This window comes from Bos indicus, chromosome 5 (genome assembly GCF_029378745.1).
Source record: "Bos indicus isolate NIAB-ARS_2022 breed Sahiwal x Tharparkar chromosome 5, NIAB-ARS_B.indTharparkar_mat_pri_1.0, whole genome shotgun sequence".
Classification (NCBI taxonomy): Eukaryota; Metazoa; Chordata; class Mammalia; order Artiodactyla; family Bovidae; genus Bos; species Bos indicus.
In genome coordinates, this window is record NC_091764.1 from 55,717,361 (window position 1) to 55,838,553 (window position 121,193).

General features: G+C 51.2%; 10 protein-coding genes across 20 annotated transcripts; 6 read left to right on the top strand and 4 right to left on the bottom strand.

Annotated features, from left to right (window-relative positions):
• Positions 1–14,021: 14,021 nt before the first annotated feature.
• CTDSP2 (CTD small phosphatase 2) lies at positions 14,022–34,191 on the top strand. Of its 2 annotated transcripts, XM_019960922.2 has the most exons (8): positions 14,026–14,611; positions 27,577–27,725; positions 29,300–29,338; positions 29,779–29,880; positions 30,451–30,507; positions 32,636–32,728; positions 32,851–33,036; positions 33,225–34,191. In XM_019960922.2, the coding sequence occupies exons 1-8, from the start codon at positions 14,548–14,550 to the stop codon at positions 33,348–33,350; spliced, it is 816 nt and encodes a 271-aa protein (XP_019816481.1). In that variant the 5' UTR covers positions 14,026–14,547; the 3' UTR covers positions 33,351–34,191. The 2 variants fall into 2 exon arrangements, with proteins under 2 accessions (XP_019816482.1, XP_019816481.1); XM_019960923.2 differs by lacking the exon at positions 29,779–29,880 and having other exon boundaries at positions 14,022–14,611.
• A 2,913-nt stretch (positions 34,192–37,104) lies between these two features.
• On the top strand, positions 37,105–56,385 carry AVIL (advillin). 4 transcript variants are annotated; one of them, XM_070789377.1, is made up of 19 exons: positions 37,105–40,470; positions 41,767–41,841; positions 42,583–42,779; positions 44,140–44,248; positions 44,341–44,451; positions 44,689–44,891; positions 45,374–45,452; positions 45,581–45,679; positions 46,353–46,506; positions 46,609–46,709; positions 47,196–47,333; positions 47,439–47,597; positions 48,547–48,726; positions 50,332–50,477; positions 50,585–50,729; positions 52,171–52,359; positions 52,963–53,031; positions 53,923–54,039; positions 55,798–56,385. In XM_070789377.1, the coding sequence occupies exons 1-19, from the start codon at positions 40,405–40,407 to the stop codon at positions 55,909–55,911; spliced, it is 2,451 nt and encodes an 816-aa protein (XP_070645478.1). In that variant the 5' UTR covers positions 37,105–40,404; the 3' UTR covers positions 55,912–56,385. The 4 variants fall into 4 exon arrangements, with proteins under 4 accessions (XP_070645478.1, XP_070645477.1, XP_019816483.2 ...); XM_070789376.1 differs by having other exon boundaries at positions 46,353–46,709; XM_019960924.2 differs by having other exon boundaries at positions 47,196–47,597.
• Positions 56,386–57,379: 994 nt separating this feature from the next.
• TSFM (Ts translation elongation factor, mitochondrial) lies at positions 57,380–65,451 on the bottom strand. Its single transcript, XM_019960926.2, has 6 exons — positions 65,307–65,451; positions 64,912–65,082; positions 63,985–64,113; positions 63,064–63,186; positions 59,825–59,912; positions 57,380–57,976 (listed from the first exon to the last, which is right to left on the bottom strand). Exons 1-6 carry the CDS (start codon positions 65,403–65,405, stop codon positions 57,570–57,572), a joined length of 1,017 nt encoding a protein of 338 aa, XP_019816485.2. The 5' UTR covers positions 65,406–65,451; the 3' UTR covers positions 57,380–57,569.
• A 206-nt stretch (positions 65,452–65,657) lies between these two features.
• On the bottom strand, positions 65,658–73,268 carry EEF1AKMT3 (EEF1A lysine methyltransferase 3). The gene is made up of 3 exons (XM_019960929.2): positions 72,957–73,268; positions 72,727–72,838; positions 65,658–67,516 (listed from the first exon to the last, which is right to left on the bottom strand). Exons 1-3 carry the CDS (start codon positions 73,131–73,133, stop codon positions 67,125–67,127), a joined length of 681 nt encoding a protein of 226 aa, XP_019816488.1. The 5' UTR covers positions 73,134–73,268; the 3' UTR covers positions 65,658–67,124.
• A 176-nt stretch (positions 73,269–73,444) lies between these two features.
• Positions 73,445–77,948, top strand: METTL1 (methyltransferase 1, tRNA methylguanosine). Its single transcript, XM_019960928.2, has 6 exons — positions 73,445–73,857; positions 74,832–74,995; positions 75,917–76,101; positions 76,194–76,307; positions 76,466–76,567; positions 76,736–77,948. Exons 1-6 carry the CDS (start codon positions 73,745–73,747, stop codon positions 76,889–76,891), a joined length of 834 nt encoding a protein of 277 aa, XP_019816487.2. The 5' UTR covers positions 73,445–73,744; the 3' UTR covers positions 76,892–77,948.
• A 51-nt stretch (positions 77,949–77,999) lies between these two features.
• Positions 78,000–83,693, top strand: CYP27B1 (cytochrome P450 family 27 subfamily B member 1). The gene is made up of 9 exons (XM_019960930.2): positions 78,000–78,780; positions 79,378–79,568; positions 80,066–80,268; positions 80,350–80,550; positions 80,900–81,075; positions 81,282–81,454; positions 81,654–81,732; positions 82,005–82,202; positions 82,753–83,693. The coding sequence occupies exons 1-9, from the start codon at positions 78,589–78,591 to the stop codon at positions 82,864–82,866; spliced, it is 1,527 nt and encodes a 508-aa protein (XP_019816489.2). The 5' UTR covers positions 78,000–78,588; the 3' UTR covers positions 82,867–83,693.
• Positions 83,694–85,586: 1,893 nt separating this feature from the next.
• On the bottom strand, positions 85,587–90,639 carry MARCHF9 (membrane associated ring-CH-type finger 9). Its single transcript, XM_019960931.2, has 4 exons — positions 89,722–90,639; positions 88,535–88,690; positions 87,664–87,856; positions 85,587–87,381 (listed from the first exon to the last, which is right to left on the bottom strand). The coding sequence occupies exons 1-4, from the start codon at positions 90,076–90,078 to the stop codon at positions 87,047–87,049; spliced, it is 1,041 nt and encodes a 346-aa protein (XP_019816490.2). The 5' UTR covers positions 90,079–90,639; the 3' UTR covers positions 85,587–87,046.
• A 2,873-nt stretch (positions 90,640–93,512) lies between these two features.
• On the top strand, positions 93,513–98,340 carry CDK4 (cyclin dependent kinase 4). 2 transcript variants are annotated; one of them, XM_019960935.2, is made up of 8 exons: positions 93,513–93,711; positions 94,092–94,353; positions 94,517–94,652; positions 94,770–94,937; positions 95,079–95,188; positions 95,440–95,490; positions 95,630–95,765; positions 96,174–98,340. In XM_019960935.2, the coding sequence occupies exons 2-8, from the start codon at positions 94,136–94,138 to the stop codon at positions 96,264–96,266; spliced, it is 912 nt and encodes a 303-aa protein (XP_019816494.2). In that variant the 5' UTR covers positions 93,513–93,711; positions 94,092–94,135; the 3' UTR covers positions 96,267–98,340. The 2 variants fall into 2 exon arrangements, with proteins under 2 accessions (XP_019816494.2, XP_019816493.2); XM_019960934.2 differs by having other exon boundaries at positions 93,514–93,711; positions 94,117–94,353.
• Positions 96,744–99,526, bottom strand: TSPAN31 (tetraspanin 31). Of its 3 annotated transcripts, none has more exons than XM_070789381.1 (6): positions 99,313–99,526; positions 98,606–98,773; positions 98,260–98,340; positions 97,807–97,946; positions 97,383–97,496; positions 96,744–97,281 (listed from the first exon to the last, which is right to left on the bottom strand). In XM_070789381.1, exons 1-5 carry the CDS (start codon positions 99,373–99,375, stop codon positions 97,424–97,426), a joined length of 525 nt encoding a protein of 174 aa, XP_070645482.1. In that variant the 5' UTR covers positions 99,376–99,526; the 3' UTR covers positions 96,744–97,281; positions 97,383–97,423. The 3 variants fall into 3 exon arrangements, with proteins under 3 accessions (XP_070645482.1, XP_019816496.1, XP_019816495.1); XM_019960937.2 differs by having other exon boundaries at positions 97,815–97,946; positions 98,645–98,773; positions 99,313–99,522; XM_019960936.2 differs by having other exon boundaries at positions 97,815–97,946; positions 99,313–99,522.
• A 2,336-nt stretch (positions 99,527–101,862) lies between these two features.
• Positions 101,863–118,424, top strand: AGAP2 (ArfGAP with GTPase domain, ankyrin repeat and PH domain 2). 4 transcript variants are annotated; one of them, XM_070789380.1, is made up of 19 exons: positions 101,863–102,101; positions 108,614–108,672; positions 109,316–109,403; positions 109,590–109,675; positions 109,823–109,970; positions 111,047–111,181; positions 111,506–111,615; positions 112,045–112,203; positions 112,353–112,439; positions 112,524–112,628; positions 113,052–113,214; positions 113,396–113,515; positions 114,234–114,362; positions 115,276–115,335; positions 115,567–115,715; positions 115,815–115,905; positions 116,028–116,250; positions 116,380–116,635; positions 116,824–118,424. In XM_070789380.1, the coding sequence occupies exons 1-19, from the start codon at positions 101,942–101,944 to the stop codon at positions 117,064–117,066; spliced, it is 2,571 nt and encodes an 856-aa protein (XP_070645481.1). In that variant the 5' UTR covers positions 101,863–101,941; the 3' UTR covers positions 117,067–118,424. The 4 variants fall into 4 exon arrangements, with proteins under 4 accessions (XP_070645481.1, XP_019816492.1, XP_070645480.1 ...); XM_070789379.1 differs by lacking the exon at positions 101,863–102,101 and adding an exon at positions 105,628–106,894; XM_019960933.2 differs by lacking the exon at positions 115,276–115,335 and having other exon boundaries at positions 101,864–102,101.
• The last annotated feature ends 2,769 nt before the right edge of the window (positions 118,425–121,193 follow it).

Below are 121,193 nucleotides of genomic sequence, written 5' to 3' on the forward strand. Positions count from 1 at the left end.
AAAACTAGAGGATCATTCCTCTTTGATCATAGCCTCTTGCCGAGTAACCAAATAATAAGAATTTTAAAAATCTGAAGCAAATAAAAAAGAAATTCCAAGATCCAAAGGACATAAATTGTTAGAACAGAGATTCTTCATCATTAGTTTGCATCAGAATACATGGAGAGACTGTCAAAACACAAATTGTTAAAACACACACACACAAGGAATATTATTCAGCCTTAAGAAAAGAAGGATCTTGGGACTTCCTTGGTGGTTCAGTGGTTAAGATGTCACCTTTTAATGCAGGGGGTCACAGGTTCGATCCCTGGTTGGGGAGCCAAGATCCTACATCCCTCGCAGCCAAAAAAAACAAAACATGGAATAAAAGCAAGATTGTAATAAATTCAATAGACGTTAAAAGTGGTCCACATCAGGGACTTCCCTGGTGGTACAGTGGATAAGAATCCACCTGCCAGTGCAAGGGGTATGGGTTCCATCCCTGGATCGGGAATATCCCACGTGCCACAGAGCAATTAAGCATGAGTGCCACAGCTACTGAGCCTGAGCTCTAAAGCCTGTGAGTCACAACTACTGAGTGTTTATGCTGCACCTACTGAAGCCCATGAGCCTAGATGCTCCATAGCACGGGAAGCCACCTCAGTGAGAAGCCCACGCACCACAACGAACAGTAGCCCCCCTGCTTGTTGCAACTAGAGAAAGCCTGCACACACAAAGACCCAGTGTGCTGCTGCTGCTAAGTCGCTTCAGTCGTGTCCGACTCTGTGTGACCCCATAGACGGCAGCCCACCAGGCTCCCTGTCCCTGGGATTCTCCAGGCAAGAACACTGGAGTGGGTTGCCATTTCCTTCTCTAATGCAGGAAAGTGAAAAGTGAAAGTGAAGTCACTCAGTCGTGTCCGACTCTAGCGACCCCATGGACTGCAGCCTACCAGGCTCCTCCGTCCATGGGATTTTCCAGGCAAGAGTACTGGAGTGGGGTGCCATCGCCTTCTAAGACCCAGTGTAACTAGAAGTAAATGAATAATTTTTAACGGCCCACCTTAAATAAATAAATAAATAAATAAATAAATAAAGGATTTTGCCACTCACTACAACATAAATAGATCTCATAGGCATTATGTTAAATGAAATAAGGCAGACAGGGAAAGACAAATACTGTATGGTCACATTTATATGTGTATCTAAAAAAAAAAAAAAAAACCAAGAATTTCATACAGAGAATCCATTGGTGGTTGCCAGAAGCTAGCGGGGTAGGATGAGGGGTCGGGGGGGGAGGGTAGGAGAAATGGGTGAATGGGTTCAAAAGGTGCAAACTTCCAGTTATAAAATAGTGATGGGGATGTAACATACACCATGGTGACTAGAGTTAATAATACTACTGTATATTTGAAAGTTGCTTGCAGTTCTCATCACAATAAACCATAATGGAAAAGTATTAAATATATATATATGTGTGTGTGTATAAAACTGAGTCACTTTGCTGTGCAGCAGAGATTGACAAACATTGTAAATCAACTGTACTTCTACAAATAAACAGAAAAAAAGTTATCTTAACAAGAAAAATAATTTTGTAACCATGTATGGTAACTGACTCCTTCATGGATCACATGCCTGTCATGGCATAGGGGCTTGCAGAACTGGATGAAGCTATGAGCCATGCTGTGCAGGACCACCCAACAGATGGGTCATAGTGAGGAGTTCTGACAAAACATGGTCCACTGGAGGAGGGAATGGCAAACCACTCCAGTGTTCTGGCCTGCAGAATCCCATGGACAGTTAGAAAAGGCAAAAAGATACGACACCAGAAGATGAGCCTCCCAGGTCTGAAGGTGTCCAGTATGCTACTGGGGAAGAGCAGAGGGCAATTACCAATAGTTGCAGAAAGAAGGAAGCAACTGGGACAAAGTGAAAACGATGCTCAGTTGTGTATGTGTCTGGTAGTGAAAGTCTGACACTTTAAAGAACCATATCGTGTAGGAACCTGGAATGTCAGGTCCATGAATAAAGGTAAATTGGATGTGGTCAAGCAGGAGATGACAAGAGTGAACATCTACTACTGTGAGCAAGAATCCCTTAGAAGAAATGGAGTAGCCCTCATAGTCAACAAAAGAGTCCGAAATACAGTACTTGGGTGCAATCTCAAAAAAGACAGAATGATCTCAGTTCATTTCCAGGGCAAGCCATTAAACATCACAGTAATCCAAGTCTATGCCCCAACCACTGATATCGAATAAGCTGGTGGATTGATTCTGTGAAGACCTATAACACCTTCTAGAACTATCATTTAAAAAAAAGACGATGTCCTTTTCATCATAGGGTATTGGAATGCAAAAGTAGGAAGTCAAGAGACATCCAGAGTAACAGGAAAGTTTGGCCTTGAAGTACAAAATGAAGCAGAGCAAATGCTAATAGTTTTGCCAAGAGAATGCACTGGTCGTAACAAACACACTTTTCCAACAACACAAAAGACATCTTTACACATGGACATCCCTAAACAGTCAATACCAAAATCCGATTGATTATATTATTTGCAGCCAAAGATGGAGAAGTTCTATACAGTCAGCAAAAACAAGACCTGGAACTGACTGGCTCAGATCATGAACTCCTTATTGCAAAATTCAGGTTTAAATTGAAGAAAGTAGGGAAAACCACTAGGCCATTCAGGTATGACATAAATCAAACCCCTTATGATTATACAGTGGAGGTAATGAATAGATTCAAGGGATTAGATCTGGTAGACAGAATGCCTGAAGAACTATGGATGGAGGTTTGTAACACTGTACAGGAGGCAGTGACCAAAACCATCCCTAAGAAAAAGAAATGCAAGAAAGCATAGTGGTTATCTGAGGAGGGTTTACAAATTAGCTAAGTAAAGAAGAGAAGTGAAAGGCAAAGGAGAAAAAGAAAGATATACCCAACTGAATGCAGTTTCAGAGAATAGCAAGGAGAGCTAAGAAGGCCTTCTATAATGAACAATGTAAAGAAGCAGAGAAAAACAATAGAATGGGAAATACTAGAAATCTCTTCAAGAAAATTGGAGAGATCAAGGGAATATTCCATGCAAGGATGGGCACTATAAAAGACAGAAAAGGTAAGGACCTAACAGAAGTAGAAGAGATTAAGAAGAGATGGCAAGAATACACAGAAGAACTATATAAAAAAACATCTTAATGACCAGGATAACCATGATGGTGTGGTCACTCACCTAGAGCCAGACATCCCGGAGTGTGAAGTCAAGTGGGCCTTAGGAAACATTACTACAAAAAATGGTAGTGGAGGTGATGGAATTTCAGCTGAGCTATTTAAAATTCTAAAAGATGATGCTGTGAAAGTGCTGCACTCAATATGCTGGCAAATTTGTAAAACTCAGCAGTGGCCACAGGACTGGAAAAGGTCAGTTTTTATTTCAATCCCAAAGAAAGGCAATTCCAAAGAATGTTCAAACTACTGAACAATTGTGTTCATTTTACATGCTAGTAAGGTAATGCTCAAAATCCTTCAAGCTAGGTCTCAGCAGTACATGAACTGAGAACTTTCAGATGTACAACCTGGGTTTAGAAAAGGCAGAGGAATCAGAGATCAAATTGCCAACATCCATCAGATCAAAGAGAAACCAAGGGAATTCCAGAAAAACATCTACTTCTGCTTTATTGACTATACTAAAGCCTTTGACTGTGTGGATCACAATAAACTGTGGAAAATTCTTAAAGAGATGGGAATACCAGAGCACCTTACCTGTCTCCTGAGAATCCCATATGCGGGTCAAGAAGCAACAGTTGGAACTGGACATGGAACAACTGACTGCTTCAAAATTGAGGATGGAGTACAACAAGACTGTATATTGTCACCCTGCTTATTTAACTTATATTCAGAGTACATCATAGGAAATGCCAGGTTGGATGAACCACAAGCTGGAATCAAGACTGCAGGAGAAATATTAACATACTTGGATATACAGATGATACCACTCTAATGGCAGAAAGTGAAGAGGAACTAAAAAACCTCTTGATGAAAGTGAAAGAGGAGAGTGAAAAAGTTGGCTTAAAACTCAACATTCAAAAAACTAAGATCATGTCAACTGGTCCCATGACTTCATGGCAAACAGAAGGGAGGAAAGTGGAAGCAGTGACAGATTTTATATTATTGGGCTCCAAAATCACTGCGGACGGTGACTGCAGCTTGTTCCTTGGAAGGAAACCTATGACAGACTTAAATAGTGTGTTAAAGAGCAGAGACATCACTTTGCAGACAAACGTCCATATAGTCAAAGCTATGGTCTTTTCAGTAGTCATGTATGGATGTGAGAGTTGGACCATAAAGAAGACTGAGCACCAAAGAATTGATGCTTTTGAATTGTGGTGCTGGAGATTATTGAGAGTCCCTTGGACAGCAAGGAGATCAAACTAGTCAATCCTAAAGAAAATCAACCCTGAATATTCATTGGAAGGACTAATGCTGAAGCTGAAGCTCCAATATTTTGGCCACCTGATGCAAAGAGCCAACTCATTCGAAAAGACCCTGATGCTGGGAGAATTAAAGGCAAAAGGAGAAAAGGGTGGCAGAGAATGAGATGGTTAAATAGCATCACCAACTCAACGGACATGAATTTGAGCAAACTCCAGGAGATAGTGAAGGACAGGGAAGCCTGGCATGCTGCAGTCCACGGGGTCTCAGAGTTGGACACGACTTAGCAACTGAAAACAACAACAGTGGTCACTGATGTTAACCAGACTTACTGTGGTGATCCTTTCATAATGTATAGAAATATAAAATCATTATGTCATATACCTGGAACTAATATGACATCATATGTCAATTATTCCTAAACAACAACAAAGGGCAGTTTGCTGGGACCTATCACCAGAGTTTCTGACTCAGTAGATGTGAGGTGGGGCTCAGAATTTGCCTTTCTAACATATCTAATATTTCTCACAGGTGATGCTAGTAGTGCTGGTCTGGGGCCCACATTTTGAAAGCCACTTTTAGGTTAAAAAGGCCTGTCAAGTGCCATGAAAAATGAGCCATGCTGATAAACTGTAATCTTTTACTATATCAGGAATAACAGAGAAAGTCCTAAAAGTAGGCATGGGGGAGGTGAATTGAAAGACCTGAGAATCAAAATAGGGTGAGATTTCTCAGCTCTAAAATCAAAGTCTGCAAGATAAGGAAGGAGCATTTTCAAAATTCTGAAGGAAAATGATTTTCAACCTAAAATTCTATACCCAGCGAAAAGTAGTCATCAGGAGTAAAGGTGGGAGACTTCCCTGGTGGTTCAGTGGTGAAGACTCTGTGCTCCTAATACAGGGGGTCCAGGTTCCATCCCTGGATGGAGAACTAGATCCCAAAATGAAGATCGAAGATCCTAAGATCCTATGTGTCACAACTAAGACCCAGCATAGCCAAATAAATATAAATAAATAAATATTAAAAAAAAAAAAGCTCAGGCAGCACAGATGCACTAAAAAGAAGAAGAAGAAGAAGAATGAGGGTGGGATAAAGCCATTTTAGGTAAGCATTAAATCTCTAAAATATTACTTCCCAGGCATTCTTTCTCAGGAAGCTACTGGAGGATGTGCTTCATTCAAAAGGAAATAAATTGAGGAAGAGGAAGACACTGAGTCCCTGAAAGAGGAAAAGGGCAAAGTGAATTCTTAAGTACCAGTCCTGAGCAGTCCCAGGGTGACAGGTGTGCTGCAAGACTTAAGAGCAAAGCATCCATAGAAAAGCAGAAGGATGGGGTGCCACAGGACAAATGTCTCCAAGGAGAAACAAAACAGAACCAATAAGATTATATGACAGGTTTGGCCATATGCAAAATTGTACCGAGAAGGCGTTTTACAGAACCATTGAAGGGAGTGGGAAGACAGAGCCAGAGATTCAAAGAAAACGAAGCAAACAAAAAAAAATGAGGCAATTAACTCCAGGAAAAACAAGAAAGTTGTATAAGAAAGGAAATGTAAACAGAGCACACAACAAAAAGTTATATTAGAAAAGGAAATGAAACCAGCATATTTGCCTCAAAAGTAAACAACATTTTCAAAGTCAATAATGAGATCACTGAACACGGATTTAACCATAAATTGTGATATAAACATAATGGGGGTGGGTAGAGAGGAAGAGAATCAGAGCTCTCATCTACCAAGACAAGGAGTGAACAAATTAGATAAATGAACCCAGAACGGCAGTGCACATGTTATTTAGAAATAAGGAAGGAAATTCCAGAAGAAACGGCCAAACCGAGTTGAAAGTGGTTGCCCCTGGGGAGTAGGATAAAGCTTGGGAGAAAGGCCAGTAGGACTTCTGTTTTTATTACAAGCCCTTTAGAAGGATTTGGTTTGTAAGCAATGTGTATGTATTAGCTCGATAAAAATAAATATTACTTTTATAAAGCAACTGTAAAAGGAAGTGTCACATCCTCCAAGACAGAGTGCCTGAGGGACCCTGCTGTAGCCTCAGAGGACCAGGGGTCTCCTGTCCTCATCCCCCCTCCCCCACCCCGCAATGGGCATTACTCATCAGCTCAGCCCTCTTCTCCCAGAAGCGCTCCCTCCATCTCTTCCTGCTCTGCGCACCATCCACAGGGTGGCTATACTCCAGCCCTACTGAGCCTGCTTCTGGGCCTTTGTGTGCACTGTGTCCTCGATCTGGAAGGCTATTCTTTCCTATTCCACTCTCACCCACTCTCACTGCAATAGATAAAAGGTTTTTTTTGATAGTTATTATTTGGCTGTGCCAGCTCTTGGTTGTGGCACGTGGCATCTTTTTTTTTAATTGTGACTTATGAGATCTTTAGTTGTAGCATGTGGGATCCAGCTCCCTGACCAGGATCCAGCTCCCTGACCAGGAATCAAACTCCACCCCCTGCACTGGGAGTATGGAGTCTTAGCCACTGGACCACCAGGGAAGTCCCAGATTAAGGACAGTTTAAATTTCAAGTGTCAGTTGAGGTAACACTTATTCCATAGCCATCCTCCTTTCCAACCTAGTCTGGGGTTAAATGCTCCCCCTCTGTGTTATCCTGCAGCTGTGTATCTGGTCCTCACTGTCACTCTTTAGTTCCCTGCACTGCAAATGCCCCCTCACTTGTTTAGCTCTCCCACTAGACTGTAAGCTCAAAGAAGACAGGAACTCAGTGTTAATCCCTCCAGTTTCAGGTCAGGGCCTGTTCCTGGTAAAATAGTGAATGATCATGCAAATAGCTAAATATTAATATACATGACACATTTAGTAAGGGTTCAGATCTGAGTTATAAATATTCAAATCCAGACCTCCTGCCCCCATCCAAAACATGCCACCCTTTGGTCATATCCATTCTATCCTCTGTACTCTCCCTGTCCTATAAGATCAAACTTCCCAGGCAAGCTGGCTGTGGCCAGTGCCTCAACCTCACTCCTGCCTTGATCCCATAAAGCAATCAAGGCCCCTTCACGATGACCAGGTTCAGCTCCAGTAAAGGCAATTTCTAACCCAGTTCATACTAAAATAGAGGGAGCAGCTTAGAGACCGTCTGCCCAACCCGGGAGGAAATCAACTCCCTCTTAGTTTTCTTGTCGCAGAGCCTAAAACACAGGTCTCAGAGGTCGGCCTGCCGTGGTAAGTAGCTTCAGTCGTGTCTGACTCTGTGACTGTAGCCTGCCGGGCTCCTCTGTCTATGGGATTCTCCAGGCAAGAATTCTGGAGTGGGTTGCCATTCCTTCCTCCAGGGGATCTTCCCCACGGAGAGAGACGTCTGGGTCCCCGGTTAAACAGAGGGGACACGGTCTTCTCTTAACTTCGGCCTGACAAAGGTCTGTCTTTGCATAAACTAAGCGATTGGCTCTACCCAGTCTCTCACCCCCCCCAACCCCCCACCCCCGTTCCATTCTGTCTTGTTGACTCCCAGCCAGTATTGTTCAGCCTCTCAGTCGTGTCTGACTCTCTACGACCCCATGAACTGCAGCACACCAGGCTTCCCTGTCCTTCACCATCTCCCGGTGTTAGACAAACTCCTGTCCCTCGAGTCGGTAATGCCATCCAACCATTTCATCCTCTGTCGTCCCCTTCTCCTCTTGCTCTCAATCCTTCCCGGCATCAGGGTCAGTATATCCACTGGGAAAGATGTGAGCCCCCAGCCCGGGTTCAGGAAGGCCTGGAGGTAAGAAGCGTGAGTGCTCAGCCTGGGCCAGGCACACAGTAGGTGCTGGGGAGTACAAATCCGCCTTGCCTCACTCCCGCGAGGTCTGGGGAGCAGGCTGGAGAATTCGCCTCTCTGGGAGGCCTGCAGGTCGCAGGCTTGGGTCAGGGGCGTCCTGCCGCCCCACCCCCATCATACCACGTGACCTCAAAGGGCCGCCCGGGGTTTGGAATGCGGCGACCTCAGCGTCGCCCCCGGAGGGGCCGGCGGAGCTGCGGCGGAGGGAGGGAGGGAGGGAAAAGGAAGGGGCCGCACCCGCGGCTGGGAGGACTGGAGGGGTGGGGGTGGGGCGCGCGCTGGGGGAGTGAGGCAAAGAGGTAGACGGTTTGGCTTCGTCCAGGAAACCTGTAAATACGGGCCGAGAAACTCGATCTGCTCCTGTCGCTTCCCTATTTAGAAGGGACGGAGACGGGCGATTAGTGGCTCCTGGGGGCGCAGGTCACGTGGCTTCCCAGGACTAGGTGGTGGGAGGGGGAGTGCTCCCTAGGAACCGGGATTCAGGGAGGCCGCCATCCCAGGCCTGGCGGCTCGAGCCCCAAATAGTTCCGTTTGTCCTCATCTTACACGCTCGCACCCTGCCAGTGGGGTGGGAAAGTCAAGGGTCCACCCTGCTGCGGGTTCCTGCACTCCACGAGCCCTTCTGAATGCCCTGGCGAAGTGTGTCTGTCAGTCCCACCAAGCCTCAATCGGCTCCGGGCCTCCTTTGCAAAGCCCGGATTAGATGTGACTAGACTCCCTGGTCCCAGACTCCTGTGCCTGTGGTGGCCGTCAGGCTCCGAAGCTCTGCTCTGGGTCTAGGACTCGCCATCTTGGGTGGCAGAGAAAGTGTCCAGGAGCCTGGTGTCCTGCCTCCTGGCTTCCCTGGCTTAGTGGCCAGGGAGACCCACAGTGCCCAGGGAGGAAAGTGCCCACCGGGAGTGGCTTCCAACAGAGTCCACTGTGAGGGCATGAGGGGTGTGGAGGAAAAAAGACAGCGTCTGCCCTCAAGGAGCTTACACTGGAGCAGGGACAACAGTCAAGTAAAGCAGAATGAAAATACTGGAGCACAGAGAAATAGGTAAAGCATATCTAAGTCCAGCTGGGACCTGGGAAGTTTTGAGGAAGAGGTGGCACTTGAATTGTATTTTAAAAGGATGAGGCGTCATTGCACCGGGGAGGGGGTAGGGCCTCCAGACAGAAAAACCCTGGGTGCAAAAGCATGGAAGCACACAGTGCCAAAGAACCACAGGTGACCCCTTCCTCGGGACAGAAGCACCAGGGAGTGTAGGAAGGTGTGTGAGAAATGGGGCGGGTAAGCCACCAGGAGCCAGAGCCAGGCATCTGAGCTTGTTCTGAAAGTCCTGGGGAACTGCTGAATCATTTCATATAGCCAGGATCAGATTTGCACCTTCCAGGAGAACTGGGGATGGATTTGGATGCGGGCCCTAGAGCAGGAGAGAGCTTGATTAGGAGCCTGTTGCCAGCCTCCTCCCAGATAGCAGCAGTGGGAACCGGAAGAATGAAAAGGCTTGACAAATACTTGTGAGGGGAACAGCCACTTGGCTTCAGGATGGATTGGGGAGTGGGGAGGAGTGGGGAGAAGGTGTCTTGGATGACCTCAGGTTCCTGGCCTGGGGAACTGGGCAGATGATGGATGCAGAGGGCAAGGTTGATGAGGAAAGTCATATTTATTGAGCACCTCCAGTGTATCAGGCATTCAGTGCTTCCCATATTATCTCATTTAATCCTCACGGTAACCTGTGAAGTAATACTATTGGTTATTCCCATTTTAAGATGAGGAAACTAAATCAAGAGTTTCAATAACGAAGTAATAGGGTTGGGATGATGAACATACCTGTACCTTGCAGAATGCATCATCCCCATCTGAAGCTCCAGTGAAGTTCCCCAGGCTCCTTTACATAGAAAGTATACCCACTACCACTGGCTCCTCCTCCCCTCCCCAGATCCTACATGTGGCATCACCCACAACTGTTCAGTCAGTGTCACCAGATCTTTAACCCACCCCACTTCACCCCCAGGACTTTGCTCGGAATAGCCAGAGCAGGGCCAAACCTTGGGTCAGAAGGCCACAGGGCTCTGCAACCCTGGTGCCAAGATCCCACCTTCTCAGTTACAGTACAAAACGGAACTGAGACACTGCAACAAATAATCAGAGAAAGTAAGAAAATGGATATGGTCCATTTGTAGTAAAAAAAAATTTTTTTTCATTTTAATGGAACATTTCAGTGACATCAGAGGGTCAAGAAAGGTCATCCTTGGCCCAACCCTGTGCTCATTTTCTGTGGGGAAAGGGGCAGAGTTCTGGAGCAAGTGTGCCCCTCCCATAGAGGAAACTTCTCCAGCTGTTTCCCTTTCCCAACCCTGGCTCAGGAACACCCAGGCCAACCCAAGAAGCCATGGGAGGCAGACAGGGGCGGCACTCCTTGGAGCCCCAGCCTCACTACCCGACTCCTTGCACTTGGGGAGTTGGGAGGGGCATTAAGATCCTGTTGCTTCCGGAATGCCTCTCCCTAGCCTTCCGGTGGAAGTAAATTGAGATAAATGGAAGAAACGGGTAGGTGACCTGAGACAGTTCGCAAGCTTTCTCTTGGGAGAATTGTTAGGCCTAGACAGCCCTGGCCTCAGCTAGCATCCTTGAGCCTAATTAAACAGGGCCCACCCAAAGTCACACAGCCAGCAACTGGCCCAAGGCCTAGAGGTAGGTTATGAGACGGTTTGAGGCAAAAGTGAGGCCTCGCACCTCCCCTACACCCTTAACTGTAGGAAAGATGCTCATCATGACCTCAGAGAGCTGTCTGGGTCAGGGAGCTGAAATCTGAGGACAGAGCAGTGAGAACCCCATGGCATCAAGAGTCCAGGCCCCTGCCTGTGTTAGGGTCCAGTAAAGCTGCCACTGCCTTTGTAGTTTCTGGAGGCACAAAGGTCCTTACCAGGCCTCTTGGGGACCTTTCCTCATCTAACCTCTCCACCCTGGGTTCTCTTTGCACCGTTGTGCCTCTGGTCTTAGGTCTGTATGTCTTCTTATAAATGAAACTATCTTTGACCTCAGAGCAAGAGGTATTTGAGGGCCATCTACTCTATATCCTTCAGGGACAGCTAGAGCCCTGCACTCAGAAGGCATCCTCAGCACACAGAGATGAAAGCAGTGTGCCTCCAACTGTTGGCCACAACCTGGTAATGGGTCATGAAACCATGACCAGCATCTTAAAAAAAAAAAAGTAGAATAAATAAAGTATCATAGTGCACATACACAGCAAGGGTAAGTATTATCCCAAGAAGCTTTTGTTTCAGTTATCTCACGGTTCAGAATATGTTTCTTGCTGTGGGTCACTGAACTCCTGGTTCAGAGCACTAGTTAAGACATAGACTCAAACAGCAAATACAGAAAGAAAGGCTGCGGGCAGCCTTTCTGTGTCGGGCACTATGCTAGATCCAAAATGAACAATACAGTTTTAATCCATCTGCTGGTGGGGAAGGCAATAAGCAAACTATCTGCAAGAAATGATGCTAAGTGCTCTGAGAGAGTAGGTAAGAGGCTATAAAGCCCTGGTGTGAAAGTGGGTATCTGGGAGGGTTTCCCAGAGGAGGTGATGCAGTCAGAGTTCTTAATAGGAAAAGACAGTGACAAGAAAAAAAAAAAGAAGGAAGAAAGAAAAAGAAGAAATGGAAAAAACGGTGACTAGATTCTGGTATCTCTTCCATCCTATTGATAGGAAAAGAACGATAAAGTGATAGGTAAAGTGTTAAGATTCAAGTCTTAAAGTCTAAAGACAACTTCTAGGGAGTCACCTGGCAGTCCAGTGGTTAGGACTTGACACTTTCACTGCTCTGGACCCAGGTTCGATCCCTGGTTGGGAAACTAGGATCCTGCAAGCAGCCTGGCCAAAAAAAAAAAAAAAGACAACTTCTAGTCCTGCCTCCCCTTCTTAACAAACTGTGAGACCTTAGGTGAGTCAGTTAATCTTTCCAGACCCTGTTTCCTTGTCTACAAAATGGGCATATCTGCTCTGTCAATCTCAAAACAGTAAGAGATCAAACATGACAAAAAATGTATGTTAAAGTACTTTGTAAACTATAAAAGGGGGAGGGATTGTCTCCACGGATGAGGAAATGACAGTGTAGAGAGGTGAAGTGTCCTAACACTAGAGAGCAGGAGGAAGGGAGTGTTGGGGGGTAAGGGTGGGCAGGGCAGGTACCCTTCAATCCTCTGTCCTCAGCTTCTGCCTGCACTCCCCCTCCCCTCACTGCAGCTGAATTCCCCACAAGAGGATGGGGGAAGGGCCCCAAAAGGCCCCCTAGCAACCTATTAAAAGATTTGCCTTAAGAATCTTTTAAGGTTTTTATGAACTTTTTCACAATGGTGGGAGGTAAATACATGAGAACTCCTCCCTTTCCCCTTCTTTTAATGAATTAGGATCTACCCAAACTCAGTGTTTAAAGTTACATAAGCATCATTCAGATCTTCTGTACCAGCTTTCACTTTGGAAAAACTGCATTTCCATTAAAAGTGTTATATAAAAACGTTTTATGTATGTATGTGTAGGAACAGAAGGAACAGGTGCACATGAGCACTGTTAAGGCACACAGGCGCTTATGCATCACAAGCTCACCTGTCCTCATGGGGAGCCAGTTTAAGATGTGACCTGCTTGGCAGGCAACCCCCAGTGAGACCTGGTGCATATTGGGCAATGGGAACTACAGCAGGAAGGCCGTCAGCTGCCCCAACCTCCCAGGGGCCAGAGAAATCTTGATCTTCCAGAGAGTTTCTTCCTTGGCAGCGTAAGTTTCATTCATCATAAACTATGGAGGTTGGAAATAGCTCAGAAGTCACTCAGTGCAATCTCACTGGACATCACTCTCCCCAGCCTTGACTTGAACAGCTCCATTCCTCCTAAGGCGCCCATGTCACCTGTGGATAGCTGTAGCTCACTGGAAGAGACATATTGAACTGAAATTTGCCTTTCTGGAGTTTCCACTTCTTGGGAACAAATGTATATCCTTCACCATCTTGAGTCCAGGAGTCACAGCCAGCAGGAAAGTGCCTGGGGCCTAAAACCACGGAGGGAGGGCAGTAAGGGTCCACAGAGCTGAAGCTTTAAGCTTAGAGACTTCTATCCATCTAAATTGAGACTGGTACTGTGGGGGAGGGGGAGGGAAGCGCCCAAGGGTGGATTGAGAGGAGGGGAAGAAGGGAAGAAGCCTTAAATGGGAGTAAGGCTTTGAGCAAAGCATGGCTCCTTAGGTCTCATTTGTAGTGTGGGAGTCAGACCATCCCGAGGTCAGTTCCAGCTCTGATATTCTTAAAGTCCTCGGCCTACTCACACACCACACACACACACACACACACACACGTATCCCTTTCTGGTTTCGGTGGTTGTACTCTTACGTGAAACGAGGGGGCCACAATTCGTGCGCCAAGCAGGAAGTAAAACAACTGCCCGAAACCTCTCTCTCATCCTGGTCCGACCTGACTTATGCTTGGAGGCTTGCTTGGCTACCCGAAGGGCGCAACCATTCCACCGTAAGCGGGTAGAGATACCCAGACAAGAACACCCCGATACAGAGCAAGGAAACGTGAGCTTTGGAGTGTCCTTTTAAGTAGTTGGGAAGGGGGGTGTGGCCGAGGAGACTGGGAGGCCGCAGCCCGACGAGGGGGGAGTGGCCCGGGGCGTGGCCTTAACGTCTGGAATGTTGTTGGGTCCTCGCACCGCATAGTAAGGAGGGGCCCCGCCCCTTTTCTCGGAGAGGGCCAATCGGAATGCCGGAGCGGTTTCAAGTCTCCCCCGCCAGCCAGCCCGCCCGCCACCCCACCCCCCTCGGGGATTCGCTTTTTCCGTAACAAAACTGCAAAGCTCCGGATGTTCCGCAGCCCCGGCGGCTCACAGGTGGAGGGGCCCGGGGCCTAGGACTGTGCTCCGAAGCGGGAAGCGCCTGCAGGCTGTAGAGAGGCCGGGTCCAGAGCCTGGAGGCGCGCGGGGGTGGGCGCTGCAGCCGCGGGTTGTTTATCTGGAGTACGGAGGGGAGGGGGGAGCCTGGAAACCGCCCCGTGTCCCATTTCCTCCTCTTGTTTTCGCTCCGGATTCTCCATGTTGGACCCAAACTGAGGAGCCCGGAGCTGCCGCCGGGGGATCGGGGCTGGGGGCACCCGGGAGAGCCGCTACCCGGGTCGCCCGCTCTCCATACAGGCCGCCTCCCTTCCCGGCTCAGGGAGGGAACAAGAGCCGGGATGTGAACAGCAGTGGGAGTCGGAGTCTCGGGAGCCGGAGCCTGAGCCGGAGCGGGCCCCCGCCCAGGCCCCCCAGCCCAGCCCAGCCCAGCCTGTGCGCCCGCGCGTCCTCCCGCCCAGCCAGCCCGGGCCCGCGGGATTGTTAGATGGAACACGGCTCCATCATCACCCAGGCGCGGAGGGAAGACGCCCTGGTGCTCACCAAGCAAGGTAGGGGCAGCAACTTCCCAAAACTTTGCGTCGCCCCCGGACGGGGAGAGGGCTAGCACAGCTCCGAACCCGAGTCTCGGCCCCTGACCTCCCAGGGCTCAGAGTGGGCGATTCCAACCGGTTCCCCTACTCCATCCGCCCCTGCGTCCTGGTGCGCACTCAGACCCGGCAGAGGGCTGCGCCGGGGCCCTGGCTCCCTGCGCCCTAGGGGGAGGGGCGTCATCCGCGCAGCTGTCACCCCTTCCTGCACCCCCTCTCCGGGCAGAGAGACTAAGGGGTGAGCTCTCGAAGCGCGAGTCTACTCGCGTCCATCCTCTCCAGAGTTAGGGGGTGGGGTCGTCACTTTTCCCGCACCGGAGCGCGCGACTGCCCCAGGACTACAAGGACTGGAGAGAGGAGGGGAAAGAGGGGGTCCCGGGCGACCTCGGGCTAGAATGGAGCCGGGACTGGAGTCCAGCACTTCCCAGCCCCACCCCCCAGCCCCTCACCCCCGCCAAAGCTCGGGGTGGCTCAGGCAGCGGGCGGTGACGGCGTCCGGCGGGACTTGGGACCAAGTTCACCGCCCGGAGGCGGGGGCGGCCGCGGTGGGGGAGGGGCTGAGCCCTGGCTGACCGGACCTGGTCCGCCCGCGGCCCTTTGCTGGGCCAGGGACCTCGGCGCGTGGGGCTCTCCCCCGGCGGCCTCCTGCCGCTTTCGCTGAGCAAACAAGCGCGACCCCAAGGCCCGACCGGAGCCCCTCCCTGCCCCGATGCGCTTCCCCCGGGCCGCAGCCACACACACAGAGCCGCGTTTGTTTAGCCCGAGAACGGTGTCCCTGGTTACATAATTCGCCGGATGGCATCAGACCCGGCGTGTATCTGAATCGCGCTGCGAAAAAGTGCGAGTTCTCGGTGGGCAACGGCTAGCGGCCCCCGCCTTCCTGCGGGTCGCGGGGAGATACGAGGTGGGAGTCTCGGGCTCTCTCTGGGTGTGGGTTTGGGGACTGGAGCTTGATTAGGCCGAGGCCCTTCCTAGGGACGGGGAAGGTGGGGGTCCGACGGTGGGATCTTTGAGTTTGGTCCTGGAGAAGGCCCCGAAACTCTTTCCCCCTCCCCCACGTTCCTCTTCGGGCCTTGAGGAATGTGTCTGGAAAGAGCGGACAGAATTTCCGCGGGGAATAAAGACTAGAGCCTTTTTTTTTTTTTTTTTCCTCTGGAGAACTTCCCAAACTGGGGCCACCTGGCCTGGGGAGGCTGGGGAGCTCACGCTCTTGCGACCAAATTCGGAGCGTCCCTGCTCATCCCTCGATCCCCCAGAACAGGGCAAAAAAGGCCCAGTGCCTTGTGAGGGGCCAGCCCTGGGGCCTCGGTGTAGCCCCACAGCTCCCTGTTAGGCAACATTAGTCAGCAGATCACTTATTTCGGGGTTCCTGGTCCCAAGGAGCACCCCCAACTTGCCTAGAGGCTAAAAAGCTGGGCTGGTGGTTTCACCATTCCCTAATTCCCTTGGTGGAATGCTTAGGGGCGGGAGGTAGTGCGTGCTTCCTGCATCTGCTGGCCTTACTTAAATAAACCTTGCCTACTCAGATCCCAAAGCCCCTGACTCCCTGCTCTCCTGGCCACATCACTAACCAGGCTGCAGCTTTACCCCTCCCCTGGCTGCTCAGCTATGCTGAGGGCTGAAGAGGGGAGGCTTTCTGTTTTTATAACTTCACTCCTGACTGTTCCCGCTCTCTTCGCAACCTCATCTGAGAAAAAGTGCTAGCCAAAAATGAAGAAACGTGTGGATGGAGGATTCCAGAGGGGGCAGTGTTGATGAGAAGGGGAAGAATTGCCCTGGACCCACTCTGGTCCTCCCCTCCTGTAGGGGCTCAGGAGGGTGCCCTCCCAGGGAGAGGACCACACCAGGAGTGGGGGAAAGCTGGACTGCTGAAGAGACAGCTTACCAATAAAAGCTGGAAGTTTCATCCACCAGGGCAAGTGGTGGGGAAGAGAATAGATAACAGCAGAAAGCAAGCAGCTGGCTTCTTGACAGTCTTTAGCTGCTGATGTTGGTTGAATTTTTAGAGTTACGATTTTCATTTTTTTGTGTGTGGTTTATCGTTCAAACTTATCCCTGGAGGAATCTGACTCCTCAAGCCGGCAGCTTGGGGGTCTCTCTCCTCCCCTGTAATTTGACTGCATTCCAGAGAAGACATGCTTTCTTCCTAAACTGCTTGGGCAAATGGCAACCAGCAAGCCAACTTTCTGATTCCTTCATCCTTTACAAACAAATCCTGCATCTTAAATTAAAAAAAAAAGTGGGGGTGGGGAGCAGATGTTTTCTCTCTCTATTAGAGTTTGGCCCTCTCTCCAGTGTTCTGTCTCTACGCTTCTGCCTCCCTTTGGAAAAAAGAGGAAGGAGTACTGAGACAATTTATTAATCAGTACATTTCTAGAAAAATACAAATGGCTCCTTGCTTGGGTGGTTTTTTAGTGAAGTTGTTTGCTGGGTGTTTTTTTCCTTCTTCTTTTTTAGCATTCTGCTCTCAGAGCTTTAAGGCTGGCTGGGTGTGTTGATGATTCAAAAGTAATTACAGTAGGGGAAGTAGAACAAAGTTGCTGAAAGCGTTGATGATGAAAGGACCCAAATTGGACCATCTCCCCAGACAGATGGGTGAAATGGCTTGCTGGTCCAGCAAGGCTAGGGCTGTGTGGAGTACCAAAGTGGAAAAGGAAAGTTAGTATCACTTTGGTTAGAAAAGCACCATTTATGGCAGCCATTGAGGATGTCTCCCCATTGCTGGGAGACTGTGCCTTGGGCTTCGAGGTTAGATGGGGAGAAGCCAAGGAAATAGGTCAGCTTATAACCTCCCCGGGTGAAATGTGAGGGTGGGGCAACCTCTTCCAGAGCTTGAGTGACCCACAGCCCTTTTATGGGAGTTGGGATTGCTTCTGTTTTGTTTTGTGGGACCTGACGCCCCTTCTTTTCAGACAGTTGATGGTGATGCTTTGGATTGTCTTCTCACATGTCTTAGCAACAGGTTCTGGTAACTGACCATCCCTAAGAATAGGATCATGGCAGGTTTTTCTAACTCTTCCTTCCTCCCTACAAGGGAGAAATTCTGCCTTATTCGCTCACGTAAAAGTTCAGACACCTTTCACTGTAGTTGTAGCTAGGCCCTTAACTTGAAAAGTTTGGCTTTCGTCCTCAGCTTGCTGCGTGAGCGTCCAGGGTGTGTGTTTATAGCTGGCTCCTCCCGCCCCATGGGTTCCTCTCCCATCCTGGCCCAGCTTCAGCCTTGGCCTCTTTGTGGCCACCAAGCCTCGCTCCTGTGTCTCCTTTGGAGTTGTTGCCCCACCTTGGAGTGGGGTGGGGGCCTGGGTGGTGACTGACACTTGTGTTTGTTCCCTGCCAAAGCAGCCTAAGGGAGCCCTGCTAACTCAGCAACAATGTTTGTAAATGCCCGCCATCCTGGGCTGGGAGTTTGCAGTTCTGCTGCTGAGTCTGACTTGGACAATTTGCGGTGGAGCTGGACTCAGGCATTGCTGTGAAAACCCCTCCAGAGATGGCAGAGGTGGTCGTGTCCCTGACTCCTGTCTCCTCCCTCTCAACTATAGGGGTCTTCAGCTGAATAGAAGAGAGGTCCCTTTTCATCCTCTCAGTGGGACCTTCCAAATCCCTTATGATCACAAACTTTGTTAAAATGGTAAATAGAAGTAAGTTGATGCGCCCAACTTTTCTGTGGAGTTAATACATGTGTTCATTACTAAGCAAGAGAAAGTATGTATTTATATATAAGTATATGTCCCTTCCCCTTCTCAACTTTTCTTCCTTCTAGCTTTTGGGTAGGTTGAGCTATTGTCTTATAGTCTCATCTTGTCTCTTGGGATGGAGAGGGGGTTGGGGAGGGGAGGGTGGAAGGCAGGGGCAGCAGTTAAATTGTTTGGGAGAATTGCTGGGGAGCAGAATTGGTTGCTTCTGGCCTGGGTGCAGATCCCTGCTTTCCCTGTTTACAGTGAGACTTGACAAATCACTTCTCTGTCCTTAGCAACTTAGAGACTTTTCTGTAAAATGGAAGTATTGGTCTCTATGCATATGTAATTCCTGGTACTTAGTAGATGATTGAAAAATGTTAACATTCTTCTTTTTTAGACAGCTAGACCACCACTCCAGTGTTCCTCCATTCCCTGAAGGACACAGTACAAGTAGCAAAATAATCATGTGGGTTTTATTGTTAAAGACAGGTGGCTGAGGGTCAGAGGGAACACTAATGTGGGAGCTTAAGCCTTCTGGGAGGATCATAGCCTTGCTGCACAGACCCCCTCTGTGCCCCTTTGACACTGGATGGGATTTTTTGCAAGTAGAGTATGCCTTGGGCCTTTTGCTCTTTTTCTGGAGCCCAGGCATCTGGGGTGGGAGGGGGCCAGGGAGCCACACACCTCCTGTGGAGGGTCCCTGAAGTCTAAATCTTCTGAACAGTTGCTCAGTCCCTCAGAAGTGGGTACAGTAAAGACTTGAGACAACTGTATGCTACGTTCTTACTGTCTGCATTCGCTTTAAGAGTTAAAGAACCCAGTGAGATTCATATACATATACATATATATTTTTTTTTTTTTTTTTTTTTAGGAAATTCTGGTAACAAGGAGAGAAAAATAAACTGGGATTTTGAAGAGAAATAGATGTTCCAAAGCTATGTCTTTTTCTGTGTTTTTGGGGTAAACCTTGAGAAAGCACAAACAGCCTTAAAGTGCTTCTCACCCTGTCTCAGGCTGGCCAGCTCAGGAAGCACTGCGTTAACTCACTTGTCCTGGGGACATGGGATTGGGTGTGGCCCTGTCAGGGCTCCCTCCCTCTTCTGTAGAGGAGGAACAGTTCCCAGCTGAGATGCAGATGAGTTTATTACCTTGCACATCTTAGGAATGAACTAGTAGAAATCAAAGTGGAGAAAATGATTTAGCACTGGAAGCCTCTCTGTACCAGAGGCCAAGCAGAACAGAGTATCTTTGTCTGGCCAAGTGCCCAGCCCTTCAGGTCTTGGTGTGCCTGAACCAGGTCTGTTATGGCAGAATGGGTACTCCAGCAAGCACATGGCCTCCTGGGCAGGAGTTACAGGCATGTTCTGTTTTATTCGTCAGCTATTCTAGGGGTTAGCCTTAAACCTGATCTCTCAGCAGACCTGCTGACAGCTCCTTTTCTTTCCCAGGTGATCCTTGTCCTCCTTTCCTACCCTACCCCCTATCCCGAATCAGACTTTGCTCTTACTCCCTTTTTATTCAAAACCTCTTTTCATCTCTTTTGCATCCTGTAGAATTTCTCTTTCCCACCCACATAGATCTCAGGGAACAAATGGGGCCCCAAACCCAATGAGAGCCAAGCAGATTCATGAGAACGCTCAGAGCGTGTACCACAGATGTTCAAAAGTGTCTCCTGGGTCCGCCGAGGGGGCTTAGGCCTCCTTCTCAGGAACAAGGGCCTATAGTAAGAGACGGCAGGCTTGGGTCTTTTGACTCCGTGATAGAATAGAGCAAGTACCCCTAGAAAGGAAAATGAGGCTCTGGGGTGCAAGTCCCCTGAAGCCTGCAGAGACACTGAGGCGATGGGATGTGGTGGGGAAAGGGGCCTTGGGTTCTCTAACTGAATCACCCTCCGCTCCTGGAATGGTTAGTCAAGGACCACTGGCAGCCTTTAGACATTGGCTCTTAGCCAGGGACACACATCAGACTCTCCTGTGACACTTACTAAAAATACAGCCTCCACCTGGGTCCTACTGAATCAGAGCATGAGCAGGTGGGCCAGGCATACGTGTGTTCCAAGTGCTCCCTGTGAGTCTGACAGGTGTCCCTGGAGAAAAGCCAGGTGAGCGCAGCAGTGGCCCAACTGCCTGTTTAGCCTTGAGCATGAAGAGTCCCTGGAGGGATCCAGTTTTGCTGTTAACCATCCTGTGGCTCCTAAAGGGGGGTCTGAAAGTTTTCTGAGTGTAAATAGAGTCATGGTCCTCGCTCACCAATAATAATCACAGATGATAGTTAGAGAGCACTTACTGTGGGGCAGGAGTGCCCCAGCCTTTATATCTAGTATCTCACTTAAGCCCCACAGTGACCTTGTGAGGTAGGAATGATCCCCTCTGGACAGGTAAGGAAATCCTCTGCCGAGAAACCAAGCACCTTGTCCATAGGAACATAGCCAATTCGGGGCAGCTAGGACTGACTGAGTCAAGCTTAACCCTGACCCACACAGCCTCTTCTCTGCATTGTGCAGGCCACCTCTCAGGGTACCGGTTCAAGCTTCAGGTGACCTGAAGCCACCTTGTAACTGTGCAGCCTGGCCTTTCCTGATTGGCCTTCAAGCAGACAACCCAGGGTGGTTGTGCCTTAGGCAGGCCCACAAGGCTGTTCGAGGGGCTGAGGTGGGGCAGGTGCCAGGTTTCCTCATGTCCAGCTTAGTGCTGTCAGTGGACATACCAAGACTGCTGGTTGGTCCCACGTGCAGCTAGGCTGTGGGGGGAGCGGGTGAGTGACCCTGTAGGTGGGACAGACTCCCTGGCAGGCTCCTTCCCGTTCATTTGCAGGGGCCAGCCACTAGAGGAAGGAAGGAAGGAAATGGTTGGCCACCCTCAATGAGAGAGAGAGAGTGTGTGTGTATGATTGGTTTTTGTGGAGTCTTGGAAAACGCCATTTCCCAAGATTGGCCCTGCCATGACCTCTGTGTGACCTCTGGAATGGGAAGAAACCTGTGGTCTCTTTCAATGTGGCTGTTTTGAGATTGAGACTGAGATAAGGGTATGAAAGTGCTTTGTGCTGAAGGCAAGCAGCTGAATTTACCAGTGTATTACTCCTAAGGACACACCCAGACCACCTTGTAATCCACACAGCTCTGTGAAATAGGTAATGTTAGTCTTCCCATTTTACAGAGGAAGAAACTGAGCCCCAAGGCCACACACCTTGTATGCAGTAGAGCCAAAATTGAAGCCTAAGTCTGTGACACCTGTGTCACCACCCTGTTGTTCACTGGTCAGAGGAGAGATGGTCGAGGGTCCCTTGCTGTATCTTGGGCCTTCCTTCTTTTTCCATCTCACTCTCATGCATGTGTCACCTAGAACAGGCTCCATAGCCGGGGAGAGAGGAGGCACTAAGTTCTTCAGGTCTTCAGCAAACCAGGAATCAGGCAGAGCGCCAAGACAAGGGCTGAAACAGCCACTGAGAGGATGTTTGTGTCTGCTGGCAGGTTTCTTTTAGCCCCTAACCTCCCACAGGGGTTGCTCAGCACCTCCTTAGGGGAAGAGGAAGGCTCAAGGTTGGGGGATGGCTTCCAGTCCCCCACGATGACATCTCTGGCCTAGCAGAGGCTGCACACAATGAAACGAGGGCAGGGGCCAGCTTGTGGGTTCTCCTGGGTGGCATCTCATGTCTGTCCCTGCTGCTGTGGTGGGCCATCCGGTCACTTCCTGACATCCACCCAGAGCACCCTGGTATGGGCTGTGTCTCAGCCTGCTCCTGATGCACCTATGAGGAGATGCTCTGGTCCAGGGCCTGTTCTTTCTCCTGGGAACCCCAGCCTGTTTCTAAAATATGTTAGAGCTGCCCGGAAGGGTGTTTTGCCAATAACTCTTATAAAGGCTGACTCTGAAATTGACCCAGTTATCTTGGTCCTGTTTTAGAAGTTGCCAGGAATCCCTTGCTTCCAGGACTGAGTCGTCCTTGACGGAAGGTCCCTGAAGTTGTGGCCCCATGTTGTGATCAGTGACAAGACTGCCGAAGGGGGCCAGGGAAAAGCAGAAGGGGTTGCCGGTGACCGGGTACCCCTCTCCCACCCCACAGTGGCCTGAAGGACCCAGGACTGAAAGAAGTCCTCCTTTCTTAGAAGAGAGGGAGAGGCAGGGAGCCCTTCTGCCCTGACAAGAGCTAATGAAGGCGTCTGTGTAGGCAGGACAGCCCCACTGCTGGCCACAGGGATGGCGCTTGTACAGAACACGCTGGCATAAGCCAAACAGCATGGCTAAAACTTTTTGAAAGTCCATACCGTCAGCTTCACGGCTGCTCTTTGGAACAAGGGGACCTGGCTGAGCTGGGCGAGGCCCCGCCTGCCTTGCCACCTGGAGAGAGCAGTGTCGGCACCGAGGAGCTGGCTGCGCCCTCCCCGCGTTTCCAGTCTTTCCTGTGTGGGGGATGTCGAGGCACCTCTCACCTGGCTCCCCTGCTGACTTGCCTGATGGTCCAAGAGCCCTTCCGTCCACCTGGCGCTTCAATGCCTCTCCTCAGCCAAGGCACGGATGCCCCGTGCTGGGGACCCGGGAGGACTCCGCTCCACGGGGAGCCCCAATCAGATGCGTCTTGGCCTCAGGTCCCAGGCAGCTGGCCAGGAAAGGCCGGAAACGCTCCACACATGCTCCTTCCTCCAAACGCTGAGGGGAGGGAGGCCCCTCTGAGAGGCCATTTTATAGTGATAGCCAGGCGGCATCCTTTGCTGTGGGGGGATAAGAGATGGTGGCGAGAGAAGTACTTTTGAGGGCTGAACCAAGAAAGCATCCTTCTGCATGAATGGGCTTGTTAAAACGCGACAGCCCAAGAGCTTGCCTTCTGCCGAATCCCAGGCGGGTATGTGAGGAGTTCCTTTCCTGGGACACGAAGCTGTGTTGTTGGCAACGGTGATTTCTGAGCCTGACCTTCAGAAGGAGGTTAAAAATAGTGTTGTCCTGGCAAAGCCCTTCTCCATCTGTGTGTGTGTGTGTACATGCACACATGTTTGTGCACTAGCTTCTTAAGAGGCAGAGGCAAATAGCATCCCCACCTGGTGCTTCTCTGGGGCAGACATGGTGGACACAAGGGGAGAGGCCATTCTTTGTCTCAAGTGGAATGGCTTCACCTGCTTTCCTGTTGCTTGCTGATGCCAGCCAGGGAGTTTGCAACTGGAAAACAACTTTGTAGTGAACTGAGGAGAAGGTATGGGGTGGTTTTGACTTTTTGAAGCCTGCTCAGGATTGGAGTTCCTCTGGCACCTTTCTTGCTTTCTGTTCTAGAGCTTCAACCGCATGCTGGGGTGGGAGGGCCCATGGGGTTGCCAGGGTGCAGGCGTTTTCTCCTTAGATAACGCGTTAAAACCAGGATGGATTTAGGTTTATTCCACATGGTGCGCCACTGTGCTTGGTAAGTTTTATCTGTCCTTGCAGTCAGGAGTGGTCTTGTTATCGCAGTTAACGGATAAGGAAACTAAGGCTCAAAGAAGGTGTGTGGCTGAGTCGGTAACTGGCAGGGCCTGGACCCCAGCCCTGGTGATCCTGGGGCAGGGAGAGGGGAGGGGGGGCAGTGCCTTCCCCGTTGCCCTTTCTCTTCACATCCTGCCTCAGTAGGAAGCCTGGCAGCAGTGAGTTGAACGGGTGTCTTGGCCTCCCTTTTCTCAGCAACCTGCACACTTTATTCTTAGGCCAGAGGTCCCCCCGTTAGATCAGTGCTGGTCCTTTCTGACATTCAGCCTCAGACCAGAGGTTCGGAAAAGGGGGCGCAGGCGCACATCAGTAATGGAGCTCTGTGGTACCCACTGGAGTCCTGCCCTCCCTCACCGGGGAAACCGTATGCTGTGCAATCCCCCCCGGTCTGTACACCTGCTTGTGCCAGGGTTCCTCTCCTGGGGAAGGGGCGCAGTGCTGAGTGCTAGCTGAAAGGAGTCCTGTGACAGGCTCTTTGACACAAGGCTCAGATCCCACCCTGGGTGTTTCCCCTCACCCTTAAACCCACTCAACACAGTGGATCTCTGACCAGAAGTCCTGGCTCCAGCTTCTCCCCGCCCCCCATTGTCCTCTTGATCTCCCAGAGGTGTCTGCCAGTCAGAGTAGGTGCCAGGCTGGGGTGAGGGTGAAGGGAGCCTTGGAATGGAATCCCAGAGTCTTGTACTGTTTTACCCCTGAACCCCTTTCAGGGACTGCTCAGAAGGGCAGCAAAGAAGGGGGCCAAACCCCAAATTGATCCTTCACCAGCCCAGCCTAAAGAGGAACAGAGCAAACACTTTAAAAGAGATCTTGAGAGTGCCCCACCGCTTCCCACTTGTTGCAGGAATAAATGCTCACGAAGCCTGAGCTGCTGGGGGCCCGACAGAGTAGTTAAGAGCCCTGACTCTGGATTCCGGCAGATCTGGGTTCAAATCTTTGCTATCCTACTCCCTGTGTAACCTCAAGCAGGTTGCTTAACCTCTGTGCTTCAGTTAGCCTTCTATAAAATGGGGGATTAATGCCTAGGGATGGGTTTGTAGTGAGGATTAAATGAAATAATAATGTCAGGTGTCTTATCGTGGGCCTACACATCATTGATGCTCAGTAAACATGACTGAGTTCCAGAAGGACTGAGTGGCTTGTCTCAGGTGCTCAGCTCCTCAGTCTACCCACCTCTCATAAGGGAGCTTGTTTCTAACTCTTCTGGGCCAGTTGCACAGAAGGCTTCCACAGGTCCTGGCTCTGTCGAGCTGACCAAGGCCCTGGAGGCCCCAGAGTCACTCACTCAGCCAGAGTTCTGAGCACCAGCTACTTAGAAGCTGGAGGCCATTGCAGGCTCCGTCAGGAGGCAGCCATGTTAGGGGGAGGCCAAAGAGGCCCTGCTGGATTCTCAGTGGCTTGTTTGTAAAAGTAAGGAGGACGGACAGCCTGGAGAAGGATTGAGGGAAGTGGGGCCCCAGAGGGGGAGGGGTGGGGAGGGGCGTCTGGGGCACTGACCTTGCTCTCGTGGGTCTGGGGTCCCCTCCCAAGGCTCCTCAGCTCTGTGCTCTGCTCCAAGTGCATGCCCTCAGGGTCAAGGCATTCGTGGTCTCTGAGGCCCAGGGGCTGCCTGGTCACATTGTGTTTTTGAGAAGACCCTCATCCCCTGCAGAGTCCGAACCAAGCTGAGGTGGCCCCAGCCCCTCCCCACAAGCTCCCTCTGAGGCTGAAGTGCTCCTGCCTGCTGGGCCTCCCGCAGTGAGAACCAGCGAGGCCTCTCCATGGCCCCAGCCAGCTGCCCCTTTCACCCCCCCTGCCTCCCAGGATTACTCGGCCTTCACAGCGTCTGTCACTAAGATGCTGAGTGCGTTCTTGACGGCTTCTCTTCAGGAAGGGCTTGGGCTGTGTGGCCTTTTAAGAAAGGCTCGGTGCCCAGGTTAAGCCTCTGATTGTGGTTCTGTGTGAAGAAACCATAAGCCAAAGAAAAAGCCATGGTTCAGCTTTGGTCTTAGAGCTTTGTGTCAACGTCTGCTTGAGTCCCTGGGCTTGGTATTGAACGTGGGCCATACAGACAGGTGGAGAAACTGTCCTTTCCCTCTGATTTCTGCATAGATTATTCAGAGTAGGAAAAAGTCCAAGGAACTCTTACCTTGCGGTCTTTAAGTACTGGTCTCTGCTCACAGGTTTGTCTCCTGGACGCAGGGGCCTTGGGCAAGGTCTCCAATGCAGCTTCTTCCTTCGGACCAGGATCCCCAGTCCCTGGAAATCTTGCTTTTTCCACCAGGGCCAGGAGCTCAAAAGTGATATCCAGGTTTTTAGGCTAATCGCTGGGGAAGCCTGAACATGTTCTGAAAGATTGTAAGTGGTCATACCAGTGTCAGGGGATCTGCCTGATCCAGGGAGGGGAGACGGCTAGACTGGACCGACTGGTGCCTGATCTCAGCCTCTCTGTTGAGCCAGAGCTGAGTCAATTGTTCCGGGGCGGTGCTGACTGCCACTTGACTGATGGTCAACAGCCATTTCCTCATCCTTGGTCCCAGGAACAGAGTTTGGTTTTCCCTCCTCTCCAGGGGCTCAGGCAGTCCAGGAACTGGGTGTTAAACGTCTCTTCCATCACTTATATAGGAGTGGCCTCTGAGCAGGTGCAGCATGCCCTCTGAGGACTGAGCCGAGGGAGCTTGGCCTTGCTGGGATGGCGGTTTGGGTACCACCTTGCCTCCCCTTTTCCTTTCTTAAACCCAACAGCGCATGGAAGGTTGTCCTCATTACTACATTCTGTTTGTCCCCTACCCTCACCAGAGATGGAGGTATTTCCGGTGCTTATTTTCCTGCATTGGAGTTTGCCTTAAGCCTTAAAGTGGAGTGGGGACCCAGGAGAGCAGGCCTGTGGCCGAGGATCGTTCTGGCAGCGGTGGTGCAGTGCCACCTCCTGGCCACGGTACACATCCTGACTTCCTACTGTGGCTCCAGTTGCTGAAACAGTTCATCTAAAAAGGAACTTGAAAAAGATTTTCCAAAGTCTGGTTCTGGTTGATCCTGTAACACCTATAGCTTTTTGTATCAGCTTGACCTTTCTGGGGCTGCTTTACCAAGCCTCCAATTAAGATGGCTTTGTATTTCCAAAGCCCAAATTGTCAAGGCAGGACTTAGCAGTTACAGCCTAGAAGCAGGGACATCAACCCAGAACCCAGCGCTGGATGTATGTGTCCCAAGAGAGTGACCTTCTTGTGGTCTTGGAGGAGAGGGAGTGGTAAGGAAAGTGGCTGGAATGTGGGAAGGGCACGGGGTGTGAACAAAGCATGTAAGTTCTTCTTGAGACTGAAGCTGTTCTGCTTTCTAGTCTGGGCTTAGTGCTGCCAACTGATCGGGCATTGAAGGAAGCTGATCCAGGACAGGACAGGAGTTCTGCTAACTTGAAGGGGTCTAGCTCACTCCCTTCTCTAGAATTGGTAGTCTTCTGGGAACTGGTGATAGGGAGGATTTGGGGTTTTGTGAATTCATCTTGAGGGATCCCTTAGTGTGCTGTTACCAAAGTGGATTCTGTACCTGGCCCCATCTTTCAGTGCCCCTTCCCCCACTGTGCAATTAAGAGCAAGTTTTATGCAGCTCATTTCCCAAACCAGGGACTGGGGATTCCTGTGTTTCTACTTTACAGAGATGATGGAATAAACATGTACATTTCACTGTTGACCGTATTTGGTTGTTCACCTTGCCCGTGCCATGTGCCCCAGTGGAGCTTACAGACTAGAGGGAATACAGCATGGGAAGTGGGCTTCTGTGGATGTCCTGTAGCTAATGTCTCTTATCGCTCCCTCCTTTCTAGGCCTGGTGTCCAAGTCCTCTCCTAAGAAGCCGCGTGGCCGTAACATCTTCAAGGCCCTTTTCTGCTGTTTTCGTGCCCAGCATGTTGGCCAGTCAACCTCCTCCACTGAGCTCTCCCCCTACAAGGAGGAAGCCAACACCATTGCTAAGGTAGCTGGATCCAAGGTGGTGTGGTGCCAGCAAGGATGTGACTGCCATGGGCGAGAAAGGGTCAATGTAACCATAGCAGGAGGGCAAGCCAGCCTTGCCTGCGTCAGATCTCTGACCCAGAGGAGGCCCTTCCTCTGTCCTTTCCATCGTGGGCCATCTTCTTCCTGTTGATTCCCATTTGTGGTGTGGGCCACCTGGATGTCCTTGTGGTTTCTGAGGGCCCCTGTAATCCAGATCCTTCCAAGTTCCTGGAACTGTCCAAGGCACTTTGCATATGTTGTCTCATATGACCCATAGCAGCCTTGCAAATAGACTCAAGGATTTCAGCTCACAGACATGAAAACTGAAACCCAGAGGGTATATGTAGCCCTGAAGAGTTATTGGTTGGTAAATAGTAGTATCAAGGTTTGAACTCAGATCTCTCTGGCTGTAAGTCCTGTGACTTGTTTTTATTTTTAACTAAGCAAAGATAACCTCCAAGTTATCTTTCAGGGAACTTTCAGGGAACCAAGGAATTGAAAGTCTGTCATATTTCTTGATAACCCCTTGCAGCACTCTGACCTGTACCTGTTAGAGACATTTGGAAATATGTAGGGTGTCTTTGATTCTCATAATTACCAGAAAATACATCTGGCATCTCAGAGGTGGGGACAGAAATTATTCTTTCCCCCTAGGCCATTGGTATTTCTTTCTGAACCACCAAGTTTTAGCTGTCCTTCCTCTCTTTCAAAGCCAGGCTATAGACATGAACTTCACTATCCAAAACAGGGAATGGTTCAGTGAAGTACAAGGTGACAGTATTAACTGAACTGTTAACTTTTACCAAGAGTTCACAACAATGTGGAAGTGTTGAGTTGCAACATTAAGTCAAAAAGCAGAAAGGAAAATTATGTATCATAAGGGGGAAAGACTGCTAAAACAAGCTTGAAGGAAATGCAGTAAAATGCCAACATTGTTTCTCTAAGTGCTCGGATTTTCATTTTTCTTCAGGGTTTCCATTAAGATCACTTATTTGCTACAACCATAACATTTTTATTATTAGCCAAAGGCAGGAAAACGGTTCTGATCTCTCTGCACTCTATCTCCCTTCACATTTTAGGACCACAGTATGGGTTCACATCGGCTTACTTGTGTTCTGTAGGGGCTCAGCGTGTTCACACACACACACACCCGCCATCTATGCCCCCAGCGGAGAACATAGGGAAAAGACAGGTTCTCAAAGAAAAGCCTGGTTTCTGGACTAAGCAAGAGGCTAAGCCTCTGTAATAAGGGGTTCTGGTTTGGATTCTGGCTCTGTGCACCTGCATCAGCTGCGTCAGTTCCCTGTTCCTCTGAGAGGCAATGGTAGCCGAGCTCAGGGACGCTGCCTTCTCCATCCTTCATCAGGCCTAGTGCGGAAGGGAGACTTCGGCCCCTTTCCTGCCCAGCTCTGAAGGAAAGTCACTTCTGTTATGTCAGGGTTTTCCAAGGGGCTGGGATCTTAGGGAGAAGATTGCCCTGCAGGGCTGAGTGGGCTTTAGACGGCCAGGAAAGGCATTAGTGGCTGGCACTGACCACCTCCTTTTCTCCCGTAGTCGGATCTGCTCCAGTGTCTCCAGTACCAGTTTTACCAGGTATGTGACTCTGACAGGGCAGGTACTCAGAAGCCCTGAGACCCAGTGAGCCCTGCTAACCTCATGTGGTGACATCCTGAGTCCTTGTATCTTGCGGGCTAGCTCCCCACCTGGGAAGCTGTTTGTCCCAGACATTTGCTGACGGCCCACTATGTGCAAGGCATTAGATCGTTGAGGGGACAGCTGGCCTCCACCCTGTGGAGCTGATCACCAGCCCTGGCTCCCTCTCCAGTATCTGGATCACATCACAGTCCCTGGGGAAGGCTGAAGCAGGGAGTTAGTCTCTACTTTTTCTCCTCTTGGTCTTCTAGTGTCACCTCTCTTGGGTTGAAGTGGGGGGCATCTTTCGTCTCCTCAACGGGCCTAGCTCTTCCCAGAGTTCTGTTGAGGGAAAGTAATCTTTCTTGGTGGCAGATTCAGCACCTTGGCTCTGGTTTTAGATTCCAGGGACCTGCTTGCTCCCAGAGGTGACAGAGGAAGATCAAGGAAGAATCTGCGTGGTCATTGACTTGGATGAAACCCTTGTGCATAGCTCCTTTAAGGTAACGTGGCCTCTGGAGCCCTTCCTCACCCATCTGGGGCTGTCCTGGGAACCTGACTCAGGTGCCATGAATTGGCCTAAAGTTGATGCTGGAAGAGTGATTAGAGACAGGAGGGCCGGCCTCTGGGATTTGGCCACACTGGCATCGCAGATACCTGGAGGCCACTCCAGAGAATGTTGAGCGGGAGCTCCTGCTCTCTCTGGTCACTGCCAACAGGCTGCAGCTGCCCCTTGTGGCACAGGAGCCACCAGGGCTCTGTACAGGGCGGGCCCAAAAGAGGGCTACGGGCCACGAGTCAGACTTGGGCCCTGTCCCTGTCTGTCTTATCAGGCCCAGAGACTCTCAGCTCAGGTAGAATTTGCAGGTGGTGGTAGGTAGAGAAAACCAGAAGGGATATTGCAGCCTGTACTGGGGTGAGAGCCACTTAGTGGGGCGGCAGGAGCTTTCTAGAGCCTCTGAGATCTGACCCTCCCTCCTCTTCCCAGGGGACAGGCCTTGGCCAGGACTGGGGTGTGGCTGGGCTTCTTGTCTCTTCTCATGAGCTGACTCATTAACTCCTCTGCCTTTCAGCCAATCAACAACGCTGACTTCATAGTGCCTGTAGAGATCGAAGGGACCACTCACCAGGTAAGTACTTCCAGGCCCAGGGGCCCGGGGTCCTCCGTGCCTCAGGGCTTGTGTTCCATCAGTTGATCCTTTCCTATAACTTCAGTCTCTCCATTTTTATTGGTACCTTGCACACTCAAGGCTTTCTCATCTTAAAAAATTCAGCCCCCCAGTCGCCTCAAGTTGCCATTTTTATTCTCTTTGCAGCCAAACTTTTTAAAAAACAAGTATTATTTAATAATAGTAATAGCTATCATTTACTTACCTGCCCTGCCCCTACTGAATGTGACCAGCACTGTTAATGCCTTATTACATTTTCTCTGATCTGAAGAGTTGGTGTCTGCCTGTTACAGGCAAGGAAGCCAGTACTGGCTGTTTCCTTTCCTCCCCTGCCCACCCATTCCATCTAGCTGGTGAATTTTCTTCCTTCCCAGCTCAGGCATCTCCTCCTCTGTATCTCTTTATGCAGCTCCATCCCCTTGGGTCCCTACCCTGGATTCAGCCACAATAAATGCTCAATACACATCTATCAAAAAACACTTGATTCTGAGTAAGAGCAGACTCTGGCCCTGTATAACCGTCTCAGTCCAGGGTTAAGGATCGGTGGTGTTGATAGTCAAACAGAAGAGTTACTTGTAGGGAAATGGGGCTTGAGGTTCCCATGGGTGGTCATCACTCTCCTATGTCCATTAAAAGTTCTCTTCATCCCAAGACCCTCCTCCCAGCTGAGGTGCTCCGCCAGGCCTAGCGCCAGATTCTGCATGGCAGCCCTTTACAGTCTGCTTGAGGGCTTCCCTGGTGGCTCAGATGGTAAAGAATCAGCCCACAATGCAGGAGGCCCAGGTTCAACCCATGGGTTGGGAAGATCCTCTGGAGAAGGGAACAGCAACCCACTCCAGTATTCTTGCCTGGAGAATCCCCATGGATAGAGGAGCCTGGTGGGCTGCAAGTCCATGGGGTTGCAAAGAGTTGGACACAACTGAGCAATACACTTGAGTATATAGAGATGTACAAAACTCACAGAGAAGACAAAGGCATATCTTGAGAGAGACAAACAGTGAACTCCTGGCTAACAAGGAGAGATGTGAATAATGGAAAAGGGATGCGATTTAAATGATTTGGCGGTGGGGGTAGTAGTGGGGTGTCTACGTGCAGAAGTTGGGTTTTCAGCAAAGAGTGGTGAGAGGATGCCAAGCTTGATGAGTAACCAGGAAGGAGAGAGGACCTGTTAAAGAAACGGCAAACGAGAGGAGGCCCAGTTGTGGACACCTGGAGCAGAGGGTTCTTGCTGCAGAGCTGGGAGGGGTCTGGTGAGTGATGGCCAGTCCAAGACACCTCCAGGAGGAAGAGTCATAGAGGCACATGCTCTTGAGCAGGGAGAGACGGTGTTAAAAAGAACTTTGAAGGGATGGTTCTAGGAGCACCTAAGTAGGCTGGATGGGAGGAGAACACCTGGATGGGGGCAGGGACGTAGCAGACCCATGAGGGACACGCACCCAGGGAAGCTTTCTGGCCATGATGTACAAGGTGATGAAAGGTGACACGAGGGGTGGGTGGCTGGCAGGAGCAAGCACAAATGGGTGGGAGTCACTAGGGCAAGATGCTGCGGGGTGTTGATCTGTGGTCACGGGAGGGGAACAGGCCACTTTTCCCCTGGTGCCTTTCAGAGAAGCTCTGCAAGGGAGGGCTTGAGGTTTTAGGAAAGATCTGCGACCTTGCCTAATGGGGACCTGGACTGACTATCCTGCCAGAACCAAGGATAGGAAACTCCTGCCGAGGCTGTGGCTGGATTCAAGTAATCCAGGATAGGCTGTTTCCATCTGTGAGGCCTATTCTTGATTACTTGTTTCTGGAGGCAGCTGATGGTTCACCGCCGGAAAGAGATGGCTCCTGGGACCTGAGGTGTTTTTGTTTGTTTTTGAGCTGGGTCAAGGTTGAGACCACCGAGCCAGCAGGAGCTTGGTGAGGAGGTGATGCTAGTGCCCCGGTCTGTGGGGCAGAATGCTGCTGTCCGGGTGGCCCAGAGGCGGGGCTGTGGGAGTGTGGACTGAGCCAGTTCTCCCACTTGCGCAAGTGGTGACGGGGCCTGACGCGGCGCAGCTTCCCCCTCACAGGGTCACCTCCAGCAATCTGCTCTGCTTCCCCTCAGGTGTACGTGCTCAAGAGGCCATATGTGGACGAGTTCCTGAGACGGATGGGGGAGCTCTTTGAATGTGTTCTCTTCACTGCTAGCCTGGCCAAGGTATTGGGGGCAGGAGGGGAGCAAAGAACCGGGAGCAGGGGTGGCAGCCCCTTGCGGGTCTGCAGGAGGCCACGGGGAAACTAGGACCGCATCCACACAGAAAGCCTCCTCTCTCCTCCCAGTATGCCGACCCCGTGACGGATCTGCTGGACCGGTGTGGGGTGTTCCGGGCCCGCCTGTTTCGTGAGTCCTGTGTGTTCCACCAGGGCTGCTACGTCAAGGACCTCAGCCGCCTGGGAAGGGACCTAAGGAAAACCCTCATTCTGGACAACTCGCCTGCTTCCTACATCTTCCACCCAGAGAATGCAGTGAGTGTTCCAGACACACCCACACAGCAGGGCGTGGCAGAGTCCCTGTCCTGAGAGCCGGGGGAGGGGGGAGGAGAGGGAGGGTGGTGAGCTGTGGGCTTTACTGGAGGAGCACACCAGCCCAGGTGAATGGCCAAGCTCCAGGGGGCTCCGGGACAGGGAGACTTAGGCCCCCTCTCGCTCCCCAGGTGCCTGTGCAGTCTTGGTTTGACGACATGGCGGACACTGAGTTGCTTAACCTGATCCCGATCTTTGAGGAGCTGAGCGGAGCCGAGGATGTCTACACCAGCCTGGGGCAGCTGCGGGCCCCTTAGCCTTCCCTGCTGCCAAGCCACGGGCATCCCAGTAGGGGGCTTTCCTACACTGTGCCTTTATGATCAGCTTGACAGAGTGGAAGCTGGAGCATCTCACCAAATGAGGCCTGGAAATAGACGTGATTGGAAAGAGCGTTAGGACAGGTTAGATGCCGAGTGGGCAAATATCAGACCAGTGATACCCAGAGCTCCCTGCTCCCTGAGTTGGGTTCCTGAGATGTGAGTGAGAGTCTATGTGCGCATGTGTGTGTGTGTGTGTGTGTGTGTGTGTGTGTGTGTGTGTGTGTCTTGCCTTGAACTGTGGCCCCAGGATATAAGCGTTTCAGGTTGGGGGAGAAAGTGAAGGATCAAGAGTCTCCTCGAGTTAGTCTGTCTCCTCTCCCTTCACCCTGAGAGCCACCGAGCTCCAGGCATGAAGACTGTTGAAGGCTCCATTGCCAAACCTATGGCCTTTCCTCAGTCTTGTAAGGTTTATGCCAAGGAGAGAGAGGGGTCAGGGGCTGCCTTCCGGTGCCCCAGGCATGCATCTTTCTGAAGCCTTTCTCTTGCCAGCTGCTGCAGACAGAGAAACGACATTTCTGGGAAGATGAAAGCTTGTTTCCAGAACTGGTAGCCCCAGTGGCAAGTCCTGTGGCCCAACAGCTGCCCTTGCCTCCAGCTGAGTGCCTGACTCGGGTCCTGTCTGCATCTCCCCAAGGCCTGGGCACTGGGCCTGCCTTCCTCGCCACCTAGCCATAGTCTTGAACCTGTGGGGAAGGAGGTCTTCTCCCTGCCCTGGAAGAGGACAGATAACTGATTTCCGTTCTTTTGACTCTGTTTTAAAATTCTCTTTCTAAATACAGAGTGTTGAGCTGTTTTGTTTCTGACAGAGCTGCAGTCCTGGGCCTGAGGTGAATGTGGGAGGCCCCGGGGGTGCGGGGATGAGCAGAATCCCCAAAGCATGAATGTGTGTGTCTCCTTGGCTTATAGGGCAGCTGAGTTTGGGTCTGTGTCTTTCGGTCTGCTCTTCAGGGAATCTCTGCTGGTGCTGCCACAAGGACTTTGTTCCCAAGTCCGGGAAGGGCGCTCAGTGTCCCACCCTCCTGTTCCTGGGCAGGGCTCTCTCCTCTCGTGTCTTCCCCCAGGGCCTGGCCTGTGCCGAGTGTCTTCATCCCTCCTGGATGGCTGGCTGGCACTTTTTCTCTCCAGAGCCTCAGGCACACTTGCATTTCCTGGGCGGAGGGGCTGGGTGTTCTCTGCGTTTAGTTTGCCAATGTAACACACATGCGCCCTGCCAACAGTAACAGGTGTAAGTGAGCTCTTCACTCACCTGTGCTTTGCGAGTCTCTTTGCTTTCAAAGTTTCTTAATAGTGCAATGCTTTAAAAAAAAAAAAAAAAAGCCACAAAAAGGAAGTTTCCCCAGGATGGAAAACAAAAGAGGAAGAGCTGCTGTAATCGGGAGCACAAGGGGCCCCCCAGGGGGAGCCCCACCTCAGCATCACTGCCTTAACTGTGGTCTCCCCTCCCTCCTTCAGGTGGGAGTTCCTGTCACCCCTCCCCCATTTTCCCTGGAGGCAGGCGTCACCAAGCATTTGTAAGTTGCTTCAGGTGCGAGAAGACTGCCCACTCAGGACTCTCCCCCATTGTCCCTTCCGGTTCCCACACACTAGGCCAGTCTGAGGAGCTCACCAGGACCAGGCAGCGGAGCAGCAGCTTGGGCTTCTGGCTGCCCAGTGTCTTCCTCTGGCATGGTGAGGCCTTGTCTTTCACTTTGTTGTCCCATGAGTGGAGTAGGGCCCTCAAGGCATGTATGGTCATTTCCCCAGCAGCATTTCCTGGTGCCTGTGGGATCCTGCTTCATGCAGGTAGGGAAAGAGGGCCCCAGGGCTGGCCAGGAACCACATCTGAAGAGAAGTAGGAGCTTCGGATTCCAAGGCCCTGGCCTAGGCCTCTCTCCTGGTATTACAGGGGGGCCTCTCTCCTAAGCCCCACTCAAAGGGTTAGACCTCTGGCCAGATCTGCCATGGGGTCCAGCCAAGCTTTCTGACTAAACAAGCAATAAGAGGCTCTAGGCTGACCCGGTTCCAAGGATCCTTTCTGCCCTCCTTTGGGTCACCTGGTCTCCAGAAAGAGCCAGTGCCACCCACTTTCCTGTCAGGCTGTCTGAGTGTTCCGAGGGATCATGACCAGGGCCCAGGATGACCTGGTGGGAGTGTCCCGCTGCTGCTGCATGAAGCCCAGCTCCGCAGGCCTGTCTCACCAGACCCCTGCCCCGCCCCCTGCGGTTCCTACCAGAAATGCCACACCCCCTCCCCCCACCCTTCCCTGGCGAGGTAGCTCAGCCAAATATAAGTCTAAGCAGGGTCCATCCGTGTGGACCAGAGCCAGTCTGAAGTCGTTATGTGCTTTCTGGTCTCCAGTTTCAGTGTGTTAGGGGCAAGAGATGATTGAAAAACTTGCTCCTTAGAGGAATCAGGCCAGACTCAACTTGGGAAGAGGGCAAGATTGCAAGAAGGAGCCAGTTCACCCCAGGATCTGTTTCAGGGTTTACTACCAGCCCTTCCTGTTTGAGGCTGGCCTTTGGGAAGCAATAGGCCACCAGGCCTGGCCAACCCCAGTTCAAGCCATGCCAGGAATCTGCCCACCTGCCAAGTTCAGTTCTTTTAAGGTGCCTCTTCAGGGACACAGAGTGTCTCTCTGATTGGGCTTCTAAATCAAAAGCCTGATGTTCGTGTCCCTCTCATAGGGGGAGCTTTGGACACAGGACCAGTGTGGAAGGGTCAGGTAAGGGTCTCCACTCTGCACATTGTAGAGGGGACCCTTTGCGGGCCCATGGTCCCTCACTAAAGAGGTTGAGGTAACTTGCCTTCAGTTAACCTGGGACCTTCTGTTTAATTCCCTCCTGCCTCCCAAAGATTTGGACCATTTTATAAATGTATAAATTCACCTCTGTTCTCAGTGGCCCCGAAGCTTCCCTGTGCTAACAGCATGGGAAGTCTAAAGGCAGTCATTCCCTGGGAAGTGAGTCCCGCTCTGTTTTGCAACCATACCCTGTTCCTGAGGAGGCCTCATTCAGTAAGGCAACTCCCCATCCCCCGCCAAGGTTGTCTTGCATTTCCCAGCCAAGTCAAGTGTCTACAGAAGGTAAACCTGTTTTCCCCTTTAGGTCTTCATTTGGTTATTTGTTAACTGTTGTCCCTCAGTTGCCTTTTTTGTAAAATGAGGTTTTAGTTTTGTCTTCTAAAAAAAAACAAAACACCGGTAAATACTTGCATTCAAGCCAGGGAGGGGAGGCAGAGGTCTGGCCCCCTGCCACATTCTCTTAATGCTGTGGGGCATGCCCCTGGAGCAGACTCTCGTCTTTGGGGCCCTGAGCTTCTTTGCTTGTAGTTATCTCAGATTTGACCTGTCTCTGTTGTGCCGCTCAACCCCCTTCAAGACGCCATCTGGAGGGTCAGGGAGGTCTGCCTCCCACTGTGACTGGGCTCTGGGGTTCTGACCACCTTGCTTACAAGTCCATAATTTGATAAATTTGTTGTATTCAAAAACTTGAAATGTAGGATGCCATTAAGTGTCTGTTTATATTTTTGAAATATTTGTATTACTTACAATTAATGAATAAAAGTGGGTTTAAAAAACCCATCCATGAATGGATGCTGTCTCCTGTCCCTGCTCTTGTTCATTCGTAACTTACCCCCCACCCTTTGTTCCCTCAGAACCCCTCTGTCATTACGAGGCTGGAGTGCCCAGGCTGGGAGACCAACTGTGGACTCAGCACAGGGATTCTGCCCAAGGTCACAGAACTTGGGCTCCATTAGCTCTTCCCTGGCCCCCGGGTAGAATCAACCCCATTCCCTCCAGGTGTTTAATAAGCATAAGCTTGGTGTTCTGTTGACTTCTGGTGAGGAACTGGAAGCTCCGGAGGGACTTAGGGATGTAGAGTCTTCCTTCTGTACCCCTTACTGGTTTTCCCAGAGTAGGAGCCCTGGAACTCAACAGTGGTTCCTGGCACCTAGTAAGCACTCAGATTTTGATTGGACTGCCATATGACCCCCCAAGGGACAAAACAGAATGACCTGATAACACACTGTGGCCCTTCACCCAGACTTCACCTCCGAGAAATGCCTAGAAACTTCTGGGGGAGGCGCTTGCCAGCCTGGACATCCCAGGGGCTCAGCGGGCGGCCCAGCCCTGCCTCCTGTCATCAGTGTAATGCATTCATATCTACAGGATGGCAAATTTCATATCCTCCCACCCTCTTTCCTGCATTATTGATGACTTCACTTTTAAAAAAATCAATTATATCAGGGCGTGGAACTGGAGTTAAAAAGAAGCCTTTAAAAGTCTGCTCTTGTTTTTGCTCTTTTGAATAGGAACAGATAAAGCTTTCCCTCTGGTTTGAATAAGTCGAGCCCAGGGCTAGGATGGCTGTGATTGGCCAGGACTAGAAAATGCGGTTAAGATGCAAACCCAAGCAAATAAAACCCAGTATCTGCACAGCCATTACTAAGAGAAGGCAGCAGGGCCTGGAGCCTCCCGCACTGGGTGGTTCCTCAACACTGCTTACTCACTGCCAGAAAACTGGGAAGACTGGTAGAAGGCAAGGTAAGTTCTCTTTGGTTTATGGGTGCATGTCAGTAGAGCATGGACTAGAAAGAAACAAGAGATTGAAATTTCCTTGGCCTTGTCTTCTTGGATGAGGCTTAGAGGATTGAACCAGAAGCTTGTCAGTTTTGCAAACTTCCTGCTGACAAGTTGAGGTAATTTTTAAGAGCTCCCTAAACATTAAGGCATATTTTCAAAAACTAAGAAACAGAATACCCCAGCTCAAAAAGATGGTGTAGAGCAAGGCATAAATGAAAACCAGCTTCCTCTACTTCGGGTCCATTCACAGTGTTGATAGGAATTAAGGGCCACTACCTTTTAACCTGGGATTTCAAAACTGCACCCCACCCAGCGGTAGTGTCAAAGGGTACTAAGTTAATAAATTAGGAGTTGAGGAGGGATGGAGAGACGCTTTGGGAGACTTCGGTGTCAGTTTCTAGGTGTTCCAGTACGGCAGAGTTCCTTCTGTGAGCATGTCCTGTCCTGTATTTCAGGGCTCCTGGCCCAGTGAGTGTCTTGATTGCTAAGTCCCTGTTGGGAATTGGGACCGCTTTTGGCCTCTGGACTCACAGTCCTAATTAGTGACAGCTGGTTTGACTTTTAGCAGGTTTACACTTAGCTCTCTCCCAGGAACGAATTGGTCTTTATCCCCTTCCCCTAGTTGGGTCATGGCATTTGCCTTTAGTGACTGAAATCTAGGATCTGCAGGAAACCTGAACAAATATTCCCCAGCAGTTCCAAGCAGCACAGGGTGGGGCAGTGCCAGTTATCAAATTAAATCCTCAAACATTACTGCTCTGCATCATTGCTCTGCTTTAGGCCTGCTACAGCAGTAGACAAAGGGAGATTTTTGTTTGTCTTTTTTTGTTTTGCCAATGTCCACACTAGATAATGGCACATACCCAAACCTAGGTTCATCTACCAAGGCTCAAGAAAAGAATGGCCAGACTTGCTCCTCCTGACGAGGACAATATGCTTCCAAATAGCCAAACCCCAGGCTTTCCTGGTGGCTCAGATGGTAAAGAAACTGCCTGCAATGCAGAAGACCCGGGATCGATCCCTGGGTCAGGGAGATGCCCTGGAGAAGGGAATGGCTACCCACTCCAGTATTCTTGCCTGGAGAATTCCATGGATGAGGAGCCTGGTGGGCTACAGTCCATGGAGTCACAAAGAGTCAGACACGGCTGAGTGACTAATACTTTCACAAAATCCCAGCTAGACCTTTCAGGGCTTTTGGTTTTTGTTTTTCTTTTTCCTGTGTATTAATGAATCAGTCAAGCCCATCCTTTACCTTTGCCATGTGAGAGCATTCATCAGTTACTGTGTATCACGAGATTGCAAGCCCCTTGAGAGCAAGAACCGGACAGGAATTTTCATGATGCAAAAGCTATGCGACCGTGGACATGTGTAAGAGCTTGATAACCCTAGACACGCCTCGAATAGAGATGGTGCATAATGCACTTCTCTTGACCTCTCCCTGTGTCTCCGCACCCTGCCTGCGGAAGGGCACTGCACCACTGGCTGGGTCTGTGGGGGCGGGGGAGGGTCTGTCCACAGGCCACGCCCGCCTGTCCCTGCTGGCACCCTGAACTCTTAGTACTCCAACCAGAGATCAACCCACCCCCGCCCCCACCCCCCGCATTGGAAATCCAAGCCTTAAGTGGTGGACTGCCAGGGAAGTCCACACCCTGAATTCTATGTCCCAGCTCTGCCATTTTACTTTCCCTTTTCTTCTGTGAGGCACAGGGAATATATTAGTCATATGACAAAAGCAGGATGGGATAGTTTAAGGATGGTTTACTTTAAAAAGTCTGGTAAGTGAAAGCCCAAAGAGTGGACTGTGAAGAGGACCTGCCAAGCAGAGAGTCTGGGAGAACTGGAATAAGAATGAGAGAAGGAAACTCAGTTTGGAAATACTCTGATGTAAGCTTTTCAGCCCATGTGCCACTGAATTTAGGTAAGTTAGGAAGAGTTGTAGTACCTCAGAGTAATTAGAACAGAGATTTTAAGATCAGGGAGGGATTTCTTTCTGGTGATACTGAGCAAATTATTTAACCTCTCTGAACCTCAATTTTCCCACAATATAAGATGAAGGAAATATATTCAGCTTATGAGAATTAAATGAGAGAAGTAAAATCAGTCAACAGAGGGTTTAACACATTTGTCACCCCTTCAGTAAATAATGATGCCTGTTACCAGAGCTCTTAACAAGGGAAGTGCAAGGGCAAAGCAGAACTTGCCCCCCACCACCACCTCGCCGCCAGGTCAGCCAGGCTTACGACATGAACTTGGACAAGTCATTTCCCACATCACTGTGAGACAACAGTGCAGGGATGCGCCATGAGGATGTGGCCGGATGGCTGAGAGATTGGGAAGTGACTTAGGAGGAAAGCGGGCGGGATGCCTGCTCTGAGAGGCGTCACCTCTCCACTTGCTCTGTGATGTTTCAGTCCCGGGAAGACAAGCGCCATGTCTCTGAGCAGCGCCTTCCAGGCTGTGGGCAACGACCCTGGGATCATCACCTGGAGAATAGAGGTGAGCTGGGCGGGACGGGGCACCTCCTGGGCCGCCGAAAGCCCCCAACACTGAGTTTCCTGCTAGTGGCTCGGCAGCAGTGAGAGGCAGCGCTGAAGAGCACAGTCTCCTATTCTTGCACAGAGCGGGGTGGCAGGGGGGAGGTGAGGTGGAAGAAATGCTCTTCACAAGCAAAAATAAGCTGGCCCTTTATCCAGCCATCTGCACTTCCAGTAAATGCCCTGGAGAGATGGGTGGGGCCCAGGCCACCCAGAGAGCCAAGACTACTGGCTGCTCTAGTCAGGACAATGGAACCTGTCTTCCACGGGGCACTCTGGCTCCTGCAAAGTAGGAGGAGGTTTGGGTACAGCATAGATGGGGGCCCTGCTCATCCCTTCTACTCCGGCTTGAGCCCCTCTGGCTGACCCGGAGCGCCACCGGTCTGTAGCTGGGAACCGCCCTGGCCCAGAAAGCCTTACCTCCTCCTCCCTGCTCTGAGCCCAGTGAGGGACTGCTGCATAAAACCCAGAGGAGATGCCCACCTCACTATCGTCCTCAAGAGGGGTCACAGCTGCCTAGCAAGCTGCTCAGAGCCAGGTCACTCCCACTGCTTTTAAGGCTCCCCGTGCATTTAACAACTAATAGGAACAAAAAGTTACACAAATTGTGGGATAGTTAACATTCTCACATTTGACACACATATTTTATATAGAATATACTCACATAGAACCGCAGGTTTACCTCTTTGGAGACAGTGATGAAAGTCCCCATCAGAGGCCACATGAACGGCTCTCCTGGGACGAGCCAGACATGCTATGACAGATGCATCAGAGCTCCAATCCAGACTCCAGACAGGAGCCCTCAGCACGGAACCTGCACACAGCCAGCCCTCAGCCCCCAGAGCCTCACAGAATCCGGGTACTCCACTCCGTTCTCAGACCTCGGCCGGTGCTGGGTGGATGGAGTCAGTGCTGGAGACCCTGGTGCTTCGGCTCAGAGACTTGAGGCTCTTCCTTGAGGGCTTACACCCAACTGCATAGGACTGAGGGGGCTCACCAGGTTGCTCAGTGTAGTGAGATGAGACCAGGCAGGTGGTAGGAGGAGGGCAGACCCAGGGCTGTGCAGGCGGAGCTCAGCAGAAGCTGGAGGGATGTGCGCTCATCCTGGGGCTGGCCGCCATGACCCGTTGGGGACATCTCCCTACCTTTCCACCCACTCCCCAGCCCTGTCACCTGTGCCAAATAATAGCATGGAGGGAGGAGGCTTGTGGGACGAGGGGGAAGGGATGTAGCCTATCCACACCCCTTGTCCTTCCAGAAAATGGAGCTGGCGCTGGTGCCTCTGAGCGCCCACGGCAACTTCTATGAGGGAGACTGCTACGTCATCCTCTCGGTGAGCACCGTCCGCCCTCTCCCCTGATTCTCACAAGCTCCTCCCCAGAGAGCCAGCTCCGGGGCTTCCCTGGGAGATTTGCCCACAAAATTAATCAGGCCTCTGGTATCCGTCTTGATTCTTCCTCGCTGTTGCATGGAACAGGCTTCCAGTTTGACTATCAAAGGCTGTGCTTAGGCCAGGGTTTTAAATTTTGCATCTGAATGGGGGAGAGGTGTGGCCGTCAGTCTGAACATCAGCATGTGGCCCATAGCCAGGCTTCAGCCTCCTGAGCCCAGACCCCAGATTACAGTGCTGTGGAGGAAGGCCAGGTGGACACAGGGCCGTCTCTGGCCTCAAAGTGCTCACCTAGCCGAGGGAACAGTCTCCCACATGGACGGTGCCGACAGAGCCACGCTGGGAGACAGCAGCTCTATACAGCTGTGAGGGTGCAGGGGTGCAAATGAGCAACAAGAGAACTCTTGCCTGCATTCCAACCTGGCAAGATTTCCCCCTACCTCTGCTTATGTGGAGGACAGTAAGCTGTCAGCATTCCCCAAATGTAGGGAGGGACTCAGGCTGGTAGGGCTTGAGTCACGGAACAGGTCTGCCCAGGGGCCACTGTAGGGGGCAAGAGACTGCAGAGCAGGACACAGAGGCCTGAGCCTGCCGAGAATGGGACACAAGCCACCCTAGGCAGCTACCTTCCCAGGCCAGAGGGGCGAACCAGCCCCTGAGCCAATCTCTTTGACTACACCCCAGACCCGGAGAGTGGGCTGCCTCCTCTCCCAAGACATCCACTTCTGGATTGGGAAGGACTCCTCCCAGGATGAACAGAGCTGCGCAGCCATCTACACTACGCAGCTGGACGACTACTTGGGGGGCAGCCCCGTTCAGCACCGGGAGGTCCAGTACCACGAGTCCGACACCTTCCGTGGCTACTTCAAGCAGGGCATCATGTGAGTAGCTGGGCACACAGCAAGGATGTAGACGTGGTCCACCAAAGAGGAAACCCAAAGGCTAAAAAGTATGCGAAGAAAGTAATCAGAGAAATGCGAATCAAAACAAAGCTGTCCTCTCCACCAGTGTAAGTTAGAGAGCTGGGTGGTGCTGAGTGTTGGCAAGGCTGTGGGGAGATGGGCACCCGGGGGCCCTGCCGGTGGGAACGAGGACTGGCCCAGTGTTCCGGAGGGCAGTCTGCTACTGCCACAAGGGCACGGGAGCCAGAATGTTCACAGTGGTATTAGTGGTGGTGAGAAGCTGCAGGCAGTGGGGCATGTGCCTCCCCCAGGGAGACTGAACAGGAGAAACACTCCGAGACAGCAGGGAGTACCATGCCATCACATTAGAGACACATCTGACCTGTGGACACACCTTAAAAACACTGGGCTGAAGGAACACAGGAAGAAACAGGCTTGAAATATAGAACAGAATGCCAATTCCTGTTTGTAAAAAATGACATAAGCACAAAACAACAGGCCATGTTTTATCAGAATGAAAATAGAAAGATAGATGTTAAACGGTTAGAATGGATGTCTATGGTGGGGAGGAAAAGGCAGGGAGGGGAGGGGATGCAGATAAAAGGGAACACACACACTGCAAGAGCGGGGTCTTGTAAAGGCCGGTGATGACAGCCTGCCATGAACTGAGGAGTCTGATCACCTCCAAACTTTACACTGGAGACTGACAACAAAAGGATTCCAAGGAGCTCAAGCGTTCTGAGGCTGCTTGAAGGCCAGCTTCTTGCAGGTGAGCAGTCCTCACTGAGGCCCCATTGGGCACAGAGCAGCCTGCTGAACCACCAGGGAACCCAGCAACGGAGGCCCTCTGCTCCCGGGGGCTTTCTGGGCGCCCTTCACGTGTGGGATGCCTAGAGGAGGCTGGGTTGGGGTGAGAACCAGAGGCAGGAGAGTGGTTTCCGGGAGTGAGTTGGTCTTCAGGCCACGGGAGATGGCCTGAAGAGGGCCCTGCCCCAACACACATGATGTTCAGCTTCAAGAACAAAACAAAACAAGCTCTTCCTGCCGTGGGGAGTATCACTCCTCTGTCTGGAGGTCTAGTCCTCCGGTGGTTGGTTCCTACTGTTAATATCTCAACTCAAATGTCAGTCCTCCAGAGAAGACAGCCCCAAATGTTTGGTCAAAAAGCCTCCACTAGGGGCAACTCTGTGGCAGGGGTGACCAGCATCAGTGTTTGCCTTGCTCATTTACTGTCATCACCCGTGTGGGCAAAGGCTGCCTCTGTGTGGCCCACCACTCTCTCCCCAGGACCTGGCAAACAGCAGGTTCTCAGTAAATAACGCAACGGCTGTTCCCTCAGCTACAAGAAAGGGGGTGTGGCCTCTGGGATGAAGCACGTGGAGACCAACACCTACAACGTGAAGCGGCTGCTGCATGTGAAAGGGAAGAGAAACATCCGGGCCACCGAGGTCAGTCCTGCCCCCTATCTGGCCTGGGCCTGAGGCCTCTCCGCCTGGCACCCAGGAATTCCTTCTGCCCTATGTCTGTCTCTTCCCTGCAGGTGGAAATGAGCTGGGACAGTTTTAACCGAGGGGATGTCTTCCTGCTGGATCTTGGGAAGGTCATCGTCCAGTGGAACGGCCCAGAGAGCAGCAGTGGGGAGCGCCTGAAGGTGTGGCCCATGCGGTCGGCCCCTCCTTTCCCCCAGCTACTCTTTCCTTCTTTCCTGGCTGGCTCTTTCCTGCCCTTCCAGCCAGATGCCTGCCTTTGAGCAGCATCTCTTTCAGAGACAGGCCACATGACTGAGGCTGCAACTCAGCCTGGGGTTCCTCAGTATCAGGGTAACCCCTGTGTCTGGGATCCAGGCTGTTTCTCCTGGAGCTAAGGGCATCCCCGGCCTTCTTTACAGGCAATGCTTCTGGCAAAGGATATTCGGGACAGGGAGCGAGGGGGCCGTGCTGAGATAGGAGTGATCGAGGGAGACAAGGAGGCAGCCAGCCCGGAGCTGATGAAGGTCCTTCAGGACACCCTCGGCCGGCGCTCCATTATCCAACCGGCAGTCCCAGATGAGGTCATAGATCAGCAGCAGAAATCAAACATCACATTGTATCAGTGAGTAGCTAAGGCTGGCTGCTGATTGGAAGCTGGGGTCAGGGGAAGGTGGCCCCCAGAGAAACAAGCACTTCTGCTTGGCTTCATTTGGGGTGCAGGCACCTGGGTTTCTTTCAGTCTTTCTTTGAATGCAGCTTCTACAAGGAGTTTGTTGTTCCCTGAGCAGCTACTGTCTGCTCTTGTTAGCAATGATTCCTGATCTCTGGGAGAGAATGTTCCTTGACTCAAGTCTATGCATCCCAGGGGTGTGGACAGAATAATGTCAGGGGAAGGGTAGAGATAATATTCAGGAAAGAGATGCACAGAAGGCTCTCCCAGACAACAGTGTCCATCACATCCCAGTCTGCACTCATGCCATGCCTGTCGCAAGAAGTCAAACTCTACCCAGAAACTCCATCCTAAGACCAAGCCAGGAAATAACAAACTGACCACATGATGCTTTGTAGAAGGGAATGTACAGGCTAACTTCTCCCCTTCTCCAGTGTCTCGGATTCATCTGGGCAGCTGGTGGTCACAGAGGTAGCGACGAGGCCTCTGGTCCAGGACTTACTGAATCCTGATGTGAGTAGCACTTGGGTGGGCTTGGCTTGGGGTAGCCGGACCTGGCTTCAGAGGCAGGCCCCACGGAGAGGCCTTCCTTATGGTTTCGGGCAGCAGTAACCACTTTTGTCCCTGGCCATCTGCTTCAGGACTGCTACATCCTGGACCAAAGTGGAACCAAGATCTATGTGTGGAAAGGAAGAGGAGCCACAAAGGTTGAGAAACAGATGGCCATGTCTAAAGCCCTGGTAGGAGCTATGGACATGCAGTATTATCCAAAAAGTCTGTTCACGAAACATCAGAGGTGCTCAGAGAGCCATATTAGGTGCTGGAGCACAAAACATCGCAGTTATATCCATGACTTCAAAGTCAGACAGACAAACTGGGATTCAAATCCAGGTCTAGTGTTACTTCCTGGGGTTGTTGTGATGGTTAAACAACATTTGTAAAGCATTTAAACACACTGGCACACACACCTGCCCAATAAAAGGTGGCTGTTATTATTGAAGGCAATACCACACATCAACAGCCCTGTCCTCAAGGAACTTATGACATTATTGTGCAGCATCCTGCAGCTGAACCAAGCAGGATGCATCTACCAAGCAAAAAAAAAAAAAAAAAACAAATGAAAGTGATGCAAAGTCAGTAGAGTACAGAAGTGCTGAAAGAATATACTAGACAGAATTTTAAAAAAAATCAGTAATAATCATGACCAATGAAGGAATGCCAAAATGTTCCATTTAGTCCTTTCCTTGAGGCAGCTAGCGTGGTCCCTAGACAGAAGTGAGTTAGAATTTGACTTTGACTCCCAGAAGGGAACAATCCTACCCAATGGCTTCAAAGGGGTAAATTACCAGTCAAGCCAAGAAACCAGTGCATTCCCTGACTGACCTGCCCTTTGGGGGTGGGGGGTACCCACAGGATTTCATCAGGATGAAGGGCTACCCCAGCAGCACCAACGTGGAGACCGTCAATGACGGTGCCGAGTCAGCCATGTTCAAGCAGCTGTTCCAGAAGTGGACGGTGAAGGAACAGACCGTGGGTCTGGGGAAAACGTTCAGCGTGGGTAAAGTTGGTAAGACTGCCCCCAGATGGTGTTCTCATTGTGGGGAGTCTCTAGAAAGATGGGCATGGATGCTTTTCATTCACCTGGCTTCTCCCAACCCCTTCTCTGCAGCGAAGGTTTTCCAGGATAAATTTGATGTAACTCTGCTGCACACCAAACCAGAGGTGGCAGCCCAGGAAAGAATGGTGGATGACGGCAACGGCAAAGTTGAGGTAATAAGCCCAGTGACCCATGTGCCAGGGCAGGCAGGGCACCGGTCTCCTGGCTGCTTTGCTGCAGAGGAGCGCACAGGATCCTGTGTCTCCTCTGTTTCCCTTGTCATCTCTGGGGCCTCGGGACTCTTCCCTAAGAGGTGTCTGCATCTTCAGGGTTCTCCCACAATTCTTCAGGGAAGGGAAAGGTAGGCATCCCAGTGTGCTGTCAACAGCTCACCTGGCAGACGCATTCAAATGACCTCTGAGCTGTGATGGGGGTGCGCCTGACCAGGGATGACCTACTTCTCCGGATTCAAATCATGCAAATGGGATAAGCCCTCAGTACTGGGAAGAAGCACCAGAGGATAAGGGGTACTGTGAATGGACCTTTGTGCCTCATCCACCTGGATTCTCTGCTCAGCATGGCCCAGTTCCCTCCAGGTGGCTGTTTGTTCAAAGAGGACTCCCCCCATCTCTGGGGAACTGTGTCTCTTCTATGCCCAGGTCTGGAGGATAGAAAACCTGGCGCTGGTCCCCGTGGAGCACCAGTGGTATGGCTTCTTTTATGGGGGAGACTGCTATCTGGTTCTCTATACGTACGAGATGCATGGGAAGCCTCATTACATCCTGTATATCTGGCAGGTAGGCCTGGGGCAGGCTCTTAGCTTTGGATCCTGGTGCTTCCTCTGGCCACTGAGCTGGGGCCAGGGGTGGCAGGGACCCATTGCACCCTTCTCACCCCTGCAGGGCCGCCACGCCTCACAGGATGAGCTGGCAGCCTCAGCATATCAGGCGGTAGAGGTGGACCAGCAGTTTGAAGGGGCCCCTGTGCAGGTTCGGGTTACCATGGGAAAGGAGCCGCGCCACTTCATGGCCATCTTCAAAGGAAAGCTGGTCATCTTTGAGGTGAGAAACCTAAGGTAAAACTACACCAGAAGCAGAATGCTCAGAACCAGCAGGTCAGCAGGGAGCTACAGTAGAGGAGAGGAGGGGTGAAGAGTGGGGCTTGGGGAGGACACAGACGAGAAGGAGGTGAATCTCTCTAAGACACTGAAGTGCATCCCGACTGCCTAGGGCTTCAAGTCCTCACCCCTGCCTAGTCCATGTTCAAGGTCTTGTATAATCTGACCCATATTACCTGTGCAGGTGCATCACCCTCAGCTCCCTAACCTCCACACTCCACTCCAGTCAGGTGGGTCTCCTCTTTAGACCTCACATGTGCTCTATCATTCCCTGTCTGCCTCCCCCAGCCATGTGCCCCTTCAGACTCCAGTCCCATGTCTTCCAGAAAGCCTTGGCTGAAGCACCACCAGAACTGTATGATGTCACACGCTTGATATACACAAGTCTGTGGTCAAGTCCTAGTCTTGTCATTGATTACCCAGTTTTCTGAGCCTCAGTTTCCCCACCTGCACTGTGGGATAATAATACCTACTTCACAGAGTTATTATGAGGATCAATAAAATGATATAGCTAAGGCACCAGAAAAGAGCCTGGCATATAACCCAGGTCTCAGAATGAAAGCTAACACCATTTCTTAAAAATATTTATTTATTTGGCTGCAGAGGGTCTTAGCTATGGCATGTGGGATCTAGTTCTCTGACCAGGGATTGAAGCTGGGCCCCCTGCACTGAGAGCACAGAGTCTTAGCTGCTGGACCATCAGGGAAGTCCCCTGAAAGCTAACACTGTTGGTACCATAACTCCGGCTCACCTCGACCTCTCCCAGTTGGCTGAGAAGCTCCTTGAGGGCAAAGATGGTGTCAGATACAGCCCTGTTCTCCACAGCGCTGGCCCAGTGCTCAGCACACACTGTATACCTTAGATCTGGACTCTGGTTTTTTCTTTCTCTCTAGGGTGGGACTTCTAGGAAGGGAAATGCTGAGCCGGATCCTCCAGTAAGACTCTTCCAGATTCAAGGACATAACAAATCTAACACCAAAGCAGTGGAGGTCCCAGCCTTCACCTCCTCCCTAAACTCCAATGATGTCTTTCTGCTGAGGACGCAGGCAGAGCACTACCTGTGGTTTGGCAAGGTAAGACAGCTGGCCCAGCAGTCACACCCATCCCTTGGCTCCCAGCCCTGCACCCACTCTCTGGTCAGCAAGGGCAAAGGAACTGAGAATAGGCTGGAGCAGTCCTCAAATAGAGGAGCCTTTTCCTAAAGATTCTTCAAAGGGACCAGCAATGTTCCTCACAATTAGGCCTCCAGTTACACACTCAATAATGGCACTTCGCACACCCAGGAGACCCTCCATAAACAGCTAAACACATGGAGGCTGGATGCAGGATGGAAAAGTCAATCTTTCCACACCAGTTTGGTGCACTGTAATAGGACAGGCATTAACACTGAACAAAAGAACACTAAAAATATGATTTTTGTCAATTCAGATTTCATCTGCAATGAAAAGCACTAGAACTGTTTTACAAAAGAGAATTGAATAGGAAAAGATGCTCAATATTAATAGTCATTAGGGAAATGCAAATAGAAACCCCAATGAGATACCACTACACACATATGACTAATGACTAAAAAACCGATGATATCTAGTGCTGGTGACAAAAGCAATAGGAATTCTCACACACTGCAGGTGAAAATGCAGATACGGCCTTAGAAAACAATTTGATGGTTTCTTATAAAACATATACCTATTGTATGAGCCCATTCCTGGGTATGTACCCATGTGAAAAAACTACCTTCACACAAAAACCTATACACAAATGTTTAATAGCACCTTTATTTCTAATTGCCAAAAACTGGAAGCAAATCAACTGGAGGATGGATGAGCAAGCAGTGGTGCTTCCACACAATTGGAATGGACTACTACTCAGCTACGGAACACCCACAACTGCCAAGGAAGAATCGCAAATGCATTATGCTAAGTGAGAGAAGCTAGACTCAGAGGCCACACTATGCAGGATTCCATTTACCAGGTTCTGGAAGAGGCAAAACTGTCAGGATGGGAACAGATCCGTGGTTGCCAGAGGCTAAGGATGCATGGAGGGTTTGACTACAAAGGTGTGGGTGGTCGGAGGGAAACTTTTGCAGTGGTGAGGCAACTTCTCTCTTTTTTGTTGTGGCGGTGGTAGTGTGATTCTATGCATTTGTCAAGAGTCATAGAACTCTATGGCAGAAAGGGTGAATTTTCCTGTATATAATTTTAAAAATATTTTTCTTAAAAAAAATAATCACAAGTAAGTGCTAAAATTCCAACTGAAGGTAAAACAAAAGTGACCTCTCAATACCCACGGAGCATTTCAGAGTCTAGTCTGGTCCTTTGCTACCACACTGTTTTCCTCCTTCCCACCCACCTCCCCCCCAGCCCCCCACCCCCCACCCCTCACCCTGCCTCCACCCTTCCCAGCACCAGAACAAACCCATCTATCTCCCTGTCCTGAGGTCTTTTGGCTTGGTAACTAATCCTGGCTGCTGCTGCTAAGTCACTTCAGTCGTGTCCAACTCTGTGTGACCCCATAGACGGCAGCCCACCAGGCTTTCCTGTCCCTGGGATTCTCCAGGCAAGAACACTGGAGTGGGTTGCCATTTCCTTCTACACTGAGTTATTAGTCTAAGCACTTTATTCCCACATCAACGTGCCTGTGTGTGACTCACATCTGTGTTCTCCCCACCCCGTTCTCAGGGGTCTAGTGGGGATGAGCGGGCGATGGCTAAGGAGCTGGCCGGACTTCTCTGTGACGGTACTGAGAACACAGTGGCTGAGGGCCAGGAGCCAGCTGAGTTCTGGGACCTGCTGGGAGGGAAAACTCCCTATGCCAGTGACAAAAGGTACAGGACCACAGCATCCCCTCCGTTTGGCTCCCCCTGCCTCCCAGACTGGTGAACTGCAGGTGATTTCCAAGCAGCTCAGCTCCTCTACATGGACTGTATTGCAGACTACAGCAGGAGATCCTAGATGTCCAGTCTCGTCTCTTTGAATGTTCCAATAAGACTGGCCGGTTCACTGTCACTGAGATCATAGACTTTACCCAGGACGACCTGAACCCAGGTGACGTGATGCTCCTGGATACCTGGGACCAGGTAAGACACAGCCGGAGAGCTTGGAACAAATGACAGACATCCTCAAGCTTTAGGCTATTTTTTTGTATAGTATCTCTCCCCCAAACCCCAGGTAAGCCAGGGTAGCCCTGGACCATCCCCAAGTCAATCAAACAATTGTCAGTGGTGACCGAAGGAAGAGCCTGCTTTTTTGCCAGGGCTGGAGAGAATAGAATGTTGTTTAAAACTCACCATCCTGGGAATTTCCCCACTATGCTCTGGGAATATCATGCCATCCTATCACACACTCCATTCTCTCAGGACCAAGAGCAGTAGGCTGCACACCTGGAGATATGGGCCTTTGGGGGAATAAAGGGATAAAAGGGGACATCTTCAAGGCCACCCCTCTGCCACATCCGGTTTTCTTCAATTTGGCTCAGCAAACACCTCTTCCTTTCTAATCACTGTGCTGGGCGTGGTGTCGCTAAGGCAAAGGGCCCCACCCCACTCTCAGAGTCTACAGGCTGACGGAGGGTGGAGGAGACCAGATGGAGGATCATCATTTTACTGTGATGGAGGTACATATGAAGTGCCTCAGGAGCACAAATTAGCGTATTCAACACAGTTTGGGGGCTCAGAGAAGACTCTCTGGAGGAGATGTCTCCCAGACTCCAAGGAGAAACAGGTATTAATCAGGTAAAGAGGCCATTCCAGGCAAAAGAAAAGCAAGGCAGGAAATAGTCTAGTATATAGGGAACTACAAAGAGTATTATCAGAGTATAAGACAGAGTTAAAGAGTGCCCTAGAGGTGAAGCGAAAGAAGTAGGTATGGACCTGACCAACCAAGTCAAGAAGTTTGGAACTTACCCTGGAAAGCTACTGAAATTTAAGCAGGTGAGTGACATGGTCAGATTGTGCTTTAGATCACTCACTCTAGCGAGTGTAGGAGAGGAGGGAGGGGGTGTGAGAAAAAAGAAGACTGTACGTTGGGAGGCCCATCAGCACACATGGTCCTAGTCCAGAAAGAGCTGCTGCTGGCCCACAGAAGCAGTGGAGTAGAGCTGGATGGATGGCGACAGATTTGACAAAAGCATGAGAGGTAAACTAGCTAAGTCCTGGGGATACAGATTGCATTCAGAATGATTCCCAGGTTACTGCCTTGGGTGACTGAATGGACACCATTCCCCAAGAATGGAGACACAGATACAAGTTTAGAAAAGAGCTACATGTTGGGGGTGTTATACTTGAGGTGCTTGGAGACAGCCAAGAGGAGATGTTTTGCAAGAAGCTGGATTCAGGAAGCTGACGTTCAGAGAGTTCAGGACTGGAGATGCAGATGTGGGAGATACACAAATCAAAACAAATCTGAGAAAAACTTTACTCTGCTGAGGCTGTAAACTGCTGACGGGGAAAGACGGGGCAGCGCGTACTATCTAGCACTAGCCTCTGGCATGAGCGCAGTAACAGGTCTCTACAACAACAGGTGTTCCTGTGGATCGGGGCTGAGGCCAACGCTGCAGAGAAGAAGAGTGCTCTGTCTACCGCCCAGGAGTACCTGCACACTCACCCCAGCGGCCGAGACACCGGCACACCGATCCTGATCGTTAAACAGGGATTCGAGCCTCCCATCTTCACAGGCTGGTTCCTGGCCTGGGACCCTCACGTTTGGAGCGTAAGAACAGAGAAGCAGGGAGATGTTCTTACTGCCAGGGTGCTCAGCACTGACACCTCAGAAGGATGGCAGGGTACTCGAGGGCTGAGTCAACCCAGGACTGTACCCCCCCACTCCCTTCTCCCCTCTCCCGTTTTTACCTTCCTTCTCTTTCGCACCCTGCACAGCAGTTAAGTCTAGTCAGCAAATTCACAGCATGCCTCAGGAACAGGCAATGTGAGAAGTAGTAAAGTTTGTGAAGTCTGTCCACACACATTACATCCTGATAGCCAGGGGAACATTGTTGCCTGTGTTACAAATGAGGAAGCTCAGAGAAGTTACTTGTCTACAGTCACAACCAGTAGGAAGAAGCCAGGTTTTCTGACTCCTAGTCAACTGCTCTTAGTATGGAATATTGAGGAGTCACCAGCAAAGAGTGCAGATCATGTTTAAGTACCTTCCAACCCTGCATAGACCTGGAAGAGGGGATTTTCCTTTCTGCTTATCTCTGAAATGTCTTCTGTCCCCTGGCTGTTTTGCTTCTCTCAAGGGTTATAGACCAGACCTGAGACGTCCCTCCACTATAAGCAGCATCTCATCCTGTTTTCTATATCTTCTTCCTAGGCAGGGAAATCATATGAACAGTTAAAAGAAGAGCTGGGAGATGCTGTTGCTATCACAAGAATCACTGCTGTAAGTTTCTTGGAGGAGCTATTCACAGGCAACCAGAGCCAGAAAGAAACAGCAGATGCTGCAGACACAGCATGGCTGAAACCCTATCATGTCCTTCTCAGTATCACTCTGATGGTCTAATGTGATGTGAAGATTGTTTTAATCGGTAGAAAGAGCAGGCTTCAGAGCCGAGTTCCTTATTTTACTTCCTTCCAGAATTTAGAACAGACTTGCTGTTACCAAATCGAATTATTCAACTCTGTCACTCAGGAGAGATTAAATTAACTAGTAGTATTTTTCAGAAATAATAAGCTTGTAACCCAGGTGACACTATTAGTTTCTGACAGTGGCATCCACAGAAACTCAGGCCATTACCCCTGTTTTAACGGCCCCCAGAAGTGGAGCTCCCGGCCGAGAACCCAGCAGCTCTTTAGCATCAGGACAGTGCACAGCACCACTGTCCAAACCATCTGGTGTTTTGCTGTTTGTGCTCTACAAACTCAAGATTTCAAAACTCATGGCAACGTAGCATCTTTAAAATGTATTTAAGAGAAATATGACTTCAATTTGAAACCATCTCAAGGCCAGAAATGTAGAGCCCAAGTAAAAGTACCAAGAGAAGGGATGTGATCACAGTATTTAAGTGAGATTTATGCAAAACATTTACGCCAACTGACTATACAGGATTTACCTTAGACTCACTGAATCAGCTTCCCAAGAACCCCCAAACTAAACTATTTTAGATTTCCAGATGACTCTGACATGCAGCCAGCATAGGGGACCACTGTTCTAAAAGATGATTATAAAGCATGAAGTGGTAAAAAAAAAAAAAATTTAATGTTATAAACATAGAACTTCAATTGCACAGACCTGAGTGGTCTTTTATTGTGTCTACATTCTTATCTTCCCTAGGATATGAGAGACACAACCCTTGCCCTGAATTCTGAGCCAAAATATTACCCCCTAGAAGTTCTGTTGAAAAATCAGAGTCAGGAGTTGCCAGAGGATGTGAACCCTGCCAAAAAGGAGGTGAGTGACTGACATGAGTGGAGCGCTGCAGAAGCACCATCTCGGAGTACGGCCAACAGTGTAAATACTCAGCAGACAACTGACCTACCCAGGAGCTCAAGCCAGAAACCCAGGGCTCCTTCTTGATTCTTTTTCCTCACCTCCCACATCAACCCATCAGCTAGCTGCCACCCACTGCTCTCCATCTCTCTGCTGCCAGTATGGTCCAGCCATCATGGACCACTGCCATAGGCCCCCAGTGAATTTTCACCTCTGTCCCTACAATCTGATCCCCATATAACCACCAGTGGGTTTTTATAGCAGATGATACTCTTCTATTTAACACACCTTGAATGGCTTCCCACTGCACTTAAAATCCAGAGTCCTCGCGATGGCCTCCAAGGCCCTATACAACCTGGCCCCTGCCCACCTGATTTCGTCTTACAGGCCAGTACTGTCTTCACTTACAGCCCTTTAGCCAGTTGCTGTTTTTCTGTTCCTCAAACATGAGCCTTTCTGCTGGCTACTGCTCCTGCCTGAAAAAACATCCCTCTCCCAGATCATCAGAAAGCCAGGTCCGCCTCATTGTTTAGGTCACAGCTGCAGGGTCACCTCCCCAGGAGGGCCTTCCCTGACCACCCGACCCTGCCTCCCTCAGCGCCTACAGTCCTTTTGTACTTGGTCACTCACTGTCTCTCTGCCCCACTCCCCGACACCTTCAAAAGCAGGGAGCTTGTCTGTATTGTTCACCATCACATTCTCAGCTTTTTAGCACCTAAACGGTGACTGGCAGATCATAGGCACAACTTAAGTTTCAGCTGATTTAATTAACAGTCATGTTGAATGAATGAATTTATTTTTCCCTTGAAGGGTCTCTGGGCTTCCCTGATAGCTCAGCTGGTAAAGAATGTGCCTGCCCCCAGTTCAATTCCTGGGTAGGGAAGACCCACTGGAGAAGTGATAGGCTATCCACTCCAGTATTCATGGGCTTCCCTGGTGGCTCAACTGGTAAAGAATCCACCTGAGATGCAGGAGACCTGGGTTCAATCCCTGGGTTGGGAAGATCACCTGGAGAAGGGAAAGGCTAAGCACTCCAGTATTCTGCCTGGAGAATTCCATGGACTATATAGTCCATGGGGTCGCAAAAAGCCAGATACAGCTGAGCAACTTTCACTTGAAGGGTCTCTAAATTTTCCACAGTGTCTTATGTAACCAATTCTTAAGTATCTGGGCAACAACTTCCTTGAAAACAGAAACCATACCTTAATAATTTTACTTGGACTGAAAATATTCATTAATCATTAATAAATAAATGTTAGAATGTTATGCTCTCAACAAGATCCACTTGATCCTGCATTGGAAAACATCTGGCTAAAAAATGGCAGATTAAAAAAAGAAAAATATTAATAAAAAATGGCAGATGAGGGCATAAGGCAAGGAAAACTGTCACTCAGTTTAGCTGTCCATTCAGCCAAAGCCTAATGTTTAGCACTCATACATAATACACAACCCATTTCTTGTCCTTCTGGCAAGACTGGTGCCAGGTGGGACTGCGAGCGCCGTGAACCCAGTCAGCGCTTCCGCAGGCCACGGTGGGACTCCACCAGCTGACGAGCTCGCCAATGAATAATTTAAGTCAAACACAGACTTTCTGGAAAATTCATTCTACTTCCCCTTTCAAGAAGCTACTTGGGACTATCTCTTGGCCCCTCTGCCCCCACCCCATTAACACTGACAGGTGCCAGGTCTTCTAACTAGAAACTTTGTTTTCTCTCTCAGAATTACCTCTCTGAAAAGGACTTTGTTTCTGTGTTTGGCATCACAAGAGGGCAGTTTGCTGCTCTGCCTGGCTGGAAACAGCTCCAGATGAAGAAAGAAAAGGGGCTTTTCTGAGGCAAGAAGGCATCTGCCTATTGCAAGATCCCAGAAGAGAGCAGTCAGTGCCAATGTAAGGAAAGAATTTCTCTAATTTCTGCCTAATGTCCAGCTACTTAATGGAGAGATAGTAGAGCCTGCCAATCACAGCATGTACTCCATTTTTCTCATCCCTGCATTTCTTAGTTGTCATATACCTAAAATGTTAGCTGCTCACTTTGAAATTTTTATGGTCTTCTGGCTGCAGCCTTAGCAGAAAACACTAAAACTGCAAGAAAATCTGGAGAAGTCAAAAGTAAGAGAACAGAAGAATTGTTTAAAGTGCTTAATTCTGGGGCAAGGGCCTAAGTTTGTTTTAAATTTTAAGGTTGGTATTTTCTATTTAACCCACAAATCATCAAAGTTATTCACATATATACCCTGAAGTCAAAATCTAAATGCTCAAATCTGTATGTGCCAGAAGTTTTTAAGTTTTCAAATAAAGATACCTATAAGAACAAATGGGAGTTCTTTTCAGTATTTTGGGTCTGCCCATTAGGGTAACTATTGTGTTCTATGAGAGAAATGTCTCAGGACTGGGGAAGTCAAGAGGCACGGCTGGGCTTCCCTCGAGTGGCTCAGTGGTAAAGAATCCACCTGCTGATGCAGGAGACATGAGTTCAATCCCTGCTCTGGGAAGATTCCACGTGCCATGGAGCAGCTAAGCCCCTGAGACACAACTATTGAGTCTGTGCTCTAGAGCGCAGAAGCCCCAGCTACTGAGCCCACGAGCCCCAACTACGGAAGCCTGCAAACTCTATAGAGTCTGTGCTCTGCAACAAGAGGAGCCACTGCAATGAGAAGCCCGAGCACCACAACTAGAGTAAAAGCCCACAAAGCAACAAAGACCCAGCACAGCCATAAACAAATACAACTATTAAATTTTTTTAAAAAAGAGGCACCGCTGAGGGAGCTCTCTGGATAGTTGGGATCCCTGTTTCTGGCACAAGAATCCCAGAATCTGCCACACAGCTGTCCAGGAAACCTCAGGCCGCACCCAGCTACACCCTACTATCCAGAAGAGAAACAAGGCCATGTGTTATTAATTTCAGGAATGAGGCCAGAACCAGTGTGTATACCACCACAGAGAGCCTTCAAAGCATGCTACAGACATCAACAAATGAACCACATTTTCCAGACAACTCTAAGTTTGAGTCAACAACTGCAGAAGAGTCCATGTGGCAAAAGTAATGTAACTGGGGAAGTTCCAGGATACAAGCGTAGTCCAAAGCATCACAAAGTAAAACTGAACAAGAGAGGCCTATGTCACAGGAGGAGGAGGGGAAGACTCAGACATCTTGGGGACGCCACAATAAATGCGCGGAAGGGAGAAGCAGCACAGTTCTCCCAGACACTGTCAGCCACTTCCATGAGGCTCACCTGTTGTTTTCTAAAACGTGTCACAAGTCAGGCTCAAAAAAGCTAGACCCAGCATGACGCAAACAAGGAAAAGATTCTACTTTCTTTATTACCTAACAATTTTATTAATAGTTTTACCCACAAAGTATATAATTTCATTTATAAACTCAAATGAAAAACAAATTCTGGGTTTGAAGAGGCTTAGGAAGTAAACTTCTTTTTGTAAATGTCCAGGGTTAAGAATAAACACGTCCTCCTGGGCCCAAATTCTCTGGGATCTATTCGGCATCTGCTGCGTCTTCACCTTCTCCACACTCAAACCGCACAAAGTCTACGACGGACACCCCATGGGGCTGCACGTACTGTCCCAGTGTGATGGAAGGGTCCAGCAAGTATGGCTGGGACAGCATCTTGGTTTCCGCCTCTCCCCCGGGCTCGTCGTCCAGGGAGCCAACAGAGAGGGGAGCCATGCCCACCACGTGCTGCCCGAGGCGGCGGCCAAGGTCTGCGAGGTTTGCCTTCAACTCTGACGTCTCGCAGATGACCAGGGCCCCATACTTCCCCAGCACCAGGTTGTGGAGTGAGGGGCTGTGCATTGCCCCATGGACATAAGAGCCAACATAGAAACCAGCTGGCACCTTCACCCATGCAGCCCGTTTCAGAATCATGTTTTCTCCCAGTTTCCCTGTGAGAGAGCAAAAACAAACAAAAAAAAACATGCTTCCAGAATACAATGCTCATGGTAGTACCAAAATATGCACAGCAGTGGCCAAACCTGGGAGACAGTCGTCTGCATTTATACTGTAGATGTGCCGTAAGATGGAAAGATACCATTTTCAGGACAAAGGAAAAGGGGTTTGGGGGGAGAAGGTGGGAGAAATGGAGCTTACTTTATGGAGCACCAATCAGGTGCCATGCTGGTATTTAGAAACACAGACTCTGGTGTCACACAGACCCTGGCCACACGACCTTATGCAAATAACTTAATGATATAACCCCATTTACTAATTCATCAAGTCTTTTGTGTTCTCATCTGCAAAATGGAGATCATGTCACTTAACGTGAAGGCAGGGTTACTGGGAGAAATAAATAAGAGGTGTAAAAGAACTTATTACTGTATCTGGCCCTCTAATATGAGTACTCCCATCTGGCTAACATCACTACATTAAACTTAGGCTTAGAGAGCTTAAGGAACCTCTCCAAAGCTACAGAGCTAATGTATGGCACAGCTGGAACTCAAACTCAGATCTGACTCAATTCAGGATTTTTCCCCACCAAATCACCACCCCTCCCCCAAACCACCGTAACTGACACAGACTCCTGATCATCCATTATACTGGGGGGAAAATCCCAAACTAAAAGCCCTGGAAAATCTGAAACCCCATGTCATCTGGTGGTTTCAACTTCCCTTCATCAAAAATAAAAAGATAACATCTTTGGAGTTACTTGTAAGAACCAAAACCAGATTCTAGTTCCACCCCTCCCCCAACACTGTTCTCAGGATGCTATCCCCTCCTATCGGAAGCCCAAATATGTCAAAGGGTAGGAAAGGGTAGGAAAATAACGGGGTCTGGGTAAATACCCCTGAATTAGCCATTGTTACATCTAAAAGTCATAGAAGTCATAAACCAAAAGGGATCTTAAAACAGCTCTAAGCACCTACCCAACAGTCAATTCTGAGAAACTGACAAGGCTGAAACACCCAATTCTTCCAGAATTTCTTAAGAAGTTTCATACACAGCTGGCTGGCTGGCTGGTTTCTCAACCATGACTCACTGAAACATCATACATACCTCAAGACGACATGATAAAAACAGAACTGATGCCTTGACTGGAAACATCAGATGAGCAGTGACTTCCCGCAAGCTCCACCCCAGCCCTCCTTCCCTCCTCCTATCAAAGTCGTACAGGAGGAAGGCAAAACCCCTGCTGCTCCCACCACAATGATCCAGATGCGGTTCCTGCAGCCAGTGGTTCTGAAAAAATGTACCTTCACAAACTCAGGATCAGATTTTTTTTTTTAAAGAGAGGACAATTTCCTAAACACCATGCCCTGAAATATTCCTGGATCCCTTCGTAAAGGTGAAACAACCTCTGATGGACTATTTCCTTCACAGTGGATAGGCAGTCAACCAGAGGTCAAAAGGCCATCTCTGCCTAAAGACATGCCTTGTTTGGTCAGCAGTGATACCTGCTAATTTTAATTAGCTGCAAACAGCTAAAAACTAAGATTTTTTTTTTCATACAAATCTAAATCCGTTTAAAGGAATTAAAAAATTCTGATGACAATGGAATCCTATTTCCCTCAAAGTTATCAGGTGGCTTGGTAATGGTTTCCTTCAGTGGAATGTGAGCTTTTCAGGGTGTCCACTGCTCACCAATCTCTAACACGCAACCCACCTCTCGCATTCATATTGTCTGACCTTTGCAGGAACTTGACCTTGTAATTTCTGATCTAGATTTGGAGGAATATCAAAGATACCAGGAGATTCAGTTCTTAATTTCCAGTTTCCATATCCTTACAAATACTCACCAATTGCTAAAGCCAGCTGATCCTTGAGAGAACCCTCTCTCTCAGGTCCTGCTGGAAGTTCAGAGAGCTCAGAGGAATTCAAGAAGCCCTAAGTGTGCAAAGAAAATGAACAAGAGTCATTTTCAGTACAAATGAACATGAGTCAGTCTGTACAGTTCAAATTACCAAGAGACTAAGCAAAAATATAGGTTATAGGTTATTCCTCAGAAAGTTATTTAAGACAGTTAAGTACAAAGAATGTTTTCATTAAGCCAAGGACATTAACAATTGATAACAGCTCCACTTTTATAAATATTTTATTCTATCAACACTCCACCCCCAAATCCATCCCAATCTCTGGCCTAACTTCTTAGAATGTAGCTTCCTAGAAATCAGGAATAATATTTTCATACAATCATAAAATACTAAAGCTAAAAAGTTAGTGGATTGTTGGTAGGGAGGAAAAATGGTGCAAATCCAATGGTAGGGAATTGGATAATAGCTAACAAAACTATTACATATACTTCTATCCTTTGATCTGGCAATCCTATTTCTAGAAATTTACTGTAATACTCTTCCAATGATACAAAAGTGCATACGCACACTTATTCATTGAGCAAATATTTCTAATTGTAAAATACTGTAAAGTTTAAAAGTCCAAACATAGGTGGAGACTGGCTGAATAAACCACAGTACAGTCACAGATAGAATACTATGTAGCTGAAAAAAAAGAAAAGATGCCTCCATGAGCTGGTAAGGAGTATTTCCAGGGTATATGAAGTGAAAAAAGCAAACTAAAAGAATATATACATATTATATCACCATTTGTGTAATAAATATTTGTATGAAAGTGTTAGCCTCTCAGTCATGTCCAACTCTGTGACTCCATGGACTGCAGCCCGCCAGGCTCCCCTGTCCATGGGATTCTTCAAGCAAGAATACTAGAGCGGATAGCCATTCCCTTCTCCAGGAGATCTTTCCAACACAGGGATCCAACCTGGGTCTCCTGCATTGTAGGCAAATTCTTTATCATCCGAGCCACCAGGATGAATTTGCTTATTTTTGCAAAAAGGATAACCAGAAACCAATGAAGTTGGTTATCTACCAAGAGTGGATAGGAATGGGGTAGAAGGGAGAAGGGGGAGTAACACTTGTGTGTGTTGGGGGGAGGTATTACAGTTTTAACTTTCAGAACTTCATTAGTTTTACATATTCAAAGATAAAATTAAGGAGGACTTGGAGTGAAAATGAACACTGACCAAAGAGAAACCAAACAGAAACAAACAGACCAAGCAGAAACAAAGATTCTAACAAAGATTCTAACACTGACCAAACAGAAACAAAGATTCAAAGGAATAACATAACTTCAAAAGGGGGAACACAACTAATCCAAGTTATTTTTGATACAGTCCTTTGACCACATAACTTCAAGGAAGGACAAAAAGAACCTCAAAGGAATCTTGAACTACTTAGTAGGTTTATTACTTGCAGTGATCAGGGATAGTAACTCTGAAACAAAGTGTGTATGCATTGTACAGCAAGTAAATAAGCAAACATACTGAAGTTGCTGGGAGCCAGTGCATTCACTATGAGAGAAGAAAGGTATAAATTACAGAATGGGGGAAGAAAAGGAAGGAGCCTGTGGTGCAGGATTAGAACTGAAACACACACACACACTTCTAGCTCTGCTGAAAGAGCAGAGCAGCAATGACATCTCAGTAGAATTAAGCATACCCAATGCCCAGATCTTCCCCAGAGGAGAGTACGGCAACCTGCTCCAGTATTTTTTTATTTATTTATTTATTTTTTAATTGAAGGATAATTACTTTACAGAATTTTGTTGTTTTCTGTCAAACCTCACCATGAATCGGCCATAGGTATACATATGTCCCCTCCCTTTTGAACCTCCCTCCTATCTCCCTCCGCATCCCACCCCTCTAGGTTGATACAGAGCCCCTGTTTGAGTTTCCTGAGCCACACAGCAAATTCCTGCTGGCTATCTATTTTACATATGGTAATGAAAGTTTTCATGTTACTTTCTCCATACTCCAGTATTCTTGCCTGGAGAATACCATGGACAGAGGAGCCTGGTGGGTTATGGTCCATAGGGTCGCAAAGGGTCAGACACGACTGAAGAGAGTTAGCATGTACACACACACACAATGCCCAGATCTTTGTTTCTAAAAACCATTCCCCCACCAAAAAGGATCAAGACCCCTTGTAGAAGTGGCCAGTTCCATGGATGGGGGCAAGGAAAGTATGACATAAGCCCAGAATATTTTGTTATGCCAAAAAGTAAGGAAATACTTGGAAAATAATAAGCTATACCAAAGAGACAATGGAGACAGCTTGCACAGGCTTAGGTTATACTGGTCAAATCCAGGGATAATTTGAGCATTAAAACGACTAATGGATTATATGATGAATTGTAGCCTACCACATTCAATACACAAGAAGAATCTACAATGGAGAAGGAAATGGCAACCCACTCCACTATTCTAGCCTGGGAAATCCCATGGACAGAGGAATCTGGCGGGCTACAGTCCATGGGGTCACAAGGAGTTGGACACGATTTAGCGACTAAACAGCACAATATCAGGAGTAATTAACATTTATCACAAGATCTCAAGAGAAAGATAAATAGAAGGAAAAGGGTGGTACAAACAAAAAAATTGTTGTGAGTAGTTGGTTTGTTTTTGTTTTGACAATAAGGATGGATCAAAGGCATACGGATATGTCAATAATTTCTTCCTTGATCCTTCTACAGAAAAGAAAATGTTCGGTCTCCTCAATTGTGCCTTTCTCTAGGACCAGTATTTAGAAATCCTTTTCTTAGGACATTCTAGATTCCTAAATACAAAGTTTCACCTGATTTGATGGATTTTTATCCCACGGGCATTCATTCATTCATTAACAGAGATGTAATGAGCCCCAGCCAAGTGCTGGGCCCACCCTTCATGCACCAGAGACATACTAGTGAAAAGACAAATTTCCTGTCTCATGAAACTTATAGTCTATTGTGGAAGGCAAACAAGAAATGAATAAATATAAATTTAATATATAAGCACCATAACAAAATATTTTAAATGAAGCAAAATAAGGGGACAGAGCAATGGGAGGAAAGGTACTCCTCTCCTGAGAAATAAGCAGAGACATGAAATAAGGAAGTGAGACATGAGAACATCTGAAAAAATGGAACAGCAAAGACCCTAAGAGGGGAGGAACAAACCCAGCATGCTGGCGACAACCCCAAAACTCACTTTACTGTATGTGGAGAGTTGATCCTTTAAGTTCTGACAATGCAACAGGGTTCCCAGGGCTACTTGCTGGACCAACTGTTGAAATTTTAAATTTCTGGAAACAAAATCTGTCTCACAGTTCACCTATGGGAATAAATTGATACTGTTGTATAAGCTGTTTACTAATAGTCTCCAAAAGTGTCTTGAAGCAAGGTATTGACAGAACAGGCAGCAGATCCAATAAAACAGAAACAAATGTCTGTGGGATTTTAAAGCTACAGTTGCTCCACTAGCGTGAGGCCAGAAACTTAATGAAGTGATCCCTGCTGTGCCAATAATGAGTCAGCACTGACCTGCACCTTCAGAGATTGGTTCCGTAATGTCCCCAAAGGATTCACTTCAAGTTCACGCCTGCCTGGGCCCGCAAGCCATAATCCTCTCATTCTCTGGGCTCCTCCAATGCCAAACCACTTTTGTGATTCTCATAAGGAGCACGCAACCTTGACCCCTCACATGCACAGTTCAGAGCAGGGTTCAAGCTCCTATGAGAATCAAATGCCACCATTGATTTGATAGAAGACAGAGCTCAGCTGGTAATACAAGCAATCAGGACAGGCTGTAAATACAGAGGAAGCTTCGTTCTCTCACCTGACACTCACCTCCTGCTCTGTGGCCCAGTTCCTAAGAGGCCATGGACCGGTACCAGTCTGTAGCTTGGAGGCTGGAGACCCTCTGGGCTATCCTAATAGGCCTTCCCTCACCAACAACCTGTGCATGTCTATACTTAAATGAATTCAGAGCTAATAACTGGGGTCTCACGGGCTTAATTCTAACTAGCTTTTATGGTTCTCATACACCTCTTCTTTAAGAATGCAAAGATCTACCACAAAGCTCGCACTCAAGGAGACAGTTGCTTCTGATATCTAGAACTCTGATACTCACCTCTACTAACACAGTTGTGTCTCCTTCCTGCAGCAGCCCAATCAGACCTTCTTTGGTCTTCCTCCCATGGAGCCTAGCAGCTTTACTCCAGCCCTCCTTCTGGGCCTGCTTATGGAGCCAGCTCTCTGCCTATAAACAAAAAAGATAAAGGGCAGATGACATAAGCACAGAATTTAGAAAGGAATGGGGCTCTAAAATATCTTCAGGTTCCCCAATTCTTTTTCCTTCTCCTCTAACCTACAACAGAAACTAATCTATCATTTACTGGCAGCATACCACCAAATGCCAAACAGTAGACATTGTGCCTCATGTTTACTAAATTTTTAAAAATTATTTATTTGGCTTGTGGATCTTAGACGCAGCATGAAGGATCTTCCATCTTCATTATGGCATATAGGATCCTTAGCTGCAGCATTCAAACCTTTAGTTGCGGCAGGTGGGACCTAGTTCCCAGGCAGGGATCGAACCAGGGTCCCCTGCACTGAGAGCTTGAAGTCCTAGCCACTGGACCACCAGGGAAGTCCCATGCCTGGTATTTTGGGTAAGTTTAATCTTCACAACAACCCTATGGGGGAGATAGCAGTATTTTCTTTATGTAAAAAAAGAACTCTTAAAGATTAAGTAAGGTATCCAAGGTCGCGGGGATTCTTGTGAGGGTACCAGGATCTGAGCGTTGGTCGTTGGTCTGACTACTATAACAGCCTTGCATGGAACAGTGTGTTAGCCCTGGGACCCTGAGTCAGTTGCTTCAAAACAGGTAAGAGTCAAAGGGTGAGATTGCCATTTAAGTCAGACTCCTGTGTAGGACTGTGTATGGGCCACTGGACAGCAAGTGTGATTTCTACGGTCCCCGGCGCGACCTCTGGAAAGCACTGGGATCGGGCCCGAGTACCTCACCCCCGCTCCCCTCCACTTCCTTCCCCACACCTGTTTGAGATCCCCGCCACAAGTCTCCAGGGCTTTCTTGCAGTTTATAAAGGAGTAGCCCGTTTTCCTCCGCAGCTTCATGAGAAGCTCCTTGCTGGAAGCCGAGGACAGCCAGGATCCAGAGTGAAAAGTATGCCACTGCTGGGGCGACTGAAGCAGAGGGAGCCCGGCCTGGAGGGAATAAGAAGGGATGAGAAGCAGGAAGAGGCGAGGAGCTCCGGGGGAGGGAGCACGTCGGCCGGGGAACGACTTCAGGAGAGACGGGCCCAGGAGGTGGGGGGAAAGGCAGCGCCGGGACGCTGGACCACGAAGAGGCACCGAGGTGGGGAGAAGGGTGAGATGGAGCCGAACGCAGCCAGGGGAGGGGAAGGGAGCGTGCCGGGCGCACGGGAGACCTGCAAGGAAGGCAGCAAGGGACCAGGGCCAAGAGCGCTCAGCGGGCAGCTCCCGGTCCGCGCGACCAGGCAGAGACGCAATGACCGCAGCAGCGACATCTTTCCGGTGGCCGTACAGTGCAGCCGGTCGGCGCACCTATGAAGCCACGGGCCTACGGCGTGGCAGCGGGGCCAAAACTCTGCACCAGAACGCGCCGAGCGGGGACAGCGCCACCTGCTGTCTAGGGGGCGCATTCGCCTTCCCTACTTGGTTTCCTGAGACTATATTTCACAAGAGAGTTATTCCCCAGAGGTAAAATAATGGAAAACATGAAACCGAGTTGTCACAAAATAACAACACAAGACACGTGGTAAGACTTTATGTTTATTTCCAATGCTTATTTCTGTATCTATTTATGGCTCACTGACAAACTTGTGAGGTAGGAGAGTGGGTTCAGAAGTTTGACCAAGGTCACCTAGGGAGGAGGACGGGTGTCCTTCCAACAAACCAGGTAAATTATTTGTTGAACAAGCAGAAATATTTGATGTGTGCCTGGAACCATATAGCCCTACCCTCTAAGGTGATCTGATGGTGAGAAAATAGGGAGCAAATGATCACACAAGACAAAGTACATAAAACCCCAGGAGACAAAGAGCTAAAGGGTCTCAAAGGAGAAAAATCATATTCAAACAGGAGGCTCTGATAAAGCTTTTTTCAGGAGACAGGCTAAGAGCAATGAAGATTTTCAGAGGTAGAAATATAGGCAGGGAATCATCAGAATGAAGGAAGAAGTCAGAGAATTTTGGTGTGGGTTTAGGGAACAAAGAGTAGACCTTTTTTAATTTGGCCAGAGGTTAGAACACATGTAGGAAACCAGTAGGAAATGAAATAGAAGGGTAATTTGGGATCACATGGGATACACTGAGTACCAAGCAGAAGAGCTTATTCTTGCTTCTGTTGGAAGCAGCAGAAGCTAATTGGATCTGATTGTGGAAGATTACAAGAGTTTACAAAACAGTTTGAATGGAAGTGAATGGAGGCTAGGAGGCCACAGGAGGTGATGTGTGACCCAAGGAGTAAGTCAAGAGAGGACCAATCAGAGGCCCCATAGTGGGAGAAGAAAAGAGGTGAGGGCAAAGCACATTAGGAAGGAAGGACTGACAGGGCTTGGAAAGGTACCCCCCCAAAAAATCAAAGAGAACCTGGAACTTAGCGATCAGGACTCCAACTCCAAAAAGACTGAAGGAGCTACAGTCCAAAGGTCAGCTCTGCGGCCTAACCCCAACTTCAGGGCTAGGAAGACTTGACCCAGTTAGAGCCACTGTTCCACTAGACTATCTCTAGAAGCAAGAAGTGGGTGCTCTAAGGTTTCTTGCTTCCCAGTGCCCCCCAGCAAAAGCCCATGTTCTCTGGATGCAGGAGAGATCTTTAATGCTTATTTTCCTTTAAAAAAATTTCTAATAGAATCTGGAAAAAATAATCCATTCTGTATAAAAAGACAGTGGCTGGACAGACAGGATCAGGACTATCTCTCTTCAGCCACTGTTTACATCCCACCTAACCTCCCCTTCTAAAATCCTGGCTGCCCTCTCATCTTCCTCTGCTGAGAACAGGAACTGGGAATTTCCTTTGCACTCTAGCCCTCACAGCAAGGGCTCTAGTATCCCTAACAAGCGGCCCCTCCCTGCAGCTTCCCAGGAGGCTCTCAAGAAACAATGAGGGAAGGAGGAAAGACAGGCAAGGGAGATCCATCTTTTTTTGGTCCTTATGTTTATGGCTCTGGAGATATGGCAGTTCCTTCATGAGAACGAGGGGTTCAGAGGAGCAGAAGGGTGACGTCAAGCAGGTCTTGGTCCCCTGTGCCTGGCCCTATAGATGTTGACATTTTCATCCTCATCCCGCTGGGCCAGCTCCAGTTGGAAATGCTGGGGCAGGAGATGCTGAAAGAAGCTCTCTGTCCCGTGCTCCTCTCTCATCTTGGAGGCCAGATAGATGGTGCCATGGGGCCCGCACAGATGTCGGAGGGTCCCCAGCAGCAGTGGGAAGGTGGGCTCCAGGTACACGATATCAGCCCCCAGCACCAGGTCATAGTCTCCAGGGAAGACATGCTGGTCAATCCCCCAGGACAAGGCGCGGACCTGGGCCCGGCCTCCAGGGGGCACATTGGCCTGGACGTTGCCCTGGATCTGTTCTAGGACCAGGGGTAGGTCAGTGATGGTAACATCCCCCCCTGAGAGAGAGGAAGGAGGAGAAATGCAAGTCAGAGGGACCAACCAAGGGGTTTCAGCTCCTGCCTAGAAGGTCCAGAGACCTCGAGACCTAGAGGATAATGTTTTGACTGCCCAAAGTCCACACTTTGGATTTTAGCTGCCCTAACCTCAGCTTCATCCACTGCCATCTCATTACTCTACATTCTACAACATCAACATTCTCGCTGAGCTAATCTTCAACCTCTCTGCCCAACACACAACAATCATATGTCAGCAGAAGCCTGGGCAGGACTAAGCTGGAGGTGGGCTATGCACCCACCCCCTACTGACACAAACCAGCCTTCATGGATTTGGAAAGCTTCCCAGAAGACATGACCTCAACAAGCAGCCTTAAAGGGCAAGGAGGAGTTAGTCAGGTGAAGCTTCTCAAGCAGAGAACAGAGAGTACAAAGGCCTGGTGATGAGAGAGCACGGCGTATGCAAGGAAGGCTAGACCTCAAAGAAGGTGGAAGGGAAACGTGTTAAGACATGAGAGTACAGAGGAAAATCATTATGACATGCTAAGGAGATCCAGGCTTCATCCTGAGGGCAATAGGTTTAAGGGCAGAAGCAGAGGGTGACGATGATTAGATTAGGACTTCAGAAACCTTCCTTCATGCAGTAAGCACATGTATTGAGCATCTACCAAATTCTGAGGGTACAGAGGTGAGCCAGACAAGACCTTGGCTTTTTCCTTGAGATTTGTTATAGAGGCGAAGACAAGTGAGGTAATGCAAAATACTATTTAGTCATAATCATGGTGATTATTACAGAAACAGGAAATATTCAGAATTCATTCTCCCATTAATAGTCATTATGTGCCTATATGCCAGGTGCTGAGAATACAGCAGTGAACCAATCAGACAAGAATCCCTCCACTCCTAGGATTTACAGTCTAGTGGCTAAAGACAATGACAACAAAAATGAAACAAAACACACTGTAAATCAGATGGTATGCTGAAGCAGGGAAGGAGGATAAGAACTGCTTGAGGGACAGGGCAGGGAATGTCACTTTAAACGGGGTAGTTAGGGAAAGCTTCAAACTGGTAGTTAGGGAGCAGATTATGTTTGAGCAATGACCTATACAAAGTGATGGGGCAGACTCTATGGGTCTCTCAGATTAAAAGGTACCAAATGACGGACTAACAGAAAGAAAAGAGGTCAAGGTAAAACACATTAGGAAGGAAAGACTGACAGAGCTTAGAAACCCCTCCCGCCCCAAAAAAAAACAGCCATAAACGTAAGGACCAAGAATAAGACCTTGAGGCAAGAGTTCACCTAACAAGTCTGAGGACCAGTAGGAATGCCTGTAGCTGGAGAAAAATAAGTGAGAGAAATCATCGTAGGGGTCAGATTCTAGATAGTGCCTTGAAAAAGCAACCAAGGAGTTTGGCTTTTAGTCTGAGTGAGATGGGAAGCTATTGGAAAATTTGTAATGGAAGAGTGTCATAAACTTTATGGCTTTAAGAATTGAAGAATGGCTCTAAAGTGATCACTCTGGCTACTGCGATGAGGAAATACTACGGAGGGGCAAAGTCAGAACAGACCAGTTAGGAGGCGGCTACAGTTACCCAGGTGAGAAGTGATATGGCTTGAACCAGGGCAGCAGTTGGCAGATCCTGAATACATTTTGAAGGTAGAGTCAATAACGGGGTTTCTGACAAATTAGATATGCACTATCAGAGAGAGAGGCTGGTTCCAAGATATTTGGCCTGACAACCAGAAGATCAAATTGTCATTTATTTAGGTGAGGAGGGCTGCAGGAGGAGCAGGCTGGACAGGAAAATCATGCTTTTCTGGACACATTAAGTTTGACATGTTCATCAGACAACCACAGGAAGGTATCAAGTAGGCCGTAGGTTATACAAACAAGTCTGGAGATATAAGTAAGAGAGTCAGAGTCATCAGCATGGAAAGGGTATTTAGAGCTGTGAATACAGATAGAATAGGGGAGAGGTCAAAGGGCTGCTCCTGAGCCCCATTGCACTCAGACTTTCGGTTGTGAAGAGGAACAGCAACCAACAAAGGAGAATGGAAAAAGTGCCAGCAAGGTGGGTAGAACCCAGAAGCGTGGTGTCTTGGAATCCAAAGGAGTATTTCAAGGAGGGAATGACAACTGCCAAGTCCAGGAAGTTGGGCTGATACTGACTGCTGTACTTTTTTTTTTCTTTAATATTTATTTATTTGGCTGCACCAGGTCTTAGTTGCAGGATCTTCAACCTTTGTTGCAGCATTCAGGTTCTTTAGTTGCGACATGCGGACTCTTAGTTTCAGCATGTGGGATCCAGTTCCTTGATCAAGGATGGAACCGAGGCCCCCAGCATTGGGAGCTCGGAGTCTTAGCCACTGGACCGTCAGGGAAGTCTGCTGAGTGCTGTACTTAACAACATGCAGTCAAAAGTGAAGCTCACAATCTTGATGGGAGCAACGGGAATGGAGAAGGCAAGTTGGGGGTGGGGGGGGGTTGTGAGGGTGTGTTCTGGAACGGAATTGAAGAAACAATAGGAAGAGAGGATGGACAGTGAGTATTAACTCTTCTGAGTTTCATCACAAAGCTGAGCAGAGAAATGGAATGGTAACTGGAGGGATGTGTAGGATCTGAGATAGGAGAAATTATAGCATATTTATATGCATAATACACACAAACACACATATGGAATGATCCAGAGAGAAGGGAAAACAGATAATGCAGGAGAGGCAGGGGAGCAGGGTATCTGCTTGGACAATGTCTTTAAATAGATGAGAAGGTTTGGGGTCTCATGAGGCATGAGGGGCTTGACCTTAACTAGGAGCACAGCACGTCTACCACGGTACCAGGAGAGAAGGCAGCGCAGACAGACACAGCTGGGTGAGTAGATGCTGTGAGAGGAACTTGTGGACATTTTCTATAAGAAAAAAAGAAGCAATCAGAAGAGCTGGGGAACAAAGTCATAGGCTGGGGAGAGAGACATTTGGAGGTATGAAGGGTGAAATGGTAAGGAATAAGATGTTTGGGAGAGCAGAAGAATAATTGGATGAGGGAGAGGTAAGAGGCTAGCGGGACGTCATTTAAGGACACATCTGAGGATAATGACAACAAATTTAAAATGAAACCACTCAGCACAATTTTGTCTATAATACTAGAAGTAGCTAAGATAGCTTGGGGGTGGGAGTGCCCTGGAGGCCTTCCCTTGGAAGTGATGTTTGAGCTGAGCACTGAAGAAGGCATTTGCATTAACCAAGTGGCATGAGGGGTATACACATAGAGTATAAGTACAGCCTATGTGAAGGCTCCAAGGAAGGGGACACCGAGTTAGCTTGAGAAACTGGCAGGAGAGCACTAGGTAGCACAAGGAGTCCAAGAGGGAGAGGCACAGAAAGAAGCTACACAGGGAGGCCATGCCAAAGGGACTGGTTCCATCCTGAAAGCAGCAAGAAGCCACTGAAAGATGGGGAAGGTGTGCTGAGAAGATCACTCTGCCAGCTGGGTGCAGCGAGCAGAGGTCTAGGTGGGGGCAAGGAGTAGAAGCAGGAAGACCAGTTTGATTAACTGTAGCCATCCAAGAGAGTGATGGTGCCAAGGACTGGGGAGCCATCAGTGCAAATGGAAAAACAGGAGCTTCAAGAGATTTTTAGGAGTTCAATCAGCCAGACTTGGATAATGGAGATGGGGATGAGAAAAAGGGACATGTCAGAGGTGGGTCTAGATTCCCCACTGGTTGGATGGCAGTGTGATTCACTATGATGGGGAAGCCTGAGGGAGAAACAGGTTTGGTGGCAGAAGATCACAAGATCTACTTTGGGCATGCCAAACTTCTCCCTAGGGAAGCTCAAAGACACTCGTGAAAATCCACGGGAAAGTTGGCAGTGGCCTGAACTAGAGTTGAGGGGAAGAGGACAGACAACTGGGGACGTATTAAGGACATGTGACTCACAGGAATTGCTGACTGCCAGGATGTGAGGGGAGAGGGCAATGGATGAGAATGACACCCAGATTTCTGAGTCGGCAGCAGAACAGAAGACAAAAGAAGAAGTCAGTCTGGAAGCAAGTGAAAGGTGTTTCCCTTGATATTATACATCTTTTCTGCCATTTTAGCATAGCTGCCCACTTATCCACTCATCCTTCATGGAAAGCTGCTGGTGACATTCCTTCGGTTCTTTCTGAGTCTGCTATGTTCATACTCCTCATCTGATAGACCATCTTCTTGCTGGATTCCCAGAGAGTCAAGGGAGACATGGCCAGAGCATGTCCACTGGCTCTGCACATAGCTCTCCATAACATCCTGTAACATCTTCCCCCATCTTCAACACTAGACCATAAACTCCTTGGGGAGAGGAAATCTGTCTTACTCATTGCTGTATCCCAATACTTAGCACGATTCTTGGCACATATAGGACTCCAAATACATGTTGGTTGAATGAATAGAATAGAATAGAATGAATAGAATAAAAGAGTGAAAGCCTGCTACTGGGAAGACTTTTCTGAATGTGTTTTGTGTTATGTCCCTATGAACGAGGACATGTTAATTTGCATTCCTAGGGAGATGTCATCATAAGTGTTTTTAAAGGAATGTTTTCAGTGTGAGGTTTTGCCTGCCCATCAGATTATAAACCAAGGAACTTTTTCCTTTGTGGTTTTTGATTCTTCACAAAAATAAAGCAGAATTTTTACCTTTTTATTTCCCAAGTCGGCAGTGCCTAATTCCTACACCACTTCCCACAAAACACAGCCTAACCCTCAAAAACTCATAAGCTTGTTCCTCCCAAGCAATCAAAACCTAAAGAATCAAAAATATATTCACAGTGAAGTTATAAAGCACTCATGAGGTTTAATACCTGCAGATTGCTCCCTCTAGAGAGTAATTCCATATAGACATTTTAACAGAAGACCATATCCAAAGCAAAGATTTTTTCTGACAGCATTGTCCAGGAAATCGCAAAAAGGTAGGAAAAACTCCTACTAAGGCCTGCCCAAATTTTATTTTCTGCCCACCCCCACCCCCCAAGTCAATCACCATGGGTGCCAGAACAGCGAATCAGCACTGTCTGGCACACAGGACCAGGCAGGGGCAAAAAAAAAAAAATTGTTTGTTATAAAGAAAACACTGTGTTGGTCCCAAAGCACTCCCCTCCCTCTTTCAAGAATCCAGGAAGTGACAAGTTCTCTACATCCCCATTCCCCTCACCCGCTTCCACCGCAAAGCTCACGCACCCTGCAGCGCTGCCAAGATTCCCACGATACCAGTCCCCGCGCCCAGTTCGATCACTTTCTTGCCTCGGAAATCCACATTTTGACTCTCGAAATAGTTGCACAGGCTTAGAGCCTATAGGAGAAAAAACAGAAAATATAAGATTGCAGCGGGGATGGCTCCATTATGGGAGAGCGGGAGTCCGGGGTCTGACCTCCCCGCGGACCCTAGCCCAGGGCCGCCCACTCCTCACCGCATCCCACACGCGCGCTGCCACCCCGAGGCGGGACCCGAAGTTCTCCGTGATATTCAGCACGTGCCCACAGAAGCAGAACCTGCTCTTCTCCGAGTAGCAGTCGGCGAAGAGCCCGACCTCACGTGGGAACACCGAATCGGGCTCTGACTCAGGATCTGGGCGGGAATCTGCCATCTGGCCGAGAGAGTGCCCTGACGCCAGCCAGCGCTCGGATCCCTGATCTGAAGCGGGGTGGGGGATGGGGGACAGCGAGCCCCACGGCTGCCCCGTGGCACCGAGCCCCGCCTCCTCAAGTTTGCCCTCCTTCCTCCAGTCTGACTTCCTGGAGGTGGGATGAGGAGCTACCTCCCTGGCTCCGGTCCCCAGCGCACACCCGACGGGATTTGCACAGGGCTACAGGGGGTCGGACGCAATGCACTGTTCGGAAGGAGAGGAGGGGAGAGGAACGAGGATTAATTCAACTTAGGAAAGCGGGGTCCCTGGACCCCTCTCACCTGCGGGGTGCACAGGGGCCTGCAACAGGGATAGTAACCCAGACCAAACAGAAGAAGGCTAACGATAGAGGCTGGGTGCGAGTCTGGCCTTGCCAGCCCAGTTAAATACCAGCGGCGCGGAGGCACCCTCCAGCGGGGCCCCGCTGCGGTCCTCCCTGCCCAGCCCAGCCGAATTCACTCCTGGGGCTTTAAGGGGAGGCCTCTGAGCATACGTGCCTGACTGCGTCATTCTCGTGCGTCCAGAGCCTAGATCTCCACGTGGGTTCCGTAGAGAAACTCGCTCTGGACATCATGGCGGGAACCGAGACTGGGGACGCAGCAGGAACCGAGGCCCCACAGCCTCAGAAGCGCTACTATCGGCAGCGGGCTCACTCCAACCCCATGGCGGATCATACGCTGCGCTAGTGAGTGAGAGAGGCAGGGCGAGCAGGGAAACGAGAGGAGGGCAGACTTCTCGGATTAGCCCGGAAAAGCGATCGTGTTGGAATGGTTGGGAGGGTTTAGGGTACGCTTGGGAGGATCGCTGGGTGACGTCAGTTTTGTGTGTGGTGGCGCGGGGGTCTGGGTGGGTAAGGTTCGGCAGAGGGCGGAGTTTGCGGGTTGCAGGGGGCGTGGTGTTCTGGCCAACGTCTGGGTAGGATTGCTAGGCTGGGAAGATAAAGAAATTTTTCCTGAGACTACAGTGATGGAGGAAGAATGTAGTTTCCATCTTTCAGTTTCATCTGTGAAATTTAACAAAAGGCAAACTTGGAGGAAAGGATAAATTGGGAGCCTGGGATCCACATGTACACACTACTAAAGTAGATAACTAATAAGGACCTCCTGATAGCACAGGGAACTCTACTCAATCGTCTGTAATGACCTATATGGGAAAAGATTCTTAAAAAGAGTGGTTATATGTATATGTGTAACTGAGTCACTTTGCTCTATAGCATAAACTAACACAACATTGTAAATCAAGTATACTCCAATAAAATCAGTTTTTTTAAAAAAAGAGGAACTTCCACACAACCCCACCCACACCTTACTCCATCCTCTTCCCGCAGAGAACTTCAGCAAAGACAAGTCCCAGTGCCTTAGGCAGCCAGTCTCTGGGACAAGGGGAACTTGAACCCCAGAAAGGAGAGATGCACAGTCACATCAACCCTGGAAAGGGAGATAGGCGGATCACAGTCATGGGCCCCATGATAGGCCGATGATTCATACTGGGGGTTAAGGGTGGTTTCCATTGTGCTCCCTAGAGGCCAAAGGGCCCACTCTTACAGAATTTTTGAGAAACCCTCCTTTCATGCATCTCCCACCCTCACCCATCCACCCACACACATAGTACCACTTCCACAGTGGCGTAACCACATTTCTCTCGTCTTCTCTCCGATAGCCCTGTGAAACCAGAGGACATGGACTGGTCTGAGCTATACCCAGAGTTCTTCGCTCCACTGCCTCAAAATCAGAGCCATGACGACCCAAAGGATAAGAAAGAAAAGAGAGCTCAGGCTCAAGTGGAGTTTGCAGACATAGGCTGTGGCTATGGCGGCCTGTTAGGTAACACTCTGGCCCTCTCTCTGGGGCAAGGAGAGGCAGTGCCTAGGTTCTGCCACCTCAGCAGGTTTGCTGGGGGCCATAGTTGGCCTTTCCCCTTCGGACCAGACACTGCTTGCTGTGACATCGTTGTGAAGAACCTCCACCTTCCCTCTACTCTGGGTCTGTGGCCTTCGCCCAGGAGAAGGGAGGGGGCTGCCTCAAAGCCTCTTAGAACTTGAGTTGTCTTGGTCTGGCCCCGCTTCTGGCTCTGGTCCCTACATGAGCCGTTTCACCTGCCAGGTGCCGGGTCAGTGAGCTGGTCAGCACAAGCGTCAGAGATTAGTCGCTGTGGCCAATGATCCTGAACTGTCTTTCTCGGGGATTCCACCCCTCTCTCCCTTCCCCCTTCCTTGCCAGAACTCATTCCTTCTCCAAGATACTATTTTCAGATTTCTCTTATATCGTCTGTGTTGTCCCAGCCATGCATGCTAGACCTCCTTCTCTATGTCGAGCTCTTCCATGGAAATAGCAGCATGAGAGAGAGGAAGAGCATAGTACTTGGTGGCGGGAAACCACGGTTCCAAGTTCCAGTTCTGCCTCTTCTTAGCTCTGTGGCTTCAGCCATTTCCCACACTCAGTTTTATCATCTTTGCAGTTTACCACATAATGTCATGAGAATTAAGTGAGACAATGTGTGGAAACACTGTGAAGACTTTAAAGCATGTGCGAAGACATGTGTATTGCCAGGCCTTCCCACTTCCGGTTCTGGTGACAATTTTGGGGTGTCCCTCAGCCTTTTCAGCACAGAGCTATCCATAGAGGTAGCTCTCTGGCCACACTTTCCGTTCCTGATTTGGGTAATTGCTGATTGAGGCTTCCTTTCCCATGTTGACCCCGCTGTACATCCTGTAAGGATGAGGTTGATTTTATTTCTGTGTCCAGTGGAACTGTCACCGCTGTTCCCAGACACGCTGATTCTGGGTCTGGAGATCCGGGTGAAAGTCTCAGACTATGTACAAGACCGGATCCGGGCCCTGCGAGCCGCTCCTGGAGGTGGTTTCCAGAACATCGCCTGTCTCCGCAGCAATGCCATGAAGCACCTTCCTAACTTCTTCCACAAGGGCCAGGTGGGGCCGGGCCCCAGGGGGTTAGGCTGGTAAGCAGGTGGGGTGTGGAGGCCAGGCTCTCACCATCCTGTTGGTGCTCATCTGTCTCACAGCTGACAAAGATGTTCTTCCTCTTCCCTGACCCACATTTCAAGCGGACGAAGCACAAGTGGCGAATCATCAGTCCCACACTGCTGGCAGAATATGCCTACGTGCTGAGAGTTGGGGTGAGTCGAGAGCAGGAGGGAGGACGGGGTGAGGGGTCTAATAAGGGGCCTTCCAACCGAGAATTCAGTGGGGGTTTGTTGGGGGCTCACCACCATCCCCATCACCCTGCTGCTCGACTGCTTGCAGCACCCCCTCCAGAGTGACTTTGCCTGTGCAGGGGCTGGTGTACACCATAACTGACGTGCTGGAGCTGCATGAGTGGATGTGCACCCACTTTGAAGGGCACCCCTTGTTTGAGCGTGTGCCTCTGGAGGAGCTGGTAAGTAGGGAGCCTAAGAGAAACTGTGGAGAGTTACGGAAAGATCCTTGCCAGAGTGGTTCTGTCTTCTTTGAATCCAGCTTAATGCCCAGAGGATGGGATGAATGTCTAGGGACCAGGGCAATCTGAAAGATGGGCGAGGACTTACTGGACCCTTCCTTCTCCCAGAGTGAAGACCCCATTGTGGGACATCTGGGCACCTCAACCGAGGAGGGAAAGAAAGTTCTACGCAATGGAGGAAAGAACTTCCCAGCCATCTTCCGAAGAATACAGGATCCCGCCCTCCCGGCAGTGACTCCCACTCCTACCCCTCCTGGTCACTGACTTTGCCTTTGCCTTAGTGGAACCCCATATTTGGGGGACTGGAAAGGAGATCAGGCCCTTGGACCTTCCCAGCTGAGCCTGCTACAGAGAGAGCAGGCAGCAGTCTCTCAAGTTGAAGAGCTGCCCAGGGCAGGACCCTGGAGTTCAGGACTGCCCCAGACGCCTCTTACCTTCTTGCCCTTCCAGTGGCAGCAGAAACCCAAAGCAGCTGACTGGGAAGGTCAAAAGACCTTGGACCAGAAGGGATCCTTGGAAAGAAGTGGAGACTTGCTCTTCCTTAGCATTCCCTTCTCCTAGGAGCTCTCCTTCTCAGCTGGAGTGAGGAATGCAGTTCTCCACTGTCCATCTACACTGCCTGCTAGACTCAGATCACCTGCCTGCTCATGTTTGCTTTATGGTTCTGAGGGTAACATGTATGTGTGTGCACATAACATGCTATGTTTTTGAGGAAAGGCTAGAGTGTGTATCACTCCCATCCTCTCCCTGCCTAAGACTTGACCTGGGGAATTCGTGTTCCCTTTGTTCTTGCTGTCTTTGGAGATCCTGGGTGTGGTGGTGGAGACCCCCTGCCTTCTCCTGTTGACCTTTGCTTTAATTTCAGAGCTGACTGACTAGCACTGAACCTGCTTGGGGAGGGAGGGGGGCGGGAGTAAGGAGCAAAGAGCTGAACTGGGGAGGATTCTGAGGCTAAAAGTGGAAAGGGGCTGCTGACTAGAACTGCCCCCCGCCCCCCCCCCCCCCCCCACACACACACACAGGAGACTGCGTCAGCTGGAGAGTCAGAACTCTAGCTCCTCAAAGAGTAAGAGGCAGAAGAGGCACAGCTGGAGCTCTCAGATTCTTGCCTCATTGGGCTGCACCTTTTCTGTACCTGAGAGCCCTTGTTCTGTCCAGGAGCCCAGAAAAATCTCTCAACTTTTCTAGTTTGCAATAAGTTTCTTCATTTCTGCTCCTCAAGTCTCATATTCCCATGGCTGGTAGGACAGGGCTTGTTGACCCAAAAGACCAACCCCGTCTCCTCAAGGAATAAAAATGAAGGCTCCTGAAACCATTTTAACCCATGATCCCACCTGCCCTCTGTCCAGTTGGGAGCGGGGCGGGGAAGGGGGCGGCGGCCGTCGCAGGGATAGGGGCAGGGGGAGCCATGTGGCAGTGCAGAAAAATTCTGCTCAGGTACAGAAAATGTGCAGCCCTAAGAGGCAAGAATCTGAGGAGAGCTCCAGCTGTGCCTCTTCCGGCTCTTAACTCCTTGAGGAGCTGGAGGTCGGGGAATTCCTGAGGAGGGCCCCGGGGGGGCGGGGATGGTGGTAGTGGTGGTGGAGCGGGCCGAGCTCCCTGGGGAAGTGGTGGGAACACCAGAGACCGAGTCTGTATCTTGGTCAACTAAACCTCACCAAATAGACTTTCTGAGGAAGAGATCTTTAGGCTGATGGACTAGGGCACCAGCCCAGGAGAAACTGAGGCAAGCCTCGCCTCCCGAGAGGGTCATGGTAACATGAGACCCAAGGGAGCTGCCTTGGCCGCTCCAGCCCCGCCTGCTGTTTCTGGGTGCTAATCCCCAGCATTGACCACTCAGGAGAGAGGATTGGCTGAGGAGCTCGGGGAGGGGGCGTCGCCACTACCGCGCCCAAGAGTTAAATAGAGGCTGGGCAAGATGCTCTGGAGGAGCGAGCTTTGGTGGGTTCCGGAGCCAGACCATGACCCAGACCCTCAAATTCGCATCCAGAGTGTTCCATCGCGTCCGCTGTCCTGAGCTGGGCGCCTCACTGGGCTCCAGAGGCTCCGACTCAGCGCCCCGGGTTTTGGCGGACATCCCAGGCCCCTCCACGCCCGGCTTCCTTGCGGAGCTTTTCTGCAAAGGGGGGCTGTCACGGCTACACGAGCTGCAGGTAGAATGGGGCGCCGTTCCCACGACTGAAAGCTGGGGAGGTTGGCTTCCACAAACCCTAGTGCAGAACGTAGCAAGGAGGGCCGGTGGGAACGGATGCCCATGCGTTACGGAAAAGACGAAGTTGGGACTGGGGCCGGTGGCTCCCGAGACGCGGAGTCCTCTGGATACCCCGCGGAGGAGTGCGTTCAAAACGCCCCTTCTCGCGATGCAGGCGTCTGGAGGCTCGCAGATCCAGAACAAGTGCGCGGGAGGCGGGACTCTCTTAAAGCTAGTACGCTCCTATACCTTCAGGAGGGGCTCGTCCTAAGATGAACAGTCCACGGGAGGAGACTTTAGGGATTTATCCGCCCAGGTGGTGAAAGAGAGGTGCTGAAAGTCAGCTTTGCGCCCAGCTTCTCCGTTTTGCCCATCACACCCAGACTTACTAGGGATGGGGAGTGAGGGAAAGGAGAGGGGTTTGCAGCATCAGAGCCATACACCACTTGGGAGCAGAAGCTCCCCTTTTCATACCCGAAACAGCGCCCTTGGAGTTGGCGCAGGCCAAGCCGGGACCTCCCGGCCCGGATCTCCAGGTCCGCCGCTCGCATTCTCCCAGGTGCAGGGCGCCGCGCGCTTCGGGCCGGTGTGGTTGGCCAGCTTCGGGACGGTGCGCACCGTGTACCTGGCGGCCCCTACGCTCGTCGAGCAGCTGCTACGACAGGAGGGACCCCGGCCCGAACGCTGCAGCTTCTCACCCTGGACTGAGCACCGTCGCCGCCGCCAGCGGGCTTGCGGATTGCTCACCGCGTGAGTCCTCTGGCCCCAAAGCCCCCGACGTCCAGCTGCTTTCCTCCCTTGCGGCCCGGTCTGGAGACAGTCTGGGGAGGTGGAGGTCGTTCTCCCCAACCTTCTGGCAAATCGAGGTTCCCACCCCAGTCCGTTTCGCTCAAGCTCAGGTGGAGCCCGGCTCTCGTGCTTGTTCACCTCTTTATCTTTTGAAGCCGGAATCTTGGGGACTCGCGGAAGGGGCTGAGGCACCAGGATCTAGATGCAAAGGAAGATTCTGTGACTCAGCTTACCCAGGAACCCAGGCCCCTCCGGGGCAGGAAATGAGTAATGAGGAGGGGGGAAGGAAAGCGGGTGCCGGCAGGATCAGGTTTCTGTTCTCCCGAGGGAGAAGACGCTATCCCTCTCCTGGCCACCCCAGCCCGACACGCTCCATCTCCAGCGCCACTAGCCCCGTCGGGTCGCCTCTCCACACCACCGTCTGCCCTGATGCGCCCCCTCTCCGCACCCCCGCACAGGGAAGGGGAAGAATGGCAGAGGCTTCGCAGCCTCCTGGCCCCGCTGCTCCTCCGGCCTCAAGCGGCAGCCCGCTATGCCGGGACCCTACACGGCGTGGTGCGTGACCTTGTGAGGCGACTGCGGCGCCAGCGAGGACTGGGCGCTGGGCCGCCCTCCCTGGTTCGAGACGTGGCGGGAGAGTTTTACAAGTTTGGACTGGAAGGTGAGTCCCAGGACTGGAACACGCGTAAGAGGCACCTGGGCCGGGTCTCGAGGTGCCCTGACAGCGCCCCCTCCCGGCCAGGCATTGCTGCGGTGCTGCTGGGCTCCCGCCTCGGCTGCCTGGAGGCAGAGGTGCCCCCAGACACAGAGACCTTCATCCGCGCGGTCGGCTCGGTGTTCGTGTCCACGCTCTTGACCATGGCGATGCCCAGCTGGCTGCACCGCGTCGTGCCCGGACCCTGGGACCGCCTCTGCCGAGACTGGGACCAGATGTTTGCATTCGGTAATGCACAGACGGGTTGGGCTTCCCAGGTGGGCTGGGCTTTCCAGGTGGCGCTAGTGGTAAAGAATCCGTCTGCCAGTGCAGGAGACATAAGAGATGAAGGTTCGATTCCTGGGTCGGGAAGATTCCCTGGAAAAGGGCATGGCAGCCCACTCCAGTATTCTTGCCTGGAGAATCCCTATGGACAGAGGAGCTGGCGGGATATAGTCCCTGGGGTCACAAAGAGTCAGGGACATAACTGAAGCGACTTAGCAGGCACACGCACAGCAAGGCACAGAAATGAAGTGGGGATGGGGGAACATAAAGCTGTTCCCAGGTGGTGAGGAACACCTTGTCCCCGTCCGCACAGCCCAGCAGCATGTAGAGCAGCGAGAGGCTGAGGTAGCCATGAGGAACCAGTCTGAGAAGTCTGAGGAGGACATGGGACCTGGGGCACACCTGACCTACTTCTTGCTCCAGAAAGAGTTGCCTGCCGCGTCCATCCTGGGGAATGTGACGGAGCTGCTTCTCGCTGGGGTGGACACGGTGAGGTTCTCCCTCTGTGTTGGGAGCCCCACTTCCATAGCTTAACCTCCTCCATCTTGGGGCTATTTCCCTGCCGCTGGAAACCCACTGTGGTCCTCTAGGCCAGCTTGGCTTAGCACCTCCTGGGGTCCAGACTGCCTCATATCCTGCCCCCTATGCTGGGTCCCCACTCTCAATACCTCTAACGCTTCCCCCTGTCCCCGCAGGTGTCCAACACTCTCTCCTGGGCTCTGTATGAACTCTCCCGGCACCCCGAAATCCAGACAGCACTCCATGCTGAGATCACAGCTGCCTTGGGCCCCGGCTCCAGTACCCAACCCTCAGCCACTGCTCTGTCCCAGCTGCCCCTGCTGAAGGCCGTGGTCAAGGAAGTGCTAAGGTGAAGGGGCAGGAGAGGAAAACTAGAGAAAATGCTGGGGGAAGGCTGGGGAAGCATACAGCGGGTGGGAGTTGGGAGAGGGGATGCAGGAAAATGGTACTCTACCCTTGGCCAAGAATGGGTGTGGAATTTGGGTGGCAGGAGAGGGCTATAGCCCGTGCTTCACCTTGTTGTCTCCCTTTTGTGCTCTGCCATCCAGACTGTACCCTGTGGTACCTGGAAATTCCCGTGTCCCAGACAGAGACATTTGTGTGGGTGAATATATCATCCCCCAAAATGTGAGTAGAGCCTATGGGCCCCTCCTGCTAAGCCATCCCTACCTTGGGACTGGTCCTGTTCTCAGATACTCTCCATAAGCCCTTCAAACCCTTTCCTTGGCCTGGGTGCCTCTCTGGGTTATAATGGGGCAGTAGAGAAAAGTAGCTCCGGAAAACTTCCGAATCACAGTCAACCAGAACCTGCCTTCCTCCCTATCCATAGGTCCTGTTCTCTACCACCCTCCTGGCATTCCTGGGCCAAAATTGACAAGTTTGTTTTCCTCCCTCACCAGACGCTGGTCACTCTGTGTCACTATGCCACTTCAAGGGACCCTGCCCAGTTCCCAGAACCAAATTCTTTTCGTCCAGCTCGCTGGCTAGGGGAAGGTCCAGCTCCCCACCCATTTGCATCTCTCCCCTTCGGCTTTGGCAAGCGCAGCTGCGTGGGGAGACGCCTGGCAGAGCTTGAGCTGCAAATGGCCTTGGCCCAGGTGAGTGATCTAGATCTTCTACCTTCCCCAGAGCAGAGAGCTCTAAAGCCATGATCTCTCCTTCTGATAGTCATTTTTTATTGTTGTTCAGTCACTCAGTCATCTCTGACTCTGCAACCCCATAGACTGTAGCCCACCAGGTTCCTCTGTCCATGGGATTCCTCAGGCAAGAATCCTAGAGTGGGTTGCCATTTCCTTCTCCAGGGGATCTTTCTGACCCAGGGACTGAACCCACATCTCCTACTTGGCAAGTGGATTCTTTACCACTGAGCCACCTGGGAAGCCCTCCTGATAGGCATATGGAAATATATAAGACTTGGGAGACCTAATCCTCTGAAATATGTCAGTCCCATCACAGGCCTGGAGGGTGAGGGTTTTTGGACTATCTTTTTCCCTACCATAATCTCTTACCCTCATTGACTAAGACATCCCCTAGTAGCCACAGGCGCCATTCCAACACTGACCATCCTAACACTAATAATGCCTATTACCAATCAAGCCCACCATTGTAGACCCCTCCATAGTGATAGCCTTCTTCCTCCCTTTCCAGATCTTGATCCACTTTGAGGTACAACCTGAGCCAGGTTCTGCCCCTGTCAGACCAATGACCCGGACTGTCCTGGTACCTGAGAGAAGCATCAACCTACAGTTTGTGGACAGATAATATGGTGGAAGCAGACTGTCATTACCGTTTCTCTCATCATAGGGGTTTATTAGGCATGAGACCAAGAGATGTATGTTTCTCTGCAGTCTGTCTGGTTAGAGAGACCATAGCAAAGTGCTTGAAGCAGCCCTGATCGACGTAGGAAGTATGTACCTGGCCTGACCCAGCAAGCCTTGAGAAAACCATGACCCATTAACCTGCTTAGCCCTTCTAGTCATATCATATGCGTCCTTCAAGGGCCAACTTCAATTTTAACTAATCATGCTGGGTGGCCTGACGGAGAATTCAACCACTGGCCTTTTGGAGCTTCACAGTGTTTACCGATGCTGCTGGCTAAGCACTTGCCATAGCCTGAGCTGTGTGTGTATCTGGTCTGCCCCTGGTTGATCCTCTGTTGTTGCCTGTGAGCTCTTTGAGAGGAAGGATGAAGCCTTATTCTGTCTTCATACACCTTGCCAGGGCCTGTCCCTGACTGGAACACCATGTAGACTCTCAGATTCTATCTGGATGATGTGGCAGAAGGGACAAGCAGCTTACCAGGCTCTGTCTACTCTGCTTCTTCCTCATCTTGCCCCTAGCAAGGTGAGTCTATCCTCACCTGGGTTATGATTTTTTTAAAAGCTCTCCTTGGCTCTCTGGTCACTATTAAGTTTGCTTGCCCCACCACTTAGATCCCAGGCAGAGATGTCTTTGGACCGAAGTCCTCCTTTTACATATTGAAGTTTTTTAAATACTGTTTTCAAATTAAAAAATTGCTTTGAATGTTCCATCCTTGACTTTTGACTGACTTATTTCCCTCACTTCCTACAAAGACCTGGAGGTAAGACCTTGACCCAGATTCCCTACTTTGGTTTCTCAGGTCCCTGAAGTAACCACCCGCAGGGCCCCCCGCCCCCCCCCACTGCCTCCATAACAATGGGAGGTCTAGATACTTGGGAGAAAGGTTTGCATCACAAACCCAGACACATTTCTATCTGTGGGAACAGCCAAGTCTGGCTGCCTGTAAGAGATTGAGGAAGGGTAGTGTTGAAAAGTAGCTTCAAGGGCTAGGCTGTTAAAAGGGGTGGGGAGGGACTTGCAGAGATGGTTGACTGTCTGGTAGACGAGTGTTTTTGGAACCTGGACTGCCAGGACTAAAAGGACACCTTAGCATGGCCACTCTGCCCTCTTTAGAGATGTTGCTCCAAGGTAATTTCCTTCAGAGAAAGATAAGGATACAGACAGAGAGGTGATGTCAGAGAGGATGAACGCCAAGTGTGAGGGTGGCTAGAAGCCCTAGGGCACCAAAGCAGAAGAGGAGTGGGCCGCAAGAGTCCCTGTTCCCCTGAGTCAGCACTCTCTGGCCCCCCCAGAGGCTGGACTCAGTTCTCTACTCGTAATGTATATAGATTAACTCATCTTCCATACAAATAAATCTCTCAGCACCTTCCCTGCAGCGCCTTTTGTAGCCTAGCTTACCCACCCCATGTCAGGACTTGTCCTCCTTCTTCCTGCTCCCCTCCATTCCAATTAGCAGATGGAGACGGAGATTTCACTTCACACTTCCTCCTCCTCTCACTACCTCAGCCCCTGCCCTAGACATGGCTCCCTTCCACAGAAACTCCATTAGCCACTAGCCTTCTGGGGGTTATCTATTTATGTTAAGATCTACAGAGGGGTAAGGGTATACCCCCAACCCTGTTCAAAGACCAAGGTTTGGTGCTTTTACTGCTCCTCCTCTCAGCTCCTTCTCAGCTGCGTTCTCAGTCTCTAACCCTACTCACTATCACTAGCTCAACTTGAACCTAAGTGACCTGATTTGGGGCAGTTCTGAGCTTAGAGGGAGAGTAACTCCCCACTTCCTCTCAGACCCTTTCCCCCGGAATCAGTGGTCAAGATTTTTCACATTCACACTCCTCATGGGAAAGTAGGCCTGCTCACTTGAGAAGGGCAGCAGACCTTCTGACCCTTTCCTGGACAATAATCCTTTAAAGGTGGAAAAAGGAGAGAGGACAATATAGATTGCCAGTCCCAACCTCCATACCTATACCTCCAATGGTCCTGAAGGGGAGGGGAAAATGCTGTCTCACTTAGCCCTGTTTTAGGACCCAGCACGGAAATGGACAGTGTGCTTGTACATTAAGTGCCTATATTCTTGGTTATATCTAAGCCTTTATGTGGGGCCATCAAGGGGGAAAGCTCAGGCTTGGCACAGGAAACCCCACCTGTGTCATACCTACCTAAACCCTATCTACTTGGATAAGAACTAGGAGTCACTTAGTTTTGCTGTCTCCCTTCTGGTTCTCACCAGCTAGTCTGTGAAAGGCAAATCAGTGAAGTCTGGTCCTTCTGTGTCCCCAGGTGGAGAATGTGGAAGGTTATCTTTCTGGGGAAACTATTTCCCACTGGAAAAGTTGGGGCGGGGGGATAGGGCTCAGCCTGTTTTCTCTTCACTTGAATCCCCTCTGAGGTTGGAGGTGATACACTTCAACACTTCCAGGTTACTCACACCCAAGTACAGCTTTGATTCCTATATTCCCAAGCGAGTCTGGGTGCCAGCACCATGGACAGCGGCTGAGACCCCTTTTGGAGAGGGATTGGGGAGGACCATTTCCTGGGCAAGCATATGTGACCTTTAATAGAGAAGCATTCCCAAAACACCCCCAGGGAGAAGACAAAGCAGAGCCTTCCCTGAGAGGAGGACCAATAATAGGAGAGGTCTCTGGATCTGACTTAAGCAATGTTGTGAAGTAATTATTTTAATTGCTGATCAATAGTTCACGTAAAAGACACCATCCTTCATATAACACATAGCCCCAAGGCCGCAAGAGAAAGGGACCAGGCATCATGCTGGCATCTTCATCAGTCCTTCCCAAACCTTTTTCAGCCCTCTACGTGCCTGCCTCCAAGCACAAGATCTTCCAGTTAATATCAACTAGCTGGGGCACACCAAGATCAGACCTGTGGCCCTGAACAAGGGAGCTTAAACTGGGGCTGGAGACTCATAACCCTGGGAAAGTCTGTCTGTCTCACTCCAAACGAGTCCAAATTCACTTCACACCACTTCTCCTGGTGAGCACATTACCTAGCAGGGATTGATAGAACCTGCAAGATTCCCTGAACAAGGACTGCTCCAGCCCCCAATGTTTAGGGGATTGGAGGAGCTCTCATTCTTGCAAATAACCACCATCCTTCACATTTGCAATGTCTATTTCCCCTCAAATTTTCCGTATCTATTATGATATTTAACACAAATTTCCAAGACTCTGTGTAACTCCAGTTGAAAAACATTTTGGAATTTGTAAATCAGCTATTATTTGAAATAAATGCACCATGAACTAGTCTAGAAATCTTTTTATGCCATCACTGATTTTCCCTACAATGGCATTCAACCTGTCCCTCATTTATCCTCAATCCAGCCCTATGAGGTAGACAGGAAAACCACGGTGGGGAGACTTTTTTTCCAAATCACACAACACCCAGGTGTCAGGTCCACCCCTGAGATGCTTCTGAGCGCTGCCACCTAGCAGCCAATGTGAATTATTCACCACCAAGTGGGAGTTACACCTCCAACTCAGAAACCACTGCTGCATTTGGGATTTGCAACCTCTGCAGAGAAACTTCCCCACACCTCCCAAACCTCCAGAAAACCCCCAGATGAGAAAGGAGTCTCCAAGTGCATATAAATGATTCTTTATGCCCCTCCCCCCATGCAATGGGGGGGTGGAGCACAGGGAAGTACCCCCGCCCTCATGCAGGGAACGGGAGGTCAATGTATACTAGTCTTATTGCCAGCTGCCCTGTGGCCATGGGGTAGGGAACGGGGGGGGTCTACAGCCCCTTTCTTCTGGCACTGGTCCCCCTTCACCAAGTCACCATAGTGGAGCTGGGGGGCTGGAGGCCCTAGGAGCTGAGGTAAGGACGGTTCTCTAGGGAAGAAATGATGCTCTCCCCACCTACCCACTGGCTGCCCCAGGATGAGTGTGAGGGGCTGTCAGTGGGGGCTGGAATGTATCCAGGTGTCTCTACCCAGTGGGCAGTAGAGGCCAGACAATGTCTCCAGCTTGAAGCTGTCCACAGAGATCCTCATTGGTGGAGGCAGTGTGCCCCAAACACCTTGTCCAGGTGGTACCTCCAGCAGCCATGACAGCTTATCTCTGGCCGATGCACTGACTCAACATCCCCACTCCTGGAGTTCAGCTCAGACCGTGGTGACCCTCATGACAACCTCACGGCCAGAATTGGAACTGGAACGGGCATCTGGTGGCCGCAGCTGTCCAAGGAGATGCAGGATTGTGTAGCCACAGCGCTGAGGCAAGAGCGTCCGTATGCGCTGGGCAGCCGGGGGGCGGCTGGTGGCCCCAGTAGGGGGGCCCGTCCGTGAGGTCCTGGGGCCCGGCTTCCCTGCCGTCCCTCCCCCTGCATCTCCTCCTATGTCCTTGGTCTTGTCATAATTCAGGACCTTCCACTGCTGGTTTACTGCCTGCCAGCGCTTGAAGATACGGTAGACGGAGGAGCCTTCATGGACGATGAGGCCTGAGCAAGAGGATAAGAAGTCCAGAGTCAAAAAAAAAAAAAGAAGTCCAGAGTCAATGCTGCCCAGACCTAGACCAGAGGTACTTAAGCCAGCATTTCTCCAGGGGGGCGGAGATAGGGTTGCAAAGGGCCTGGAGAAGCAGGGAAGGGAGAGACACCAGGATTACCCTAAAGGTTCTCAGTGGTAGAAAACGTGGCCATGAAACTGAGGGAATGGGCAGGGAAAGTGATGTGTGTCAGTTGGAGGAAGATGCTGGGCAGGTGAGAGAGAGGTGCCCTCACCTATGCAGACGACATCCATGAAGCCGTACATGCCATAGCAGATCTGAAAGAGCAGATCTTGCCGTTGCCACTTGGCTGAAGGGCTAAGTGAGGACCAAATGAGCCAGGAGATGCTGGCGACGAGGAAGAGTGAGCCCAGAACTATGGCTGCAATCTGGACCTTCTCGATGACCGTCAGGGAGATGGCCTGCCACTGTATGGGAGAAAAGGCTCCAAAAAGTCACAGAAAGAGATGGAAAGCCAGGTTAGGGTTGCCCTTATTAGGAGGATGCACCAGGAGCCTTCCTGAAATGCTTCAGGTAGGACTAATAATCTGTCTTCTCTGTGCCTTGATCAAGTCTAGAATGTGGCACTTCTTATATTATTTGAGACCATTTCCTGTCTTATTTTAGAAAGGCATGACAGACCACTGCTCTGAAATCAGATCATCTAGGATCTGAATTCCAAATCCTTACTCACTTTCTGGCTGAGTAACTTCGGGCAAGTTTTAAAATTTACTTGTGCATCAATGTCCTCACTGACTTAAAATGTAGATACTAATGGTACATAATTATTAGGATTAAAAGAGTTAATACACACCAAGAACTTGACACATAGATCACTCTACATGTATGATTCTAGCAGTAACAGCAGCGCCACTGCCTTTTCCTCTTTTGTTGTCCCAGGGCCTGGCACACAGGTGGCACCCAATAAATGTCTTTGTGAGTAAACGAAGGAAGGGAGATATTTATAGACAGGAGATTATGATAATGGAGGAGAGGGTGACTTTGAAGCAAGAGTAAATGGATGAAATAAGCTGCCTGGAGGGTCCCTGATTCTAACTGCTGAAAGGCCCTTGCCCCAGTCTCAGAGTGCTCCCCTTATACTTCACCTGCAAGGGGTTCTTGGTGCTGATTGCCAGGACCTGGTACTTGAAGTAGCAGAGCTCACAGCTCCAGGAGCCCCTCTCGCTGATCCAGCGGATGAGGCAGGGCTGGTGAGTGCAGCGCACTGAGCCGTCGCAGCGGCAGGGGCTCAGGAGCTCCCCCTGGAGGAAGAGTAAGGAGAGTCCCTGTCAGCTATCGCCACCCGACCATAGTCCTCTCCACTCGAGAGAGAGAAACCTCTTCTCCAGGTGTCTCCTACCTTAAAAATAAATAAATAAATAAAAATCAGGCCTTTCAACCAAAACAAAGCAAGACGCTAAGGCTACAAGCCCAAAAGAAAAAAAATTTAGAGTTCAAGGTAAACTTCCTGGACCCAATAGAAGAGACCAGAGAAGGGACGGGGAGGGGGTAGTTGGCTGGTAAATACTGGGTCTTCTCTGTTCCTAGAGTTTGAGGAGGGTGCTCCTTAAGCCACCCCTTAGGATCTGGAGAAACAGAAGTGCGAGCTTCTGAGCCATGCCTTCCTAACCCATTCCATCACTGTAAAGTGTTTCACAGATGTGGTGCAGACTGGGATAGGTTACAGTCCTCAGGTTCCAAGAATCTGAAAGGAAGATATCCTAAGGTTGGGAGTGGAAGCTGTTCCCCTTTAATCAAAGTAATTTCTCAAGACAGGAAGAGACACCCCCTTGGTACTATCCCGGGACAACTTTGTCCATAACATTTAAACAAAGAATATTCTTTGGAATGAGAAAGAAAGTTGTGGAATGGGAAGTGAAGAAAGTGCCCCACGGAGAGAACTACTGAGGCAGGTGAGGGCACCGGCTGGGCGCCTCCGTTCAAGGTAGAAAACAGAAGCATTCTCCTGTCTGCCCACCTCCCAGCCCTCAGCCTACAGAGACCCTGGGGTGAGAGAAGTGGGGGAGAAAGGCTGTCTCGGTTAAGCCGCGAGAAGGATTTGGGGCCCTCCCAGGAGAAAGCCCCACCCCTTCCTGGAGACCCCTGATCCGCCTCCACCCCAAATCCGCGCCCTGAAGTCTCCAGGCAAGCCCCTCAACCTCACTCCATTTCCACCCCAGGTCCCTGGGTCCCGCCCAGCCTCCTCAGGCCCCGCCCCCTGCTCCCGGTCTCTCCGGGCGCCCCAGGTGCGCGCCCCAACCCCTCCCCGCCCCGCCGGGTGCCCAGGCCTGACCTGCTCAGGGCCTTGGAAGCAGATTCGGCACTGAGGGGTTCGGAGCCCGCTGTCCAGGCTGCTGCTGAGCGACAGGGCGTCCAGAGCGCCCGGGGGCGGCGGCGGCGGCGCGTGCGGCGGCGGGGGTCCGGCCCGCGGCTCCTTGTCGCCGGCCAGGCCCCGGGCTCTCGGCTCTGACCCGTAGTACTCCTCTTCGTCTCCGTCGCCGTCCCGGGCCGAGCAGCCGGCGAAGGGCGCCCAGCCGCAGCCGCCTCCCCCGCCCCCCCGGGGCTGCGGCTCGGCCCGGGGCCGCCCCCCGCCCGTCAGCACCAGCAGCTTCAGCTCGTTCAGGAACATGCGGAGCCGAGACTTGAGCATCGTCCGGGCGCCGGGGGGCGGGGGGCGGGGGGCGGCGTGCAAGGGGGGCTCTCGGGCGGCGGGGGGAAGGGAGAGGACAAGGCCGGGAAGGGGGCGCGCGCTAGAGAGCCAAGCCCGGCTGGGGTCTACGGGGCCTGCGAGAGCCGTTCACTGCTGCCACCGCCGGGACTCCGGGGTTTGCGGGGCCGAGAGGGCTGGCGGCCCGGGGGCGGCGGGGCGGGCAGCCATGGCCGGGGCAGGGGGCGGGGTGGGGGTGGGCTCAGGGTGCCGCGCCCCGCGGGTCCGGGTCCGGAGCGGGCCGGGCCCCCGGGGTTACGAGCCCCGGTCTTCCTGCGCCGGGGCCGCCCCCCATCGCCGTCCTCCTGGCCCCAGTCCCGCTCCGGCTCCGGCTCCGGCTCGGCCCGTGCGCTCGGCGGTGGCAAATGGCGGCTCCTTCCGGCGGCGGCGGCGGCGGAGACCCCCCCGGAGCGGCGGGCGGGCGGGGCGGGAGGGGCGGGAGCCGGGGAGCCGGTGAGGGATGGAGGGAGGGGCGGGGCGGGGAGGGGGAGACGAGGAGAAGTGGCCGCGGCTGCGCATCCCCGCCCTGCCCCGCACGAGCAGGTGTCCCCAGAGGCGGGGGCGAGTGTGCGAACCCGGGGGAGGGTGGAGGGAGGGGAGTGGCCAAGGAAGGGGGATGTGCACACGGGTTAGAGATTAGGTGTGTGAATGGGGGTGGGGGGGGGAGCGGGTGAGGATGGAAGGTGAGTGGTCACAGACGCAGGTGCACCAGGGAGGGAGAGGCTTGTGCAAAAGGGAGTGTGCAAAGAAAGCAAGCTAAACAAGGGTCCGAGGTGAGTGAGCAAGACATGGGCTCAAGCAATAAACACTTTTACACAAAAGACTGAAAAGTGTGCACAGTGTGGGGCTGTGGAAGAGATGAATGTGTAAGGGGTGGAATTGGATTGTATGAAAAACAGAAGTGTGTAATTGTGTGAGGGAGGTAAGTGAGCAAAGGAGCGGAGTGTTAAAGGGGTGAGTCTTTCCTGGTATTCCCCTGACCCACCACCACTGCACTGAAGTGAACCATACCTCACACACACACACACACACACACACACACACACACACACGTACACACCCGCGCACGCGCACACACATGCTTAGCTCTTTGTTGTATGGGGGCTCTCGACCCTGAGAACCAGTTGTACCCTCTTATTCCTTATTTCTACCTTACAGTTACATCCTGCTCCTCTCCTTATCAATGCTGTGGGAAAAGGAATTCCAGGGAAGCTCATTGGGTCAAACACACTGGGGGAAAAATTAATTGGTAAAAAAAAGTAACAGGAAAAGGGAGGGTATGTAATCAGGGACAGACTGCCAAACTAAAGATCCTCAATAGAAAGTGATTAAGGAGAGTAATGCTCTTACAAATCATTCAAATATTTTGGATGGATGGATGAATTAATCAGAAAAAGGGTCTGGAACCCAAGCCAAGATGGAGGATGACTTCTATTTTAAAAACAGTGAGCTTATGTGGAGGGTGAGGCTAAAGTGAGACCTTGCTGGGGTAGGATGAAAGTTTAACACACTCAGAGAAACTTAGCCTTCCAGAGGTTTACAAACCCACCAATCCTAGCAAAATAGTCAATGAAACATTCACCTCACAAGCCCCTTAATCAGTTAGCACCTTGGGATTTTTCTTACCAGAATTCCAGTTGCCTTTGCCAGCAAAGGCCCAGGACTACAACTATCAGAATGCAAACAGGGGAAATCTGTACTGACATGTCTTCCATTTCGCCCTGGAGCATGGTTTATATGAATCTCAAGCTTGAACTCATATCCTCAGCCAGATGATTAAGGAGAATAGAAGTTAGGGCACAAGGAGAGCAAATAGAACAATAGAATGGTTTCAGATTTTAGACAGTTTCTCATAAATGAGAAACCGATCCCTTCTTTTCCTTATTCCCAATTTCTCAAAGGGTTGGGAGACAAAGAAGTTGGAGTCAGTAAGACAAGGGAAGTCAGAGAAACTTGCCTGTTGTCTACCTAGATGTCTGTGAGCAGAGGTTGTTTGGGAAAAGTCTCTTAGGACAAGGGCTAGGAAAGCTTGCCATAGGGGAAAAAAGAGAAACGCAGCAACCCCATATAAGGAGTCACAAGGTTTGCAGAAGGGAACACTCACTTTCATGCAGTGTGGTGGTAACTTCCTTGCTCATGCTCACTCCTATGTCTATCTGTATGTGATGTATATAATATCATACACACATGTCATACCATTTTACTGCAGAAAAGAACCTTAAAGGTCAAGTATTCCTCTTTCCGGCTCATCAATAACTTCTCTGTCAGAAGGTATCTGGTCTCTGCTTTGGAAGTTGGGAAGAGGGGACGACATTATCTTGCCACACGTCCTGTTGGATTATTGTACTAACCTGTCTTCCATTAGTCCTTTAATCCCAGTTTTGTCCTCACATGGGCAGTCCCTTGGACTGCAAGGAGATCCAACCAGTCTATCCCAAAGGCAATCAGTCCTGAATATTCATTGGAAGGACTGATGCTGAAGCTGAAACTCCAGTACTTTGGCCACCTGATGCAAAGAACTGACTCACTAGAAAAGACCCTGATGCTGGGAAAGATTGAAGGCGGGAGGAGAAGGGGACGACAGAGGACGAGATGGTTGGATGGCATCACTAACTCGATGGACATGAGTTTGAGTAAGCTCCGGGAGTTGGTGATGGACAGGGAAGCCTGGCGTGCTGTAGTCCATGGGGTCGCAAAGAGTCAGACACGACTGAGCAACTGAACTGAACTGGGCACCGTCTACTCCCTATTTTATATGACCACATATAAAATATGTGACTGTATCTTTATAGATAACCTTATCACTAGTTGAAAAAAAGGTCAAGTGTCTGAGACTCGAAAAAAAATTAAAAAAAGAAACCCCACATACACACAGGAAGCAAGGACTCAGTAAACATTTGCTGAATGAATGAATGCAACAAAGACACAAATGAAAACATGTTTTCCGCTGGCGATGGACGATGGAGCAGAAAGACCACAGGACCACCTCCCGTCCCTCGACCCACCTCCCCGCTTAGAGAGAGTGAGAGAAGGGTAGTGAGACTCAGGCTCGGCCTGCAGCCGGGAGCTGGGAATCCTGGGTGGCCCAGGTTGCCATGGCACCGCATTGGACTCCACCCTCTCTCTTCTCCCGCCCCTCCGCCCCAGCCAGAGTTAAGGCAGCCAGTCACGTGCCCTTCAGCGTAACCACACCTCTGCTCCTCCAAGCAATGTCAAACGGTCACGTGTGATAGCAACAGATCATGTGGTTGCCATCTCTCCTCCGCCTCTTTCCCCTCCTCGCCCCTTTCTCGTTCAAAGCTGCTTCTCGGCTGCCCCTCTGCGCATGAGTAGTCCGGTCACGTGGTCCGAACGTCCGGCGTTCGCCCCGCCCCTCCAATTTCCGCGCGCCTCTTTGGCAGCTGGTCACATGGTGAGGGTGGGGGTAAAGGGGGCCGCTCTAGCCTGCGGCCTGTGTCTATGGTCGGGCCCATAGCGTCCAGCTGCCCAGGACAGACCTCGAGTGTATGGCGCTGCAGGGACCGGCTCCGGGGTCCGGATAACGGGCCGACCCCGCAGCTCCTGACACGGGGCGCGGTGAGTGTAGCCCTTCTCAGGAATGGGGACCATTCTCGCCCTCCACTGCTTCCTACGCGGGCTGGTTATGGAAGGGTTGCTCGAGGGCGGGAAGTGGGGCAGGATGTGATAATGTTCCTTTGTGGCCGAAGGGAGGTGTAATTTCAGGAACTGGGTGTCGGGTCTTTGATGTAGGGGGTGTGTCGTATGGGATTTCCCTTGTGTGGGGCTTGATGGTCCCCAAGGAAAATGCATCTTTGAAAAAGTTATGGGGCCTCACGTGGCTGGAGGGTTTGGGGTTAGTTATTGTGTTACCTAGGGGGCTGCCCTCAGGGAAGTTTGGGAATGCTGTTGATATTGTCTTTGTGATGTCTTTCGTGGGAGTCACTTTGTTCCTGCAGGCTCATTGAGCCTCTGTGATTGTAGGGTCTTCTCTGGTCTGAGAATGGCTACCTCCCGATATGAGCCAGTGGCTGAGATTGGTGTCGGTGCCTATGGGACAGTGTACAAGGCCCGTGATCCCCACAGTGGCCACTTTGTGGCCCTCAAGAGTGTAAGAGTCCCCAATGGAGGAGGTGCTGGAGGGGGCCTGCCCATCAGCACCGTTCGGGAGGTGGCCTTACTGCGGCGTCTGGAGGCTTTTGAGCATCCCAATGTTGTCAGGTGAGAAGATGGAACCATGGGAGTGGGTCGTGAAAGGAAAAAGACAGCCTAACCTATAGATGTAGAGTGGTGGTCAGAAGAGGAGTGGGAACCCTGAGGAAATAGGGGAGGCCATGTTGGGTCCAAGACCATTGGTCAGTGAGTGACCACTTGTTCTGGCCAGGCTTATGGACGTCTGTGCAACAGCCCGAACTGACCGGGAGACCAAAGTGACCCTGGTGTTTGAGCATGTGGACCAAGATCTCAGGACATATCTGGACAAGGCACCCCCACCAGGCTTGCCAGTGGAGACCATAAAAGTAAGTAGGGTGGGCAGACACTGAGAGGTAGCTTGAGACCATTGTGGTAGTTTCTGTTGTAATTTCAGGTGTGGCACCTGGTTCCCAGTTTCTCTGTACTTCCCCCTTCCAAACCAGGATCTGATGCGCCAATTTCTAAGAGGCCTGGATTTCCTTCATGCCAACTGCATCGTTCACCGAGACCTGAAGCCAGAGAACATTCTGGTGACAAGTGGTGGGACAGTCAAGCTGGCTGACTTTGGCCTGGCCAGAATCTACAGCTACCAGATGGCACTTACACCTGTGGTCAGTAGAATGATGGTGGCCAAGATGGGATCTGGCTTGGGGAGAAGAGTGATTGCCCATAGCAGTTGAGAAGGAGTGTGTTTTTTCATGTGCTTTGCAGTAACTTGCAGGACTCTCATCTGCACTACTTATTCCCATCAGGTTGTTACACTCTGGTATCGTGCTCCAGAAGTTCTTTTGCAGTCTACGTATGCAACACCCGTGGACATGTGGAGCGTTGGCTGTATCTTTGCAGAGATGTTTCGTCGAAAGTATGGGGCCCAAGTATCCCAAACATTTTGATTTCCCAAGTCTTTTATTCATAAACCACACTCATACCCTGCCCGCTCTTCCACTTACTACTGGCTACCTTGTCCATAGCCAGAAACTCTGAAATGTTCTGGAATTAGGAATTTCGTAGCCCGTTATTCTCCACACCCTAATGTTTTGAGCCACTAAGTAGTTATCTACCACCCTGTCTTTGAAAGACTGCTACTGGAATGAATGTCTCTTTTCACCTTAGGCCTCTCTTCTGTGGAAACTCTGAAGCTGACCAGTTAGGCAAAATCTTTGAGTAAGTGACCTGCAAGGGGAAGAACTTTGCATTCCGAGTCCTTCTGTTTCTGCTGAGCCCTTGACAGCAGCTGGCTCTGCCCCTGGAGATGGGGGCTGGAAAAGGGCCCTCCTGACCAGAATTCTCCTGTTCCCCATAGCCTGATTGGACTGCCCCCAGAGGATGACTGGCCCCGAGATGTCTCTCTACCCCGAGGAGCCTTTTCCCCCCGAGGGCCCCGCCCAGTGCAGTCGGTGGTCCCTGAGCTGGAGGAGTCTGGAGCACAGCTGCTGCTGGTAATAGACTCAGGCATGGGCACAGGGCGAGACTGCAGGGGGATATCCCGTGTTTGTCAGTCGTGTCAGACTCTTTACAACCCCATGGACTGTAGCCCACTGGAGTGGGTTGCCATTTCCTTGTCCAGGGGGTCTTCCCGACCCAGGGATTAAACCCAGGTCTCCTGCATTGCAGGCAGTTTATTTTACCACTTGAGCCACCAGTAGGGGGAAATGGAGCAAGATAAAAGGAACCCAAATGCATTGTTGTTACTGAGACTTGTTAGTGAACGGGCTGGTTTTTATTACTGTTTTGAATGGCTGTCCACAAGAGGGATAGAGAAAATCACCCATTCTAGGTATTGTTGGGGGTAAGCAGGAGTCTTTTTTGTTTCTTCCATGTTTTCTGACATTTGCGTCCCTTCTCAGGAGATGCTGACTTTTAACCCACACAAGCGAATCTCTGCCTTCCGAGCCCTGCAGCACTCTTATCTACACAAGGCAGAAGGTGACGCAGAGTGAACAACAGAATGGCTGGAACAGAACCAAGGCGAGAGACACCAAATTTCCCTTCTTTTGAACACTTCAGTGGAGAGCCCCACCAATGAGAAGGCAACCTCTGCCTTCATCTCTGAAGCTGTGGAGACTCCTCCTCCAACTTTTTACAGACAATATTTTACTGCCTTAACCATATTCCCCTCCCACCCTTCTTTTTGAGGCTTATCTTTATCCTGTGTCCTTACACCAAGGGATATGTCCCTTGTTCTCCCCTTCTTTATACCTTTATATCGGGATCCTTTTTTATACAGGACAAACAAAACAAAGAAATACGGTCTTTTTTTTTTTTTTTTTTTTAATGTTTCTTCCTCTGATTGGCTTTACTGTTTGGGGATTTGGAAAAAACCATTTGGAAGATGGAACTTCCTTGCAGATTCTCTTTAGGTCACAGGGTCAGTGGAGCCCCTCTACTAACAAGAGAAGAAAAGGCATTTACATGGCTTCTTTGATTATAGAGTTTAAATGGTTTTTATTTTTATATTTACTGAACTTCCCCAAACCAGGTCCTCCTTATTACAAGAGTTCTTGGTAGTTTTCTTTCTGGATCTGTCCCTGATTTACCTTGGAGCAAAGATGTGTTGAGGTGGTCCAGCATATGGAAGGGAGAAGAGGGGAAACAGCCAGGAATGACTCCAACCCCCATCCCATCTCATGTAATCCTGGAAACTTCCCATATCCCTTAGGGAGAGAGGAAGGAAGAAGGGTTTTTCTTTATTCCTTATAATCTTTCTCCCAGCAAAACATATCAAGGCATAAAGCCTAACTGTTCAGTCATCTTTAGGGAACATGGCAAAGGCCCTTTCCTTTTTCTCAAAAAGGGCTGCAGACCCCAAGTTTTCCCTAAGGGGAAGAAAAAGCTTAGGGAGAGCAAACAGCAGGAAAGATGTCAGAAGGATCCAAAGTCTCATAGAAAGGCACTGGGGTTGGCTCGAGGATCCTTCTGATTCCGAAATCTCATCGCTAGCCAAACACCAAGGATCTGTAGCAGCAAAGAGAAAAGAGATAAGCACGAACTATGAATTTCTGGGGCTAAGATTTGGAGGTGTACAGAAAGGATATAAGGGAACTAGAGAATGTTACCTCTGTGAAGCTAAAGAAGAGTCCAACACCCCCCAGGATTTTCAGGGCTTCATCTGAATGCTTAAGAAACTTTTCTCCACACATCTGACATGTGGGGCTCCGGCTCTTGCAGACCTGAGCGAAAAACACACATATGCATATTTGGAGGATGCAGAGTTGCTATGGTGCTCTATCGTAACTATGGCGAATGACCCTAGGAATTATTTTCCAGTTCCTGATGAGTATCCTATAGACTGGACTCTTCACTTGGCTAATTCTCTAGAATCTGTATCCATCCCCCAACTCCTACCAGCACACAGCCCCAATACAAGTGAGCTGCTAGAGACAGGCAATCACATTAAGCTCAAATCTGCCAATTTGAGCATTGGCCTTAGCCAGTTTTCTATCACACAAACCACCGCCACCCCCCAAACCCCTCCCATGCCAGCTCACTGCAGTGCAGAAAGCATAATCTTGTTGATCCAGGGTTGTAAGGTTGAACAAGCCACAGCAATCAAAACTTCTTTCCAGTTCATCCCGGGTCTTGTTGCTCATGACCCACCAAGAAGCATTGATGACATCTGTCTGGAGGATATAGGCAGAAGGAAATCATTTGATGCTAATCTTATGAATCCCCTAACATTTTGATCCCAGGTCCAGTTTCAATTTCCCTTTTTAAGCAGAGTTAACGTCCTTGAAAAGCAAAGGTGCAGACACAGTAACCATCCACTTCCTTCTGGATGGTCCTCACGGTCAGTTAGCCAGACATCCCAAAGGAAGCAAATAGCTCTGGAAGTAGTGGGTCTAAGAATGATCTTTGGGGCCAGACTGAGAGTAAAGGAGTCAAGAGGTTAGAGGGTGGGGAAAAAAGTGAGTACTTGAAAGGGCACCTTCTTACCTGTTTGCTTAGGTTAATAGCCAGACATGAGCAAGAGATTCCAAACTGGAAGATGAAGACCAAACCAAGGATGATCATGTACTGAGAGGAAGAGTTATGGAAAAAAAAAAAAGTCCTAGATTCCTTTATGTTCCACCTATAGTAACAATCTGATCTAGTCAAAGAACTTACACAATTATGTCAGTTGAAAACAAAATCATTGGCTTTTGTTTCATAGAGTATGGTATAAAGGAGGGCAAGGAGACATATCCCCCAAACACTGGAGGTCTCCTACCCTCCTTTCTAACTTCCTAGCTAACAGTCCTCCCAAGAGCCCCGGTGCCCCAATCACTTCAGGTCAGGATACAAAGAAAAGCAGTACTTGGTGGTGGTTGACAGCACCTACCAGTCCAGCAACCGCGATGAGAAGAAGGAAGACTCCCACTGCAATGACTCCTCCGATGATATGGATGCTGGACACCAGACCCAGGCCCTTAGCCCATGCAGCCACTCCAATGAGCAATAAGCCTACCAGCTAAGGAAAACAGCAGGATATATCTTAAAAGAATTTCAGTGTGCATCACCGCCAAAGGTCAAGGTGAGAGTGGTGGCTGGACAATAAAGAACTGAGTTTTGTGTGAGTGAGTGAGTGAGTGAGAAGTACTACTACCAGGACCAGGACCATCCCTGGGCACTCCTCCCATCAGAGGTCAGAATGGCTGGAATAGGGCTGAGAGGCGGCAGGGAGCGTAAAGTCTATGAATATAAAACGGAACATTTAGCTTCATCCATCACTTCCATTTGGGAGAAGCCTAAATTCAGAAGAGGGAGGGCTGGGCCTTTATCCCCACGATGAGCCTTCACTTCATCACCTCCCCAGCCCTAGATAAACCCTCTGATCACCGGAAGTCTCCTCTCTTCCCACGGAAGTCCCTAGGAATTCCCTCTTCGCCGGAAGTTCCCGGGAATCTTCCCGGAACCCCTAGTACATCCCTCTCCCCATCCGAAGTCCCCTAGACATTATCTACATTGGCCTTTCCGCCCTGGCGCTTCCCCCCACCTCCAAAACCTCACCATGTAGACCACGTTGAGCGCGCAGAGCGCATTCTTGGAGCAGGCAAAGCCTCCGCAAACCATCTCCCCAGCTTTGGGGACCCAAGTGGTCCCAAGGACTTGGGGGGAGGGTCTCGCGGACCGTCTTGGACCCCGACAGCTTCTGTCTCTTTAAATCGAGTCCAGCCAAACCCAGTCCTCTGCGCCTGCACCGTCCCACCCCCGCCTTTGGATTGGCGAAATTTGGGACTAATCTAGGACGTCGGTGTCCTGAATGCCAATCAATCTGCATCGCGTCACTGACCCGCCTGCCGGCCCCTCCTTTAGGTTCTTTATTGGATGAAACTTAAAACTGGGGGCAGGGCTTCGGAAGAGTCTCATAGAGACCGGAGCCTAAATTTCAAAACCCCGGATTGAAAACGGAGATTTCTGTGGTGGCGGCTGCAAGAGGACTTATCCGAGGGAGGAGGCTCTCGGGAAATTCCGGTGAAGAGTAGGTGCTTCAAGGGCCAGGTGAAAGGGCTCCTCCCCTCAAGGGAGGGCCCTCCCGCCCCTTTCCCCTTGTCCCGCAATGACTTCATGATGACGCTCTCGTTTGCTACTATTGCATCACATTCGGGAACACCTAGAGAAGCGAAATACTAAGCTATTTAGCCCGGCCACAGAGGCCCCGGGTTGGGCATAACACCACCTAGCAAATACTCTCATCTTTGCAAGTGCGTCCACTAGTGCACATAGCCTGATTCATATCCCCCCCTGATGGGGTGTAAACATGCTAGAAATTCAGTATGAAAATTAGCAGCCTCGGAGCGGCGCGTTCCGGTTTGTGACAAAACCACAAGACACACGAGTGTGCTGGAGTCTTCAGAGCACATGCCTGATCCTGGGCGGTTAAAAAAAAAAAGACAAAGGGACGGGCCTGGAATATGAATAAATATCAGAGGAAGGAGGAGTCTTCACATTTTCACTCCAGGGGCGGGCGTAGTGGTTGATCAATATCTGTTTATTAAGGAATAAGTGCTTTGACGCACCGCCTTTTGCGTGGGGATATGAAAAGACAGAGTTCCTCTTTCCACCAAAACAAAGAGGCAGTCGTAGTAGGAACACAAATGAAAAACCTCCCTTCAGCCCTACAGAATGATTTACATTTGTGTGTACTTAGATTCTATGACTGCCTAAGTGGCACCGTCTTACCGCTCAAGTCAGACCGCAGGGCTTCCAACTTTGCGCTTAACTAGCTGTGTAACTTTTGGCCAGTTACTTAAGCTCCCTGTGCCTGTTTCCTCATCTGTAAAATGGGGATAAATAACCATACACCTACCTCTTGTGAAAATTGAATGAATTAATATATATAGAATGCTTAGGATATATGTAGAATGGTTACCTGGCACATAGTAAACACTCACTGCTAGTTATTATCTTTTGGGCTATTTTACAGTTTCCAGTGGGTAATCCCAAATCTAATTCTCTTATCTCCAACTACACATTCATATATTAAAATCCCCTGTCCATCACAAATTAGTATTCAGTAAGATATACAGGAGAAGAGGCATTTGGCAGGGCCAGAAAGGTTTAAGTCCTGAAACAAAATGATTACATCAAACTACCCACTGTTTTCCTCTTCACTCCCTCCCCCTACCGCATCTCTTTCTGTCCTTCAGTTCCTCACCCACTCTCTTTCAGGGACTAAATCAAGGACAGGACAGTGGTATCAGGCATAAGGGGAGCTGGTTGGCGAGCGTCTTAGTTGGGCGGTGTAGTGAAAAGTGTATCAGAATTATAATCAGAATACCTAAATCCTTATCTTTGTGTCACCTCTTTCTGGCCACTCTGAGCTTCAGTTTCCTTTTCTGCCAAATAGGGATAGAAATCCTACCCCTTGGGCCTGTTGTGCAGTCAATATATGAAAGTGTGTTGTAAACTATTAAGTGTTATAGACAAATCAATTATTATGAAAGTAACTGAACATGGAGCCTGGTGGTTTTGTCTGGTTACAGATTACTATCCTCCATAACTTGTTCTCCCTGTGCCTACTTGGCCCTTTTAAGCAGGAGGTGGTTGCAGTGGGGTAGCCCACTAAAGAAGGGTTACATTGTAAGATGTAAAGTGTGTGAACCCTTTGTATGTGCAGAGTAGGTGGGGAGTACAGCCGTAAGATGGAATGCAGGGCATTAAAGGTGCCAGACTGAGAGTGTGTGGATTCCTGTGAGGGTTTGAGACTGTACACAAACCTATAGGTCAAGAGTTTGGGATTGGAAAAAAAAAAAAAAAGTTTGGGATTGCACCTGGGACCTGACATGCCACACTCTCCCCTCACCAGCACCCATCTTAATTAGCCACCTCCCACAGGAGGCCCTCGGATGCTCATTAAGACCTCTCCATCCACCTGGCTGGGCAATTGTGGCAGGGGCTGGCTGGCAGAGCTGATGGGCCAACGCTAGAGGGGGTGGGTGGTGCAGGAGGTAGTGCTGACCCAGGCTGTGGGTTTGAAACTCACCAGTCAGGAAGTGAAGTCGACAGACGGAAGGGCGGGCAGGGGAGGGGAGTTCTGAGGCTGAACAGAAGGGGCCTTCTGGGGTTTGGGGGCTGTGGGGCCATGGGCTTCAGGGCCAGTGGTTGCTCTTAGCCCAGCAAGACAGGTCTGGGCAACATGCATGCCCAGAGGCAGTTGGCTGTAGCTGCAGTGAGAGCAGAAGTCAGACGACATGAGGTGGCCAGGCAGGCTCTAAACCGCCTCAGGAAGCTGGCAGAGAGGGTGAGCAACCCTGAACTTCGGGACAGTATTCAAGCCTCACTGGACAGCGTACGAGGTAAGAGAAGGATTAGCTCCCAACTTGGGTGTCTTGAGGACCAGCAGGGGCATATAAGGGCTTGCCGGGTCATCCATCATTTCCCAATCAGCCACTTTCTGGTTCTCAAGATGGAGCTTGGACTTGGGGAAAGAATACATCTGGAAAGGATGTAAAAAGACAGAGGAGGTGTCATTCTTCTTCTTTCCCCAACTCTGCTCATCCTCCCAGGGGATCAAAATACAGATCACTGCTGAGCTGACCTTGGCAATGGAGAAGTGGGTGAGCATGAGGAAGACAGGCCGTGACAGACCCGTGGTAGACTTGGACCCTGCTGGGGGAGTCTGGGGCAGGAAGCAGTTTGGGACAGGAGGTTCCAGGACCGGATAATATGGTCATTCCCAGGACCCACGAAGGATCAGTGACCTCTTGTTTTCCAGCTGTAGAGAGAACACACACATGCACGCATACCAGAAATACACCACTCGGAGTATCTCAGGCTCCCAGACACACATAACACTCACACAGCATGCTCTGCACAGCTGAAAGTGCAGAGAAGTCCCCAGGACTCTCCTCGGTCCCCTTTCCTCCCCGTGCTCCTGTTCCTGTCTCCCCCCCACACACACACCTTCCGCTCTACCTCCTTAGTGCCATTAAAGCAATGATGACAACACAGGGAGGAAGTGCTGCCATGGCAACACCATCCGCCACATCCTCCTGCCCACCCCAGCCTTCAATCCTGTGGTGGGGCCCTGGCAGGAGTAGCTTCTCTCTATCCACAAGGCCCCACCACTAAGGAACTAGTGGAGCTGGAGGTCATCTCTGGTCTGGTGTCATTTAATTTGCCTCTGAAGCTGCAAAGAGCCAATAAAAGCTAGCTACTTTGCTCACTAAAGGTGTCTGGGTGAAGTATATCCTCCATTATACCCTGGTCTCTTCCAGGCTCTCCATGCTGCTGCCTACCTGGGGGTTGTGGTGGGGGGTGAGTGGGCAAGAGACTGTTCTTTCCATCAAGGATGATTCCTGCCAGACCCCTCTGATAGAGGCCAGCAGGAACTTTTGGTTCACTTGGGGAAGGAACAGTTTGGTTCAGGTTCCTAAGGGAACAGTCTAATTCCTTTTTCATTGCCTTTCTTCCACTGGTACCCCTCTCACCATCTCTCCCCCACCTTTTGCCAAGAATTATAGCTGATAACTTCCCTACAGGGGTTAGAAAAGGAGGCCTAGCAGGGAGTGGCCCCATGAGGCCTCCTAGGGAGGCCTCCTCCAAGCTCCACCCGCTGCTTAGGGGGGAAAAAAAAAAGTGGGGGAGGAAAGAGGTTTAGGCCAGGTAGAGGAACACAGCTTATCTTTGGAGAGGAGGGAGAGAGGAAGGGTGGAGGCTGAACTCTGAGAAAACCACTCTTCCTAAGTGATTTGTTCCACTCCACTCTTAAGAGTCAGGATTCTGTTCCCACTGAACATAAACGAAAAGTGAGGCAACCAAAGGAAGGAATATTAAGCCAGAAGCAACACATTTTCACCCTCTTTCAGAAAAGGCTGTTGAAGGGTCTTCTGTTCTGGGGATGGTGTCATCCTTCTGCTGGGGGTGGGAGGGGGGCGCTGGTGGGTGCTGACTGAGGACCGCGGAGGGACTGGGTACAAGTTTCAGGGAGAACAAAGGGCACCCAGCATCCTGGTACCGTTCCCCCCTCATCCCCTACCGGGCCCAGCATGCCGCCGGCTTCTGCCTCCAAGAGCCGCCCACGGCAGCACTTATTATAGTCTCCGCTGCGTCAGGAGGGTGGGACGCCAAATTAGGGGAACGCTGAGACTCCCCGAGTCCCAGGGAGGGGACTTCAAGGCTGGAAGGGAGGCCTCCCTCGACTGGTGCACACCTGCCCATCTCATCCTCTGTCCTCCATCGGCCTAGCCCTTTCAACCTTCTCCCCGGGCTGGAGGACAGTCAGCCTTTAACTCCAGGGTCCCTAAAGGGCTGGAGGACACAGAGCAGGCGTTTTTTATTCTATCTCCTCTTTAACCTTCGGAAAAAAGCCCCACCCCGAAAACCTCAGCAGATTGAATGGAACTCAGAGGAGGCCTGTACCCTCTGCCTCAGCTGACGGGGTCTTTATGTTGGGCCGCTAAATGTTCAGCATGTGTGTAACCAGGTGTGAAGGTGGTGGCTCCACTACCCAGCCCGTCCCCCCACCCACCATACACACCGATCCTTCTCTCTGCTTATCCCCGCTCTTTCTGAGGCGCTCTTGGAGCTACGGTTGCTATGGAGACCGGATGCATTTTGGTATGGGGGGTGGTGTCGATCTGTAGACGTCTTCTTTCTCCTTCCGCCCCGAGCTGGAGCCTTGGGACTCACTTTTCCGCCGGGCTCCTCCACTCCGTAGATCTCTCTCCACTTGAGGCAACCCCTCCTTCCACCCACCCTGCTAAGTTCCATGTTTGTCCCCATCCCCAGGGAACACTTTCCAAGTTCACTTTGGGACAGTTAGGCTCAAGTCATGGCCCAGTCAATGCACTGCGTGTGGAAGGTGGGGGTGGGCGACGGGGCTGGGTCGTGAGAAGAGGAACCTGTGCAAGTACCTGGGGAAAACAAGGGGTCTTGGGAAAGGGATTTCAAGGCTCCCCATTTTCCCACGTCAGCCTCCCCGTAATTGACAGTGAACCCGAATTTGCTCCGTTTTCGCCGGGGATTGCCCACCCATACAACAATTTTTACTCTCTTGCCTAAAGGCCACACCCAACAGTAGCGCTCCCTAACCGAGGTGTACTAGGGGAGGGGGCTCAATGTTGGAGTAGATGAGTCCAAGTTCCAGGAAATCCAGCCCAGGATTTGGGAGGGAAATCCAGTCCTGGATTTTGCACCGCCTTCGCAGACAGCCGTGCTGGTGGAGAGAAGGTGGGGGAGAGATTGGGTGGGGGGGCGGGGGGCCGCCTCCTCCTCACTGTGAGGGGAGCGCCCGGACACAGCGCGCATCCGGACCGAGCCGAGCCCCGGCGAGCCCCCCGGACCCTGCGCCCGGATCTCATGCCCCTCCTCTCCCGGACCCCAGACCTGTGGGTTCCCACCCCCTCCGGCTTCCCTCCTTCCTCCCCCGCCGGCGCCTGTATCTCCATGCCCAGCATCCTCCCCCCGCCCCTGCGAATCCCCCGCACGACCAGCCCCATTAGCTTCCCACCCTCCTAAAGACCCCCCTCGACCCCATCCGCGGCCCCTGTCCCTCGAGTCCCTCGTTCCCCGCCCCTGCCTCCCCCGCACCGGTTCCTCTCCCTCAGCCCCGGGTTCCTCTTTTCTGCCCCGTTTTCCTCCCTCTCCCCTTTTGCCCCCACTACAGTCCTCCCCGCCCTCCCCCGCCCATCTCAGCGCCCCCACCCAGGCCGGGGTGCAGGGTCCGGCGCGCCTCCTTGGAGCAGCACCAAGGTCCCGGGGTTCCAACGGGGTGGGGGCGCAGGGCGGGGAGCATGGGGAGGGGGCGCCCCGTGTGATGGGAGGGGGGCGCAAGCGGAGGCGGCGGCGGCGGCGGCGACAGCGGAGCCGGGCCGGGGGCTCAGCGGGGTCCGGGGGCTGGGGGCAGCGAGCAGGGCGGCCCCATGGCCGGGCCCCCCTGAGGCAGTCCGGGGGAGTCCCCTCCCCTCCCCAGCTCTGGGGTCTCGGGGCCCCATGAGCCGGGGCGCGGGCGCGCTTCAGCGCCGGACAACGACCTACCTCATCTCGCTGACCCTGGTCAAGCTCGAGTCGGTGCCTCCGCCGCCGCCTTCTCCGTCTGCGGCCGCAGCCGGCGCCCCTGGGACCAGAGGTACCGAGACCGCGGATCCCGGCAGCCCCCGAGGCGCTGAGGAGCCGGGCAAGAAGCGGCACGAGCGGCTCTTCCACCGGCAGGATGCGCTATGGATCAGCACGAGCAGCGCGGGCGCCGGGGGCGCCGAGCCCCTCGCCCTGTCCCCGGCTCCGGCCAGCCCGGCCCGCCCCGTCTCCCCAGCTCCCGGCCGCCGCCTCTCCCTCTGGGCCGCCCCTCCCGGACCCTCGCTCTCCGGGGGCCTGAGTCCAGACCCCAAGCCCGGGGGCGCCCCGACCTCCTCCCGGCGCCCCCTGCTCAGCAGCCCGAGCTGGGGGGGCCCGGAACCCGAAGGCCGGGCGGGAGTCGGCGTTCCCGGCTCGTCCTCCCCGCACCCCGGCACCGGCAGCCGGAGGCTCAAGGTGGCGCCTCCTCCGCCGGCTCCCAAGCCTTGCAAGACCGTGACCACGAGTGGCGCCAAAGCCGGCGGGGGCAAGGGCGCCGGTAGCCGCCTGTCATGGCCCGAAAGCGAGGGCAAGCCCAGGGTCAAGGGGTCAAAGAGCAGCGCCGGGACTGGAGTTTCTGCCGCCGCCGGCGCCGCCGGGGGAGGGGGAGCGGCAGCCACGACCTCTGGTGGGGTCGGGGCTGGGCCCGGAGTCCGAGGGAAGCTGTCCCCTCGGAAAGGCAAGAGTAAGACCTTGGACAACAGTGACTTGCACCCGGGACCGCCTGCCGGCTCTCCTCCTCCGCTAACCGTCCCAGCCACCCTGACTCCCACCTCTGCTGTCACCGCCGCCTCCGCGCTGCCCACCGGGCCTGCACCTCCAATCACTCTGGAGCCTCCAGCTCCCGGGCTGAAACGGGGCCGGGAGGGGGGCCGAGCATCCACTCGAGATCGCAAGATGCTCAAGTTTATCAGCGGCATCTTTACCAAGAGCACAGGAGGGCCTCCTGGCCCCGGGCCCCCTCCGGGTCCGCCGGTCCTGTCTTCCGGCAGCGGGTCTAGGGAGCTGCTGGGTGCAGAGCTCCGCGCCTCCCCTAGTGAGTAGGCCCAGGGCCTGAGGACAGGGAGGGGAGGGCACCTGGAATGCTCAGCTTGGGGTGGAGGAGTGGTGTGCAGGACTGACTGAGAGAAGCTTCTTGGGTGGATGGATGAACCAGGTTCATTTCTCTGCCAAGAACTGGGGCAAAAAGGATAAGAGGTCCTGGAAGTGGGGTGAGTAGGCATTGTGGGACATGAGAGACGACGATGTCAGAGAGACTCAGAAAGCCTCAGAGCTTTCTGGGATAAATAATGCCCTTGGTCAGCGTGGCTGTAGAAAATTGCTCCCAGAGAAGCCCCAGACTCCACTCCCAGCTTCAGCTGGCCTCTGGGAGCATGGAAACGGCTTTGCGTTGCCCAGAGGGTTACTGAAGGAGAAAGGGGTGGGGAAGCCTCAGTTTCTCCTGAGCACTTGGGGTGGGTGGCATCAGAGTGACCTTGCAGACAGTCCTCGCCAGGGACAGGTCTTTTGCTGGGCTGAGAGCAGGCTGGTGAGGTTTCTAGCAGGAAGGGACAGGGTTCTTTCCATTCAGTGAAGGCGAATTGGGCAGTACGGGAGTGCACGGGGGCTGGAACGTGCTGAACACTTGCCTGTGAAGTGAGAGGGGGCGGATAGGTAGCCTCACTACCCCCCACCGCCCACCCCAGCCCCAGAGCGCATTGAAATTCCTAGGGGGCCTGACCGGGAGTGACTCAGTGGGGTGGAACTGCTGCAAAGGCAATTCTTACCCCTGGAGACTTGGGAGGGGTACGGAGAAAGTACTGTTTTTTGTTTTGTTGTTGTTTTTTTTTTTTTTTTTTCCGGTGGCGGTGGGGGGTGGTGGTGGTGGTCTTTATTTATTTATTTTCTGGGAAAGAGAGGCGAGGGCGTCTCGGTTCAGCTCACACTCCCTGGAGAGGTGGCGAGTCCGGGAGCGCAGGCGGCCCCCGGGGTTTGGCTCTCGAGCGGGTGGGAGCAGATGGCTCCGGATCCCAGAGTTCCCGCCGCAGCTGCGGCGCCCCGGGAACGTCCGGCTAGTGTCAGGCGCGGGGGCTGGACCCGGCGGGCGGAAGGAGCATCTTTTCCTCTCCCGCCCCCCGCTCTATCCCTCCCCAGGCCGGTGGCTTCTCTCGGCCTGGGAGTGGAGCCCGGTTCCCCATCGTTCTTCTGGAGGGTGCTGGTGAGAAGGGTATGAGAAGGGGGTATAGAAAAATCCAAGCTCCATTCCTTGGGCTGTGGGGAGGAGTCAGAGCCACAGTGCCGTTGACCTTGAAAAGGGGGAATGATATCTTCACTTCAGGTTCGGTCCTATGAAAGGGAGATTGAGGCGGACCCACTCCCTCCTATGTCCCAGTCCCTTTTTCTGGGGATTTACCCTGGGAATCAGTCAGTTTGGTGAGCAGGACACCTTTTCGCCTTCCAGAGGGAAGACCCGTCAACTGTCAGAGCCTTGGTCCCCCAGTCTGGGGCAGGGACTCACCTTTGGGGATGTGTTTTAAGGGAGATGCCCACTGAAGTATTTTGGTCTTGCTGGCTCCGTTGCTAAGCAACCACTGAGCGGTAGCAACAGCTGTGGGGAGAGAGACTAGGATGGGAGGACTGGGGACCACTCTCAACTCAGCTTTTCCACACAGCTCTCCAGCCCAGGCAGGGCAACTACAAAAGGAGAGGGGTAACTGAGGGTTGGGAGCCCTCCTTGGCCTGGAGTATCCCTCTTAAGACTCCTTTTCTGTTACAGAAGCTGTGATCAATAGCCAGGAATGGACTTTGAGCCGCTCCATTCCTGAACTGCGCCTGGTAGGTAACCCAGTCTCCTTGTCTGTATGAAGATTGATCTCCCTGCCACTGGCACTCTCAGCTCTCTCACCTTCACCTCTTCCCTTCCCTCCCTCTATGAGAATGGGGAATAGTTTTCCAGTTCTCCTGAGATTCTACCTTCATAGCACCTTCCTGGGGCTTGATACATCCTCATAACTTTTCCTTCTATAGTTTCCCTTCTTCCTGCTGGTCCATGGTCCTCTTCCAGATTTCTCCTCATTTCTGACTTCTCCCCTTCAGTCCTTCATGTTCTGTTGCCTAGAACTGGGTAAAAATTTCCAACTAGTGCCTAGAGCTGTAACATGTCCCTCACCAGACATGCATCTGGTATGTTTCCTAAACAACAGAACACCTCCCCACCCCCCACCAAAAAAAAAAAAAAAAAATGGCACTGAATTGACATTCTTCAGCTTGTGGTCCACTTCTAGCTTGGGATCATTTCTTACAACACTCGTGGCCTGATCCTCGCAAATGCCCTCCTGACTGATGTCACCCAGGCCCTGTAGAACCCTGCTTGGAAGACTTAACACTGCCAGTCCCTTTGAGTTCTCTGGAATGTTCAGACTCAGTCATCCTACCGCTTCTTAATTCCTTCCATCTCTGCTCTACAACCTTTCCTCAGGGTGTGCTGGGTGATGCCCGGAGTGGGAAGTCATCGCTTATCCACCGATTCCTGACTGGTTCATACCAGGTCCTGGAGAAGACAGAGAGTGAGTTCTCAGGAGCCATAGTAAGCTAAGGGTTGGGGTCAGGGATCTGGGCAATGTGATCAATGACTCTGCAGGTATGGTGACCAGAGGGAAGAATGCAGCCACAACAGCTAAAACACAAGGAGCATGGGGAGATTTGGTGACCTATGACCTCTGACCTCCTATCACTCCAACTCTTCTGGACAGGTGAGCAGCACAAGAAAGAAATGTTGGTGGATGGACAGACTCATCTGGTGTTGATCCGAGAGGAAGCTGGGGCACCCGATGCCAAGGTGAGGGATGAGATGATGGTGTAGGCAGGTGGGCTGGGGTCAGCACTGGCCAAAGGAGAGGCCTCTGGTTTCCCAGGTCTCCTTGGGAATAACATCCAGAGGAGTGGACCTGTCTGACCATCCATTTGCTCCCTCACCCTCCGCAAGTTCTCAGGCTGGGCAGATGCTGTGATTTTCGTCTTCAGCCTGGAGGATGAGAACAGTTTCCAGGCCGTAAGCCGTCTTCACGGGCAGCTGAGCTCCCTTCGGGGTGAGGGACGAGGAGGCCTTGCCCTGGCACTGGTGGGGACACAAGGTAAGGAGGGGCTGGGGAAGCACAGCTTTCAGGGGAGTTGCTACTGGGTATCACCCAACACAAGTGAGAGCTTGGCAAGGTGTGTGGACAGGGCCACTTGGATTTCAGTAACCCTCTGGAAGGAGCCTGGTCTCTAAATGAGTCGTTAAATCAAACACAAACTCCCCAAGGTCTGAGAGAGAAAAGAGGACCCTCCAGGAAGGACAGCTGCAGTGGCAACCTCCTTCCTCTGAGGTGTCACCTGCTTGGTATTCTCACACTGCTGTTTCCTGATGCCACCACCAGGCCCTCTTCCCCAGCAGAGCCAGGAAAAGCTTCTCCAGGACCCACCTGTACGAAGCTGGCAGGTCTTTCTGTCTGGATGCCTGTCCTGCAGGTGGCTGTTTCCACCTGTTGCTTGCCTCCTGGCTTCCTGCTGCAGATGAACCGTCCACCTGTTACCATGGACATTCAGCCTCATCCCAGTTCATATGCTGCCAGGTGTCCTCCCACTCAGTTCAGGACTCACTGAATTTGCAGGGCAGGGGGAGTGCCACTCAGAAGCCTCAGCCGTGTCAGACCTTATCAGGACGTTCCAGTCAGCTCTGGAGTATTCTTTGAAGACTCGCACACCGAGCTCACCCAGCCTACTCGTGATGCAGCTGGGCCCAACATTCAGAAAAGACTATACGCTCCCATTGCACCCGGTCATAGGAGGGGTATTGTCTCATACCCTATCCCTAGTGGTCCCAGCGGAGAACGTGATGGCACCCCACTCCAGTACTCTTGCCTGGAAAATCCCATGGATGGACGAGCCTGGTGGGCTGCAGTCGATCACTTTCACTTTTCACTTTCATGCATTGGAGAAGGAAATGGCAACCCACTCCAGTGTTCTTGCCTGGAGAATCCCAGGGGCAGGGGAGCCTGGTGGGCTGCCATCTATGGGGTTGGACAGAGTTGGACACGACTGAAGCGACTTAGCAGCAGCAGCAGCAGCAGCAGTGGTCCCAGACTAGGACTAGAACCCAGAAGAAGGGAAAGCAGCAAAGTGGGCATGGGAGCCCTCATCCACCACTCCTTCTTTCTCGTCCCCTCAGACAGGATCAGCGCTTCCTCCCCCCGCGTGGTGGGCGATGCTCGCGCCAGGGCTCTGTGTGCTGATATGAAGCGCTGCAGCTACTATGAGACTTGTGCAACCTATGGGCTCAATGTGGATCGGGTGTTCCAGGAGGGTGAGCTTGGCCATCCCCTGCATGTGTTGGGCGGCAGGGGGACTTAGATATTCCTCAAGGTCCCACCTCCAGGCCTCCCTCTGTGAGCGACAGGAAATTAGCCTGCGTGGGAGGGAGGAGGGACCAGGGAGGTCAGAGAAGATTTGCTTAATAGCCACAGGTCCTTCTGGGCAGGAGGAGCTGGCAAGGCCACAGGTGGCATGAAGGCCACAGTAACAAGGAAGTTGGAGCCTGTTATCTCCTGGGCACTTCTCAAAGTTGGGCATGAAAGGGTGGTCTTGGATATCTGCCCTGCTCATGCCTTCTTCCCCTCCCCTCCTCCAGTGGCCCAGAAAGTGGTGACCTTGCGAAAGCAGCAGCAGCTTCTGGCTGCCTGCAAGTCCCTCCCCAGCTCCCCAAGCCACTCAGCAGCTTCCACTCCTGTAGCTGGGCAGGTGAGTCAGGGTTTCAGGGTCCAAAGAAGGGCTGGTGGGAATTAGAGGAGGGGCTGGTCCAAGGAGAGGCACAAAGAACCCAAGGAAGTTGTGGGGGTGAGGGCAGATGGAAATGGTGGTGATAGTTTGTAGAAAATGCATCAGACTGGAAATCAACCAGGTATGAAACACCATTTGCAGTGTCCTTGAGCAACTCACCTAAACATCCCAAGGTTGTCAGGAAAATTGTATGGCATAATACTTGTGAAGTCAACCTTTGCAAAATATAAAGCACTGTGACAACGCTAGTGAAGAATTTTATTATCAATGATAATACAAATAAATGGTGATGAGATGAGGGACTATCTCAAATTCCTCATCACTTGATGTAACTCTAGCCTGGTGGGCTGGGGGCCCCTCGGTGGTTCTGAGCCCTCTGTTTGCCTGCAGGCTGGTAACGGGGGCCACACTAGCGACTACTCTTCCTCTCTCCCATCCTCACCCAATGTCGGTCACCGGGAGCTCCGGGCTGAGGCAGCTGCAGTGGCCGGATTGAGCACACCAGGGTCCCTGCACCGGGCAGCCAAGCGTAGGACCAGCCTTTTTGCGGTATTAGACAGTCTAACCCCCTATCTGCCTGTCCCCTGTTACATGCCTATCTTCCCTGGCCGCTAAATCTCTCTGTTGGCCCTTCATCTGTCTCTCATGTCCTTCCATCAGCATATCCATCCTCTAATTGATGCCAATAACCATTCCAGAATCGTCGGGGCAGTGACTCTGAGAAACGGAGCTTGGACAGTCGGGGAGAGACAACAGGAAGTGGGCGAGCCATCCCCATCAAACAGGTGGGTGGTCCAGGGACTGGGGTTGGGCTGGGGGGAGCCGGTCTTCACTGGGTTTTCTCCCACATGTCTCTTTCCATTCTTCAGAGCTTCCTACTAAAGCGAAGTGGCAACTCCTTGAACAAAGAATGGAAGAAAAAATATGTGACCTTGTCCAGTAATGGCTTCCTACTCTACCACCCCAGCATTAATGTGAGTGCCAGAGACTGGCTGGGCTACAGTGGCTGGCCTTGGGTGCACTTCTAGCTCTTCCAGTCTGTGCCTCTAGCAGATATCAACACTGGTTCTGGGAAGTGCTAGTCCTCTTCTTTTTACTTTAGCAAAACATCTGTTAGGCAGCTACCATGTGCCCATGCTGCAGATAGAAATGTAAATCCATCTCCCGAGGACTTGCAATCTAGTGTGAGCAGATGGAGAAAAGACCTCTACCTGGCCTGCCATTCAGGGATGCTTTCTGGGGGAGACAGTGCTGGGCCCAGTCTGTTGGGCTCATCCCAACCCAATCAGCTCCCAGAGCTCTCTCTCCAGTCCCTCTCTGCCCATAATATTGGCTGCCTCCCAGCACTACTGAGGACCCCAACATTCCCTACACTCTCAACCCGTATACTCCTGTAGGATTACATCCACAGTACCCATGGCAAGGAGATGGACTTACTACGAACAACAGTCAAAGTCCCTGGCAAGCGGCCCCCACGGGCCATCTCTGCTTTTGGCCCCTCAGCCAGCATCAACGGGCTGGTCAAGGACATGAGCACTGTCCAGATGGGGGAAGGTCCTGGTGAGTGGGGCTGCTGACAGAGGGGCAGGAGAGGGGCCAGGGCTAGGGAAAAGAGGAGGCGGAAGGAAGAGGGGAATGGGACTGGTTAAGTGGGAAGGTGGGTAATGACAAGGGACCACGTAAGGAATCACTCAGAGACTGAGTGACTCACTGAGGATTTATTTTCTTCCCCGTCTGACAGAAGCCACCACTCCCACCCCAAGCCCAAGCCCCAGCCCTAGCTCCCTGCAGCCACCACCAGACCAGACATCCAAGCACCTGCTGAAGCCAGACCGGAGCCTGGCACGAGCCCTCAGCACCGGTCAGTAAGGAATCACCCTCCATTACTGTCTTCCAGATCCAGAAGGGATGTGGTGGGAACTAAAACTGGGGTGGGAACTTGGAGGCTCGACTCAGTGAATAAGTGGACACCCCAAGCACTGACTGGGTACCCAGGCACCAAGCTCAGTCATAGTATGTTTAGCATAATGGCTAAGACAAGTGGGATCTAGAGCTAAGCTGCCTGAACTTGAGGATTCAAGTTACTTGACCTCTCTACATCTCAGTTTCCTCATCTGTAAAATGGAGATAATAGTTTCTACCTCAGAGGGTTGCTTTGAGGCTTAAATTGAGAACATTGTTCTGCACATAGCCAGCCATCAACGTTTGGAATGTTTGGAAATACGAATTTTTTAAACAAATAGCAAGTAACATTGTAACAAGTGGTCCTCACAACAAGCTTGTTGGGTCAAGATTATTATCCCCATTTTAGGGATGAAGAAACTGAGACTCAGAAGATTAAGTGACTTGCTCAAGGTCTCAAGGCCAGTAAGTGGCAGAGCCAGGATCTGAGTACAGGTCTGACTCTAAACCACTCATCTGCCCTCCTCCCCAGGATTGATCAAAGGGGACCTCCTAGAGAGGGATGGCTGAGGAGGGGGACCCTAAAATGCCAAATCTAGTTCAGGGGAGACAGGCTATGGAGAAATCAGGGAATCTGTGGAAGGGACAGCTGAGGCAGCTGTGTTCCCCTCCCCAAGACTGTACCCCATCTGGAGACCTGAGCCCCCTGAGTCGGGAACCCCCTCCTTCTCCCATGGTGAAGAAACAGAGGAGGAAAAAGTTGACGACACCATCTAAAACTGAAGGCTCGGCTGGGCAGGCTGAAGGTGAGGCCCTGGTGGGCAGTTTCACTCTCACCCTGGACCCTCACCCCCAAACTCCAGGTCACCCCTGCAGGAGGAGGAAAGGAGCCTGAGCGGAGTGCTTGACTATCATCACCACTCTGTACATTATTTAGTGAAAAATGGATGGATGCCCCTCAGCCCCTGTGCTTCCTCCTATTCCCTAGCCAATGCCTTTTATGGCAATAGGCTCCAGCCCCTGTTCTCAATGACCCCTGTAAGTCTGTAGCTCCTGCTCCCTCTCCTAATGACCCTCTAGTTCATGTTCCAGACCCAACTCTGCTTAACACCCCAGCCCCTGTGCCCAGAAGGCCCCATTATCCCCAAGGACTCAGTCTCTGACTTCAGTATCCCCCAGTGACTCCTCAGCTCCTGGGGTCTACTCACCCAGCTCCTGTTCCCAATAACTTTCTGTGATTGCCAAGCTCCCACAACAGCCTTTGACTACAGTGATTTCCATTCCTGCCTCCCTGTGACTTCCCACAGACCCATGAGACTCCTCTTGAACCCCAGGGACCCCTCACCCCTGGCCTCTGAACTCCTGTCCGCCTTCCCCATGTTCCCTCAGATCCTGGTCATCCCTTCCCCTCCCAGAGACCCGGCTCCTCATTGGTCATGATACCCAGTCCCTACCGCCCCTGCTCTCTGCCGGGTGCTCAGACCCAGGTTCCAGATCTGCCTACTCTCATGGCTCTTGGCTTCCGCTCTTCTCTGCTCGGGGGCCACTGACTTTAGTTCTGCTTTCTCTCCCCATCTGTCTGTCCTGCTTTGTCTCTGGCACTCTCTGTCACTATCTCTCTCTCCACCTCTCCATCTGCCTCTCTTTTTCTCCTTTCTTGGTCTCTTTCTCTGTTTTGCTCTCCATTCTATCTCTATCTCCTTTGCTTCGGGAAACCAGCCAAGCGCAAAATGTGGAAACTAAAATCCTTTGGTAGTTTAAGAAATATTTATAAAGCAGGTAACAAGTGGGGAGCTGGGTGGGGCGCTGAGCTGGGGTGCAGAGGGGTGGGGGTGCCCCTGCCTTCCCCTGCATGTGCTTGGGCTTCCTGCTCTCCCGCACCCTCTGCTTCCCCAACCACTCTGCTCCATTCCCAGGGGCTTGGGATGGATCTCTGGGAGGAATGGTTTGGGCAAGGCAGCTCCTGTTTGAATTCTGTCCCTAATGACCCCATCCCATCCCCTCACCTAGAAGAAAACTTCGAGTTCCTGATCGTGTCCAGCACTGGTCAGACATGGCACTTTGAGGCAGCCAGTTTTGAGGAGCGGGACGCCTGGGTTCAGGCCATCGAAAGTCAGATCCTAGCCAGTCTCCAGTGCTGTGAGAGCAGCAAGGTCAAGGTAAAGGGTCGGGTGTTGGGCGGAAAGCAGAGGTGAGTGTCTGAGGCGTCCGGAGAAGGGCTCAGAGGAGAGTCTGACTAATTCCAACCCTTTCTGCAGCTGCGCACAGACAGCCAAAGCGAAGCCGTGGCCATCCAGGCGATCCGGAATGCCAAGGGGAACTCAATCTGCGTGGACTGCGGGGCCCCCAGTGAGCACAAGGGGGCAGTGGAGAGACCCGGGAGGGAGTGTGGTTCGCTGGAACTGATGAATGCTGCTGGGTGGCCCGTCCAGCTGCTCGGCCAGGCAGCTGACCCTGCATTCCATCCCCAGACCCCACGTGGGCCAGCTTGAACCTGGGCGCACTCATCTGCATCGAGTGTTCTGGCATTCACCGGAACCTGGGCACACACCTGTCCCGCGTTCGCTCGCTCGACTTGGACGACTGGCCGCGGGAGCTGACCCTGGTGCTGACAGCCATTGGCAACGATATGGCCAACCGCGTGTGGGAGAGTGACACGCGGGGCCGCGTCAAACCCACGCGGGACTCTTCGCGGTACGCGCGCAGAAGAGGGGTGGGGGCAACTTAGTGTGTGCAGCTCCCAGGAGGGTCACCTGGGTAGGGAGCAGAGGTCTTGGGGTGGGAGGTCCCTAGAGCCTTTCCTGTTGATCTCTGGTGTCCCAGGGAGGAGCGTGAGTCATGGATTCGCGCCAAATACGAACAGCTGCTGTTCCTGGCGCCACTGGGCACTTCTGAGGAACCGCTGGGCCGCCAGCTGTGGGCCGCGGTGCAGGCCCAGGACGTGGCCGCCGTTCTCCTGCTTCTGGCCCACGCGCGACACGGGCCGCTCGACACCAGCGTAGAGGACCCGCAGCTTCGCTCCCCACTTCACCTGGCGGCCGAGCTCTCCCACGTAGTCATCACACAACTGCTGCTGTGGGTAAGTGAACCGGGGATGTTGTAAAGGGGGCTTTGAGGGTTCCGTCTGGGAAACAGGCAGGCGCGCGATGGGCGGCGCGAGATCCCCAAACGCACCCTGTGAAAGTGGGCCTGGCGATCCCGGGGAGCCGGCGGGAGGGGATTGGCCCCGGGGACGCACCGTAACGCGGCCGTCTCCGCCCCCTTTAGTACGGCGCCGACGTGTCCGCCCGCGACGCGCAGGGCCGCACCGCGCTCTTCTACGCTCGCCAGGCTGGGAGTCAACTGTGCGCCGACATCCTTCTCCAGCACGGTTGCCCGTGTGAGGGCGGCAGCACGGCCACCACTCCCAGTGCGGCCACCACCCCCAGCATTACCGCCACGCCCAGCCCCCGCCGCCGGAGCAGCGCCGCCAGCGTGGGCCGAGCCGACGCTCCAGTCGCGCTGGTATAGTTGCGCCGCCGGAGAGACACCCCCACCCCCACACGGGCCGGGCACGACCACACCGGGTGGACCGCTGGACAGATGCACCCACTCACCTCTCCGATCCGCACCTCGTTCCCGTGGGAGCACTTCTTCCCCCACCCCATCCCCGCAAGAGGGCACAGCCCCCGCGCCTCCCAGAAGACACAAACTCACTTCCCTCTCCCCAACGAGGCATGGAGACCCCAGCTTGACACGCCCCCTCTCCACTGTTTCCACACTCGGATTGCTCTGGGTCTACCCGCTGGAGGGACTCCCCCGCCGAGGTCCCTGCTCCTGGCCGTTTGAATGTGCCCCCTAGGGGTGGGGGAAAGGACTAAGTCCTGCCTGTATTCGATTATCCCACGGCGGGAGCATTTACCCAGGCTGGCTCCTGGGGCGACGCCACGCCACAGGGAGGGGTTAGTACGTGGGAAGGCTTAGCCCTGGGACTTGGGGCCAATAAGGGGGACCCTACCCCTCCATGCTAATCTCACTGCCCAGTGAAGGGGGAAGGGCAGCGAGGGGCAGGACCCCTGCTGCCCATGGGGGTAGGGGGTCCCCAACCCTTTCCGTGAAAGGGACCAAGAGGAGTGGAAATCAGGACGTTCCCCCCACATCCACCCATGGATGGAAGCTAAAGGGTCGGGGGAGCCAAAAACCTGGGTCCCTCCTCACTACTCTCTTGGGAGGGAGAAGGGACAGAGCAAGAGCGTGCTAAGGGGGACTGGGGAGGGGCCTTGTAATTTATTGCTTTGTTCCCCAACCAAGGGGCGGGGGCGGGCAGGGCTTGGGGAGGGCGTTTCAGGGTAGGGGAAGCCAAGGGTGGGCAGAGGGTGGGGTGGGGTGGGGGTGCTCTCGGGTTGTGAGTGTCTGTGACCGTGACTGCGTCCCTGTGACTGTGCAGCGCCCGTGGTGATCTGGGGTAGGGGGCACCCCTACAGTGGGACCCCTCCCCCACTATTCTTCCTGTCCAGCCCCTCCCTCCCACTGGAGCAGCTCCAGACCCATCCCTCAACTCCATGATCCCTCCCAGCCAGGGTTAAGATGGTGTGAGGCGGCTGGGAGGGTTTCCAGACCTCCCTGTCCCATCCCCAGAAAGGGGGTGGTGGGGTGAATTTACCTGGCCCAGCCCCGCCTCCCTCAGTCAACCCAGCCCTTGGGCCGTCTGTGTCAGTGGTTTCCGGTCTTTTTTTTTTTTTTTCCTGGCTAAAATATTTTGCAGAGGACCAGGTAATTGGGGAGAGAAGAGGGGCGGGAGCAGCAAGGGATACTACCCCCTCATCATCTCCAAGGCAAGTGGTGTGAATCTTCATCAACAGCAATTAAAGAGGAAGTGATTTTGTCTAGGGGGTGAGCTGCTGGTCTGTTCTTGAAGAGCTGGGTCAGGGAATGGCCTTGGTCAGGCTGGGGAACTGGAGGTGGGAGAGGGCTAGGGCGGGTGCCTCCTGCTGGGGCTGGTGGCAGGGCAGTATCCAGGGGCACGAGGTGGTAGGTCAGGTACTCCATCATGTGCAGCAGTTCCTGGAGTGGAAGGAGACAGGCAAGTCAGAGCAACAGTGGGGACCCAGGGAGTAGAGGAGTCACTAACTCCCAAGATGACTCCTGTTCTGGGCGGGAGTTGGGGTGTGAAGTTTAGAGAAGACGGGAGGGGGCTGCTTGGAGGAATGAGAAGATAAGGTCACTTTGGTTAAAAGCAAGAACTTTGGAGTCAAATCTGTTTTTGACACCAGTACCTCCGCTTCATAGTTAAGTGATCTTGGATAAGTTATCTTGGTGGCATCTGTTTATTTGTAATCTGAACAATATTTGTTCAGAGGGCACCTGGTCAGGGCTCCAGCATCAGCCCTGGAGGACCACCCCAGGCCAGACTACTCACTTTGAGCATCTGGTACCAGAAGTAGAGCTTTATAGTAGAGTCCCTCTCCTGGCAGGGAGGGAAGAGCTGGGAGATCTCCCAACCACAGATGTCACTGGTGTCACAAACTCCAGCTCCACTGAGGCAGACATCTGCCCACCCCCATGACATGCACAAGACTGCAAGGACATGGCAGCCTGAGGCCAGCACTGCGCCAGGAGCTGCAGCATCTTGTGGTTCAGCATGTAGCCAGTCCTGCTGTTCCTTGTCTGCAGCTGAAAGCATTCAACCTGGTAGAGGGGCCAGATGGGGGTGCTGTTGGGCCAGCAACCTGGGCACAGCCACACACATGTTGTCAGCCACTTTGATAAACCAGTCTATGGCCCATTGTCTTCCAGTGGAGTTGGTTCTGGCCCCCCAGGCACACTCAGCCTCACGAGGGCCATTCAGCTACAGGTGCGCCAGTGAGCTGATTGCACGAAGGAGCCCAGATCCCACTCACATGGGAGGTCCTGCTTCTGCAGGGTCCTAGGCTGGGTGGCCTCCTAGCACAGCAGCCTGACCCAGGAGAAGGTGGAGTCAGGGTTGCAGATGTAGTTGCAGGTGTGTGGTCTGGGAAGGCAAAGCAAGAGGAAGAGAGGCAAGTAGCAAAGAAGACTCAACTGGGAGACCCAGCCACCATGCCCCCCTTCATCAGAGCCCCTAGATGCCCCCACTCCATCCTCACTTTCTTTTTTGGTAGCAAAAGCTCACTCCCTTCCTCAGAAGCTTGAATGTGAGAGACTGTGGGAAGGAAACAAGGACCCTGGAGAGAATGAATGACCACAGGGAACCAGAGGGCGAGTGGGATGTTCCTTTCAGTTCCTAGCAGTGAAAGGTGGTCAAGGTGTCAGCAATCCCACATCAGATCCCCACACTAAGGACTCCACTGGCTTTTTGTCATGGGCTGCATCTTGGCCTGTGGGAAATGTAAAAGGTGGTCCTCCAGACTGTGGCAGAACAGGACTCTACAAGTGGATTCCCTGCGGGCTGGAGGGGCGCTGCTACCCCTAACGTCCACGCCAACTTCCCAGTTCCCCTTGGGGTCCTCACCTGGATTCCTGCTGCTATCTGCTCTCCCCTCTTCCAGTTACCGTCTGCCACACATCCTGCTCCCCTCCTCTTGTTTGCCTTAGCACAGCTGGGAGTTTCACCAGAAGCCAAAGGAAAGTAAAAAGGAATTTATTATTGAAAGTACAAAATGATTAAATCTAGCAAAGTGTCTAGAACTCTATTTTCTTTCTTATTTATTTTTATTTTCTATTGAATTATATAGTTGATTTACAATGTTGTATTAGTTTCTGGTGAACAGCAAAGTGATTCAGTTACATATACATATATATGTGTATATATACACACACATGTATATACATTTTTGGGGGTATTCTTTCCCATTATGATTTATTACAGGATATTTAATATAGTTTGTTCCCTGTGCTATACAGTAGGACATTGTTGTTTATTTTATATATAACAGTTTGTGTCTGCTAATCCCACACTCCTAATTTATCCCTCTCTCACCCACTTTCCCCTTTGGTAACTATAAGTTTGTTTTCAATATCTATGAGTCTGTTTTTGTTTTATAAATAAGTTCATTTGTATCAAATCTCCTTATATAGGTGATACCATGTGATATTTATCTGTCTGACTTATGTAGTATAATTTCTAGGTCTATCCATGTTGCTACAAATGGCACTATTTCATTCTTTTTTTATGGCCAAGTAGTATTCCTCTGTGTGTGTGTGTGTGTGTGTGTGTGTGTGTGTGTGTGTGTATGCCACATCTTCTTTATCTGTTTATCTGTCCCTGGACATTTAGGTTGCTTCCATGTCTTGGCTATTATAAATAGTGCTGCAATGAATACTGAGCTACATGCATCTCTTGGAATTAGTTTTCTCTGGATATATATACCCAGGAATGGGATTGCTGGATCACATGGCAACTCTTTTTTTTTTTGAAAGGAACCTCCATACTGTTTTCCATACTTGTTATACCAATATACATTCCCACCAACACTGTAGGAGAGTTCCCTTTTCTCCACACCCCCTCCAGCATTTATTATTTGTACACATTTTTACTGAAGGCCATTCTGACCAGTGTGAGGTGATGCCTCATGATTTGCATTTCTCTAATAATTAGCAATGTTGAGCATCTTTGCATGTGCCTATTGATCATTTGTGTCTCCTTTGGAGAAATGTTTAAGGCTTCTACCCGTTTTTTT

Coding starts and splice junctions, on each gene's coding strand:
- TSPAN31 (XM_019960936.2), bottom strand. CDS start 99,375: ATGGTTTGCGGAGGCTTTGCCTGCTCCAAGAATGCGCTCTGCGCGCTC. Junction 97,947..98,259: donor CTATTAACCTAAGCAAACAG/GTAAGAAGGTGC, acceptor TATATCCTCCAG/ACAGATGTCATCAATGCTTC. Junction 97,497..97,814: donor ATTATGCTTTCTGCACTGCA/GTGAGCTGGCAT, acceptor TTTTTCGCTCAG/GTCTGCAAGAGCCGGAGCCC.
- CDK4 (XM_019960935.2), top strand. CDS start 94,136: ATGGCTACCTCCCGATATGAGCCAGTGGCTGAGATTGGTGTCGGTGCC. Junction 95,491..95,629: donor CAGTTAGGCAAAATCTTTGA/GTAAGTGACCTG, acceptor TGTTCCCCATAG/CCTGATTGGACTGCCCCCAG. Junction 95,766..96,173: donor CTGGAGCACAGCTGCTGCTG/GTAATAGACTCA, acceptor GTCCCTTCTCAG/GAGATGCTGACTTTTAACCC.
- METTL1 (XM_019960928.2), top strand. CDS start 73,745: ATGGCGGGAACCGAGACTGGGGACGCAGCAGGAACCGAGGCCCCACAG. Junction 73,858..74,831: donor GCGGATCATACGCTGCGCTA/GTGAGTGAGAGA, acceptor TCTCTCCGATAG/CCCTGTGAAACCAGAGGACA. Junction 76,568..76,735: donor GTGTGCCTCTGGAGGAGCTG/GTAAGTAGGGAG, acceptor TCCTTCTCCCAG/AGTGAAGACCCCATTGTGGG.
- AVIL (XM_070789375.1), top strand. CDS start 40,405: ATGTCTCTGAGCAGCGCCTTCCAGGCTGTGGGCAACGACCCTGGGATC. Junction 45,453..45,580: donor AGGACTTACTGAATCCTGAT/GTGAGTAGCACT, acceptor CATCTGCTTCAG/GACTGCTACATCCTGGACCA. Junction 53,032..53,922: donor CTATCACAAGAATCACTGCT/GTAAGTTTCTTG, acceptor TATCTTCCCTAG/GATATGAGAGACACAACCCT.
- MARCHF9 (XM_019960931.2), bottom strand. CDS start 90,078: ATGCTCAAGTCTCGGCTCCGCATGTTCCTGAACGAGCTGAAGCTGCTG. Junction 88,691..89,721: donor GCTTCCAAGGCCCTGAGCAG/GTCAGGCCTGGG, acceptor CTCTTCCTCCAG/GGGGAGCTCCTGAGCCCCTG. Junction 87,382..87,663: donor CATGGATGTCGTCTGCATAG/GTGAGGGCACCT, acceptor CCTCTTGCTCAG/GCCTCATCGTCCATGAAGGC.
- EEF1AKMT3 (XM_019960929.2), bottom strand. CDS start 73,133: ATGGCAGATTCCCGCCCAGATCCTGAGTCAGAGCCCGATTCGGTGTTC. Junction 72,839..72,956: donor CAGCGCGCGTGTGGGATGCG/GTGAGGAGTGGG, acceptor TTTCTCCTATAG/GCTCTAAGCCTGTGCAACTA. Junction 67,517..72,726: donor AATCTTGGCAGCGCTGCAGG/GTGCGTGAGCTT, acceptor CCTCTCTCTCAG/GGGGGGATGTTACCATCACT.
- CYP27B1 (XM_019960930.2), top strand. CDS start 78,589: ATGACCCAGACCCTCAAATTCGCATCCAGAGTGTTCCATCGCGTCCGC. Junction 81,455..81,653: donor GTGGTCAAGGAAGTGCTAAG/GTGAAGGGGCAG, acceptor TCTGCCATCCAG/ACTGTACCCTGTGGTACCTG. Junction 81,733..82,004: donor AATATATCATCCCCCAAAAT/GTGAGTAGAGCC, acceptor CTCCCTCACCAG/ACGCTGGTCACTCTGTGTCA.
- TSFM (XM_019960926.2), bottom strand. CDS start 65,405: ATGTCGCTGCTGCGGTCATTGCGTCTCTGCCTGGTCGCGCGGACCGGG. Junction 59,913..63,063: donor AACTCTCCACATACAGTAAA/GTGAGTTTTGGG, acceptor TTGCACACTTAG/GGCTTCTTGAATTCCTCTGA. Junction 57,977..59,824: donor TCAGCTGGCTTTAGCAATTG/GTGAGTATTTGT, acceptor GCTCTCTCACAG/GGAAACTGGGAGAAAACATG.
- CTDSP2 (XM_019960922.2), top strand. CDS start 14,548: ATGGAACACGGCTCCATCATCACCCAGGCGCGGAGGGAAGACGCCCTG. Junction 27,726..29,299: donor AAGCCAACACCATTGCTAAG/GTAGCTGGATCC, acceptor TTTCTCCCGTAG/TCGGATCTGCTCCAGTGTCT. Junction 32,729..32,850: donor TCACTGCTAGCCTGGCCAAG/GTATTGGGGGCA, acceptor CTCTCCTCCCAG/TATGCCGACCCCGTGACGGA.
- AGAP2 (XM_070789379.1), top strand. CDS start 105,739: ATGAGCCGGGGCGCGGGCGCGCTTCAGCGCCGGACAACGACCTACCTC. Junction 112,204..112,352: donor GTAGGACCAGCCTTTTTGCG/GTATTAGACAGT, acceptor TAACCATTCCAG/AATCGTCGGGGCAGTGACTC. Junction 115,906..116,027: donor CGTGGACTGCGGGGCCCCCA/GTGAGCACAAGG, acceptor TTCCATCCCCAG/ACCCCACGTGGGCCAGCTTG.